General features: G+C 36.2%; 1 protein-coding gene across 2 annotated transcripts; it reads left to right on the plus strand.

Moving 5' to 3' along the window:
* Window positions 1-54,829: 54,829 nt before the first annotated feature.
* Window positions 54,830-121,252, plus strand: LOC150093800 (ATP synthase subunit C lysine N-methyltransferase-like). Of its 2 annotated transcripts, XM_090412586.1 has the most exons (5): window positions 54,830-55,081; window positions 78,348-78,599; window positions 90,744-90,881; window positions 112,675-112,725; window positions 121,010-121,252. In XM_090412586.1, the coding sequence occupies exons 1-5, from the start codon at window positions 55,067-55,069 to the stop codon at window positions 121,157-121,159; spliced, it is 606 nt and encodes a 201-aa protein (XP_090268712.1). In that variant the 5' UTR covers window positions 54,830-55,066; the 3' UTR covers window positions 121,160-121,252. The 2 variants fall into 2 exon arrangements, with proteins under 2 accessions (XP_090268712.1, XP_090268713.1); XM_090412587.1 differs by lacking the exon at window positions 112,675-112,725.
* Window positions 121,253-121,896: the final 644 nt, after the last annotated feature.

Raw genomic sequence — 121,896 nt, forward strand, 5'->3', positions numbered from 1 at the left:
AACAGCTTATTACTGTTAATGTCATTTCTTGTGAACTCAGTAAATCAGCGAAATGATTATTGGTGATATTACCGTATTATGAAAGTAAGATTACTAACACAACATTCTCCTCTCTCCTATTAATATTTCATACTGCTTTTGAAACATGGCTATAAAGATTCATATCTTGATTTGCCATACTTTACAATCCACTGAATACATAACAGTATTCAGTGGATTGTAATTTGCTATCCCCTTTCCCTGGCACTAACTTTGTGTAATGAGACTATCTTATTGTTATCGAATCGATGCTTCTTTGATCTTTGATACTTTACTAGTGTAAACCCTCACATAAAGTGTTATCAATCCACATGCTGCTTAATATTTTGCAGTTTTCTGGACTTCATTATCGAATTATCTACACAAATCCGCCTCCTTTCAGTTATTGAAATGATCAATTTAGCAATCAGGGAGAGAAAAATCTATTGGAGCTAAGTAAAAAAAAAAAAAAAAAAAAAAAAAAAAAAAAAAAAAAAAAAACGTAAGTAGGGTGGTTGAGCATTGTGACCTGCTTTTGAGCGACGAACATTTTTACATTGATCTGCTACATCCTAAAGCCTCTTTAAAACATTTAGACCATCGAAATATTTGTATTTCGTATAAGCATCCTCCTCATCGTAATATTTCGTGTGATTCAAGTTATGCATAAAACAAGTAAAAGTACACCCGAAACATTGATCCTCTTTAATTTCTGATAGCGACATCAGATATATGATACACAAACGGCGTTTAAGAAACATTACAAGAGCTGCGGAAATAGCGTTCTCATCCAGTGCCAGTTCGCTTAAAGAAAGATTGTTCTAATTTAGATTGTAGTCACAGAGTAGAGGATGTTATTCTAAGCGTTTCTTCGGTGGTTCCCAAGCTACTTGATTTCTGGAATAGGGAAGTTTTTTTTCTCTCTCCTGGAAATTCGAACGTTTATTCCAGTTACTAAAGAAAACTAGACTAATCAACTGGCACTATTTCAAATATGTTATGGTGTTAGAGCTACGGAAAATGAGAAGGCATCAGTTATCTGTCATACTCTCTTTCTGAGATGCCAGTTAAAATCTATGATAGCCTTGGTACCAGTTATCATAACTGGGGAGGGATGGGGCTTTGCTGTACTGGTTTCTGAAAGTTAGTGTTAAATGAGCTCATCAACTCCATTTGTGAAACAAAAGGCAGTGTATTTTTAGAAAAAATTCAATTCTAGTTGCCAAACCTCTTCTAAGCCTTTCTTTGGACGGTTCCCCACTTAGTCGATCTCAGACACGAGTAAACGTTTTTTTTTTTCCCTCACGAAATTTGGCGTTGTTTTTTTGCCCGGGAAACTCATGAGAATTGATCATTGAACCCACACTATTTCAGACGATAACATATCGTGTTAGGGACCACGCAATGGCGACACTTGTCAGTTATCTTCATCCAATGCCGCTTATAAATAGTGATAGTCTTGTGCCAGCTATTCTGAGTGGCTACTGTGTAGATTGAACTGCCCACACATCTCCAAAAAGTTAGGATTTAAATATTGAAAAAAAGGTCTTGAAGCAGTGAGTCACACGTGCAATTTTGAAATAGTTAAAAGGATTTTGAAAAACTTCAAGAGTTGGTGTTTTCATGAAAATACTGACATCCAAGTAAATCAGTAACAAAAAACTCGACACCATCTCTCATGAAGTGTTTTGTGCTACAACGAAGCTATCACTTGATGGCACTATTTGTTTCAGCACCTTGAACTACTAATTAGGGCAACGTCCGTTAAAAATTCAAACAACTAATATTCGTATGCTCTGAAGTAAAACTCAGAGGGAAAAAATTAGAGGGAAGGAGTACTAAGTACATAACAGTTGTACGAAGCAATTTCCAGAAAAACAGTTTCTATGAAGTACCTTATGAAGCTACTTGGAAATAGAGGCAAATGACTTCACATCAACTGCCTTAGTGTTTCATATTGCAAAGGACACATCCTCTTGAAGTTAAATAATGCTATGGAAAGGACCACCACCCAGATCAGTTTTGACCTTATCAGTGGGAGCCAGACCCAGAAGCATAGCCGTACACATCAGTTTGGTCGCGAAAAGTTTAAATTAATTTGTAACCAAGTGAAAAAAACTTTCTACAGTACATATACTAGTGGCTAACAGACTTTTTTTTTCATCGTTTCGTGCGAGTCCACGCGTCTTACTATGTGCAGTATTTACCCATGGAAGTGAGATGAGTGACAACAAAAGGCAGGAAGAGAGGTTGCATGTCGCCCAAAGAGAAGAATGATCCACGTAACAATAAATGATAGAATAAAGAACTTTTATTATTAAAAAATCAGAAGATAAATGATAAAATATACAAAGAGCCAACAAGTTTCACTAGCCACTGTCTAGCATTTTCAAGGCTGAACTGGTGTGAAAACAAATGCATTACGTTACATTTCAAACATACACTTTAATAACTGTTAGGCCGTTACATTTGATCATTCTGTTTGAAGGCGTGCATGTATTCGAAAGCTTCAGTCAGATTCCGGTACATGACCACATGTTGTGTAGTTTTTTGCATATTGTAATTCTGTCGAACTGAGAGAGATGAGATTTTTCCATGTCTTTAAGAATAATACCCTGATTTCTATTTAAATTATTGCCTGTGTGTAGTACCACAGCTGCTTCTTTTAAAGTTCTGTATCTGTAGTCACTCTCGCTGTAAGGCATAGAACTGTTTTTCCAATCTAACGTGATTTGATGTTGAGAAATGATGAGCTAAACCAGATGTGATGATTCTATTATGATTTACATCCCCACATGTTCCTTCTGTCTTATTTCAAAACTTCTAGAAGTCTGACCAATGTAAGAAAGGCCACACGTGCATGGAATTTCATATACTTTCATGAACTGGAATCTGACTGAAGCTTTCGAACACATGCACGCCTTCAAACAGAATGATTCAAATGTAACTTAATGCATTTGTTTTCACATCAGTTCAGCCTTGAAAATGCTAGACAGTAGCTAGTGAAACTTGTTGGCTCTTTGTATATTTTATCTTCTGGTCTTTTAATAATAAAAGTTCTTTATTTTAATACATCAGACAAAATATGCACAATTTAAGTTCACAAATGAAAAAAAAAGCCAAGTTACTAAACCACCTTACTTTTCTGAAGAGATGTAGAGATTTCGCTATCATCCAGAAGTTCTGAGTAGTAAAAGGGCATATCCAATCTACAACAGCAAAAAGAATATACCAAAGACTTCGTTAGCGCTATTAAGAGAAAAGATACAACATACCAGGTATGAGCTTAACATTATTGACGCGAAGTGTAGAGATCAATTTGATGACATATCGAACAGTTTGGACTACACGAGTTGGAATGATATAGACCAAGTATTACATCGTAGCTACGAAAAAACTTTCACGAGTAAAATTAGACAAATTAAAAAATTCGAATTTCTGTATAAGAAAAAATTACAGTCGCATCACAGTCTGCCTAACAACAAAGTGATTTTTAACTTTTCAGATTAAAAGCTTTCTAATCATGAATCAGAAATCCTAAAAAAGGGTTTTAATTTTGCCATCTCCCCTAATTTTATCCCTAAAATGGATTTCATATGTGGGAGAGAAAAGTCTTTTTCCTCTTCCAGAGGCTACAGCAAATGCTATCAGGTTCAAGAGTACGATTATTCTTGCGTCAGCAAAACCACCAATACCTAATATCACTCCTTATGATAAGAAAGCTCTCCGCAACTTACATAACAACAAAGACATTATAATAAAAGCCGTTAAAGGAAATTCAATGGTCATTCTAAACTCGAAAGATTACTTTGATAAGATTAACTTGTTACTAGCAGACATTTCCACTTACCAAGTCTTAGATAAAAATCCCATCATGAGTAATCATCTGGAGACTAACGCTCGTATCCGAAATATGACCGGTTGGTCGGATGAACTTAAAAAAAAACAACTTAAATCATTACATCCTATTATTCCACGCCTTTATGGGGCTCCCAAGATTCATAAAGAAAACGTACCTCTTCGTCCAATAGTTGATGGAAGATCCTCACCTACATACCTACTAGCAAAGCATCTGGCACAATTAATGAAAGGAACAATTAGACACACAGAGACCTACATTAAAAACTCAACAATTTGTAGAAAAAATCAAGAGTATTAAAATATCAGAAACGGACATTATGGCTAGTCTTGATGTAGTGTCCTTATTCACTAATGTACCGATCGTAGAGGTGGTTAACATTCTGAAAGATCTTTTCCCTCAAGACATCACACAGCTGTTTCATCATTGCCTGAAATCAAATTTAACAACACTGTATACAAACAATTAGGTCTAGCCATGGGTAGTCCTCTGTCACCATGTGCAGACCTTTTCATGGAAAAACTTGAAAAGGATATTCTTTCCACCATTGTACCAAACCGTCAATTTGGTGGAGATATATCGATGACGTGTTCATCTGGAAAGATACCATGGAAAACCGTGTTTCAGAATAAAATCAACTCACTACACAAATTCAAATAAGATCAAATTCACTATAGAACTAGAGAAAAACAAAGAACTTCCTTTTCTTGACATCCTAGTGAGGAGAGAAGATAACAATTTCCAACTGTCCATTTACAAGAAACCCACAGATACTGGTAGATATCTACATTATTCGTCCAACCATCATAGATCACAAAAACACAGCATCATTCACATGTTCTGTCATAGAACCTTAAGGTCTATTTCAAAAGAAATATATGTGCAGAGAGAACTGTCACTAATAGCTAACACTATCTCTTAATGGATACCCTTCTAACATTTTAAACAAATGGCTATTTAAAGACAACCACCACCAACGTGTTACGGTGCCCCACTATGTGTCCACAGCTGTCATTCCATATATTAATTCAGTTTCCACAAAATTGGCGAGAATGTTAAAAGCTCATAACATCAGAGTGGTTTTTAAATCAACTACCACGATCAGACAAGTCTTAAGATCACCTAAAGATGGGGTACCTTTCTTCAAATGTCCTGGAGTATATGAAATTCCATGCATGTGTGGCCTTTCTTATATTGGTCAGACTTCTAGAAGTTTTGAAATAAGACAGAAGGAACATATGGGGGATGTCAATCATAATAGAATCATCACATCTAGTTTAGCTCATCATTTCTCAACATCAAATCACGTTATAGATTGGAAAAACAGTTCTATGCCTTACATCGAGAATGACTACAGATACAGAACTTTAAAAGCAGCTGTGGTACTACGCACAGGCAATAATTTAAATAGAAATCAGGGTATTATTCTTAAAGACATATGGAAAAATCTCATCTCTCTCAGTTCGACAGAATTACAATATGCAAAAAACTACACAACATGTGGTCATGTACCGGAATCTGACTGAAGCTTTCGAACACATGCATGCCTTCAAACAGATGGATCAAATGTAACGGCCTAACAGTTACTAAAGTGTATGTTTGAAATGTAACTTAATGCATTTGTTTTCACACCAATTCAGCCTTGAAAATGCTAGACAGTGGCTAGTGAAACTTGTTGGCTCTTTGTATATTTTATCATTTATCTTCTGGTCTTTTAATAATAAAAGTTCTTTATTTTAATACATCAGACCAAATATGTACAATTCAAATAAATGATAGAATTAGATGACTAGAATTGAAGATAGTGTGAAGTGTTGTAAAGCATGTAAGTGAAGATGGGCTCCAAAGTGGTCGACTGCCAGACGAAAAGATGGGCACCAAGAGAAGTTAAGATCGTCAAAGAACAAGATGGATGGATGATTTACGAAGATCTGACATGAAACGAGGACATTTGCTAAAAACAGAAGTAGAAAATTATCTGCTGCCTATAGCCAGCAGTGGATGGAAAGAGGCTAAACAAATACATAAAAGACTGAAACTTTGAGGCATTTTTAAAATTCTAACTAAAAACCGAAATATTTTTATTTCATCAAGTCTTATGAATTAAAACTTCGGTTCTCTCTCCATATTTGTCTTGATATTATGTAAGATAGTATTTGTCCAATGAATCTAGTGCCAGGAAGAAGTGCATTGCTTCTTTTCCTTTCACCATATTTGTCAACTCTAAAAATAATCCTGGTTTGTTTTCTTAGATACACTTGCAAATCTGTCCATAATATGAAAATCCAAAGCACAGAAATCCTATATATTTCTGTAAAGGAAAATCTCCCCCTTTGGGGAAGACAGGAAACTAATTTGCAAACCTGAAGATAGGAAACATGTAAGATAAATATTTCCTAGACATTTATGTACTGTAAACTGGGAAATTTCTTTCCATTCTGTTCAGAAATTAACTTGTCTCTGCTCTCGAAAACAATATTTCAATGACGCAGCCTGCCATGGTACCATGCGAGACAAAATAAAAACTGCTGTGTGCATACTGAAATTTGAGGTCAAGAACATTTGTGGGTGAAATGCTGAGATGATTATCGATTTTCTATAAATCACGGGCTTTCCAATTTGGCCACCTGAGTGTAAGACATACACTCCAGTTCACATGGCCAAACAAGTCCCCCCCCTTTCCACATATGCTTAACCTAGCAAGTATACCCTTTATTTAAATTACAGTATTAAATTGAGAACAATGCTACAAAGTCTTTGAAGAGGAAATTTATTATGAAGTACAGACGTTATTTTTTATTTTTGGTTTCAACTTTACCAAGACCCTTCCACACAAAAACAACCTAAACCACCCAAGACGTATATATACCCTGGATGCGAAGTGCATATTAAAAAATTTTAATACCATTGATATTACATTGAAATATATGATGGATACGAAGTGTACAGGAGTGGTGTATTTTATCCATATTGACGGCGACGTGGTTAAGAAGATCCTTTAGTACACAGGAATTTGAAGAAAAACTTTAAAAAAAATCTTATTTCAAATACTTGTATAATTTATTTTCGCATTGTGAGGATGGAACAAGAAAACGTAAAAAAAAAAAAAGTGTTCTTGCATTATTTTACTTCGGTGAACTCTATACGATCTGAACATCAATTAAACAAGTATTATTTGCAGATGATCAGGTAATAATATCAGATAAGGAAGACAATTTACAAAGAGCAATATATAATTTAAACATTATATACCTAATATTTTACTACATGCGATATATAAAGATAATGAAACAAAAACAAATGAAAAGTTGTCTGAAAAACAATCTATAAACCAAGGGAGTAAGACAGAGATGCCCTGTCTTAAGAAAATATTAATACAGAACACCTTAAACAATCAAGGTATGGAAATTTCCCGGAATAACAAAATAAATACGCTATTATTTGCAGATGATCAAGTAATAATATCAGATAAGACAATTTACAAAGAGCAATAATAATTTAAACATTATAGTAGAAACAGTTTGGAATGAAAATTTCCATAGATATAGAACATAAAACAATGGCATTTTGTGGACAAACTACAGTTAGAAGCATAATAGTTAATAATAAAATAACAGAACAGATAAATACTTTCCATTATCTTGGATGTGAAATATCATATGAAGGAGAAAAAGACAAAATTAACAAAATTTTTACAGATTACAGGCCTGATCAATAGAACACTCAACCCAAATATATATATATATATATATATATATATATATATATACATATACATACACACACACATATAGTACAAAAAGAAACACGATTGAAAAATACAGGTAACCCCTCGTATAACTAGTTTTTATACAACCCGCTCTACAAATTGTAACCCTTGTTCAACGCGGTACTTATATACAACGCGGTTTTGAAAAACACAGTCTACAAATAGTAATCCTTTATCTTTTCATATTTTTCACAGCGCGACTTAAAAATCAAATTTTATCTTCGTTAAATTTGTGTCCGCCCGTATCGCGCAGTAGTTATAAGTAGCAAATTTATATTAGGGGAAATACCCTTTACCACGCATGTACGTCAATTGTATACCGTATGAAGTGTTTATTGTTGAAAATTGTCTTCGTTTTCTGCCAGGAAAGCGCATTGAAAATCATAAGCGTGTTATCTCAAGCTGAGCACTTTATTTTCTGGTGAGTTACATACATATGTAATGCTTTTTTATGTAAAAAAAATATTTTTATAATAATAGCCACAAATTGCATTGAAAGGGAAAAAATGAATATTGAAAAGAAAATTCGTCTCGAAGAAAAAAAAATTAAAATCATGGATCGGTTGAAAAATGGAGAAAAAACCGGTTGCTGTAAGAACCTTGAATTTAAATGAATCAACAATTCAAACAATCGAACGCAATGAACATAAAATCCGAGAAAGTGTTTATTGCTGGGTCAACGGTAAGTGCAAAGCTCGTTGCTCGTGTACGCAATTTTCTAAGAGAGAAATGAAATCTCCAATGATTTGGAAAGAAGATTCCTTTGAATGGAAATCTTATTAAACAAAAAACTCTCAAAGTTTATAAACATTTATAATGCAGACCAGGTGTTCAATACTGATGAATCTGGGTTATATCGGAAGAAAAAAAACCTATATTTCGAAAAATGAAAGATCAGCTCCTGGATTCAAAGTTTCCAAAGACAAAATTACTGTACTGTTTTGTAGTAATGCATCAGGTGATTACATGACAAAACTAATGTTTATTAACCGACCTCAAATCCTCGTGCTATGAAAGATTAAAATATGCACTTATTTTTTATTTTGCTTAAAACATTTATGCATTACGTGCAATGAAGCTTAATTACAAAACTTACCCGAATTAAATAAAAATATATTTTTGTTGGATATGTCATTGTTCATATAATTTTATTTTATTTTTTTTAAAACCGTTTTTTTTTTTTTAAAAAAAACCCTACTTTTTGTGTGTGATCTGAGTCTCGCATAACGCGATTTATATAACGCGGCATTTCTAAGGAACCTAACATCCGCGTTATACAAGGGTTACAATATGTAACCCTTGTATAACGCGGATGTTAGGTTCCTTGTATATAAATTGTATACAATACTTTAGCAGTGCCCACATTATATGGCAGTGAATTTGGGCAATAAACAAACAAGATACAGTAAACAAAGAATAAAAACAAGTGAAACGAGATTTATGAGAACTGCAAAATACACATTATTAGATCAAAAAAGGGACAAAGACATTTTAAAATAACTAAAAACAAAATGAATAGAAGAAAAACGAAACAATTATAAACAAATATGGATTGAACATGTAAACCGAATAGCCAGCACCCGATATCCTAAACAAATACTAAAATATAAGCCAATTGGAAAAAGACCTCAAAAAAGGATATTGGATGGATAATGAGACCGGAATAGACCAGTATGTTCTATACCCGTAATTAGCGTTATGATGATTATGAATATTTTGGATTTTATTCATAAGCGAATTCCCTTTCTTTCTACTCCTCCTTACACACATACCTCTGGCTCTGTAAATGGAATATTGATTTTTGCAAAAAATAGCATAGAGTGGTTAGGGAGTAGGGGCACTAAATTTAAGTATGTTTATTTTTTGTAACCTTTCACTATTTTACTGCGCACTTAAGACACACAACCAGATGCGATTTTTTTTTAATCAATTAATTCAGATTAGGTGCTTTCAATTATAGTTATACCTTTTTTGCAGAGACTCCCTTTTTAGATTTTAAAGACTATTATTGTTTTACAGTTCAAGACTATATGTTCACCTTTGGGTATTTATACTAAAGAAAATGACAGTAAAGAAAAGCAAAAAAGTAACAGTGGAATTGGATAAAGGAAATCCTTACTCAGTGATACTGCTGGACTTTGTAAAGGCATTTGACAGGATGAAGGAGTTGAGTCCAGGAGAAGGCAGGCAACTAGTGGTGTACCTCAGGCCTTGTTCCTCTATTATTTAATTTGCACATTAATGATACTGGAAATAATTTGAAAGGAAGTATTCACTTGTTTGCTGATGATGCAAAATTAGGAAGAGCGATAATCAATTCAGATGAATATAGATATCTTGCAGGATGACTTAAATAGACTGACGGTATGGGTTAAGTTAAATGGCTGTCAGTTTAACATAGCTAAGTGTAAGGTAATGCACTTCGGGAGGATGAGATCACATGCTGTTTACTATATAATAAGTTATTAATATTAATGGAACTGAACTGCAAGAAGTTGACGAGGGAAGGGACTTGGGAGTTATTGTGGACAGAAAACTGAAGTTTAGAGGGGCATATTGCAAGTTTGCCAACACATCAAATTACATGGTTGTTGAACACAGTGAAAGCAGAACGACTTAATAGCATTAATAAAATAAAATTTTATACTTAATAAAAAAAAAAACATTAATAAGACCACATTTGGACAGACTGATCACCTGGATTTCTTGGTGATAAAGAAATGGTGGAGAGGATTCAGAGGAGAGTTGCAGGTCTGTGGAATGTTTCCTAAAAGGATAGATTGAATGTCTGTGGGCTCCAAAAACTAGCTGATAGACATAGAAGATATGATAGAGGCATATAAATTATCAAAGGGTTTTTACAGGATTGATACTGATGACTTTCTTTTTTTTCAAGACCGGTGCAGGAAGGGAGAGAATGAGGGACCATCCCTGGAGATGTGTAAGAGTGTGGTTAACAAGGGTGTTAGGACTAGATTTTTTGCTTGAAGGGTTGTGAATGGGCAGAATGCATTGCCAGAGGTGGCAGTGAATGAATTTAAGTATGACAGATATTGTGTGAATAATGGTTAATGTATCGATGTAGGGTCTCCTGTGATGAGTCTTGACTGCATAGACACTGTTATAATAATACTAGTAATAAAATTCCCATCTGCAGCTGAAATACTGGTCTTCTATAAAATGAAATTTTGGAACGGATATTTGTCTTCCTGACAAACCTGTGTAGCCTCATGGAAATGCTGTTTGTATTCACAGCATATTAGCCTCTCGAAAAAAGACCATTCTAAGTTTAATTCTAGTCAATGAATAGCTTTTCTAAGCCTCTCTTTGACTGGTTCCCATGTCAGCCAATCTCTAGCTTCTAAGTTTAATTCTAGTCAATGAATAGAGCTTTTCTAAGCCTCTCTTTGACCTGGTTTCCATGTCAGCCGATCTATAGCACAGACAAGCTTGTTTTTTCTACTGGAAACTATGGTTTTTCAAGCCATTAACTTCAGAAAATAGACTGTAGAACCCCATACTATTTCAGACACTATATTGAGGCTTAAGTGCTGTGAAGAATTCATGCTGGAGGTTTAATGGAATATTATCGGCACTGAGAAAGGATTAAAACTAATTTTAATACAGGATGGCCATAAAATAACTTTCCATCTTTGGAACCATCTGTAGCTGAAACCAATAAACAAGAATCAGACCAAATTTTATATTGAGACTTTTGAAGGCATGGGGAGATGATTTCTACAAAAAAAAGATTTAGTATCAAAAGTTTCCGGTAAGGGAAATTTTGGCGCTTGCAGAGCCGAAAATTACATTTAAGGCAGATAAAATGGAATAACAATAATCGCAAATAGTAAAATTTGCATATCCTTTTTACCTGTTTATTGCAAATATTTGACTGCTTTCGGCTCCTCGGCGCCAAAATTTCCCCTATCGGCGACTTTTCGTACTAAATCTCTTTTTCGCAGAATTCATCTCCCCATGCCTTCGAAAACCTGAATATAAAATGTGTCTAATTCCATGTATGTTTTAGCTACAGATACTGCCAAAGCGAGAAAGTTAATTTATGGCCACCCCATACTTCCAATATTTTGTCTTCGTCACAGAGAATCTTCAGGGATTACAAAAAACTTTTTGTAACAACACATGCACAAAAATACAATAGTGAGTGAAACTAAAGTCCTAATGATATTTCTTTAAACCTCCAACATGAATTCTTCACAGCATTTAAGCCTCACACCCGGATTCTGATAATTCATGGTGAAGAAATAGCACACAAAACAATACGGTATTCAAAACTACGCTCAAGGCAATTAAATCAGCTGGGCTGTTTAAAAAGATGTCAGGACTCAAGAGTTATTTCTAACTGTGTTAGACTTAAAACTAAATTTAAATCAAATAAATCCCTCTAGATATACAAACGTGCTAGTTTGGCACTATTATGACAGCAGATTACCGCAACTCACGTCAGCCTCGCTACGACAAATGCAGGCATTGGCTCGTTACAATCAGAGCTCTGCTATACTCAATCCTGAACTTGGGTTCATTCTCTTTGGCATCTCAGAAAGAATTGCAGAAAATAAAAAATAAGCACATCAAAAAGTTTAATAACCTTTGTAAATCTAAACCGCTACCTCAAGTTCAACCGCTCCATACAGTAGTCAACCTATCGTCTAAAAGACTCAGCAAAGATGCCGTTAGTGCCTTAAGCATTGGACACAATTTTGAATTTGTGCCTAAAGTTCTGGTATTGGATATTATGTACATCGAAAGCAGAATCTGTCACTTAGCTCCTGAAACAGCCAATAACATCAGACTTGATGTAGCTAACATCCTCTCCCGGTTGTCACCTCCAAAAATTAATTTATCTTCCAGACAACTCTGCTCTCAGAAAATTGGGGAAAGAAAAAAATATTGTCATCACCAGAGCTGATAAGGGTAATGTCACAGTCATTCTTAACGCCTCAGAATATAATCGGAAAATGATATTATTCTCCATGATCGCACTACCAACATACCACTTGAACATGATCCCACAAAAACTCAAGTTAAGAAATTAAATGTGTCCTCCTGACATTACAAAAAAACTCAAACCATTAGGTTCTCGTTTCCGCCATATATACGGGGGGGGACAAGTCTAATTCTCCACTAAGACCTATAGTAGATGCCACAAATCGTCAAAGCAGCTAGCTAACTCTTTGACCCCGCCCCCCGGTCTTACCACATCTTATGTAAAAAACTCTACCCACTTTAAAACCTGAATTGAAAATCTTACTTTAAATATAACAGACATATTGGTCAGCTTTGACATCTCATTGTTCACCAATATTCCCCTGATACCTTAACACAGGGAGAAAACGTTTTTTCTTCTGATATCTCAGAGCTCTTTTCCATCAACTCTGGTTAATTTTCTTGGAAGAACAAAATATACAAACAGATAGAGGGAATTGCCATGGGTTCTCCCCCTTTCACCAATTTTTACATGGAAAATTTTGAAAAACGAGCCAGACTCTTCCCCTCTAAAATCTTCTAAGATATGTAGATGATGTATTCTCTATTTGGCTTCATGGCCCAGACGCATTAGATTCCTTCCTCAATCACCTCAATAGTCTACATTCAAAAATCCAGTTTACGATGGAAAAGGAAAATAACAATAGTTTACCCTTCCTAATGGTAACCTTTCTTGCTGTATATAGAAAACCTATTCATACAGGCAGACACATTCACAAACTCTCCCAACCACCACCACACCTCTCAGCAATATGGCATTATTAAAACTCTAACCAATAGAGCCCACAATCTTTGTTCCAGTGAAACTGCCCTTTCAACCGAACTCAAACACACCTTCCATTCTGTGGTATATCAGAAAAAAATAGCCAGATCATTAAAAAAAGTACAACCTCTATACAACTTTTAAACCTCATCGTAAACTTGCTAGCCTTATCCATTCCACTAAAGATCAGCTCCCTCTTCTGTGCCTGGAGTATATAGAGTACCTTGTGCCTATAAAATGGCTTACTTCAGACAGACAGGCAGATCAGCAACCATCCAGTTAGAGGAACTGCAATCACGATTATGGTCAATCTGGCCTTGCAGACCATGTTTGGATACAACCAGTGGCAGCCCGTGAAGTTTTAAGTGGGGGTGCTGCCTATACAAAATAATTTTTAAAAAATTATTTTTTTTCCTAATCAATAACCAATTTATTAATAAACAAACCTACAGATTTATTTATTAATAAATTGGTTACTAATTAGAAAAAAAGTGATTTTTTTAAAATTTTGTATAGGCAGCACCCCCACTTAAAACTTCATGGGCTGGCACAGGATACAACCGACAGGATCTCCTGGTAAAAAACCAGGATGCTCCACCATAGTAAATTCAAAAAAGAATTCTTTGAATCTGCATCTGCACTCAGAAATCAACCTAATTTAAACAAATACGGTTGCATTAAACTTCCCAAAATTTGGGAAATATTAATTATCAGAGATCTCTTTACATCCTAAGACACCTGCAAATGCCATAGAGGGTGCACCACCTAGATAGGACTTTAGTTTCACTCACTATTGTATTGTATGTGTGTGTTACAAAAACGTTTTTTGTAATCCAAGATGTCTCTGTGACAAAGATGAAATATTGAAGTATTAAAATTAGTTTTAATCCTTTCTCAGTGCTGATAATATTCCATTAAACCCCCAACATGAACTATTTCACACAATAGACTGAATTAGGGTAAGGGACCACAAGATGGAAGTACTTGTCTGCCTCTTTTCACCAGGTGCCATTTAAAATAAGTCCTGGGATAGCTCTCCCAAGATTGGCAAAGGTGAAAACTGACCAAGTCTCCAAAAGTTAAAGGGCTAAAAGGACCTTGCTTACTCTCCATGAAGAATAAGAGGCCTAAGATTTTATTTTGCCTTCTTTACTAAAACAAAAAACTTATTGGTGCATACTCTCAAAGTGAAATACTTGTGTAAATTAACAATGATTAGTATATTTTTGAACTGTTCACAAGGGAATTAACTTTCACTTTTTCAATTTTTTTTTCTTTTTATGTATAAACCAGAAGATTATTCATCTTCTGGTTTATCTCATCTTCTTAAGTATCATAAAATTTGAATAAAATTTTATGATACTTAAATTGTCCTGAAGTTCTTTTCATAATTTATAGGAACTACAATACTTTGTAATTTGGTGCTGGAAAGTGAAAAATTAAAATTGTGAAGTTGCAGAAAAACAAAATTTAACTTGCATATAATTTTTTGTCAAATTTGGTATTTATATTTATGATAAGCATTTTTATAAAAAATTTTTTTTGCACTTCAGCAAAAAGCCCTTTAAGGGCTTTTACCATATTTCATAAAGGATAAGCATACAGTCTTGCCATAAATACTATTACAACTTCTGCACACCCCACAGAATTCAATGAGTGTGGTTCCATTAGTGGCACTGTATGCAGTCAACATTCATGTGTTTATCAGTAGATGTCTAGATGTATGGGGTTAACATGCAGTGGGGAGATGAGAACTGTGTAGCTGTAATAGCATTCCACAAGGTTGGAATGTAGCCACATATTATTTTCGGATTACAGTGAAGATTACAGCATGCCTTAGCTGTAATCTGAAAATAATCCTGTGAAAACACAAAGTGATGTTGCAAGAAAGAGATGAATATTTCACAGAGAACAATGAAACCATGCAGGAACCTGTGGTATTTCTGCACACTATTTCATGATAGACAGTGGACCTTCCAACAGGACTCCCCTGTACACAAGTGAGGACCACACGACAGTGATTGATACTTGTGAAGTATCAACCACTGGTATCAAATACTAGGTAGCTCACACCACATATCACCATATGTTCTGCTCTGAATGTGTTGGACTTCAAATTATGGTCAGAGATTGAGAATAGCCTGCAAGAAAACCAGCCTGAAAGTGGATTTGGAGTGAGCAGTGGTAGTGTTTCCGTAGGACAAACATGTCATCAGCGATGTGTAGCCTCGCAAACTTCTGGTATGTGTGAAGGCAAAAGCAGGACATTTCAAACACTGAGTGCTGCTATATGCATATGTAGGTTTGTATATGCTGGAAGCTGCAAATGATTTACTGATAAATTAAAAGTTTATGCACTGTTCAAGTTGTAACAGTATTTATGGCTAGACTAGGTAGCTATTTGATACTAATAGGCAAATAATGTTGGAAATTATCACTAATTATTTTCTGAAATTTTAGTAGAAAAATTAATATTACAATAATTTCAGGGTAAGTTGATGGTTTGTGGAATAAAACAGACATCTGTAGCTAATAAAATTTATTTAGCTAATTAAATTTCTCCCTTGATCACCAAAGCAGAATATTGACTGTTTTATTTTAAGAGACCTAACTGGCTGGTTATTCAACATGAATAACCAGAATCCATTCCAGACATTTCAGGATAAGCATTTCATTATAATGCATGGTTCTGTTAAGAACAAATAATACAAACAGAAAAACAAAATGAAAAAAAGCTGGAAGCAACTTTTGTTTGGAATGCAAAATATTAGCTTTTTAATATTAATAATAGAAATCTTACAACATCCAATGGATAACAATCACATATACTACAGCAGAAACTTATTTCAGAAGACTTGAGGAATATTCTCACACCTATGATAACTCTCCTTAAACTCATTCATTGATGAAGTCCTCAACACTTCTGGCAACTCATTCCACCCATTCATCATCGCCTAAACAAGAATGTTGCCCCAACAATCTTGTTAACCACACTAATCCTATTTCCAGGGGCAATGCCTTATTCTTTCCCCCTCTTGAAATGTACCAAAAATAAAGTCAAGTGTCAATCATATAAAACAAATTTAATAACATGCTCTCCTATAATATATCACCTCTCTTATGCCTATCAAGCTAATGATTTTGCTTGATAGGCATTGATAGGTTCAGATTTTGCCTTATCGATGCCTTATAAAGGGGAACAATAACCTTCCTATTCCTATTAGTCTGTGTGCTCTTCAACAACCATGTAGTTTGATATAGTTAGTTGAAATAGTTAACCGTTTTGGCCACCTTTCAACATGCCCTCTATACTTCAACTCCATGTCAAAAATTGGTCCAAAGTCCCTGGCCTCATCAACTTCCAGCATTTTAGTTCTATCAATATAGTACACATGATCTTTTCCTCCCAAAGCGCATCATCTTACGCTTGGCCACATTAAACTGGGCAGCAATTTACATTTTCCAATATTATCTGTATATTTAATTCATCTACAAGCTCTCTACAGCATGACTATTGCTCTGTCAGTTTGCATCATCAGAAAAAGTGGATATTTGCCATCAAATCATTTCCTATATCATGTACAAAATAAACAACAGAAAATCAAGTACTGAGCCACATCACTAGTCACTTGCCTTCTCCTGTACTAAACACCTCCATAAACCATTCTTTGATGTTTGTCCATCAGCCACTCTAATCCAAATCAGCTTCACATCTATTCCCATTCATTCTAACTGCAGTTTCTTGCAGAATCCTGTCACATGCTTTTGTCCAGCAGTATTACTAAATAGGCATTTCCTTTATCAATTCCACTGTTATTTTATTATAAAAAGTAAATTACTAAAGGAAAGACCTATTTGTCACGAAACTATGTTGCCTCTTGTATCCTGTCCACCCAGTCCTGAATTCCATCTTTTACAAACTTTAATACCGTAACCATATATATACAATTAAGTTATTGAAGGAAACAGTTTGCATTATGAAATTGGAATTTAATTATTACTGGCCACCTTTGCCATATGCCTAAGTTGATTTTTGCAAACCGAATACAATTTAATTTGTGCAGTTGTGAAAAAAAAAAGTAATAAAGATGATAATCAACAAAAAAATTATCATTTATTTTTATTTTGGTCACTTCTTAAAAATTAAAACTTGAGCTTTTTCTTGGCTTTATTCGTTGACCAGATATTTGTAAATTATATACAAGAATTGTCTACAAGTTTCACCAGCTATTCTGTCTGGCTTCAGCACAAACGTGGTGTATCAATCATTGTTTATTGAGCACGTTATATATAGCTTTTACCAAAATGAAATTCTGGTAAAGTGAGTGAACTTATTAGGCTTTTCCAGATGTCTTTCAAAATCATTCCTTGATTTCTGATAAGATTTTCTCCGGAGTGGAGTACAACCGCGGCTTCTTTGAAGTTTCTACATCGAAAATCTTCTCAGATCTCCTACATGTGTTTTTTTCGAATTTCCAGGCTTCTTGATGTTTGCCCTATGTAATTTAATCCACAGGAACATGGGATGTTGTATACACCAGCGTATTTGAAGAAGGCATTAATGTTCTTTGGTGATCTTAAAATGTGGCATATTGTCTTGACAGGTTTGAGAGCAACCCTGACATTGAAAGACTTAAGAAGTTTGGCTATTTTTGTTGACACTGAGCCTGCATAAGGGATGACGATAGATGACATATATTGCGCAACAGAAGGTTGCTGCTGTGAAGGGCTTCCATGAAGAATCTTTTTGATTATATTTCTTGGGTAACAGTTGTTTACTAGGGTTTGAGATATGAGAGTGAGTTCATCAAGATCTTTTTCTTCTGAGATAATATTGGTTGCTCTATTTTTAAGCATATGTATTATGCTGAGTTTTTGTGCAATATGGTGAGAGGATTTAAAGTGCAGGTAACATCCAGTGTCTGTTGATTTTCAATAGATTGTGAGCTGGATTTGTCCATCCTCTTGTTTCTTGATTAGTGTATCTAGAAAAGGCAATTGGCTATTCTTTTCAAGCTCTAACATGAACTGTATTTTTTGTTGGAAGGAATTTATTTTTGTAAGGAAATCAAATAAGGTAGTTTCTGTGCCTCTCCAAATTATGAAAATATCATCTACGTATCTCCATCAAACCAATGGCTTTGGATTTAATTTGGAAAAGATGTCAGCTTCTAGTTTTTCCATGAACAGATCAGTGCAAGGAGGTGATAAGGGACTGCCCATGGCTAAGCCATCAAGTTGTTCATAAAATGTGTCATTCATTTTGAAATAATTCTATTTGAGGCAATGGAAAAAAAAGCTGAGCTGTGTCACATGGATAGAGATTGTCTAGGACCTTGATAACTTCAACAGGTACGTTGGTAAATAATAAAACCATGTCTAAGCTTGCAAGGATGTCTGTTTTTAAGATGGAGATGCCTTTTAATCAAATTCCTTCATAAAAAATTAAAAGGCAACTTAACAGAAAGATTTAACAGAATAGAAGTAAAGTACACAGGAAAGAGAATAAGATAAGAAAATTAAATCATAGAATATAACTAAAGGCACAGTTCGACATAATCTTAATTAATAACATCATAATTAATGCAAAAGGCGAAACAACCTAAGAAATAAATTTTCATCATAATTATCGACAAAAAAATATAAATAATCGAACATAATATAATAACATCAAAAATAAAAATATTACAATACTATACAAAAGTAAGACGAATCTAAATGTTTTGTTAGTTATTTACCCTAGCCTGACCTCTAGCTATGGTAAATGATTAATTTAAAAAAAAAAATAAATAAAATAAAAATATTACTAAATAAAATATATACAAAAGTAAAAATTAATTCACAAAATAAAACTTTTCATATCAGTATAATATACAGATGAAAAAAGAAGTTTTATAATGAACCACATTAAACAATTTCTAAAGTCCTCTCCAGTTTTCTTCTGTTTCTGGATGCTATATGGGTTGAAGATGGGTCCTCCAAATTCTTGGAATTAATTCATCATTCTCGTTTAGATATGGATAATGTTTTTTGTCTAAACAAGAATAATGAATAACAATTCCAAGAATTTAGAGGAAACATCTTCAACCCATATAGTATCCAGAACCCCAAACAGAAGAAAACCAGAATATGAGAGGATTTTAGAAATTGTTTAATGCAGTTCTGCTATAACTTTATTTTCTGAATTAATTTTTAATTTTGTATATATTTTATTTAGTAATATTTTTATTTATTTTTGACCAGAAGTCAGGCTAGGGTAAGTGATTAACCAAGCATTTAGAGTCATCTTACTTCTGTGCAGTGTCATGTAGCTTATGTCCTGTACCTATGTATATTCTCCTGATGATCTCAATACGTTGAATATGTCAAAACGTTGAATATTATTTTCTTAATTATAAGTAATTATTCTAACATGTTGTCTCCATAAATTCTTCACTATGAATGCTGACCACCGTGCAACCATAAAAGAAAGAATTCCTGGAACAGACAGGGATTTGAGCAATACTCTTATAATGGAAAGAGCTGGCCATTTTGACAGGTACAAATTTAAAATGATATAATGAGAAAGGATGTGAAATAGGAACTGGAAGAAGCAAAAGCAGTAAGGATTGTGACTGTCAGCAGAGTACGACAAGCATGATTTCATCTTTTTCGAACCATCTGGAGTTAGAGATGAAGCAACTAATGCAAAATATGTCTACTTAATGCATCTGTTCTTTATTTTGATTAGTGAATTTAGTACTGTGACAGTAAATTGGTGGCCAGAAGGAGTTTGAAAAAGTTTAGTGTTTGGTCTTTAAAGTAGGATTTCTGGATTATGTACAAATAATTACAAACAGAAAAATCCTTAGCTCACCCATGGAATTATAGATTTACCTTTTATTTACCTTAGGAGCCCCCCAAAAAAAATGATTGCAATCATTGTGATTTCATTCTGCAGTAATAAATAGTACATTTAATGAATGAAATGACTTGCACATACCTGATGACTTGAATACTTAATGGATTTGGAATTAGGTATCAAGAGAAAGTTGTTCAGAGTGGTGTGAGAGAGAGAGAATGAAAATGTGAATTATGGCTATCATGTAATACTGCAAATGATGTATGCTAATGTCACCAGGAATAAGAAAAGTTTTTGGCATAAGTTCAACCTGGGCAAAAATTACAGGTGGTAGTGAAACATGGTTGACATTAGAGGATGATTACAGGGATAAAACATAAGAGATATGGTATATTCACTAGATGGAACTAATCTCAGGTGGTATGGTCACTTAAAGAGAATGGATGAGGAAAGATTAGCAAAACAAGTGTTCTCTGCCAGGTTGGCAGGAAAAAGACCAAGATATAGGTGAATTGATACAGTAAAAAAGTGTGAAGACAGAAATATAAGATCTGATGACAATTGAGTCTTGACAGGTAACAGATTGATTTGGAGGAAAATTGTAGATGGTAAGTTAGTAATGACGTAAATTTTTCATGTAGTACTATCATATCCTGTACACTCCTTGAAGGTACATGTCAGTAATTTGATGATGACTAGATGAGGAGGGATAATTGTTAATGATAGCAGAATTGCAACCAACAAAAGAAGTTTAGCAGGGGAGGCAAGTACAGAGTCATATCACACAAGTGATTTAAGGCTCTATGCAGTGTGAGAGACCAACAATAAATATCTTACTGTTAGAGGTTACTGCTATAAAGGAAACAATGGTATGGAAGAGCAAATTGAGAAAGTGGCCTAGTATGCGAGATTCTTTTAAGGGATACAGTGGAACTATAATGTCTCCGTAGTGCCAAAAAATCTGATTTCCATCAAGGCATCTTTATATAGGAATCTTTAATAAATTTAGTTTAATCCTTCATCCAAGTATGAGCAAACAAAGTTTGCACCTGAAAATATCTTCAGGACTGGGGTAAGGTAGCACAACACCAGGCAACTCGTAGCAAAGGTGTACCAAGCTAACATCACTCCTATCTCAGTATCTCCCATAATGCAAAACACATCTCCTTGCAGATATGTATAATGTTATGAATTAAGGGAAGGGCAGGTCATCTTTACCTACAGGAGTTGCCAAAACAGTGTGCCACCTTTTTATTAAAAAAAAAAAAGGTTCTTCTGCCTGGTATCTCCACCTCTGGGCCTGGCTCCCATTGAAGAGACCTCAATAAAGGTCGAAACTAGAGTAGTGACCCTTCCCTTAATGCATAACATTATACATATCAGCAAGGAGATGTGTTTTGTATTATGGGAGATACTGAGATAGGCACGATGTTAGCTTGGTACACCTTTGCTATGAGTTGCCCAGTGCTGTACTACCTGAAGATATTTTCAGGCACAAACTTTGTTTGCTCACACTTGGAGCAAGGATTAAACTAAATTTATTATAGTCTAACCAAGTGAAAAATAAATTTTCAATAGGAATCTTTACAGGCTTTTTCAATTGAAAACAATTGTACAAGTTAGCCTGATCTCATACAGAAGGATTTCTCTTCTAGCAACTTGCATCCTCAAGAACAGGCAAACTAATCAGGGAGTAGAGTGGTGTCTGCCACATATCTTCATAAAGGTATCATGTAATAATAACTACATGAGTATGTGATTATATTAAACTTAAAAACATCTTGGAGGTCAAGGGATGTATGTCATACATGAAAAGGGTAGTCAATGGGTATTTGAGGGAAGCAGTATCAGACTATATATTCAGTCAAGAGAATAAAATCAGGTAAGCTAAATGGATAAGCTGCAACATCCAACTAGGGATTAAGATGGCAATTGAAGAGGAAATTTAAATTCAAACAACATATTGCAAAAGCTGACTAGAAAGCAGAGGATTATGTGGATGGTAAAAAGATTTTGAAAGTCACACACCAATATGTAAGATTAAAGAAGATTAAATATCAAATTCTTCAGAATGAAGTGGTGGAAAAGATTCTGGATGGATATTCAAGTCTGTATAATGCTCCCTATAATTCAAGTTTGATTTGTGGATAACAAAACTTGATAAGAACAAGCAATGATATATCATAGAAACATAAGTTACTAGAAGAGGAGGCGATACATAAGGGATATGAAAAAAATAATTTCAGTACATTACAAGATGGGAGAGCCAAAGGAATTATATCTACACTTCCAAAATAAAATAAAAAAATTAGAATAATCAAGAGAAAATGCGTTAAATGATTTGCAATTCTAATTTATTGCACAGAAAATAATTATCAAATATGAATTTTATCTTTTTAATCTACGTACTTTGTAGATTATATAGCAATGTAAACAAAATCATAAAAAACCTGTAATTTGAAAACATTCACAAAATCAGAACAAATTTTAATGTGGTTCAAAATATTAAAGATTCCAAATTTTTCCAATTGGTTTTGAGAAGAGCATAGAAATAGTATATATTTCAGTAGTTTTGGGACTGACTCGTGTGAGGAATCGTTTGTGCATGGATTTCAGTTAGTCATTTCCTAAATATGGGTCGAACAATATATCGGAAGTTAAGAATTTCATACAGTGCTTCTACACAAAGAAAGCCAATCTCAATAGTTTATAGCTAAGGAATCGAAATGTCCAAGCAAGTGGAGTATTGAGATAGTATGTAATAACTGGAGTTTGTAAATTAATCGCTGCAATAGGCTGAAAGGTAAAACTACATCAAGAGATGAGAAGAGATTGAAGAATATTGTGAAGAAAAACTGCTTCTGAAGTGCAAGGTATTTTCACATGAGATGGAAAGAACTAGGTGTGAATGTGTCTAAATATGCAACGATGAGACAGCTCCACAAATTGGGTTTTAAATCACGTGTCTAAGACAAAGCTGCTTATGACTTCCAAGCAAAAGGCGGCTAGAGTGTGATGGTGTAAGCAAATACTATTGTGGGATCAACTTTTTAGCGATGAAAGTATGTTTTGAGATTGTTCTCCAAAACTAATATCAAAATATGTGAACAGAATCCAAGTAGTAGAATGTACCTCATTCCCACTGTTCAGTGTTGATATCAACAGTGCCATAATTCTCATATGGTCTTAACCTTCTATTATTATTATCACATCTAGATCCTTCACTGCAACTTCACAAATGATGCTCATTAGTCAGCCCTAATCATGTTTTCATCAAACTGCATCATCGAACATTATACACATTCAGCATATAATTTCTCATAATAATAAGCCTGATAAAGGTATAAATCAGTCCAACCCCAACGTGTATTACTGAAATTTTAATTTGACAAATCAAATTTAGGTCTATGCTTGCACAGCCACATTATTATTATTACACGACACCTCATCAAGGGTGGACACTTTACAACTCTCCATCTGTTCCACTTAACCAACTACACAGAATGCCACTACCATTATCTACACACAATGCCATCTACTGTCCACGAACACTAGTATTTTTTTGTCTGTAAACTGCATGTTCTCATGCCAATTTGTCTGTATGCGAGATGAAAAACCTGAGTTTCCAGGAGAAAAAATCCTGCTGCCTCAATGAGATCGGCTATCTCACCTTCAATTAGAAAAAAAAAGATTCCTCTCATGATGAGAATCAAATTTAGGCCTTTTCCAATAAAAGGATTCAATGGACAATCGTTCTTCCAACTGCACAATGGAAGCATAACTTCCAGCAAAGAATGACTAAGAATATAAATCTGATCAGTAATCTTATTTTTTCCAACTTACAGCACAATTAGTTTAATTTATTTATTTAACTGAAAGACTGGTTATTAACATTGCAATTCAGCTACTTTAACAGTAAATACAGATAAGCATTCTAACCTGGTTTGTCGAGTGGCTAGCATCTTCTCTCTAGTCAACAGGCTGTGGATTTAAATCTCACTTTAAGCATGGATGTTTGTAAAAAGCCTGCTCTGGATAAATATGATAGCTCTGACAAAAAGGTAATCAACACTGGGTTTAATAGGTCATAAAAAGATATTTAATTAAACCAACCAGTCCATCTCTATGCTGTATCTGGTCACTTATTAAATATTAAACTGGAACTTTATATATTGGCTTTATTAGTTCACCAGATTATTTTGAAAAATATATACAATTGTCTCAAGTTTCACCAGCAGTTTTGCATGGCTTCTTTTTTTACTAGCAAATGTTGAGTTCCATGTACCATTACACATCCTGAAGAAGCCAGACAGAACCACTACATTTTTTTTTTTCGGTCTAAAAAAGATTATTATATTGTATGCCCTATATTATATTTTTTTTTATTATATTATTTTTGGAGTTCTTAAGGGTCAAAGCTGTATAACTGAGAGGAGACCTCCACATAGCCTTTAAAGGAATGCGGAGAACCAACCAGGGCTTCTGATCTAACGTCCAATCCTCACCTTCTCGTGATGCACCCTGTTGGGTATCTACTTGAATACTGAACGAACGAGGATGGGCTGGCAATTTGGGATTTAGCAGACCAAATTGTATTCTTATTGGTTAAACCAAAATAAAAAATGATGGTACAACATGACAAAATTTCATGCCGGCTGGGAAGTCGCCTGGTTAAACAAGACCCCCGTTGTTTTCGCCAGGGAAAACAGCGATAAGACAGCTACTGGAACATATCTGAAAACAAACCCCAACTCAACATCACCAGAGTTAAAGATCGGTACTATCAACGTAAAAAGCCTGAATGGCAAAGAAATGGAGCTAGCTGAGGAATTAGATAAGTACCAGATCGACATAATAGGGGTGACTGAAACAAAAAAGACCAAAACTGATGAGATCTTTCTGAGCAATAAATACAAAATGTTATATTCAGGCAATGACAATCAAGGAAAAGAAGGAGTAGCCATAGTATTCAACACAAAATACGAGGCTAATCTTCTTGAATGGCAGTCAGTCTCAAGTAGAGTAATGTGGGCAAATATGAGAATGGGGAACTGGACAATGAGACTTATTTGTGCCTATGGTCCCACAGAAGGTTCTACTAAGGTAGAAGTGGAGGAATTTTTTGAGGCTTTAGAAAAAGTAACTGACACAATGAAAAAGGAAAAGTTGGTCCTTGTTGGGGATCTAAATAGCAGAGTAGGAAATGATTGTGAGACGTACAAAAATATTTTGGGAAAATTTGGAGAAAAGAGCAAAGGTAATAATAATGGCAAATATCTGTTGGATTTCTGCTCAGGACATGGACTGGTTATTACTAACACCATGTTCCAAAATAAAAATGTGCACAAATTCACATGGAGAGAAGATGCTAGGAATAAGAAAAGTCTCATTGACTATGTTATTGTTGATAGTGATGTTTTCTCCCTGGTGCAGGACACCAGAGTGTATAGAGGATTTGAAATTGGAAGTGATCACTATTTAGTCTTGAGCAGGATAAAATTGAATTTCTTATTGAAAAGAATAACATGTAAGAAAGTTTTAAAGCAAATAAAAGTTGAGCAGCTCTCAGATGTGAACTGTAGACTAAAATACACAAAGATTACTGAAGGAAAAATGAAAGAGTTTGAGAACAGGAATCAAACCTTGGAGATTCAGTGGCAAACTCTGAAGAAAACATCGATTCTGCCAGAGAGGCATGTGGTGAGGTTGTCTTCAAGGATAAAAAAATCAGAACTCCCTGGTGGACACAAGAAGTTAAAGAGGCAGTGAAGGAAAAGAAGAAAGCATATCAAAAGTTCCTGTCAAATAAGTCAGCTTGTGCTCTTAGAGAATATAGAGACAAATGCAAGAATGCTAAACACTGTGCAAAACTAGGTAAACAAAAGTCATGGGAGGACTTTGGCAAGAACATAGAAAATAAATATCGAGAAGGTGGCAAAATATTCTGGAGGTTGTTGAAGAAGCTTAGGAATGGAGGAAAGAGTGCTGTAAAAGGAGTTAGAGATGATAAAGGCGACATGAAAACTGGAGAAAAAGATATCCTTGAAGTATGGAGTAATTACTTTGAAAAACTGCTAAATGAAACAAGCAGTGATGACAGCACAGTGATAAAAAACACTGACCAGGCATGCATTCAGGAATACATATCCATACTTGAAGTAGAAAAAAACCATCAAAGGCTTGAAATGTGGAAAGGCAGCGGGAGTAGATGATATTCGACCAGAAATGCTGAAGTATGGTGGTATAAGAGTCTTATAGTGGCTGCACTGCATAGTTCAGAAAGCCTGGACAGAGGGACAAATTCCCGATGATTGGAGTAGAGCTCTCATAGTACCCATATATAAAAAGGGAAATAAAACTGAATGTGAGAATTACAGAGGTATTTCCCTACTGAGTGTTCCTGGCAAGATCTATGCGAATATACTTGAGAAACAGTTGAGAAGAATTGTGGAAGAAATGCTTGGTGAAGAACAAGCTAGATTCAAATTCTCAAATAAAGACTAAGCAATACTTAGTCTTTGAGTTGTAAGTCAGCAGTTAGAATTGAAGGAAGTACAGGAAGATGGTTAATGTTAAATCTGGTGTGAGACAAGGATGTACATTATCCCTTCTGTTATTCATTATCTATATGGATCACATTATGAAGGAAAGTGGTATTAAACATGATATCAAAATTGGAGATGTTAATGTCAGCTCTTTGCTTTATGCAGACGATGTTATACTTCTAAATAAACCTGCTACAAGTCTGCAAAATTCTCTGACTAAATTGAATAGCTGTTGTAATAGATATGGTATGAAGGTCAGCAATAAAAAGACAAAGACAATGAAAATAGGCAGAATCATTGAAAATGTCAACTGTGTTGTGAATGGAGAACCTGTGGAACAAGTAAAATATTTCAGGTACTTAGGCACGATTTTTACCTAAGATGGTAAATTAAATATAGAAATAGACAACAGAATCAGCAAAGCTGGTATGGTGGGAAGTCAATTGAATAAATTCATATGGAATAAGAGAGAAATTAGTCAGAACACTAAATTAGTTGTATACAAGACAGTGTTCAAACCAGTTTTAACTTATGGATCTGAGAGCTGGGTCAGAAGTAAAACACTTGACCAAAGACTAGAGACCGCAGATATGCGAGTTCAGAGAAAGATTATAGATGTGAACAGATGGCATCAATGGCAATATCATATTAAAAACGAGGATATTAAGAAAGAACTTGATATTGTCAGCATCCAGGAATGCGTTAGCAGAGCTAATCTCAGGTGATATGGTCACCTAAACAGAATGGGCAAGGAAAGATTAGCAAAACAAATGTTCTCTGCCAGGTTGGCATCAAAACGACCCAGAGGAAGACCAAGATATAGGGTGGACTGATACGGTACAAAGTGCCTTAAACGATAGAAATATAAGATCTGATAATGTTGGAGTCTTGACAAATAACAGACTGATTTGGTGGAAAATTGTAGATAGGAAATTAGTAATGATATAATTTTTTCATGTAGTACTATCATATCCTGTACACCCATTGTAGTTACATGGCAGGAATATGATGATGATATATTATATTTTATGCCCTATAAACTGAAAGCTATCATGATAGCTTTGAGTTTATAGAGCATGTAATGATTGTTAAAAAAAAAAAAAAGTTATTAGGATCACTTGACTAGCAGGATGCAGAAAATCACAGCAATAATATTGAGCGGTGGAATTCAGCTGCCTATTGGTTTTCAAAATCTGTGCTGCCCTTGGGGCATCCACATTATACTTAACTTAGTGTGTATATATATATAAATAAAAGGTTAGGTGGTCCAAAAGCCAGGAAAAGCTGCTATATTACTTCAATTCAGCACCAAATTAAAAACTAACCGTAGTTCAAAGTTACGAATATTAGCAAATAAATTCATTCTTTATCAAGGATGGTTAAAATTAAACAATTCACAACATGCAATTCGATTTCAGATACTTAGGGCATGACTCTCTCTCTCTCTCTCTCTCTCTGTGTGTGTGTGTGAGAGAGAGAGAGAGAGAGAATATATTTGCACATAATATCGACATTGTCAAAATAAGTAACTTATGTTCAGAAAAAAAAAAAAAAAAAAAATCAAGCTACCCCGAGCAGAATATTCTCGACAGAGTTGATAGTTCTAATTTGGACAGAAATATTCGATGTCACTCTAGTATACTATACTATTTCCATCAATATTATTACTATTATTACGGGCAACTCCAGGGAGTCATGAGACTCATCGAGGGAGGCCCCAAATCATATTCATCACAACTATCTGACATTCATACAGTATCTATCATACCTCGCCTTAAACTCATTCACTGTCACAGCATCCACTACAGACTCAGGGAGCGCATTCCACTCATTCACTACTCTAAAAGTAAAGAACCCAGCTCTAACACCTTTACTAACCACACTCTTGCCCAGTTTCCATGGATGTCCCCTAGTCCTCCCACAACCAGCCCTGTTCTCAAAAATATCTTCTGAATTAATTTTATAGAAATTCTTCAGTAATTTGAATGTCTCAATCATATCTCCCCTCCTCCGCCTATCAACCAATTTTTGCAACCCACAAATCCTCAACCTGTTCTCATACGGTTCATTCCACAGACCTGCTATCATCTTGGTCACTCGCCTCTGGATCCTCTCCACATCCTCCCCATCAAGAAGAAACCTAGGTGACCAAATCTGAGCACAGTAGTCTAGATGGGGTCTTATCAAGGCTCGATAGAGAGGAACAATAACCTGCTTGTCTCTGCTTGTCAACGTATTCTTCAGCAACCAAGTGATTTGATGAGCTGTTTTGGTCACTTTTGCAATGTGTCCCCTAAATTTCAATTCCTTATCCACTAACACTCCTAAATCTCGTGCCTCATCAATTTCCTGGAGCAGGGTTCCACCAATGCAGTAAACTGCCGCCAATCTTTTCACCCCAAAATGCATAACCTTACATTTTGCCACATTAAACTGCCATCCATTCTCCTTAGCCCAGACCCAATCTATCCAAATCATCCTGCAAAATTTTGACGTCATCTGCATTCACTATTGCCCTACCCAACTTCGCATCATCCGCAAACAAATGAACTGTTCCTCTCAGATCGTTTCCTATATCATTTATGAACAAATTAAACAGCAGTGGTCCAAGAACAGATCCTTGTGGCACACCACTAGTCACAGGCCGTCTTGTGGACTCTACTCCCAAGTAAACCACTCTCTGATATCTCTCCGGCAACCACCCTCCTATCCATCTCACCAACCCTATGTCCATTCCCATATGCTGCAATTTACTGATTAGAATTCCATGTGGAATCCTGTCAAAGGCCTTGGCAAGGTGCAGTAGAATCACCGTAAACCCATTACCCTTATCCAGTTCAGCCGTCACTGTGTTATAATATGTGAGCAAGTTACTGAGGCATGACCTACCCTTCACAAAACCATGCTGTCCCCGATACAGTATCCCATTTTCTTCAATCCAATCTTGTATTTTCCTTTTGACTATTTTCTCTAAGACCTTGACAATGATTCCTGATATGCTAATCGGTCGGTAATTTACAACAGCAGTCTTGGAACCACCTTTATGCAGTGGAACTATTTTCCCCTCTTTCCACCCGCTCGGGACTAACCCAGACCCGAGACTCAAATTAAACAAAATGGTCAAGGGTACTGACAATTCTTTAGCTGCTTCTCGTACAACACGAGCTGGTATACCATCCAATCCAGTATTCAATCCAATACCATCCAATCCAGTATTCAATCCAATACCATCCAATACCATACCATCCAATATTGAACGTGCATACGTAAGTTGTGCTATGTAAACTTCAAATAGCGTCAACTTCTTGTAGGCATATACAGTATACTTCGTATATGAAAAGTACATTATAGTAATATCAATCATACCATCACGAATTCTCCTATTGAAGTTGGTGAAGGTTCTTTGTTAGAATCCCTCCACACGCCAACAAAAGCATAATCGCTGCGCGATTAAGTGGAGGGAAGGAAGGTATTCCAACAAAGCGATGGGGTGAAACGCAACAATATGTTTGTATGAGTTTTACACGGAATCTAAAGATTCCGTGTAAAACACGGTTACATTAAAAAAAAAAAAATCAGCTAACGCCTTTTTATTCCCGTATACACGGTTACATATTGTTATTTAATTTTTTAAAGTTACATATTGTCTGTATGAAACAATATGTAAAATAAAAATTAGAAAAAAAAATACATAAGAACAGTTTGTTTAGATTGTAAGCTTTGTACCACATCACAGACACAGTTATGACTATGACAAAACAGGTACTTCCGCTAACTTTGATATGAGACAGTAAAACATGCTGACCAATAAAATATTACCAGTATCACGATAATACGTATGCTCTGGGTCAAATCCAAAGCATCAGTTATATCGTGGCTCCTCCTTGCTAATATCTTGATCGGCATTCCCAGAGCCAGGAAATTTACTTTTCTCCATTTGGATCAGAGACATTTGCTAATTTCCTAACAGTTGGTTCTTTTTTCTTTACTACGTTTGCCTGCAGTCTGCTGAGAACCAACTGATAAAAAACAGCAGAATATTTACAAGGCACCAATAAAAGGTTAGGTTGATGTGCATTTACACAAACACACGAGGATATTAACAAAACTCTCTGACCAACAATCCACTGTTGTACTCGTTATTTAAAACCTCCTCTCGCGACATCTGTAGGCAAGATTATGTAATGATTTCTGCAATATAGGACACTCCCATAATGTAATCACAATAGTTGTTACCAGCAGGGGCGAATGCTGGTCTTGAAATTCACGCTTGCTCTTCTTATCATTCAGGGAGTGAGAGGTGTGATTGAAGTCTGATTAGCGGAATAATGAATTACTGACCATTTAAAACGATATATTTAGAAATTTATGTACATTTGATCATGCAACTACAACATTTATTTTACAAATGATATTCTATCTTTTTTTCAATTTAGCTGCTTGAATACAAATTCTACCCTACGGTTCTTCTTTATGAACTGGTCAATAACATCGTCATAAAGAGTTGGCTGCAACTTAATTTTCCCAAGCAACACGCACATTTATAACGGCTGGTTGAAGCTCACTGGCTAGAGCTACTTTGACTGCGTGTGGCCTGTACTAAACACAACATGAAGGGAGCGGAAATGGCTATGCGCACACATGAAATCACAGTGCTGCAGCGAGGACCTGGAAGCTAACACAGCAAGCCAAGGTAGCTTTGACTAAATGAGCAAGCATCGGCCTTTGATACACAATGCAAAGCTCAATTATTTCCGTGCAGGCTGAAGAAGTCTCCTGTCTACAAAAATAAAAGCCTAAATGGAATGCTTATAAATGCATGCATTTATCAACAAATGAATATTACTTCTTTCTCAAGTAATAAGCTTGCGCAACAAGCATAGCAAGCATGGAGAATTTGCCCCTGAACCTTACTAGTACTTACTGTATTGTCATTTAATGGAAACGAATTAACTAAACTACACATGCGAAAATGTCCACACACACACACACACACACACACACACACACACACACACACACACACACACACACACACACACACACACACACACACACACACACACACACACACACACACACACACACACACACACACACACACACACACACACACACACACACACACACACACACACACACACACACACACACACACACACACACACACACACACACACACGCACGCACGCACGCACGCACGCGCGCGCGCGCGCGCGCACGCACGCACACACGAACAGAATAGACTCGGACGTTGCCTGAAATCGCTCTTGCTTTTACCTCGATTTCGTGTAGTATCTAACAGAAAAAAATGGATGTATCTAGTATCGACTGATAGCTTGTACAGTGATCTATCTAACATTGAAAAATTTACTCTATAGTTTCATATTCCTAAGCGTGTATGAGTGAAATTTATTCTATCTTTATGGACTGAATACTTCTGGTCAGACTATCTATTGTTCAGCAACCTCAGAGACAATGTGCTGATCATAACATGATTAGCTGCTACAACAAGGGCTAACACTTTCCGCTCTCCCAACTACTACCACTGGGAGGTACAAAGGTCACAAGAAACAACCCTCTGAAGCCTAACTCAATCAAAGCGTCATTTCTATAAACAACCAGGAAAACTCTAAGTATATTATCTGAAACTTTATACTGTACCTTAGAAAACGTAGCAGTTTAATAGGAAAACTATAACACGACAACAACTTTAAGTAATTAAGATGGCGGCACTTGGCGAATTAGAGTTCGAAAAAGCCCTAGATTTGCTGCGTAACGTAGCCAAAGTAAGCGGTAATTTAAGGAACGATTTAAAAAGGACATACTAACTGCAGTGAGTGAACTAACGAAGGTTTTCAATAAAATGAAAAACAAATCTAAAGTATCAATAGATACTTCAGTTTTGTTTTTCGCCTGTAGTCTGTTCTTGGTTGCTACAAGCTACCAAGAACAGGCTAACTTAGGTCAGCTATACTCGCATATCATTAAAACAATGCTAAAAACAAAGCCGAATCTGATAACAACCCATGCTATAAACTAATAGTGAAATTGATAATTCAGTTAAACAGCGAGGAAATAAAAATATCGTCAAAGAAAAAATCGACCCAAGGAAAATCATAATCGGAATCCAAAAATGAAAAGTATTAATAACGGAGGAGTTTTAATTGAATCCAAAGAAAAGACCGACATAGATTTGCTACATAGATATCATGAAGGAATGCAAAGACACATTCGTAGCAAATTCCTGTAGGAAATATCTTCCAAGACTAATTATATATGACATTCCCAGTGAAATTGATACAAACAATACAATTGACTCATTCCGCATGCTGAATTAAGATCTATTCAGTAGCGATACAAAGCTGATGAAAAAATTCATCACAACAAATAAAAAATGAAGAAGAGAAACTTATTTGTTGAAGTCGATCCAACGGTGAGGACCAAATTGCTAAAAACTGAATGTTGTGGAGAATTTGCCATTGTGCAGACTATGAAGGCGTTTTGAGGTGCTTTAACTGCAATAAATTCGACCATCACATACGAGACTGCAGGTGGGGAAAACCACCTGTCCATTCTGCTCTAAAGAACATAAGTTCAGCCAGTGCCCACGAAATAAGTTAGAGATGAACTGCATAAACTGTCAAAATCACAACAGCATGCCAAAACCAAAAACGACTGCAAACACATGGCACTAAGCAAAGACTGCTCAACATACATCTACTATAGACAGCTCAAAATTCAAAACATGCGTTATAGAAAGAGATAATAGAGCTAGCAGAAACAGCACTATATCCCTGGTATGCCTTCAAATAAATCTCCAATGCTCCATAAATGCTGTAAATAACTTAATAGAACTCATAAATAGAAAAAATATGGGAGTAGTAAAAGAACCCTACAACACCAACAACAAAATATGCGGCTTTCCAAGTAATTATAAAATATTTTCCAACGGATCGGAAAGAAAGAGAGCTGCAATACTCGTGGTAAACCCTGAAGTCGAGGCAATATTAATAACTCAGCACAGCAACGAGGACTCGGTACTTATCGAAATTACGTAGAGAGTAATTAAAACTTTTTCTGGAGTATATATCTCGACTATCACACAGACTTAGAAATAAATGAGCAACATCGTGGATTTTACCACCAACCACGGCCTTATACTTAGAATATTAGGTCTAAGTATTATGCTGTGGCATTATGGTTTAAAGAAAACACAAACAGAGGTAAAAATGTGAAAGAGTTCATTGCATCAAATTCCCTACACATACTAAACGACGACTGTAACACTGCATCATTCGAAAATACCAGAGGACGCAGCTTCATCGATCTAATAATGGCAAACAACGCTAATTTATCCCGGGTTTCTGAAGGGGAATACGAAGAAGAGGAAAGCTGTTCTGACCATCGCATAATAAGTTTCATTATCATTAACAAAATTTAAACGGAATACACAACACAAGCCATCGCAATAACATCAAATACTTCACCAATAAAACCAACCTAGAAAAATATATAAAAGCATTAAAAAGAGAATTTTCACGGCTAATCTCAAAACATCACGCGAACAGCGAACAACAGCTCATCTTAGACAAAAACCTAGCCATCTAGGCATCAGCACAAACCGATATAGACTTCCTTGCTTCTGCACTTTCAACGGGTCTGATAAAATCCAACGACTAAAACACTCAGAATAACCAGGAAGTTAAACATCGATGGAAGAAAATCAATACCTTGGTGGAACGACGAACTAACAGTCCTAAGAAAACATGTGTCAAAACACTCAGACAACTGATACCAAAGAACGTACAATAATCAAGATTTAAGAGAGAACAGAAGACAAAACTACTATAAAGTCAAATACAGCTATCAGTCCAAAATTACAAACGCGAAAGCAGAATCATGGAAAACATTTTATACAGTTTAAACCATATCGAATCCTTGGAATTGCATATATAAATTAGCAGCAAGCAAAAATAAGACAACACTTATGCTATGCTATCGACTATCAAGCAAATTGACAGCAACTACGCTAAAACTTAGCAGAAACTGCAGCTATTATGATAGAGAAGTTTATTACCGATGAAGATGAATGAATAGATGAAGAAATCCACAAAACTTACAGAAAAGAATGGAAACAGATATAGACACTCCTGAAGACAACTTATTTGCAACTAATGAAATCGAGCCAGTATTAAGATCAATAGATCCAAGAAAATCTCCTGGAGAAGACGGAATAACCAGCGATATACACCTAACAGCTTTTTTTGAATTCCCCGATTTCATAAGAAGAGTTTACAACAAATGCCTAAAAAGAGGGCGATGTCCTTCAATATGGAAACGCTCAAAAATTATACCCATTATCAAACCAAGAAAAGAAACATCCCACGAAATTAACAAATACAGACCAATCAGTCTCATAAACGTTGCTGGTAAGGTACTAGAAAAACTTCTAATAAACCAAATAATGTACTATGTATACTCAAAAAACATAGTTGGCAGCAATTAATATGCATTCAGACCTCCGTCCAGCACAATAGATGCAATTATGGAGGTTATAGGGTTCGCAGAAGACAGTCTACGGCAAAAAAATGACCTGCTACTGATTTTACTCGATGCATAAGTAGCCTTCGATGCTGCGTGGTGGCCAGCAATAATCATTAAATTAATAGATTTAAAATGCCAAAAACTTACTGTACCTTACAAATTTTTTTTTCCAGACAGAAGAGCAACTATGACATTAAAAACCACAACTGTAACGAAAAAAGACAAACGAGGCTGTCCGCAAATTCCAGAAACCTGTTCCTGTGCGCCATGTTTCTGGAACATCCAGTACGACTCGCTATTAAGATTTCCTTTCTGCACTGAAACAAAAATCATAGCTTTCGTCGATGATGCGATGATAATGATTCGGGGACGCGATGGCTTACAGTTAGAAGTAACGGCCAAAGAAGAACTCTGTAAAATTGCAGAGTGGATACGCGAGAAGAAAGTTACCTTCAATAGCAACAAGTCTAAAGTGCTCCACATCTCACGCAAAAAATCAGAACAAACTCTAACAATCTTCCGAAACGGAGGTCTAGAGGTAACCAGTAAGATAAAATAACTAGGAGTGACAATAGAGGAAAAATTTACCTTCAATAAGCACATCGCATATGTTGCCGAAAAAAAGCTTACAAGTAGTAAACCTCCTAGCTAAGTTGGCAAGGATTAAGTGGGGATGAGGTCAACGAGTGCTGAAAACAATATATACCGAAGATGTACTACCACTGATATCTTATTATTATTATTATTTCTACAAATCAACCAACCTTTGTTTATGCTACACCTGCCTGGAAACATACATTATAATCAAAGAAAACTGACAACAAAACTAAACAGAGTTCAACACCTTATATCCAGACGTATAATTAAAGGAAAAGGACAATATCTTTTGAGGCAGCTTGCGATTGCAGCTCTAACGCCGATCTGCCTGAAAATACAAGAATTATCTATTATAAGACGTCGCTTCCGGAAGATATAATGAAAGTCACAACATCGATCCAAATTGCTACGAACGTCCGCTTCATTACAGTAGGTGGCCTCACTGCAGAGAGAACATATATTAAGGAGAAGTGGAGCTCTAAAAGCGACGATTTCCAAATATACACAGACGGAAGAAAACCGGAGGGAACGTCGGTTGTTCTTTCATTGCATACAACAGAGAGTCCATTTTACAAGAACCCTGCTCTAGACTGCATCCTCTCTGTTCCAACAACCAAGCAGAACAACTTGCTATAATTCAGTCACTTACATATCTCCGAGAATTAGAACTCAACACCTCTAATCAAAAGACTGCAACAATTTACAGTGATAGTAGAAGCACTATAGATGGCATAAAAAAATAAGAACTATTATACTGCATTAATAGAACAGACAAGAAATCTAGTTCGGAATCTCACTCTGGAGGGATAAGAAATCAAGTTCTGCTGGGTGAACGCGCATACTTGGGTAACAGGAAACGAGAGAGATCAGTTGGCTAAAGGAAAAGCTAGAAACGAACGGCTAGAAACAAATTACCAAAAGTACTCGAAATCTAGAAAAGTCTAGACATGTGGAAAGAAGAAAGAAAAACATCAACAAACTGATCAACAACAAAAGAATTCTTGCCAAGCATCAGAAGCAGACTCCTGCTGAAAAAACACACCATTTCTACAGGTTTAACCATTCTACTAATGGGGCATGGAAAACTAAGACACTACTCACACACATTCCATATCCTGGAATACAAATGCATGGCACCATCATGCATTTGTATTCCATACCTTCAACAGAACATATACTTAGTAACTTCCTAAAAAAAAGCAATAACTCCTTTCCATTGAAACTTAGATTGTACAAAGCTTATATAGAGACTCAGATTGTACGAAGCTTATATATAGTTCAAATTTACTCAATTTGAACCCATTGTCCGGATTCACTCCAAGAGTTCTTGTATCATCTAACCAACATCCTGGGATAAAATTCCCTTGCAGCTTTATTGGCCTCTTGTAGGAGTTCCCTCAGTTTTTGTTTAGGTTCTTGTCTCAATATTGGAAGCCTAACTCGTTCCTGGTTGCTGTTCATTTGCTCAATAATTTTTCTTGCGAGTTCTTGTTCCTTATCTGATAGCTTCCTTTCAACTATTTGTATATTTTCAAAATTTTCAGCATTCTGCACGTTGGAATCTGGTTCTGCTCCATTCATATTCTTGGTCACTTCAGATTCAGTACGGTCTCCTTTTACAGCTTGAGGTTTCAGTGCTTCCAGCTCAAGTTCACTAAATACCTTGCGTTTGATAATGAAGCTGCGTTGCTGCATCAGCCTTTCGGTGTTTTGAGTATGAGCCTGAAACAAAGCGCCAGAGTGATGAGTGAAGACCACCAGAAGAGGGACATCTGAAAAAAAAAAAAAAAAAGTCGCTTGGAGAAGTCAAAAGTAAAGACAATGCTGATTTGTTTCTACGATTCCAAGGGCATTTTATCCACAAAGAATTTTTCCGCCTGGCCAAACAGTCAATGGTGAATTTTGTCTCGAACTTTTGAAGCGATTGATACCGAAAATTCGTCGCGTACGTCATGAATATCGTGACGACCGACCGTTCGTCAAAACGCACACTGTCACACTTGGCAGTATAACTCGGCTTCTAATAAAACAAAGGTCATAAACAGGTGAAACAACACTAAGGAAGTTTACCGCTTTCGACAACAAAAATATACAACAAGTGGCGTCAATAGTTACTTCTATTTTCGAACAGATCGGTTTCTTTTTTGGACAGAGGCTGTAGAATGAATTCGTGTAGTAGCTGCTTTGTCGTTCTTGTGCACATGGTCTCGTTCCTGAGGCCACCATAGCTGAATGGCAGAGGAGCAACAATCAGAAAGGTTGTGACTGAGGTTGACATTAAGGTGATCAGGATTTAGTGCAATTTCCGTACACTCTAAGATTTTTCTTTCAAATAAATTATAACATTTATATATAATTTCGGATCTATCCCAGTTTATTGAGTGTACAGTGGACTGATGGTGATTAGGATCGCACGAATTAAGCTCAAGTCTGGATAAGGCTGTGGCCCTGGTTTTTACCATAGGTGATATCCCTCAGATATTCTTGGATGCGAAGCTGAGTTTATTTTCTCTGATTGTCCATAATATGGGGAACTTCTGCCACACTAAGATAGTATCTGGATACTTCTAATTGTTCAAATACTTAAAATAAATTTTACATTATTACTCTCTTCGGCTCGATGGGTAGAAAGATTAAACAAGAATTATAAATCGACTGTTTACGATAACCATTCTTCTGAAAAAATGATAAAAGCAGTTTAATTCTTTGGCAATCTCTTTTTCATTGCTGATGAGAGTGGATAAGGATGGGTTAGCGCGAAAATATCTGTTGGATGGAGATTTTTAGTTTTTCATATAAATGAGTAAGTTTTACTCCAAGAAAAGGAAGCGAACTCTTAACTTTCAGTTTGATGTATGATTCCTACTGGAACTATTGGGCAAACGAATCAACTTATGTACTCAATAGCCTGCGTCGTAACATCTGAATTAGGATATAAGATTAGTGAACCCAAAAGCAGTAAGGCTCAGGAACCAAAATGGAAGCACCGACTGGAGAACAGAATTCTTAAACTCAGAGCAGGCGTGAGAAATTTGAAAAATATTAAGGAAAAGAAGCTGAAAAACACAAAAATCAGAAATAACCTCATAAAGAGATATAATACTGGAACACGACCTATTGATGAAGTATTAGAGGAAGTGAAGCAAAAAATACTTGCAGTTGCAGCTAATATAAGAAGATACAGTGCACACATTGAACAGTACAAGCAAAATTCGACGTTTCGCGCAATTCAGCACCAGTTTTACAAGAAAATTGATTGCTGTAGGAATGATAACCTTAAAGAAAATGTAAATATAAATACCAAAGACAAAGAAAATACACTAAAGGTTTGGAAAAATCTATGGGACAACCCTAAGAGGCAAAATAACAAGACAAAATGGATTGAAGAAGTTATGAACGAATCTCAAGAACGAAAAATAGACCAACTGAAAATAACAACTGAAATGGTTCAAAAGCAAGCTAAAAAAATAAAAAATTGGTCAACACCCAGGAAGGATGAATTACATTGCTACTGGTTGAAATATCTAACAGGATTACATGAAAGACTTGCTAAACAATTTATGATGTTTTAGAAGGAAAAAGCAAAGAAGAGTGGCTCACAGCAGAGAAAACGTTATTGATCATAAAGGATAAAGAAAAAGGTCCAAACCCAGAAAACTTCCGACCAATAACCTGCCTGCAAACAACTTTTAAGCTACTCACAGGCATACTAGCTGATAAAATATACAGCTATCTTAAAGCCAATTCTCTTTTCCCAATTGAAAAAAAAAAGTGTAACAGCAAAAATTCAAGAGCCACAAAAGACCAATTGCTGATTGATAAAATGATTAAAAATTGCAAACGTAGAAAAATCAACCTTCATATGGCTTGGATAGATTATAAAAAAAGCGTTTGATTCGGTGCGTACCTCATAGTTGGATTTTAAAATGCACAGAACTATTCGGTATTAGCGAAAACGTGCAAAACGTTTTGCAATCCATCATGGAAAACTGGAAAACAACGTTGGTTATAAATAGAGAAGAAATTGGAGAGGTAAACATAAAAAGGGCATCCTTCAAGGAGACTCATTATCTCCTCTATTGTTTATATTGTCGTTGATCCCCGTAACTAGAATTTTAAATAAAACTGCTCATGGTTATCAAAATGCACAAAAGAGTGCAAAGATATCTCACCTTTTATATATGGACGACCTGAAGTTGTATGCAAAATCAGAGAATGAACTCAGATCCTTGCTAAACACTGTGCACATATTCAGTCAAGATATATCAATGGATTTTGGCTTAAACAAATGTGCAATTCCTGAAATAACAAGAGGAAAGTTTGAAGATATGAACGAAATCGAGCTGCTCAGTGGAGAAATAATCAAGGCAATAAAATTCGAAGACAGCTACAAATATTTGAGAATTTTAGAAGCATCACAAATTCTGCATAATAAGATCAAAGAAAGAACTAGAGTAGAATACATAAGACGATTAAGAAAACTCCTTATGTCAATGCTTAATGCTGGAAATTTGATAAAAGCAATTAATACCTGGGCCATACCTGTTCTGAGATATTCAGCAGGAATTGTTGAATGGGCCCAGCTAAAGATGGAAGATTTAGATCGAAAAACTCGAAAATTAATGACAATGCACCATGCCCACAATCCTCGCAGTGACAATAATAGGCTATATCTATGACGTAAAAAAGGAGGTAGAGGATTATTACAAGTGAAGCAAGTTATTGAAGAAGAAAAACGAAATTTAAATGATTATCTGCAGCAAACAACGGAAAAATGTCTAATTAAGGTAAGGAAAGAGGATTTATTTAAACCCATGGAGACAAAACTGGAATACAAAACCAACCAAGTAAAAGTGAGAACTGAAAGATGGAAAAATAAGGCATTGCATGGAAAATACCTTCACAGCATAGAGGACAGCGCTGACAGCAATTTGACTTGGAAATGGTTGAGAAATGGAGCACTAAAGAAAGAAACAGAATCGGTAATTTTTGTAGCCCAAGAACAGGCCATTAAAACCAACATTATGAAGGCAAAAATACAAAAAATTCAAGAAGACAGAAAATGTAGATTGTGCAAAGAAAAGGAAGAAACGGTAGACCACATTATAAGTGGGTGCAGCAAAATCGCACAAATTGAGTATCGTAAAAGGCATGATAACGTAGCTAAGATAATCCACTGTCATTTATGTAAAAAGTATGGGTTTGAAGTATCTGAAATCCAGACTGACAAAAGCTTGGAATGTAACACACCCGATATCACAGTGGTTGAAAAAAGTGAAAACAAGGGTGTTAAGTTTAACGAAATATCAGTACCAGGAGATAGTCGGATTGACAACAAAGAAAATAAAAAAATTACAAAATATCGCGATTTGCAAATCGAAATTGCACGAATCTGGCAAAAGAAAACGAAAGTTGTTCCATTAATAATAGGTGCTTTAGGCGCCATCCCTAATACATTGAAAAAACATCTAGAAGCACTCCAGTTAGATGGATTAAAAATTGGCAGATGGAAAAGGCTGCTTTGTTCGGCACAGCTTTCATTTTTAGAAAGTATTTCCACAACTCATACGCCCTTGGGTAGGGCTCGAATTAGTGGAATATAACCAGCCTTTTCTTAAGACTGAGGAAGCAAATCAAGTTTTGATGAATATTATATATATATATATATATATATATATATATATAATATTCGTCAAGCTGCTGATTATATATATATATATATATATATAATCAGCTGCTATTATATATATATATATATAGATATAGTTTTATGAAGAATTATTAGATAATTACTAGATAATGACTAGAACCGAGATTTAAGTAAAAAGGTTTTAATATAAATACACTACTAATGATGATAACCAAAGTCAAAACGTCTGCTGGGAAAAATCTACTAACATCTTCCGTTGCAGTGACGAAATAGAGAGAAAAATTGTGGAATCTAGAGAAATCATCTTCAATCCTGTTCATCTAAATAACAACTTAAGCTACAACCTCCCAGATAGTCATTCAGCTGTAATCATGTACTGGCGTTCACGTGATGCAGCAAACACGCACTCTCCTAACAATTCAACAAACGAAAGAACAGCTTCAAATACAACTACAACATTTTCATGCTAATTATGTATAAAGACTGTCTGTGTTGTTCATATATATATACATATATATATATATACATATATATATATATATATAAAGGTTTAATGACTATTACCGAGAGAAAAGATGACAAGATATATATAAAAAAGATACTACTAGTTTACTAGTTTCGTTACATGAACATCCTCAGGTATCACAATCAAAGAAGTATATAAAAAATTACAGAGACTTAAAATTGTACTAACAGAACAAGTATAAAAAACAGTAGAGTGTTTGAAAAAAATGCAAGTATGAGTTCCAAACAAACGAATACTACGCGCTATCGCGAGTGCGCCAGTACTGAACAGAAGCAACGTGTGCGTCAGAGAGATTGTAACTCAGGCTGTTGTTGATATGAGAGGAATCTAGAGAAATTTCCCTAGATTCAACAATCTTTCTTTCGAGTTCATCATAGCACAAATGGATGTTAGCAGTTTGAGTCCAGTTTACAATGTGCTGGCGGCCTTCGTCTGAGTTAGCTGAAAAGAGAACGTGGCTAGAGAGAGCGCTAGTTATAGTCCTGTTATAGGAGATATCTCTACGGTGTTCATCCAAACGTAGAAGGATGGATTTAGCAGTCTGTCCATAGTATGGCTTTCCGCAATCACACAAAATCTTGTACACTCCTGGAAACTGAGTAGGAAGATGTTTCTGTTTATGTTTGCTAAGTAATGAACGAAGTTTTATAATCTCTCCAAATTTCTAGCGAGTTTTCTAAGAAATTTTTCTGGAATTTCCTCTTCACATATTAAAAGCTCTGCAGATTTTGTTTCTAAAATCAAGGACATCAAACTAAAAAAAACAGATTTAATGGCCAGTTTTGATATTGTTTCTCTCTTTACAAATGTACCTGCTCAAGAAGTCCTCGATCTTCTCAAGAACAAATTATCAAAAAAACTCTTTGCTCTTCTCTCTCATTGCATAAAGTCAGGATACTTCAAATATGATAACAAGATCTACTTACAAAACTCAGGTCTGGCTATGGGCAGCCCACTCTCTCCGATTCTTGCGGATATATTTCTCAACGATTTTGAAGAAAAAGCTACTAACTGCTTTCACTTTAAACCAAAAGTCTGTTACCGCTATATTGATGATATTTTCCTCATCTGCGAAGACGGTGTCAATAACCTCTATTTATTTTTAGACCACCTAAACAAGTGCCATGAAAAAATCTCTTTCACCTTCGAACTGAAATCGGATGACTGCCTTCCCTTTTTAGACCTCAAACTTACCAGATGTGCTGAGAGCATTAAAATCTCAATATTTAGAAAGCCTACTCATACTGGCAGATACCTTCATGCTTCCTCCCATCACTATCCCCCACAAAAATGTGGTATTATTTCCACTTTAGCCCACCGAGCCAAATATTACTTACAGAAGAAACAGAAATTGAAAATGAACTCCGTTTTCTTAAAAAAACGTTTATTAACAATGGTTTCTCTCCAAAGAAAATTGACAAATTTCTTTCCTCCAGGCACTCAAGTACTTCTGAAGATCGCTCTTCCCCAAGAGCCTTCATCTCCTTGCCTTACGTCAGCTCTCTTTCACCAAAACTAGCCAAGATTCTCAAGAAATTCAACTTCAAAACGTGCTTCACTGCGCCTCCAAAACTTCGTTCATTACTTAGCAAACATAAACAGAAACATCTTCCTACTCAGTTTCCAGGAGTGTACAAGATTTTGTGTGATTGCGGAAAGCCATACTATGGACAGACTGCTAAATCCATCCTTCTACGTTTGGATGAACACCGTAGAGATATCTCCTATAACAGGACTATAACTAGCGCTCTCTCTAGCCACGTTCTCTTTTCAGCTAACTCAGACGAAGGCCGCCAGCACATTGTAAACTGGACTCAAACTGCTAACATCCATGTGTGCTACGATGAACTCGAAAGAAAGATTGTTGAATCTAGGGAAATTTCTCTAGATTCCTCTCATATCAACAACAGCCTGAGTTACAATCTCTCTGACGCACACGTTGCTTCTGTTCAGTACAGGCGCACTCGCGATAGCGCGTAGTATTCGTTTGTTTGGAACTCATACTTGCATTTTTTTCAAACACGCTACTGTTTTTTATACTTGTTCTGTTAGTACAATTTTAAGTCTCTGTAATTTTTTATATACTTCTTTGATTGTGATACCTGAGGATGTTCATGTAACGAAACTAGTAAACTAGTAGTATCTTTTTTAAATATATCTTGTCATCTTTTCTCTCGGTAATAGTCATTAAACCTTTTTTATAATATTACAACCGAGTAAAAACGAATTTTGAAAAAAAAAAAATCTCTCTATATATATATTGAAGAGATTTATGAGGAACATAATTACGTTAGCTATATATATATATATATATATATATATATATATATATAGCTAACGTATTTATGTTCCTCATAAATCTCGTCAAGGGATGAAAATTTACTGTTGAGCTGGACTAAAGAAGAAAAAAGAAACAGTTGCCAAACCAAGGAAAGCAGACTAGGCAGCAAAATTCACTGCTGGGACCACTTCTGTTTCATTTGTATACATAGATATAGGAAATATTCAGTTGTTTCCTGGTTATGCGAAAATAAGTAGAGTTAGGTTAATCAAGGCGATAGGGAGAGATTACAGACGATTTAAATAGGTTGTCAATATTGGCAAACGATAATGGATTTAAGTTTAACGTAGAGAAATGTAAATTTATGCAATTTGGGATAAATACATTACATGTCTCACTGATGGCACTCAACTTCAATATATAGATGAAGCTACAAATTTAGAAGTTATCTTAGATAGAGAGTTAAACTTTATAGGTAATATTACAAATGCTGTTATGGTAGTCCATAAGATAACTGGCTACTGAAGAACATATTAACAAGTAGAGATAAGGAAGTTTTTATTCCTGATTATAGGGCCTTGATATGTTCACAGCTGGATTACTGTGTTCAGGTCTGATCTCCTGCGTTTCTTGGGGATGAGGAAGCAGTGGAAATGATTCAAAGGCGAGTGATCAAGATGGTGAAGGGTCTGTGGAATGTTCCCTATGAGGATAGATTGAAGGTGTGTGGGCTGTAGAACTTCGTTCATAGGAGGAAATACAGGCGATATGAGAGAAACATTTAAGTTGTTTAAAAGGCTTTATAGGATAGATATAGGGGATTATGTTTCAGCACTTGGCTAGAGGGACCAGAACGAAACGACATTTCAGTGGGACCACAGGAAGTTGAATAAAGGTGTGGTTAGCAGTAGTGGAATGACTTGATTTTTTTTTTTTTTTGAAGAGTTGTGAATGAGTGAAATGGGTTACCAGAATCTGTGAGTGCTTTTGCTGTTAATGAGTTCAAGGAGAGATATGATAGATTGTTTGGATAGGTTGGGTCTCTCGCCATGAGTCTTCGGACTCCATGGAGGTGGCCGTACAGTAATAATAATAATAATAATTATTATTATTGTTATTTCAATTCATTAGACATACACTAAATACCAATCATTGTATGGACACCCCTGTCTTTGAAGTAATGGAACATTCTAGGTTAATAATAAAATAACTAATACCTGTGTAGCTCAGTGGAAGTGACGCTTGCGTCCTCTGCGCTTGGTCGCTCGAAGTTAGACTTAAGTTCAAGTCTAGTCGCCGACTGGAGGAACTTTTTCTAAGCCTTTCTTCGGCAGATTCCCGAGTTAGTCGATCTCTGGCACGGGTAAGCGGGTTTTTCCTCCCGGAAACTCGGGTTTTTCGTCCCGTAAACTCAAGAAAATCGACCGTAGTACCCACATTATTTCAGACAGTAACATATCTTGTTAGGGTTAGGTACAAAGAGATGGCAGCACTTGTCTGCCAGCCTCTTCATCGGTCGCTGCTGTAATTAGTGATAGAAATGGGCCAGCTATCTCTGATTGGCTACCGGTGGAGATTGAACTTCTCAGTCAGTCTCCAAAAGGTAGATAGGGTATAAAGGTCTCACCTACTCCCTATAAGGGAATAAAAGGCATTAGCTGATTTTTTTAACATAAAATCCTGTGTTCAGATGGTATTAAGCAGTATTTCATTGTAGCAGTTGAATATAGATGGTATGACAAAACAACGTGAATTCAGTGACTTCGAGAGAGTTTCATCATGGGCTCTTATGTTGGTGGCATGTCCATAGATGCTATTGCCGCTCAACTGGAGCATCCAAAATGAATACTTGGTGATGCGATCAACAAATTGAGACGTTCTGGCATCACTACTGCTGTAAAACACCAAGGGTGGCTGCCGAAAAATGTCTGACGGGGACAGAGGATATTAAAACAGGTGGCATGCAAAAACCGGCTACAATCTGCACAATCCATCCATGATGAGTTCCAGAGAATCAGTACCATCATGGTGAGCACTAATATTTTACGAAAATAACTCAATTTACTGGTTTACTATGGAACAGCTACACAGAAGCCGAATATCACACCCTCACCACAACGAACAAGGTGGCCTGTCTGTCATGGTGCAAAAAAAGGTGCGAACTGGACTATTGACCAGTGGAAATCGGTACTCTCGAGGGATGAATTAAGGTTCACCTGTTTGCAGTCTAATGGCAGAGTGTGGACATCATGCAAGCCTGGTGAACGCTTGTTACCACAGTGTGTTGTACTCACAGTAAAGTTTGGCGGTGGAGGAATAATGGTGTGGGATGAAGGCAGCTAAGTACCTTGATATTCTGCATAATCAAGTGCTACATACACTGTGGAGTTTTTATGGAACGGATCCGTTCCAAGACGAAAATGTCCCATGCCATTAACCTCCAGCTGTTATGGAATGGTATGAAGAGATAGGTGTTAAATGATTGCCCTGTCCTCCACAGAGTCCTGACTTCAACCCAATCGAATACCTGTGGGACGCATTGGAGCAGCGATTGTGGTCCAGAGCAGCACGTCCTGTATCTGTCGCTGAACGTAATGCTGCTTTCATGAACGAATGGAGAATTCCACCTGATGCCTGCAGTAAATTGGTGGAAAGCGTCCCTCAAACAGTGTAGGAGGTGATCAAAGCTAAAGGTGGATATAATCGATATTAACGTTCACCTGCTGGTATCAATTGTAAATTACCAAAGTGTCTGAACAATTATTGGTAGATAGTGCATTTGTGTGCTTGCATGCATCCAACCTTTTCCAATTGGACAACAGCAAATTGGACACCAAAACGATCCAAACTGTTGGTTGTTTACTTTGTCACAGTGGATGGCTGTTTCTTTAGAATTGTACTACGAATGCTTGAATTCAACGACTCCTTACCACGCTTTTTTATTCTTTCTCATAATAATAAATGACCTCTTTTCAGTAAATTTAAATCCCTCTCTTGTTTTGCTGAAGAGTTCACTTTATTCTTCTTTATTATTATCTTTATCTTCGATCTACTTTGTTTTATGAGACTGAATTTTCCCTGATCAGAATAACAACTGCAAATTTGGTGTTATGAAAATACAGTCAAGTGTCTTATTGCACCAGATAAAGATCATGTCTCAGAGTTAATAATAATGTACATCTTCACGGAAGATCAGATCTGTTTACTTGATCTGATATAATCATAATATTATAGGCCTGTCCAGCTCAGTGCAACTGGCGTTCGCATCGTATTGGGCCAGCTATCTCTGGTTACCGGTAGAGATTGAACTGTTCACTCAGTCTCCAAAAGCTACATGAAGTTATAAGGCGATGCTTACTCCCTATAAGGCATAAAAGGAGTTAGCGCATTTTTTTTTATTATAATCAACTAAGGTGATGTTTGGCTTATTATGTTCCAGAAGTTTATCTGTCTAAATTTTAATGTTCGATAATATCTTTGCAAGAGGAATTTTTTCTAGGATCACTGGCGCGGGCAAGTGGGTTTTTTTCTCCCTGAAACTCAGGGTTTTCTTCCTGTAAAACTCTAAAAAATCGACTGTAGAACCAACACTATTTCAGACATTAAAAATTAGGGACTACGAGATGTGGCACTTGTTGATCCGTCTCCTTACTGTGGGCTGCTTAAATGATTATCCTTGGGAAAGCTATCTCTCATTGGCTGTCAGTGGAGATTGAACTATGCACTCAGTCTCCAAAAGTTAGACAGAGCTGAAACGACCTCGCCTACTCCCTATATGAGAATAAAAGGGGTTTAAATGATTTTTTTTAAAAAAATATCTTTGCATTTTCACTTTGAATAACTTATTTTGTACTATTTGTTTTCAAGGGGTTTTGCCAATTTGGGAACCATATTTCCTACACGCTCTCCAGTGCTAAGTTTTTAGTCTGCGATCCTGCCTCTGGTTGTAGTTTATGTTGGCAAACTTGCTGCAAGAACTAATTAAATTGTCGACTGTCTCTTCTTTATCCATATACAGGCAGCATTTGTTATCGTAACGGATGTTTTGAATATTTCGCTTTATTGTATTCTTTAATGGAGTTTGTTCGTGAGCATCCAGTAAATCTCTTTCTCGATATTTCCCTGCTGAAGTCGTTGCAAGTTAAGCAACTCTCAAATTATTCCTTTAAAATCCTTAAAATATTGGCTCCAGAGTGCTTTATTTTTCCATCTTACTAAAATTTTCCCATATATTCATGTACCAGTTTTCTTTAATCTACTGCATTCATTACTCTTTCTTTGTAAGCTTCAATTGACATCTTTTCTAGGCTTTTATTAATAATCATACAACGCACTTTAGTTATGAGATCGTTTTCCATCAGATTGTTGTGTTTCATCATCTTTTATCCAATTAACGTGCATCCAGTAACAGACGTTTACGTTGTTCTTTGGATTATCCCAGAGCTGCTTCCAGACTTTCAGAGTGTTACTTCTGCATTTAGGCCTTCCACATTGTTTGGGGATTTAGAATCAATATTTTGATAAAACTGACGTTTTATCAAAATGAATGTTTTGATAAAACATTCATTTTGATAAAACAAGGAATAACAAAATGAATGTTATTCCTTGTTACCTTTAACTCATTCTGCTTTCATAGCAAATGATATTTTTTTGCCGTGGCCACAATTCTTTGTTTTAATCAAAAGACTCGGAGATGGTTTTTTTAAAGGTTGTATCACTTTACAAGACTACTGTTGTTCTTTTCGGTTTAAGTTTTCCTTTTTTTAAATTCATTCACTTGCTAAAAGCTGCTAGAAGTTTGATTATTTTTTATTCTAAACGTAATTTTTATTTCGGAGAACCATTTTCTGTTTCTTTGTTCCGTCTTTTTTTTTATTGCGCAGCTAAGTTCCTTTGTAACTTCAACTGCAGCAGTGTACAGTAGCTGATATTTTTTCCAGATGTTACTGTAGGAATTATTTGAAAATGACGAAATTATCAGTATTGCAGTTAAAGCAGTATTGAGCAACAATATTGATAGAACAAGTGAACTGCATTTGTTTTACAATCATACTTCTCAGTTTTTTTTGCATCATTTAAGTGATCCTTTTGGTTAACATTTGGATTATCTGTATTCATAGGCTGACCATATTTCCTTGAGATTAAAACGATATTGGGATGGCAAAAACGGGACAGCGGTTAAGTAATATTCTGTATTCATGAAAAAGTAAGGCGATAAAAAAATTTTACTTTGCTCAATATGTATGGCGATAAAATGTCTTTTTTGTTTGATGCATCTAAACTGACTGTAAGACTTTTTGTTTTATTCAAATCCTCTGTTACTTTGCCCAATATGTATGGTGAGAAAACGTTGTAATTATTGCTTCTGATTTGATACGTGCTGAAAAAAATTTTGTTTCCTAAATTTCATTTATCAATGTCGACAAGCAGTTATTTGGGCGAAGACTTTGGTCGTGACGCATTGTATGATAAGTAACAAGAGCTTCACTTGCGGCAATTTTATCGTTTCCACTATCTCACTCCATAAATGAGCGAATGTTTTTAAATTAAAGCCAGAGTCTTTTCAGCCTCCTTATGTTTCTGACTATACAGATGTTGGTTGTTGTCCTTTCTACCTACATGAGCAAAGGAAAAATGGACATTACAATGTTGGCATACCACTTTTGTTCCATCACTCCACAACTTGTCCAGTGTAATAAATTTGAATTCTTTCTGGAGATTGTCATTAAAACTGATTTCGCTTGTTTGGTATTGCATGAATAGACTTAAAGTTTTAAAACAAAAACTTAAAACTTAAAAAAATATAAAATTTAAACCACCCGTATTGAATAACAAAGCCACCGGTTAGCATACAGGCAAAACAAAAACTCATGCTGCAGCAGAACAGACGCCACGTCTAAGACGCGCAAGTGTTGCCAAGATGTATTTTTTATTTTGTCTGAATAAATCACTGCATATTTAGTATCGAACATTGCGATTCCATGGTTCTACAAATTCATGGTATCCATAATATTGATATAGATTATAGGTTATGAATAGTAATTTATGATTGGCCAATATTAAAGTATATTTATATTTATAGGTTATATTAAAAACGGGAGAGAGCCTGTGTAGCTCAGCGACTGTGGCGCTTGCACCCCATGGCTCTTGCCGGTACGAAGGACCTCTTGGTTTCGAATCTAGTCGGCGACTAGAAAAAGTTTTTCTAAGCCTTTATTTCGACCGGTTCCCGAGTTACTCGATCTCTGGCAAGAACAAGCGGGTTTTTTCTCCCGGAAACTCGGGCTTTTTGTCCCGTAAACTGAAGAATATCGACCGTAGAACCCACATTATTTCAGACATTAAATACGAGTGTACCAGTGGAGATTGAACTGCCCACTCACTCTCCAAAAGTTAGATAGGGCTAAACGGCCTCGCCTACTCCCTGTATACGGGAATAAAAAGGCATTAGCTGATTTTTTTAAATGACATTTTTATTAAAATGATTGGAATTAAAACTAGTGGCTCCACTGATAACTTGTTTGTAAACGACATATCATGTGGACTGACCTGGGATCTGGAGTTATTTGTTGATGATGCAAAGATGGGAAGAATTATATATAGCATTGCTAAGGTTAATTCCCTTCAGGAAAATTTGAATAGACTTTTTACTTGGACAAAGGAGTGGGGGTTAAAGTTTTAATATCAATAAGTGAAAGTACAGTCTTGCTCCTTTGTCTTACCTGGAATCTATCAAATTCTCTGCTTCTCTAGCTATGCAAATATTAAAGCAGTAACTTCACTAGGATGATATGCTCTTGCAAAGTGGTCACTCAGTAACTCAACTTTTATATGCTTCTGTCACAGCGTGATCATCATCACTTTATAAGGCTAATCTTCCGTAATCATTCTTTTTCTTACTTGTCACGTAACGAAAAACTCTTTGGGATTTCCGTTGGTCTGCTCGGCTAGCTTCGTCTTGTAATTTGAGTTTGCATTCCTTGCTATGCCAATTCTGTATACCTGCGATTTTGGTCAAGGTGTTGGAGAGACTGGTAAGGAATAGAATACAGAATTGGGTTGATGGACATAGCATTCCTTATGATGGTCAGCATGGATTTTTAAAGGGTAGGTCCTGTTTTAGCAATACTTGCATTTTATGATAAGTCAAAAAAGAATATCACTGTATATGATTCACTCTTGTGTTAAGAATCATATACAATAATATTCTTGGACTTGAAAATGCGTTTGATAGATTACCACATGATAAGTTGGTGTACAAGCTGCAGAGGATGGGAATGGATAGTATATTAGATCAATCGAACAGAGATTGACTCTCTCTGAACGATACCAGCAAGTTGTATATGATGGAGCAGTGTCTCAAAAAAAAAAGGGTAACTGGTGGCTCCATTGATAACTCGTTTGTAAACAACATATCATGTGGACTGACCTGGGATCTGCCGTTGTTTGCTGATGATGCAAAGTTGGGAAGAATTATAAATAGCACCGCTGAGGTTAATTCCCTTCAGGAAGATTTGAATAGACTTTTTACTTGGAGAAAGGAGCGGGGTGGTAGTTTTAATATCAATAAGTGAAAGGTGTTGTATTTTAGACTGCAGAAATATAAGGCTGTATACTACATCGATAGTGTCGCAATGCAGGAAATGAATGATCTTAGAGATTTGGGAGTGATGATAATTGACAGTAGACTGAAGTTTAGAGGGCATACTCCCAGTGTTGCAAAGGCTGCACATCGTTGTGCTGCTATGATAAGAAGTACTCTAACATGTAGGGACATGGAAGTGGTTATGCCACTGCATAAAGCACTTGCTTTATGCAGTGGCATAACCACTTCCATGTCCCTACATGTTAGAGACCACAGACCACACTTGGACTATTGTGCTAAAATCTGGTCACCTGGTTTTCAAAGTGATGTGGAGACATTGGAAAGGGTTCAGAGGCAAGTGACTAAGACAATGTCAGGACTTTAGAATGCTGGCTGTGCAGAGAGGTTGAAGACATGTGGATTACAGAGTTTGGTGGATTTAAATAGGTGATATGATAGAGACATTTAAGTTAGTGAGAGGATTTTATCAGATTAATCCAGAGGTGACTATAAAAAGAGTAGAAGGTGAGAGGGAAGAACCAGAGGTTATCCCTGGAAATTATGTAAAACTGTGGTGAAGTGGAGTGTGTGGAGTAGATTTAATACATGGAGAATTGTCAGTGAATGAAACGTATCACCAGAATGCGTTGTTAATGCAAGGAGTTTTAAGGATTTTAAGATTGTATATGATAAATATGCTGTCAGTGGAATGAACCTCCCACGATGAGTCTGCCGACTCCATGGAAGTTGTAATAATAATAATAATAATATTAATAATAACTTAGAAGAAAGCGTAAGATACAATGCGTACGCCAGAATGGCAAGCTGTATTTCTTTTTTCTTTTCTTTTTTTTTGGGGGGGGGGAGTGGGTAAAGTTGCGGTAATGGTAAGCACATCGTTGGATTAAAATATTATGTTAATATTGTTGAACGAAAACGAACAGAATAAGAATTGCTATTACCCCGTTGCTTAAACTGAGCGACGATAGATTCACCACGATGAGGTCTTGTTCTAATTGCGGTCGTTGTCTGGTGTTCCGTTTATGGAGATTTTCAAACTTATTTTGGTGCCGGTTTTTGACTCTGTCGAATTCTTTTTTAGCCGTTACGTCGGTGATGTTATCTAGGATCTCCCAAAGTTTCGTATTTAGAATATTATAAAGTGATTCACGTAGCGTGTTGATTGAATTTGATTTTGCTAGTTCCAGACGAGTGGCGTTCTGTTCTCGTAATAGCGCTACACTCGCTCGTTTATAGATACGTTGGGCTTTGGCCGAGTGGAACTTGTTTTTGATTTTAAAACAGTTCGGTATTAAATTGGTGTCTCGGCACCTCTTTAAGAAGGCTAACCTGTTCAGTTGCCGCGAAAATTTTAACTTCCACTTACCATATTGTCGTGTCTTACGTACGATATCATCTCCGTGAAGAATCCTTAAACATGTGGACAGAGTTTATGAGACTAGCCACTCTCATAAACAATTCTCCCTCCTTTGTCAAAAATTCGGCCCACCTAAAAAGCATCTTACAACACCTGGCCCTGAAAAGCTCAGACTTAATAGTAAGCTTTGATATCACCTCACTATACAGAAATGTACCACTTACAGAAACCCTCAATCTATTGAAGTCCCACTTCCCCCTGATATATTTGAACTATTCAAATTCACAATACATGCAGGATATTTCACATGGAAAGGGAAAATATACAAACAAATAGATGGGACAGCCATGGGCTCCCCGCCTATATATATATATATATACACGATGTACTGGCTATTTGGCCACATGGTCCAGAGACATTGGAAACATTTTTAGCGCATTTAAATAGCCAACATCCAAAAATCCACTTTGCTATGGAACTGGAGGCAAATAACTGTCTGCCCTTCCTGGATACACTTATCACACGTCTTCCAGATGGTTCCTTATCATTTTCAGTTTTTAGAAAACCCACATATACAGGGAGATACTTATACAAACAATCACACCATCATCCTTCTCAACAATATGGCATTTTAAAAACACTCACCCATAGAGCGAGAGCAATCTGTTCCAATGACAATACTCTTGCTGCTGAACTGGCTCACTTACGCCACACCTTCTTGGCCAATGGCTATAATCAACACAAGATAAACAAAATACTAAACGCTCCTAAGAAACTCCTCCCACCATCCACCACAGAGAACTACAACAAACCAATCACCATCCCATGCATCAAAGGCACATCCGAAAAGATTTCAAGAATTCTCAATAAACATAAACTACGCACTACATTCAGACCATGTAGCAAATTAGCTACCCTTATCCGCTCACCCAAGGACAGCATTCCCCCTTTATCACATCCAGGAGTCTACCAAGTACCCTGCTCATGTAATCAAGCCTACTAGGGTCAAACAGGAAGAACTGTGAACATCCGCATCAACGAACACAAAAGATACGTCCGGAATTATCATTATGGCAAGTCGGGCCTAGCAGACCATGCTCTGGATACCCCTGCACACAGGATCAACTGGAAAAACACAAAAGTACTACACAGAAACTCTTATAAGTCGGAGAGATTATTCTTAGAGGCGACAGAAGCCCTGAAACACACTCCAAATCTCAACAAATATGGCTGTATTAACTTGCCTAAGATCTGGGAGACAGTCATCCTAAGAAAAAAACTAGTATGCATTTTTTTTTTTTTTTTTTTTGTAGGACTCTAGACTTATGTGATAGTTTTTTTTTTTTTTTTTTGTAGGACTCTAGACTTATGTGATAGTTTTTTTTTTCCAGATAGAGGGCGCCAAAAATCAAGCCTCTAGTCTTTGTGTTGCTGCTACAATTTTGTTTAACCAGTCTGCTGATTACATTATATTGTCATAGTTAAACTGTGTTTTGTGACAGAATTTTGTGCTCTGAAGATGCTGGTTATTACACCAGCGAAATATCAGCAATAAGTTAATAAATTAATTATTTACTTAGTTTCTGTGTTCTAATATATACCGTAAAAAAAAAAAATAAAAAATAAACAAGGTGTATATTTGTATTATAATGGATTCACATATAGTATTGAAAAGTGAATGATTTTGCTCTATTATCAGTATGTCAGAATTTGAGGTATGTGTTATTACTTTTATTTTGTTTATTTATCTTATTTAATTCATTACAAGAGCGCTGTTTCAATTATATAATATTATAATTCAGTCAACTATAATTGAAGCTGCACTTTAAGGAATTGCAAAGAATTGTGCAATTCTGGAGTCAAAGACTCATGGGAGATTATGATTACAATACTAATTATTACAGCACACCTCAGTAGAATTCAGACTTATCGTGGAAAGTATCTTCTGTCTGCAATATATCTGTCATGATGAATCTTAAATTCATTCACACTGTTAGCACAACACATTCCACCAATGAATTCTGTATTCCTGCCATATTCAATGTATATATAAAAAAAATAAAACAAAATAAATAGGTTTCTTCCCCTAGTTGTACCATTTGAAACCTCTCTTCTATATCTATCTGCTAAACACCTTTTAACGGTTAAAATGTCTCAATATATCAACCTACATCCACATATCTCTGTGGTCTGTCTATCAGAGTTTGCTACTTGCTGCAGTCTATTCTACAGACTGCATTTTAAGGCCTCTATGGCACAATCAACGAGTATGTTTGACTTAATTGAAAGGTTGGTGATTCAAGCCCACCCTGGTGTGGTTTTGATGTTTATTTTTTTGAGGTATGCGATGGAATGTATTAGGAGTTGCTACATCTAGTAATTGCATCAGAGAATTTGTCTGTAACTAATAAGACCACATTGCCTCCAGTTGGTGAGAGTGGTCATATGTTCTTTACCTGGGAAGTGGCTAAATGTGTGGAATTTTCAGTTAAGGGATGGAGAATATATGTAGAATTACAAGGCAGGTAAGTATGATAAGCTTAGGAGATTGCTTATATCAGTACCATGACATGTGAAACTGCAAGGGCTAGATGCTGATGGTGCATGGGAAGTAACAGAATGCATACATAGTCAGGAGCATAAATCAAGTGGGAGTTAAATGGATGAATACCACCATTAAGCTGGTGCTTAAACAAACAAAAAAAAAATGTGGAGAGAATTCAAGGAGAAAGGTGACCAGCAGACCCATGAGCAGTACAAAGCACAGGCTAGAAAGGTAACCAGCATGATAAGAAAGCAAAATATAAAAGGAAATTAGCAGTGCAGGCCAAAGATGAATCCAAAGAGTTTTTTTCAGTCTGTTGCAAGTAAAAGGAAGAATATTCATGGTAGAAAGATTTTAATGAATGCTGATGGTAGGGTCAGGCAAAATAACAGAATTATTAAGTGACTCTTTGCAAGAGTATATTATCCAGGTGGAGATTTGCAGTAACAAGATAGGAAGGCTTATATAAAAACTGAGGTAAATCGGCTGGAGGTCCATAGCAAATATATTACAGAATCTTGATGTGAATACAGCTATGGGATTAGAAGATATACTAGCTCAAGTTTTACATGAATTGACAGTACTTTTAATCACATTATTTGAAGTCTTGGCACTGGTTTAATCCCAAGGGCATGGAATTGATTAAAAGAGGCTACAAGACATGCAGCAAATTACTGACCAATCAGCAGTCATAGTCAAGGTAGTGGAGAAGTTGGTCAAGAGCAAAGTACAGAAGTGGATAGACAGAAATGGGATACTGTATGGGGAACAACATAGTTTTATGAGGGGTAGGATGTACCTCAGTAACTTGCTCACGTTTTATAATACAGTGGCAACAGAGTGGGATAAAGGTAATGGGTATACAGTGATATTGCTAGGCTTGTCAAAAGCTTTTGACAGGACAGCATGGAATTTTAATCAGTAAATTGTAGCATGTGGAGATGGATATAAAGTTGAAGTGGATAAGAGGGTGACTGATGGAGAGATATCAGAGTAGTTTATTCAGGAGTAAAGTCCAGTAGAAGGCCTGTGACTAGTAGTGCACTGCAGGGCTCTGTTCTTGGGTCACTACTATTTAATTTATTTATTAACAATATAGGAAAGGATCTGAGAGGAACTATTCAGTTGTTTGGTAATGATGCAAAATTGGGTAGAGCAATAGTTAATACACATGTTAAAATTTTGCTGGATGATTTGGATACAAAGGCAGTCTGGGCAGAGGAGAATGGATGTCAGTTTAATGTGGCCAAGTGTAAGGTTATGCATTTTGGGGTGAAAAGATTACCAGCTCTGTACCACATTGATCGTACTGTATTCCAGGAAATTGATGAAGCCAGGAATTTTGGGGTGTTAGTAGTTACGGAATTAAACTTTACAGGATATATTGCAAAAGTGGCCAAAGCAGCTAATCTGATTACATGGTTACTGAAGAATACTTTGATGAGCAGAGACAAGCAAGTTATTATACATCTTTATAGGGCCTTGATAAGACCATCTTGACTACTGCATGAAGATCTGGTCACCAGGGGTTTCTTGGCAATGAGGAAAAGGTGGAGAGGATTCAGAGGTGAGTGACCAAATAGTATTATCAGCAGGTCTCTCTCTCTATGGAATAAATCTTATGAGGACAGGTTAAAACTTTGTGAAATTTTTTACAGAAATTGGTGGAAAAGGGGTGATATGAACAAGACATGCAAATTACTGAAAGGTTTTTACAAAATTAATATAGACAAAATTTTTCAGAACAGTACTGGTGGTGGTAGAAGTAGGAGCCATCCTTGGTAACTCAGCAGAGGTGTCACACTAGATTTTTTGCTTGGAGAATAGTGAAAGAGTGGAATAGGTTTCCAGAGTCTGTTTAGTCTGTTTATCCATAACTGTGAATGAGTTCAAAGCAAAGTATGATAGATACTGTGCAAATGTTGGATAGTGTTGAATAGGCCTTAGGGCCTATTCAACTAAATCTCATATACTAAATCTCATGCCAAGCTGGCATGAGGTTTAGGACCTATGTCGATGAGTAAGGATTCCATGGAGTAGTCCGTAATAATAATCTCACATTTCTGCACTCGTACTCTTTCCAACATTTCTTCATATTCTTGAAATTCTGTTGATGATATCTGAGCACAGTGTAATCAAGTCTCTTAACTATAATTTACAACATATGCTCTTGTGAAGCACTTCTCCAAAAGGAAATTGTACATATTAAGCAAACAGTGCAAAATTTCTTCAAAAAAATTAATCGTGTGTGTGAAAGGTACTTTTGAATGTATTGTGAGGGTTCTCATGAATTTCAACTCATCAGCCTCATGCCTATCAGTTAACTCTTTTGTTGTGGGATAGGATTGTTTCTCTCTCTCTCTCTCTCTCTCTCTCTCTCTCTCTCTTAAAGACAAGTTTGTTTGTTATTGTTTATCCAGTGCTATCAGGTGTTTATTAGTTTCTCTTCTCTTGTTGCTTCAAACATCTGGATCACATTTTATGGAGTTAATACTAGTTAAGAGTTTCTTTGGAATCATACCAAATTGCTAATTGAAGCATCTTTAAATATATACATTTGTTCAAAGAAAGCTCTGAAGCCTTATTTACACTGTCTAAATTTTAATCCAAAAGTTAATAATAATAATTATCAATGGACTTTCTCCTCCCAAAACTTGAGAAATGCTAATTTCCAATTGTGTAAAATAACACCCCTGCCCCGTAAAGTTTCTATTAGTGTTGTAGTTTGAACCCCAAATGCATATATACTTGCACTTAAAAAGATAACCATTGATGATATTTGGATTTCCCATTCTCTTAGTGCATAAAATTGCCAGGGTTTGGCAATATTCCAAACAAATAGCTTAAGTAGTTTAGTTAGTGAAATATTCTAACCTTTCACTGTGGTATATGTTCTTTCTTCACTTATAAAGAATAATGCTGATGATTCTGAATAATTTGAATAGACTACCTACCTGAGCAGAAGAGTGGTGGAGATATCAGTTCATTATCAGTGTGTATATTGTTACATTTACATATATGTATATATTATTACGTAACTCCTCTAAGCCACAGCCAAGAGGCCGTGGGTTCGAATCCTGCCATGGATGTTTGTGATTGTCCTACAAACATTTTGTGGAAAGGGAATCTGCGATCCTACCACTTCTTCTAGCAGAAGACATCATTGCCAAAACCATGTGAGGTACGGCAGTGACCATACGGCGTCTACGGACATCAAATGTGAAAAAAAAAAAACGACTCCTCTAAGGAGTCCAAGGACACATCGGGAGACCTACTCTATAGCTCTCAGCTCTTTGTGACTGTGTGAAAATACTAGTGGTAGTGGGTGGTAGATGCCGTTGGTGTAGATGATAATGGTAGCTGTGGTTCATTGTAGTTGGTAGATTGAGTGGTGGAGGCAGAGCTGTAGAGTAGGTGCCCTTCCATGATGAGTCCGTGGACTCCTTGATGTCACAATAATAATAATAATCATATGATGGTACAATGGCCATGAGTCCCCTTTACGGGAAGGTACGACACCATCTCATTCCCCCAAATTTTATCTGGGCTCCGGAATCGGCATAGCTGATGAATCAGGCCTATGGCTGGGTCAGTATTCCTGACTATAATCTGTGTGTGTTCATGAGGCCGGTTTGCCTGCTTGTGGGATGAAAAACACCAGATAAACTGGTGGAAAAAACCCTGCTGTCCACGCCCAAGACCGGCTAATTTGACTATGGCTGAGGGAGATCCTTAAGCTCCTTAAGACTGCGCTTGAAGTCCGTTTATCTACTTCTCTACACTCTTCATCATGGAACAATTTAAAAGATATTAGTGCTCTAAAAGCTTCTAATATCCAGAATACTGATAAAATTAATCTCATCAGAAAATTTAATTCTCTAAAATGTATGTAGGATCGTCGCACTTCCAATCTTAACTCTGCCTATTTAAAAAAAGTTGTAATAAATAATTCTTCTCATCCACTTTCAACAGCAGAAGAGAGTGTACTTGCTAAAGGTCTCAATTTTGTTATAGCTCCTACTTCAATACCTAAAGAACTATTCCTAACGAAGATAGAAAAAGCAGCATCCTTATTACCAATCCAAGAGGCAAACCTTCTTCGTATGGAAGCTATTTTCACCATAAATCATGCAAGACCGCCTTCTGATAACATTTCTCATTCTGAGAAATCAGCTATTAAAAGTTTGAGATACAATAATGACATCATTATTCTCCTTGCAGACAAAGGGAATGTTACTGTCATCTTAAATAGATCGGATTATCATAACAAAATTTTGGAACTACTTAACACTGGCACTTACTCTGAACTAAATAGTGATCCTACAAAAGAACTACACAATAGGACCAACAATTTACTGAAAACCACCTCAGAGTTACCAAGAAACATCCGTCTTTCCCTTAGGTTGATTCACCCTCTAATCCCTAGGTTATATGGACTCCGTAAGATCCATAAATTAAACTCTCCAATAAGACCTATCATTGAGGGCATAAACTCCCCTACTTACAACCTTTCAAAATACCTCACATCCTTTTTAAAAAACCTTTGTGGTACTTCCTTTTCTCATGTAAAAAATTCAGCTGATTTTGTCTCCAAAATAAAAGACATCAAACTCAGCACATCAGATTTAATGGCAAGTTTTGATATTGTTTCCCTCTTCACAAATGTATCTACTCAAGAAGTTCTGAACCTTCTCCAGAAAAAACTATCCAAGAAATTTTTCTCCTTACTTTCTCACTGTGTGAACTCAGGATACTTCAAATTCGATAACAAGATTTATAAACAAAACTTGGGTTTAGCTATGGGCAGTCTGCTCTCTCTCTGATTCTTGCTGACATATTTCTTAAGGATTTTGAAGAAAAAGCAATTAATTCCTCGACTCTTAAACCTAAAGTATGGTTATTATTACTACGGGCAACTCCAAGGAGTCGACAGACTCATCGAGGGAGGCCCTAACATCATCTCAAGAACAACTATTTGTCTTTCACACAGTATCTATAATACTTCGCCTTAAACTCATTCACAGTCATAACACCCAAACAGACTCTGGCAGCTTATTCCACTCATTTACCACTCTCCAAGTAAAGAACCTAGCTCTAACAACCCTGTTAACCACATTTTTGCCCATCTTCCATGTATGGCTCCTAGTCTTCCCACCACCAGCCCTATTCTCAAAAATATCTTCTGGATTAATCTTATAGAAACCCTTCAGTAATTTGAATGTCTCAATCATATCATCCCTTTTCCACCTATCAACCAATTTTTGCAACTCACAAATCTTTAATCTGTTCTCATAAGGTTCATTCCACAGACCTGCCACCATCTTGGTCACTCATCTCTGGATCCTCTCCACCTCCTCCCCATCATTTACCCCAGTCCTGAAGATACTTTCAGGTGCAAACTTTGTTTGCTCACACTTGGATAAAGGATTAAACTAAATTTATTATACTCTAACCAAGTGAAAAATAAACTTTCAAGAAGAAACCCTGGTGCCCATATCTGGGCACAGTAGTCCAGATGGGGTCTTATCAGGGCTCAATATAGAGGAACAATAACTTGTTTGTCTCTGCTCGTTAAAGTACTTTTCAGTAACCAAGTGATTTGATGAGCTGTTTTAGCCACTTTTGCAATGTGTCCCCTAAACTTCAACTCCCTATCCACCAAAACTTCCCAAATCCCTGGCCTCATCAATCTCCTGGAGTATGGTTCCACCAATGTGATATGCTGCTGCTGCTAATCTTTTCACTCCAAAATGCATAACCTTACACTTTGCCACATTAAATTGACATCCGTTTTCCTTAGCCCAGTCCTCCAAACTATCTCAATCATCCTGCAAAATTTTGACATCCTGTGCACTCATAATTGCTCTAACCAACTTTGCATCATCAGCAAACAAGTGAACACTTCCTCTCAAATCCTTTCCTATATCGTTAATGAACAAATTGAAAAGTAGTGGTCCAAGAACAGAACCCTGCGGCACACCATTAATCACAAGCCGTTTTTTGGACTCCACTCCTGATTAAACCACTCTCTGGTATCTCTGCATCAGCCACTCTCCTGTCCATCTCACCAATCCTATATCCATCCCTATCTGCTCCAGTTTACTGATTAGAGTTCCATGTGGTATCCTATCAAAAGCCTTAAGTCCAGTAGAATTACTGAAAACCCATTACCCTTATCCAGTTCAGTCGTTACTGTGTTATAAAATGTGAGCAAATTACTGAGGCATGATCTACCCTTCACAAAACCATGTTGTCCCCCATACAGTATCCCATTTTCATCTATTCAATCCTGTATTCTTCTCTTGACTAGTTTCTCCAAGACCTTGACAACGATTCCTGATAAGCTAATCGGTCGGTAATTTACAACAGCAGTCTTGGAACCTCCTTTATGCAGTGGAACAATTTTCCCCTCTTTCCACCCCCTCAGGACTAACCCAGACCTGAGACTCAGATTAAACAGTATGGCACGAGCTGGTATATCATCCATTCTCACAGATGTATTGACATTGAGGTTTTGTAATAGACTACTCACCTCCACCTCATTCACCACAATTCCTATATAAACTTTTGGTTCATTCATTTCTGCAATGTCACCATCTGGATGATATACTCTTGCAAAGTGCTCGCTCAGTAATTCAACTATATCAACTGATTCAGTTACCTCCCTACCATCGGCATTCTTTAAAATCATTCTGCCATATAAATTTTTTCTTCTACTTGCAACATATTGAAAAAACTGTTTAGGATTGTCTTTAGCCTGCATGGCCAATGTTCTTTCGTAATCCTTTTTGCTTTTCTTACCACACTTGTTACCCTTCTGTCCTGGGCTTTATACTGTTCATGTGTCTGCTGGTCACCTTTCTCCTTAAATTCCCTCCATAGTTGTTTCTTTTTTTGCAGCTCAAGCTTAATGGTGTTATTCATCCATTTAACTCTTACTTGATTTTTTATTTGGACTCTAGGTATACAGTCAGCCATTGCTTCATGCAAACACTCCTTAACCGCCTCCCATGTACTGTCAACTTCTAGCCCTTGCAGTTTTACATGCCATGGCACTGTGCCAGTCAATCTCCTAAGCTTGTCATACTTACCAGCCCAATAGTTCCACATGTACCCTGTTTTAATTGTAAATTTCACACCTTTAGCTACCTCCCAAGTCAAGACCCTATGATCGCTCTCACCAATTGGTGGCAAATAGCCTCAAATGTGCTCTTATCTCTATCCTGTGGTTCCACTTCTATTCTCCTTGGCTGTAGCTGATCCACTATCATCAATAACACGCCTCCCCCCCATTTTATTCTCCCTGTCTCTGCTTAACACACCATACCTCTTGCATTCAATCCCACTAGCTGTGTCACTAATGCCAATAACCTGTTGTCTGGAAGTGCCAACCAAGGCCAAAAATTCTTCCTTCTTGTTCCTAATACTTCTGGCATTTGTATACATGAACTGAAGAAGCCGATTTGTCCCTTCCCTATTTTGATGCCTTATACTAACTATCCCATTCTGATTTGTGGTCTTTCCTACTCGGCTATCGTTATATTGACGATGTATTTCTCATCTGGGAACACGATGTCAACAACCTCAACTTTTTTCTGGACCACCTCAGCGAGTTTCATCAGAAAATCAGTTTCACCTGTTAACTGGAATCCAACGACTGTCTTCCCTTTCTGGACTTAAAACTTACGAGATGCGCTGAAAATATCAATCTCCATTTTTAGAAAACCCACTCACACAGACAGATACCTTCATGCTTCTTCCCATCACTTCTCTCCAAAAAAGTTCGGTATTATTTCAACCCTGGCACATTGAGCCAGATCTTTATTAACAGATGAAACAGAAATTGAATATGAACTCAATTTTCTTAAAAAGTCTTTTGTTAACAATGGATTCTCTCTTAAAAAGATTAATAAATTTCTCCCTGTCCACCGCTCAACTGCTTTTGAAGATTCTTCTCCACCAAGAGCTTTTATTTCTTTACCATACATCAGTTCTCTCTCCCCAAAACTAGCCAAAATGCTTGAAATTCAACATTAGAACTTGCTTCACTTCGTTTCCTAAACTTCGCTCTATACTAAGTAGACCTAAAATGAAACATCTTCCTACTCAGTATCCAGGAGTCTACAAGATTTTGTGTGATTGTGCCAAACCATTCTACGGCCAGACAGCTAAATCCATCCTTTTACGCATGGAAGAACACCAAAGAGACATTCCTACAACAGAACCAGGGCCAGCATTCTCTTCAGCTACGTTCTCTTCTCTATCAACTTGGATGAAGGCCGCCAACACCTCGTAGACTGGCCACAAACTTCTAATATCCATGTGTGCTATGATGAACTTGAAAGAAGAATAATTGAATCTAGAGAAATATCGCTTGATTCATCTCATTAATTACAGCCTTAGCTACAATATTTCTGATGCACACATTGCCACTGTCTAATACTGCCGAACTCAAGCCAACTCACGCACGTAGTCAACTTCATTTGGAACTCAAGCACGCATTCCTGTTTTTAAATGTACTTGTGTGTTTTATACTAGATCTGTTAATTTTTATTCAATTCTTTGCCTGTGATACCTGAAGAAGTTGAATTTCAACGAAACTAGTCGTATCTTAACATTAAACTTTTCTTTCTCGGTATAGAGTCATTTAAATTCTTTTATATATATATATATATATATATATATAAATGTATGAAAACAGCACAAAGATCTTTTAGTAAAGTAAGAAGAATATTGACAGCTAAACAAAAAGTAACAATCAAGCCTTGAGTAGATCACAATTCGACTGTGCATAGGTTTGCTTGCCTAGATTTCCCAGAGATGGGGAAGTCTTGGGAAAGGTTCTGTGAAATGTTGGCTGTGATGATAGGTTGGTATAGCCTCTGTATTAACTTTTAAGTGCTGAGAGATGAACTCATTCTGAAGGCTTAATGGGGTGAAACAGTACTGAGAAAGGATTAAAAATGCCATTATATTAAAAATGTGCATGCGCGCAACGCACACACACACACACTTTCCTCCACATGTTTAACTTCATTTTGTGTTACCTTTTGTGTGTTACATGTTTCACTCCATTAAGCTTCTAACATGAGTTTGGGATAATTAGGTAAATGGGAAGGGAGAGTGGGGTTGATATAATTGAGATCTTAAGTGTAGGAATGAGTACTCTCAAAGGAATCAAGGGTGATAAAGGTGACATGAAAACAGAAGATAAGGTATCTTACATGTCTGGAGTAATTACTTTGAAAGACTATTAAACGAAAGAAGCAGGGACAGAACAGTAGTATAAAATTTTAAAGAGGAACGAAACAGCAGTACATATCAATAATTGATGTAGAAAAACTACCACAAGCCTGAAATGTTGTAAGGCAGCTGGAGTAGATGATATCCAACCAGAAATGCTCAAATATGTTGGTATAAAGTTTTGTACTGGCTGTACTGTATAATTCAGAGGGCTTGGTCAGAGGTCATATTCCAGATGATTCAAGTATTCCCATAAAAAAAGGGAATAAAGCTGAATGTGGGAATTAGAGGAATTTCTTTATTAAGTGTTCCAAGTAACATTTATTAAGCATACTTCAAAATAGGTTGAGAAAAATTGCAGAGGAAAAAGTTGGAGAAGCTGGGATTTTGGCCAAATAGAGGTCATCAAGATCAGATTTTCACTTTATGACAAATAGTTGAGAAATCATGGGAATATGACAAAGATCTGGAAAATGCATATGACATGGTGCTCAGATTTTTCAAAACACTAAAATTATATGGAGTAAATGGAACATCAATGCAGAGAAAATACATTGTCTATATTTAAATCATTTTTAAGTCAGCAGTTAGAATTGAAGGAAATACAGGAAGATGGTTTGATGTAAAATCAGGTGTAAGACAAGAAAGCACATTATTACCACTCTTATTCATCATTTATATGAATTATTATAAAAGAAGGTGGTATTAAACCAGATATTAGAATTAGAGATATCAAACTTAATTCTTTACTTCATGCAGATGATTATATACTCCTAAACACATTCAGTAAAATCTTCAGGATTCTCTAGCTAGATTGAATAATAGTTGTAAGAAATTTGGCATGCAAATCAGTCATAAAAAGACCAAAAGTATTAAAATAGGCAAGAATACAGAAAATTTCAGCTGCATTCTGAATAGAGAGCCTTCTTCTTCTTTTCAGCCATTTTCTATCCACTGCCGGACGAAGGCCTCCTCCAGTTCTTTCCACCTTTCTCTCTTCTTGGCAATGGTTGACCAACTTTCCCCAATACACTCTGACAGTTCATCACTCCACCTTCTTTTAGGACGTCCTCGGCTTCGTTTCCCTTCTTTAGGAATCCATTTTGTAAGTATGGTGGTCCATCGCTCATCTTCTCTTCTGGATAAATGTCCGGCCTATTTCCATTTTAGTCGCTTGTGGTGAAGAATGATGACAGTGATGCAAGTCTGGCTTCTTATCCAGGTGTTTCGCTTCCTATCTTTTAATGTGATGCCTAGCATCAACCTCTCCATTTTTCTTTGAGTTTTTGTTAATTTATTTGCCAGTGCTCTTGTTCGCAACCAAGTTTCACAACCATATGAGATGACTGGAAGTATACACTGGTTAAGTGTCTTCCTTTTTAAACAGAGTGGGACATCATTGTTTTGAAAAATGTTTTTCAATTTTCTGAATGCACTCCAGGCAAGTTGAACTCTCCTATTTATTTCCTTTTGGAGTCCACAGTTTAGGTCTATGAGATGACCTAAGTATGTATATGAGGAGACTCTTTCCAAAAAATTGTTTTCTATTATTATGTTTTTTGGTGTTACTAAACGATTAAACATGATTTTAGTTTCTTCTCTGTTTATCTTTAGACCGACTTTTCTGCTTTCATGATATTGGTCTTCTATCATTATATTAAGGTCTTCTGGAGCGTTTGCAAAAATTATGATATCATCTGCATATCTTAGATGTGTTAAGTTTCTGTTATTAATTTTTATACCAAGGTTTGTCCAGTTTATATTATTAAATATTTCTTGAAGGACTGCTGTAAAGATTTTGGGTGATAGAGAGTCTCCTTGTCGGACACCTTTTTCAATTGATATTTTATTGCTACTCGTGTGAAGTTGGATTATTGCTGTTGCAGTGAGGTATATTGCCTGGAGGAGGTTCATATATTCTCCAGGAACTCCCTGATTCTGGAGTGCATTGATTATTTCGTTTAGTTTTGATGGAATCAAATGCTTTTTCTTAATCAATGAAGGCTAAATAGAGAAGCAATTGGTTTTCTTCTGCTTTTTCTATTATTTGTTTTACTGCATGAATATGATCAGCTGTGTTGAAGCCTTTACGGAATCCTGCTTGTTCTACTGGTTGATTTCAGTCTAGAAGAGGTGTTAACCTGTTTGTTATTACTTTTGTGAGAATTTTATACAGATTAGAGAGAATACTAATTGGTCTATATTCTTTACTTCTTCTTTGTCCCCTTTTTTAAATAACAGTATCAGAGTAGCATTTCTCTAATTTTCCGGTATCTTCCCCTCTTCTAGGCATCAATTTAGTAAGTTTGTGACATGGTGAATTATATTGTTTCCTTCCCATGTAATTAATTCTGTGTGAATTAGGTCTTCACCAGGACGTTTTCCATTTTTTATTTGTTTTAATGCTTGTTTTATTTCATCTGAAGTGAATGGGGGGGGATGAATTCGATTTGCGATGGAGAGGAGTTAGAATAGAGAGCCTATAGAACAAAAAATATTTCAGCTGTTTAGACACACTTTTTAGTGAGGATGTCAAATTAAATTTGGAAATAAACAACAAGAATAGTTAATTAAATTTATGTGGAATAAGAGAGAGATTAGCAAAAACACTAAACTAACAGTATACAAGATGGTGTTCAAACCAATTTTAAGTTATGGATCTGAGAGCTGGGTTAGAAATAAAGCACTTGATCATAAATTAGAGACTACAGATATGAATGTTATGAGAAAGATTTAGGGGAGTGAACAGATGGCTTAAAGGGCAGAATCGTTAAAAATAAAGACATTAGGATGGAAGGAACTTGACATTGCTTGCATTCAAGAATGTGTGTGACCATATCACCTGCTCACACACATTCTTGAATGCATTAGAGAGAATACTTATAAATAGAATGGAACAGCAAAACAGGTGTTTGATGGCAGGAAAAAGACCCAGAGAAGACCAAAGTATAGGTGGATTGATTGTCAAAAGTGCCTTAGAAGAATGAAATGTTAGATATGATTAATATTAGAGTTCTGACAAGTAATAGACTAATTTGGAGAAAATTGTTGATAGGAGATTATTAATAATGTAAATTTATTCATGTAGTGCAATCATAATAGCCTGAACACTCCTTGAGGATACATATTAAGAAATTGATAAATTTTGAGTGGAGCTTACCAGGTCTCAATAGGCCAGTCCATCCTGAAAATTATATAAAATTGTTGTGTGCCACGAGTAAGGCACACAACAATAAATAAATATTTTTGTTTTGGCAGTATACAATGCATTACATGTGGAGGAGACAGATGTAGAATCCCTGGAAGCTGTAGGGTGTGAGCAGGGGAGTGAAGAGTAGGATTCTTGCATGGAGAGATAGATGACCAGAATGTATATTGAGTGCAGAGACAGTGAATTCATTTAAGATATGGTATGATGAGGTGTGTGTGTGTGTGTGTGAGAGAGAGAGAGAGAGAGAGAGAGTGGGACATCTGCAATGAGTTTTTTTTACTTCGTGGAGGTGTGATGATGATGCACTAATCATAGATATTGTGCTTAGCTTCCTTCAGTGAGCCTCTGATGCTCTGTATAGCTAATTAATGTAGTACTGTACTACAACAGATGCGAGACCTCATGACTCTTCTGCGCATGACAGAAGGTAAATCCATTCTGATAAGTGTTTATTATTATGTCAGAAAAGTAGCTTTTCTTTTATGGAAATTCTAGTTTTTAAAGTGGTAACTATTTTGCTTGTACAACAGTTGGAAAATTTTATGTATAAAGTACATGATTTTGCATGTTGGTGACAAATTCATACATTGCCTTATTCCATTCTCCCCTTCAGCATGAATTGACTCTTCTTGGCATATTGCCAGTCAAGATTCTTGCATCTGCGGTTGGACAGTACATGTAATATAACTAGTATTGCTTCAAGAATGAGTGACTATATGGCATCTGATGATGTATGGACAGCATGAATGTTTCATTGATTTCCTTCTTGCATTAAGGCATAAATAAGAAAGAAACCATTTAATATTATTTCCCACATGAACCATAACTAATTAAAAATGTGTATTCAGCCAGTTGCCTATGCTTTGTGGCATACATTATCAGAAATAAAATGTAATTTGAAAAAATTAACAGAATGATTCCTGAAACTGCTACATATAGGACCGTCATTATCCTGATGGTAAACATTTTAAGATATTAAGATATCTTAAAATATCTTTTAAGATATTTTAAGATATCTTAAAATATATGCTAAGATATTAAACACATGGTCCATTTTTGAGTTGCATTATGTGTATCATAACCTAGTTTCCAGGGTTTTAAGTCTTTAATGTATGATGACCAAAGTTAGTTTAAAAAATTAGACCTTGGTTTTTGTTTGCACTGTTTTGGACAGTATCATTTTAATAGTAGCTTTGAATTTGCAAACGTAACATGTTAAATTCAACATGTGGATTCTTGTGAGTTACCAAAGTACCTAATGTTTTTTTGTTAGTAGTATGATAAGCTAGGTTAGATTTCTGTGTCTGCTGTTTCTCTATCTTTTTTTTTTTTAATGTTCTTTCATGTGAATTTCAAGAGAAATTCACATGAGCATCCCATCTTGTCAATATAACAGATACTGCATGCACAGAAAATTTTATATACACCTAGTCTCTTTAAGTGGTGAATGATGCTGCTTTGGTAATCTCAGAATCATAAAGACTTTTTGTTTGGTGTGAAGGCAACTTTTAAGTTGTACTGCTTTAGCACAACAGTCTTATTGACAGTGTGCACAACAGTCTTATTGACAGTGTGCACAACAGTCTTATTGACAGTGACTCGTAGCTTGAAATCATGGGGGTGCTGCAACTTTCAAAATATACATACACACTGTAAGTACAGTGTATATGTGTTTGGATAAAATATCAAAATGATGGTAAAAATTTAAAAAAAAATTAAACATGAAAAAATATTGTTTATTATTGATAAAATTATGCAGTTTGCTATAATTCAAAATTACTTAAAAATAAAATCCATTATCATAACCCCAATAATGTTCTAAAATAAAAACTATAACAAATGTTATGTCTTTGCAACTGGTGCAAACTGCATATAAACAACAATGGAACTGTGCAACAGACAATGCCACATTATGCTAATGGCTCGCATCTCACTATGACACTGTGGTAAACACAGTGCTGCTAGCGTCCTGTGCCCTCCTAAGTACTGCAAGATGGATTTTTATTATTTTTTATACAAAATAACAGAATTGTATAGGATTGTTGATGATAAAATTAAATATTACAAGCAACTATAAATAAATTAATAAATATATTTATATATCGAGAAAAATTGGGGGTGCTGCAGTTCTGCATTGCCTATGCATGAGCCGTCCCTGCTTATCAGTAAAGAAACTACACCTTTTTAGTCCATATATTGGTGTTGAAAAGCTAAGGATGAACTACATTTTTACCTATATATGACAAAATTTTCTAGACTACAGCAAGATGTGGACAAAAATTTATTGCCATCATGTTAATAAATTATATTACACAAAAAATGTATTGTAATTTAATTTGTATGAAATTTATAATATATTTTTGGCAAAAGTTACAAATTTCTCAAGGATATAGTTAAGGAATTAATGTACAGTGCTTGCAGAAAACTATGCAGAGAGACATTTCAGTATGGAATATGTCCATGCCGAACTATGATTCAGAGATATCCTCACAATGTCATAACATGCTTAGCACCAAGTAATTCAGGAGTTCTTGAGGCAAACTGGCCTACTCCTCCTTAAAAAAAAGCAAGGATAAGCAGCAATGCATCTCCCTATTGCATCGCATTCTATGAGGTTTCGATCTGGGGAGCGTACTGGCCACTCGATTCGATTAATATCCTCGGTCTCTAGAATATCTCCACTGCTTGTATATGATGTTGTGTGGCATTGTCATTCATACAAATGAATTCTTTGCCTACAGCACCACGGAACAATCAAATAATGAAGAACTTTGTTGTTGATATTGGTCAACAGTCATAGTCCCTTTTTCTAGCACTTGTAGCTCGGTGTGTCCTTTAAATATACTGCTGCAATATGCAATAAATACACCATACTAAATATACCATTCCTTTGATATTCATACATTTATAGGTTACTGTTATTCATAAGAAACAATAAATATGCAAATATCAAACGAGATGTTTTCTTTAGTAGACACAAGTCAAATCAAATAAATCAAATGCTCTAAATCAAATAAAGAAGCAATACTCAAACATTGTATTTATTTAGTACCAAAAATAATCAGCACACTACCTTTTTATCAATAGGAAGTGAAACCAATCCAAACAAATACAAAACTGTGATGAAAGAATATTTATTTTTCTGCAGAAATGAGGAAACTTGTTTTTTTCCTGCATTTAGCATGTTACTCTTCTCCCCCCCCCTATGTTTACTAGTTGACTGAGTGATTAGCATATCCGCTCTCCAGCCAAAAGACTGCAGGTTTGAACCCTGCAGTGGGCATGGATGTTTATGATTTTCTGTGAAAATACTAGTGTTTGAGAGTTGTGGAGTAGGTGACCTCCCTCAATGAGTCTTTGGACTCCTTGGAGGTGTTAGTTATGTAATAATAACAATATATGGTTCATAACTCATGAAAGAGCTAAAAATAGAGTTTATAATTTTCAGGGTCTGTATTTCATTATAGCAAAAATAAATTAATTAATTAAAGAGAATAAAAATATTAATAAATAAAAAGTTTTTAAGTGTTTAAACCCCTTCATGACTTATGGGCCACCCAGTACATATACTGGGTGCGTATACCACCCAGTACATATATCATGCAAAGCAAAACAATACGATAAGTCTAAACTACGCTTATCGATGCTATTAAATTGGCTGGCCTTTTTAAAAAGATGTCAGAACTCAAGAGTTATTCCTAACTATGTTAGGCTTAAAACCAAATTTAAATCTAATAAAGCCCTCCGGATATACAACGTGCTAGTCAGGCACTATTACGAGAGCAGATTACTGAAACTCGTGCCAGCCTCGCTACGACAAACTCCACCATTGGCTCGTTACAGACAGAGCTCTCTGCTATACTCAGTCCTGAACTTTAGTCTATTCTCCTTAGCATCTCAGAAGCTTCCTTTCAAAAAGAATTCCAGAAAATAAAAAATAAGCACATCAAAAAAGTTCAATAATCTTTGCAAATCTAAACCGCTACCTGAAGTTCAACCGCTCCATACAGTAGTCAAACTATCTTCTAAAAGACAGCGAAGATGCCGTTAGTGTCCTAAGCCTCGGACACAATTTTGCTGTTGCACCTATTGAAGTTCCGGTATTAGTTATTATGTACAACATTGAACACGGAATCTGTCACTTAGCTCCAGAAACAGTCAATAACATCAGACTTGACGTGGCTAACATTCTCTCCTGTTCTTCACCTTCTAAAGTTAATTTATCTTCCAGTCAACTCTCTGTCCTCAAAAAATTATGGAAAGAAAAAAGTGTTGTCATCACCAGAACTGATAAGGGTAATGCCACTGTTGTTCTCAACTCCTCAGAATATAATCGGAAAATGGATATTATTCTCCATGATCGCACTACCTACATACCACTGGAACACAATCCCATAAAAACTCAAGTTAAAAAATTAAAAAACCTACTTAAAAAAGTTTCTTCCTGGCCTCCTGACATTACAAGAAAACTCAAACCATTCTGTCCCCCCCGTATATACGGTTTACTCAAAATCCACAAATCTAATTCTTCCCTAAGACCTATAGTAGATGCCACCAATGCACCTTGCTACAAATTATCAAAGCAGCTAGCTAACTCTTTGACCCCCCCCCCCTCACTGGTCTTATCTCATCTTATGTAAAAAAACTCCACCCATCCATTTTAAAAACTTAATTGAAAATCTTACTTTAAATAATACAGATATATTGGTCAGCTTTCACATCATCTCTTTGTTTGCAATTATTCCCCTAATTGACACCTTAACACTTTTAGTTTTTCCTTCTGATATCTTAGAGCTCTTTTCCTTTGCCATCAACTCTGGTTATTTCTCTAATAAAGCCCTCCGGATATACAACGTGCTAGTCTGGCACTATTACGAGAGCAGATTACTGAAATCTACAAACAGATAGAGGGAACTGCCATGGGTTCCTCCCTCTCACCCCCTCTTGCCAATTATTACATGGAAAATTTTGAAAAACGAGCCATTGACTCTTCCTCTCTAAAACCTTCTATCTGGCTAAGATATGTAGATAATGTGTTCTCATTTGGCCTCATGGTCCAGACACATTAGATTTCTTCCTCAGTCACCTCAATAGTCTACATTCAAGAATCCAGTTTACGATGGAAAAGGAAAATAACAATAGTTTACCCTTCCTAGATACATTAGTAACATGCCTTCCTAATGGTAACCTTTCTTTCTCTGTATATAGAAAACCTACTCATACATGCAGATACATTCAAAAACTCTCCCACCACCATCCCTCCCAGCAATATGGCATCATCAAAACTCTCACCAATAGGGCTGACAATCTTTGTTCCAGTAAAACTGCCCTTTCAACTGAACTCAAACACATACACAAAACCTTCCTTTCCAATGGCTATAATGACTACAGAATTAAAAAAATAATCAAGTCCTTCTCCATTCCCTGACCATCTCTTCAGAAGGACTTCAGAAATGCCATCATCATTCCTTACATCCGTGGTACTTCAGAAAATATAGCCACATCATTAAAAAAGTACAAGCTCCATACAGGTTTTAAGCCCTACCGTAAACTTGCTACCCTTATCCGCTCCACTAAAGACCAACTCCCTCCTCTTTCAGTGCCTGGTGTATATAGAGTACCTTGTTCCTGTAAACTTGCCTACTTCGGACAAACAGGCAGGTCAGCATCCATCCGGTTAGAAGAACACAGTTCTTACATCTGCAAACACGATTATGGTCAATCTGGCCTTGCTGACCATGTTTTGGATACATCTCACAGGATCTCCTGAAAAAAAACTACCATATCAGAACAATGAAGTTGAAAGAAATATCGAAATATCCTAGTTTGTTTAGGTTATGAATGAAGAAGTAAGTGGTATGAGTATAGAAAATGTGAGAATGGGTGTGCAAGAGAAACAGGAAAACGAGGAGGCTCAGGGTGGACAGGATTACACAGCATGAGAAAGGTAGATGCTCCGAGAGGAGGTGAGAGCATGTGTAGGAAGGAATGGGATGATCTGGGATCAAGAGGAAACAGTTAAAAATTGAAAGGGGTTTTAAAATGAATAAGCAGAAAGGGAAATGGCCTCAGTCGGGCATTGAGAGATCACATTGAGTGGGTTTTATCAGTGGAACTATCTGTGGATCCAGAAATGAGCTGTTGTGTTTGTATACAAATGCTAGAAGTATAAGAAACAAGACAGATGAAATGGTTGCATTAATTGCGTCTGTTCACCCAAAGATTGTCGAAATAAGTGAGACACGACATCCTGACAGGAATAGAGATGGAAGGGTATGATGTGTTTCGTGAGGATAGAAAGGGTAAAAAGGGAGGGGGAGTGCTATTGATGATAGAGAAAGAGTTATGTCCATACAAAGTAGAGATGCAAGAGGGAAATAGTGCCAGTGGTTTTCAGGCAATATGGTGTGAGATAGAGGTGAATAGAATCAAATACTTGGTTGGATGTGGTTATAGAACAGGAAATGTGGGTGTGTTGATAATGAAATGTATAATCAAATTAGCCAAGCAAATAAGAAAAGGGTGATCATATGGGCGATTTTAATTATGGCAATATAGACTGGAATGATGAGATAGCAACTGGAAGTAAAGAAAATGAGTTTCTTGAGTTTTTTAAGGGATAACTACCTCAGACAGTATGTAACAGAGGGCACACGAGGATTGAGGGTCTTGGATTTGGTCATCTCATCAGAGGATGTAATTATAAATGAGGTGTCAAATCATCCACCAATTGGTGAGAGTGACCATGAGGTGATTACTTGGGTAGTTGCCAGAAGTGTGAGGACCTCTGTGAGAAAAGGGTATATGTGGAACTACAAGAGGGATGATTATGAAGAGCTCAGGAGACAGCTTGTGGATGTAACATGGAATGAGGAGTTAGCTGGAAAAGAGATCAATGCAGCTTGGGGGATTTTCAAAAACTATCTAGTAGATGCAATGTCTAAATATATTCCAAGGGTGAGAAGGATAAATAAGATAGATGTGAAATGGATGAATAAAGAGATTAAGCATGTGATACAGAGAAAAAGGGCATTGTGGAGGCAGCATAAGAGAAGTGGAAATAACCAATTTCATGAGGTCTACAAAGACCAGGCAAGGAGGGTAACTTGGTTGGTGAGTAGCTAAAGAGAGGTATGAACAGCAGTTAGCTAATGAAGCCAAAAAGAATCCTAGGGAGTTCTTTCGATATACAGCCAGCAAAAGAATGATTATGGAAGGATGACATTGATTGGAGAAAATGGCATAAAGACAGTTGTTGCAGAATGTGTGGTGGAGATACTTAATGAGCAGTTCATACAGGTCTTTCAATCTTGTGAATGATACTTCATGGAGAGATTGAGAGCAGTAGATGATGGGGAGGAGAGACTGACTGTAAGTGAGCAAGAGGTGTATGGGGAGTTGAGTAAACTAGATGTTAATAAAGCTGTGGGACTTGATAATATATTGCCACGTATTCTGAAGGAATGTGCCAGGGAGTTGACACCTGTCTTGACATATTTTTTTAATACAAGTCTTGCACTCGGTCAAGTCACTAAGGAGGGCAAGCTTGTGCCACTTCATAAAGGAGGTGATCGAACTCGAGCATTAAACTATAGGCCTGTCTGTGTGTCAGGTGTTGTGGTTAACTTGTTGGAGAAGCTTGTGAGAACTAGGATCTAGAGTTGGGTTGACAACAATGGTATCATCTTTGATGGACAGCATGGATTTGTTAAAGGGAGGTCATGTTTTAGTAATCTACTTGCTTATTACAATAAAGTGACTGCTTCCATGGACAGAGGAGAAGGATACACAGTGATATACTTGGATTTCGCAAAGGTTTTGATAAAGTACCGCATGATAAATTGATAATCAAACTGGAGCAGATGGGGTTTAGATATTAGATTGGTACATTGGATTGGAGATTGGCTGTCTGATAGGTATCAACAAGTTGTGTATGGGGGAGCGATGTCGAGGAAAAGGAAAGTCACTAATGGAGTGCCTCAGGGATCTGTTTTAGGGCCATTACTGTTTAACTTGTATGTTAATGATATAGGTGAAGATTTGGATGGAGATATTCAGTTGTTTGCAGATGATGTAAAGTTGGGACGAACCATGAAGTTCGTCCCAACTTTACATAGTGAGGATGTTGTGACCTTGCAGGAAGACTTGAATAAATTGAGTGATTGGACACGGAAATGGGGATGTGAGTTCAATGTTGCAAAATGTAAGGTTTTAAAATTGGGAAAACAAAGATGGGATGCAGAATTTATGCTTGGTGAAGATATATTGTTGGAGGTGGAAGAAATAAGAGATCTGGGGGTGATAGTGGATAAGGATCTGATATTTGAGGGACACATTGCCAAAATTGTGAAGACAACACAAAGGCTTCTGGGAATGATGCAGAGGAGTGTAGAAGTAGGGAGATTCTTGTTCCGTTGTATAAGGCTTTGATTAGGCCACACATGGACTATTATGCCCAGATTTGGTCACCTGGTTTTCAGAAAGATGAAGAGATGTTGGAAAGGGTCCAAAAGTGACTGACTAAGGTAGTTTCTGACCTCTGAAATGTTGAGTATGAGGAAAGATTGAGGAGATGCAATTTGCAGAGTCTGGTGGACAGGAGGAAAAAGGGAGATATGATAAAGATCTACATGTTGGTAAGGGGTTATTATAGGATCAGTGCTGAAGTTCTACAGAAAATAGTGGGAGATCAGGGGAGAGAGCCAGAGGTCATCCCTGGAAACTGTATAAAGAAGGTGTGCGTAGGGGAGTGAGAGGCAGGTGTTTTTCGTGCATGGTTGTAAATGATTGGAATGCCTTGTCTGAGAGTGTATTGTCTGCGGAGAGTTTGAATGTGTTCAAAGTGTGGTATGGTGAGCTGTGTGTGTGATAAAAGGACCTCCCAGATGAGTCTTTGACTCCATGAGGTCTTGGATAATAATAATAATAAAACTTGTTTTCCTGACTACTTTATCATAATTTATGCCATTTAGTTTCTTTGAGACCAGTGTGAGAATGAGTTAGTATGATGCAGTATTAGAAAGAATGCAGACACTGAACAAATTTAGGGGATATTTAATATGGATTTCCTGTGATGTCTTGACTCTGCAGAAGTTTAGTGATACAGTAAAACTTCGATGTAACGGACTAATTCGGGCAAGGGGGGTGTCCGTTAAATCCAAAAGTTCGTTATATAATAAAGTAGATTTTCCGAATGCATATGTTAAAAAATTGACAAATTAGCTAATTTACATGTTTTTACTTATGTAGAAACTTTTATGTAATTAAAATTCAGTACTCAATCTATGAGAAGTTTAATTTCACAGAAAAGTTTTCTATATGTACAGTATTATTGCTTATAATCTCATCATGGTTTTGAGACTCTAAAAAACAAGTCTGCGACATATATTGAATAGGTCTATAAAATGTGTACATACATAAACCATTCACTGCGAGTAAACAAATGCACGCTACTGGGCATGGCTTAGCGCATGTCAGAACATTGGCCGGCACATGTTAAAACTGCTGCAGAAAGTCGCATCATGCAGCAATTGCAGCGTGATTGGTGTGATTATGTGTTAATCATTTGCTGAACATGTTTTATGAACAGTGACTCATTTATTTCGGCTAAATTACTACAGTGTTTTTCCAACATATGATGGCTTATTTGCCAAAATTTCTTAAAAATAACAGGAAATTAATAACAAAAAATAACCTGTTAATTTAATTATAAGCAAATTTTGGTTAAAAGCATTTTAAAATTAACAGGGTGTTCATTTTCACATGTGACATTCGGACGAAATTTTGTCCTTTAAATCGAGGGTTTACTGTATAATAATAAATTAGTAATAAGTACTTGAATCTTTTATTAAGTTAACATATTAATAAAAAGAATAATCTAATTTCAATCTGCACATTATAAAAATTAACATTTGCATCACTTTTGTAAGTATTAATTCATTTTTTTTTTCTTTTCTTTATTTCTTTTATTATTATTTTATAGTTATTCCAAAGAAATCACAATAATAATGCTGATAAAAAGGAAACAAAACAGTTGGGTTTAATAGTTACTGGAATTACTACTTCAGTAGCCATTGGTTTGCTAACAGTATGCATACCCTTTCTTTTACCTGCATTGCGAAGATTCTGCCTCCCGTATGTTCCTGCAACAGATACACAGGTTAATAATATTTTTAAGATGCTTCAAAGTAGGAAGGGAAATGTTCTTGACTTGGGAAGTGGTGATGGTAGAATTGTAAGTTATTTTTAAGTTAATAAAGAAAATATTATTATGTTAATTATATTTGTGTTTCTTTCATTTTCTTGCTTATCTACTGCCAGTTCACAATTGTACTTTAGACACTGTATTATTTACTATCCAATAAAATATTTTATAATTTGTTAGTTTTGTGAATTATAATTATTCATCATCATTTCTCCCTTCTCTCATATGTTAAAGGTGCTAATTATTATTCCAAAGTGACTTGGTATTGGAATCTTGACATGAGATTGGAGGAAAATTGTTGATAGGAGGTTAGTAATGATGTAACCTTTTTTTATTATTATTGTACTATCACTCTATCCAGTACTCTTCCCCCCCCCCCCCAATCTAATCCTCAAGCAAAAAAAATGTTTCTCTAGTATTTAATATTCCTGCTGTTTTTAAATGGTTTCGCTTGGCAATGAAGACATCTTTCACACAGCCACTTGTGTGGAGAGTAGTCCTTAGTTCAAATCTTATCATAATTGGAAGAACTTTATTATCCCTTTTTTTTTTTTTTTAGACCAAGTTATCAGTTAATATTTAGGATTTAAAAATATAGTTCCTTCCTTCTTCAAATATTGTATATCTGTTGAGATGATAGAATATTGACTTGCATCATTGTGTGAGGTATCCACTTTATATGGTTGATTCTTGTCGTGACAAGAGGAATCCCTATATGGGATTTTTCAACTAAAGGTGACTTAGCTGACCTCATATGGAGGTAGCAGGGTTTTCTCCTCCTGGAAACTCAGGTTTTTCATTCCACACACAGACAAATTGGCCTTCAGAACATACACAATTTACAGACAAAAAATAATGTTGTTGATGATGATGATAGGCAGTTGATGGTGTTGATGGTAGTAGTCTCGTAGGAGAATTAAGTAGTAGTGGAAACAGTGAAATGTATGTAGCGAAGTAGATTGCCCTCCCATAACGAGTCCTTGGACTCCTGGAGGTGTCACATAATAATTATAATAATAATAAAGAATAGCAATATTAATATATTATCATTATTATTATTACCACTGACCTCTAGAAAGTAAGAGACTCATCAATTGAGACTGCTTATCACTCACACGAGCTGTCACATCTTTTCTTGAATTCCTTAAAAAAAGCCATTTCCCATCACTAGCCGTTCCAATCATGCAGCGCTTTAGAACAGAAAAATCTAGCACTCACACTTTTCTTGATTGCGTTAAATCTCAACTTCCATGGATGCCCTTTTATCCTCTCCCACTCTCCATAAAATGAAAAATTCCATCTTTTAGTATCCTGTATGACCAATTCAAAAGTTTGTCTCTGTCATATCATCCTGCTTTCTCCTGTTTTCTGGTATTTGCAGCCCATAATTCTCTGTTCTTGTAATCTGCATTCCACAGTCTTGATATCTCTAAAACTTTACCTTTGCCTTCCTCTCCAGCGTATATGCATCTCTTCAGAGACCAGATCTGGACACAAATAGTTCAGATGATGAGGTTATATCAAAATTTTCTAAAGAGGAATTCATAGTTAGGTTTAATGAAGTGAATATAGCACACATCAATAACTAAACACAAGTTTAATAGTTCCAATGTTCTGTCCCTGTCACTGATACATTTTGAGGAATACAATATTAAACTTGTAATAACATACACAGAAACACACACACAGCAAAGGTGGAAGAAGTTAGACTAGAAGCCTAAAGTCTTGTTGTAAGGAGTGTCCCCCTATGGGTACGTACTGTGGGCTAGCCTTAGCTGTTAGGTAGGAGTTTTAGAACCATTTAGCTGATTTTCAAAAAAAAAAAAAAAAAAAAAGTCAAGATTTTTGTTTAAGTGAAGCATAGTATTTCCCCCCCCCCCCATTTGATTCTGTGAAAATTATCCAAGTCATGATCAGCTAGACCAGATTGACCATAGTTGTGAGTTTGGCAGCAGATGTATTCCTTGAGTTCTCCAAGGCAGATATCCTAGTGTGGCCATAATATGATAAGTTGCAAGAACCTTGTAAAAAAACTGGAACATAGATTGGGTGGGGTGGGGGAGAGTGGATACTTAGGACAATGATAATGGGAGCTAGCTTCAGATGAAGTTTGAAACAGTATAGAGATTATCTTTTTTTCTTTAGAGATCTAGCTTTTTTTTATGAGGTGCCCTGGATATAAAGAATAATAATAGCATTACTATAATCTGTATGTTGAGAGGGATCTGAGGAAAAACTGCTTTGTTGATCTGTTTGGCATTGTAGCCATTGGATAGGAAGGACTGGTGAATAATCAAGAGTTCAGCTGTAAAGGAAAGCTAGTTGGAACAGAGATTGGAGACGCTTTTGACAAGGATTTTAATCACACCATATTGTTGAGAATGGGTGGGATAATGGGAAGATTTGTTTGTGTTTCCTACTGTGTGGATTTTCTGTAAACTGAAAAAGAAAGGGTGCCATTAGGAAGATGTGATTAGATCTAGAAAAGGCAGGTTATTATTCTTTTCTTTTTTCTATAGTAAACTGGATTTTGGAGTGCTGGCTATTGAGGTGGAGGAGCAAAGAGTTTAACATGTCTCTGAACCATGTGGCCAAATAGAGAACACATCAAGCATGTTTTCAGAATGTTCCATATAGAAATTGGCTAGAAGGAGCCAGTGGCTGGGTCCTCTGTCTGTAGAAGGTGTCTCTTACTTCACTTGGAAGGACACCTTCCAAGTAAAGTAACCAGTATAAATGATAAACGGTATACCCAACACCATGAGGAAAAAATACATTTATTAAAGTCACTAATATTTTACTGTTTTTTTTACCAAGCATCGCTAGAGCACAATGATAACTGTTCTCTGGTGTAATTATAGAAACAATTATAGAAGTAATTATAGAAATAATTCAAATTATAACTGACACCTAATGTCCTCACATGGCACCTGCTATGAGTTGGATAATTACCAAGTTAATTTAGAGAAGTCTGTCTATTAGGTCTTAATGATAGTCTTCCAGATTTTTGGTAATTTAATGCAACCATACTTGTTGAGGTTGGGAGAGTTCCTCATAGCTGATGCTGTTTCTAAGAGCCTCTCAGACCTGTAACTACTTCTATGTAATATAGATATTTTTCTCCATCTGATTCTATGTGGAGGAATATCCAGAGCATGGTCTGCCAATCCCGACTTACTCTCAGATGTAATTTTTGTGTTCTTCAAGGATGTTAACTGATCTACCAGTCTGTCCAAAGTAGGCTAACCTGGAGGCACAAGGAACTTTATGCATTGTGTTCAAGAGGATGTAGTTGATCTTTAGTAGAATGTATGAAAGTAGCTAGCTGAATGAAAGGTTTGAAAGTGGTATAGAGATCATATTTGCAAAGAACTTCGACTATTTTTTCTGATGTACCCTTAACATATGGGATGAGAATAGTTTTCTGTGATCCTGTGTGCGTGGTGTAGAAGAAGGGATGGAGGGGGGGGTGCATGTAATATTCCCTGGCCTATAACAACATCCAATTAAATATCTTTTCCATGTCAATCTCCACCTCACCTCACACTTTCTCAAAACGATTGCCACTATTTCCCTCTTTCATGTCTACCTCATGTAGACATAATTCCCTTGCTATCATCAGCAGCACTACCCCCCCCCCCTTCTTGTCCTTTCTTTCCTTGCAAAAAACACTGTATTTTACAATTTCTATTCTCTTTTGGATATCATATTCATTCGACCATATTTTGCTTATTCCAATGATTTTGGGGTGAATACTGATTATATGCCTAAGTGAGCTGCATTTGTAAATAAACACAGCAGTTCACTTAGGTCTATAACCAGTCCTACCCAAGCCACTCGATGGTTGCGATTTTTTCACCATGCCTGCTTTTGCTTAATCACTTTTATTACCGTTTACCACACGTATATCTGCCTAGACTCGGCTACCCCATTTGCATCCTGATCTATTCCATTTCTATGCTGATCATCCTCATACATACATTCACTACTACTCCGAACATCCATTCTCCCTATACCATATCTCTCTGTCCACATGGGCTCCCCCGTTTGCTCGTTCCTGTTACATTCCCATTCTCTCCATTTTTCACAATACTACTGTTTCCATTGCCAAGCACTTCAGTCTCTTCCATACTACTCACCTGATCTTTTACTTCACCTTTTACTTCTGATTTCTTGTTTACATTACACACATTGTGCTTCCATCTAGCAACAGTTTCTCCAGTTCACTCACTCCAAAGCCATTCATATGCAATCTGTTACGTCCACAAGCTGCATTCCCTTCTCTTCACAAAGCTCTACCAGCATGCTATCATCATTGTCATACCTCAGCAACACATTGATAACCTTTTTCCACTGGACTGTTATCCTTCATTCTCTTCAGTAATCTCCTGATATCTGATCACACCGAAGTGTATAACTTTACATTTATTAACAGTGAACTGATAGCCATTTTCCATAATCCAGCTAAGTGAAATCATTCTGCAAGTACTGCTGACAAGTCTTATACCTCATGATTAGCCTGACTATCTTGCATCATCAGCAAATAGTTGTGTCTCCTATCAAATACATTAATTCAATCTTCAGATTGACTTAATCACTTTAAATCTTTCATACACCACTTTTTTTTTTGATATGTCATTCAGGAATTGTCTTATCCAAGTTAATTGTTTATAATCCAATCCCTCCCACATCCTCAAACTTATGTAATAACCTTCCATGATGTATCCTAATATACATGAACCTTAATATTAATATACAATGTCAGTTACTCAAACATGACCTTCCTTTAGTAAAACCATGCTGTTCATTACAAAGTGTAGATTCTTTTCTCATTCATTTCTGTATGAGAGAGCTTACCAACTTCACCAAAATCTTTACCACCAGTCCAGAGATACAGATAGGTCGATAGTTAGACGCATCAGTTTTTGCACCAGTCCTGTGCAGTGGGATTATCATACATTCTTTTTATTGCTGTGGAATTTTCCTTGTGCTGAGACTCAAATTATATAGCCAGATCAAAGGCATTGCCAGATTTGCTGAAAATTATTTTAGCATTCATGCTGATATCCTTCAGTCCCTCTTAATGAATTCATATTCAATTTGTGTAACAGCTCTAGTACCTCCTCCTTATCCATCTCAATTTCCTCATCCAGTTTAAAAGTAGCATTGAGTTCTGTGTTGCATACAGCAGCTTCATCATCATCATTCATTAGTTGAACAATGTCTTCTGCATCACTCTATAGTTAGACCATCACTCTATATATAGACCATCCTATAGTTATTTTTTCACATTCATTCTTTCTTTTAATTGCAACACAATGTTAAGATTCTTTTAGGTTGTCTTTAGCTAGTTTATTCTCATTTTCAGACTTAGCTATCTTAAAATACTTAAAACTCTTCTGGCCTGATCTTATAAGTTTCATAACTGATGTTATCCTTATGTGCATTATATTCCTTTTTTTCTTAAGTCTCTTGCTTAATAAGATTGCACATTCATTTCACTCCTAACCTATTTATTCTTCAAACTCTAAGGACACATTTTGATATTGCCTCTTGATGGATTTTTTTAATGTTTCTTATCCACTGCCAATATTCTTCCTTCAGTAATTGATACCATGGAATCTAACTTTGTATTCTCCTGAGTTGTTCATAATTTCCTGCTTTGTAATTCAGCATGTAACCTTTTCTGAATGAAACATCCATATACTTGGCCACTTCTCATGATTACTGTAACCAGCAGAAAGAAGAGAAAAAAAAAAACCTATTATTTTATTTTAAACCTATTTTAAAAAACCTATTACTGTGGTTTTACATGTGTTTATTTAGTCATGAATTCTCCACAGGTTTCTTTATATAATCAAATATAATTACTGTATTTATTCGAATATAACTCGCCCTCGTGTATATCTTGCACCCTTGATTTTACTTTATGAAAAAATAAATTAAAGTTTCGCATATACCTTGCACACAAAAAATTTTGAAACTTAAAGAAATAGACAGTGAATGGTATGGCAGTTTCAGATATTTTGAAATTTGGTTTAAGAGAATTGGCATTTCAACTCAACAGTCGTCAGTTTGCCTTTGCCATTGAGTCGCATGATCTTTTGTTAATACTGCACCATTCATATGCGAGACTGGAAGTAGCAATAGCAAATAGTAGATTCTTGACAAGTCATACCCATTTTCAGTTTTTTTAAATCATGGCGATCTTATGATTCTAAAATGATAAAAGGACAAACAGTAATGAAACTGTTTGTTTTAATTTAATTACAGAAGCAAGGAGATGTGCTTTGCATTATGGGAGATGCTGAGACAAGGAGTGATGAGAGCTTGGTCCACCTTTGCTGCGAGTTGCCTCAGTCCTGAACTACTTCAGATGCAAACTGTTTGCCTACACTTGGGTAAAGGATTAAACTAAATTTATTAACATAAATAATGTTGATAATTAATATTTAAATGCATTCATTTTATAAATAATGGGAGCAATTATAATGAATATTTAATTGAGGATTTAATTATAAACATCAATTTAGTTTTTTTTTCTGAAAAAATAGTTTCCAAAAATTCCCAGCATATAACTTTAATTTTGGGGGAAAAAAGTGCAAGTTATATTTGAGTAAATATGGTAGGTCAAACATTCTTTGGTCTAGGGTTCTTTCTATTTAAGGATATTGTCTCACAACAGCTCAGTTAATTCAGCTTCATTCTTCTGATGAGACTTTGCTGAAACCCAGTCAGCAGTTGGATAATTCTAATCACCCATGATGATTACTTATTTAGCACCCATCAGGTTGATTTGATGATGTACCAGAAACTAGTCTACTTGTCTGTAACAACATCCTACCATGTATTTGATTCTGTTAGTCTCCACCTCAGATATCTTTGAATGCACCGCTACATGGAAAATTGTAACTAATATTGCAATCATAGCTTTCTACAATAATTGGACTCAAATTATCTGATATCATTAGCATAACTCCTCCTCCCTTTCCTCTCTTAACCTGTCTGTCCTTTCAAAAATTATTGTACTGTTACACTCGATACCAGTTAATATATCTACCTCTGAGTGCCAGATCTCTCTGATGCCAACATTCTCATAGCACAAGGTATTCAGTCAACAGTCTCAACCCCTTTGTTCCTGATATCCCTGACATTTGTGTACAGATATAATGGTTACCTCCATACTTTTTTTTTTGTGTATGCTTGCTTCTGTAGCCTGCATGACCCAGTCAGACAACCTTCATGTCATGTCAACCATCATCTTGCACAGATGAACCAGATACACACAATTATCCTTTTATCATAATCACTTAGTCACTCATGTGGATTTCTCACCATTCCTTCCATCATGATCTAAGTTCCCTGTCTCTCCATATTCAGAAAAATTTCTCTAGACTCCTGATACCAAATGCATTCAATTGCAGGCCATCCTTCAATAAACACTTGCTCTACACATCTAAAAGCTCCGAACTATTCCATCTACACAGCCTGTGCATCAGATTATTTACCATCGTAGCCCTTCTTTTTAATTCGGTACTGTCATATCTTAGTTGATTTTCAATTTTCAATGATTTTCACTTTCTTACTCTACCAACAGTTCTTTCATATCATTCTCATACTGTATTTATTGCTAGTTATATCATTTGTACCTATGAGAACTACCATCTCTTTTACCTTCTTTTCTGTTTTTCAATTGCATTCATTAAATTTTTGATTTTAGCACCTGAAAAACTTGAAGTAGTACATGGTCATCAGTGGAATGTTTTATAATCACTGCACCATATACTATCCTTCTTTGTATTTTTACCTGATTATTGTTACACAGTACCTTTTATTAGCTTTAGTGCTTTGTTTGTTTCTCCTTTCATTGCTTAACTTATCCTTCCTGTAACTCTATTTTTTCTAATTCCTGCATCATCTGTCAATTTGTTTTAGCCTTGCAGTTTTAAAAATTTATTTATTTTCAATATCCTCATCGGTTTTAGTACCAGCATGTTTCTGTTCATTGTGGGGGGGAAAACCACTTTATTCTGAATTTTGCTATTCAGACTAGCATTCCTCTTTTTTTGCTGTTCTGCATTTTCGATATGATGTTTTAGTTCTACTTTAATATTGCCATTTCAACAAAATATCAGAAAATATACCCAAAACCATAAAAATATGAAAATCATCAGTAATTTACAATAAAAACTGATTATTCTAAGAAAAACACACACTAAAATATAAAAATTACCTATTTCAAAATTTGTTCAACAGTTAGTTAATATGGAATAGGAATAATAGTGTTTTGTTCTTGTTTGGGGAGGAGGAAGTAAATTATAATAATTCAGAAATGTAAAGCAAACTGTTCAGCAGCAGTTTGTTCAATTAACTATGTGACTTTCCCATCCTACCTTGCATTTATAAAAAAAAATCTGTCCATTTCAAATTACTAGTAAAAAAAAAAAAAATCGCATCCTAAAAATTTCAGACAACAGTTACTTTTGATGCCATTACCTCATTTATTGATGTATCACTAACAGACACTCTGGATTTAATAAAATCTAACTTATCTGCTGGTATCTTTTGAATTATTCAAATTTACTATATATGCAGGATACTTTATTTGTCAAGAAAAAATCTACAAACAGATTAACGGTACTGCAGTGGAACATTCTGAGAACAAAGTACTTACCACAACTACTTTAAAATGCTTAGTGTGGTTATTACTCTTCATATTTTTCATTTGACCCTAAGGGCATGTAAAATTTAGTTTAGGAAATCTTGCACGTTCTTAAATCTTACACAGAGCTAGGGCTATTTGTTCTAACAATGCAATCTTTCCACAGACTCAGTTATCTTTGCCATTCTTTCTTCACCAATGGTTACAGCTTCCACAAAATAGATAAAAATACTACATGCCCCCCCCCCCAACTTCCCCCTCCTCCAAACATAAGAATAAAATGCCAATATTCCTATTCCATATACATCTGAAAAGATTGCTAAAGCACTAATAAAATATAACCTTCACACCACATTCAAATGACATGGCAAATTAACAATCTTGATCCACTCTCTCTTAAGGATAAACTACATCCTCTAGCACAGGGTTTCTCAAACTGTGTTCCATGGAAGATGAATAGGTGTTCCCTGAGAAGTTCTGGAATTTGTCATTTTAGTTTTCTAAGCATTTTTCATGAATAAATATTTTATAGTAGAAATATTCTGAGGAGAATAATATTCATGAATACGTCAAAGCTCAGATCCAGAACGCCTAATAACATCTGTGTATCGTTAATTTTCACACATCGAAACCTTTCAACATTTGGGAAAGGGAATACCGCTGTTTATGACGGGTCATAAAAATTACCTGCAAGCGGATTATAACAATGGTTGGCATATCTTCTGTTCTCAAAACTGAAGGAAATGACATCTGTGTAGCAAATGTCAGTGACCAAGCAACACATTTTTAAACATGGAAATATTCATGAATTATCGTTAATTTTCATGCAGCGAAAGAATACCGTCGTTTATGACCGATCATAAAAATTGCCTGCAAGCCGATTACAACAATTGGTGGCGGTGTTCTCAAAACTGAACGAAATAACATCTTTGTTGCAAATGTCAGTGACCAATCAGCAAGGAAGTATAAAGAAAATTTTCTCACTGAAATTGAAGATCAAGGTGGTCTATATCTGATTCTAAGATATAGTAATACTGAATACTTTTTTTGGAAGTTCGTATTACAGTGTGTAAGTGCTTGTTCTGAAACCGGAGAGCTGTGATTTTTTTAAAAGTAATAGGAATACATATTTAAAACCGCGCGGTTAGCCTAGTGGCTTTGCACTTCGCAACCATATGCCTGGGGAAGGAGTGTCCCAGGTTCGATTCCCGTTGTAGACGTGAGGAATTTGAGGATCTTCCTCAGGTATAGCCAAGTTAGCCGGTCTTGGGCGCGGTCAGTAGGGTTTTTCCGCCAGTTTGCCTGGCGTTTTTCATCCCGCAAACAGGCAAACCGGCCCCCATGAACATACGCCTCTACAGTCAAAAATATATCCCCCCCAGCGGCAGACCAGGCGACGGGTCGGTTGGGAGTAGTACTAACAAGAAGTCGCATCTAAAGTAACACACGGACCCTGCATGGGAAGCGGGAATAACGCGTAGTAGAAGAAGAAGAAGAAGAATAGGAATACATATTTAAATTCTAATAAGAATAAGAGACAAGGCACTTTGTTTATTTTTGGTATTAAGAAATCTCTTATTGAAGGTGTTTGTGATGGAACAGATAGTGAGTCATCCACCTGAAGCCTACAAAGATCTCCAGGATGTACAAAAGGAGGGAAAACTACCAGCACTCAGGAGAAAAAGTCTGCATTCACTCGTAAGTACTTATAATAATAATATAAATATATTTGGTGATCAGAATAGGATATGTCAATGAAAATCAGCACAGATTAATTTAATGATGGTTTATTGATGCTTTAATTAAACCAATTAACTTAATTAAAACATCGATTAAACCAAACTTGAATTGATGTTTAATTAATTATTAATTAATAATAAAAATCAACTAAATTAGCAATTAATTATTAATTAATTAATTACAAAATAACCAAGGTGCTCCATGAAAATTTCAGGATTTGTGAAGTGTTCCATCGTAGAAAAAATTTGAGAAACCCTGCTCTAACACATCCTGGTGTATATGAAGTTCCATGTGAATGTGATTTAGCCTACAGACAGGAATATCCATAAACTTTGAAATCCATCTGCCTTTAAAATATAAGAAATACATTTGCTACCATTGTATTGGCAAATCAACTGGCAGACCATGCTTTGGACACCTCTTCATGCAGGATTAGATGGAAGAAAACCATTGTGCTACATTCTTTTAACCTTAAAACGTATGGCTGCATTAATCTGCCAAAAGTGTGGAAGACAGTCATCTTAAGATCAACACCTGTACAATTGTAATACTTCTTTTATACAATATTAGAGGATGTCAAATTGGGACACATTATCACAACTTAATTTGAATGTTTCACTTATTGATCACTGCATGTAATCTGTAACACGTTGTCTGAGAATGCTGGTTTGAAACCCAGTTAATAAACATCCTTTTATAATTTAGTTTTGTTTGATGTTAATACCATTGTTTTGTTTTATATTTTGGTCTGATTATACTAAAATTATTAAGGATCTTAAGTAATATGAAGAACAACCAAATTTGTTTGAAAATGGTTGAATGCTATGACCTCTAAAGGTGTCTGTGGAAGAAATGACCTATCCCTGCAAACTCTCTCTTCATTTTACCTCTGTTAGGCTGAATTTTTTACATCACCTTAAGTAACATCAGAAATAACTACATTCCAGATTTGAACAAAAACATTTGAATGATGCAACATGTAGAGGTGTCTGTGAAGGAAAACTTGTAAACTACCCCTTCCCCAATCCTTATTTTTTGTCTGATTAGATTGACAGCTGTATTTCAAACGACTTAGATAAAACCTTAGATAAAATCCAATCAAATAACTGTTTGCTTTTTCTTGACACATTTTTCACAAATGTGTCAAGAATTGGAATTTATCAGTGATCCTTAGGTGTCACAAGAACAAACACCATTATAGCAAACTTGCTCACCATAATAAACTATTGAATAGTTCCAACCAAAGCCCATAGGTACAGTGCCATGCTAAAAGAAATTCTATAATAAACTGTCCACTATATCAAACAATTCCTGTGGTGCCTAAGAGTTTGCAGTACTGAGATCTTGTGTGTTATCTTCTTTTTCTTTTGCTGCAGATCTTTCAAAAAAAGAAGAGAACCTCAAAGCTATGTAGTGCATGGAAAAATGCAAGTTAGGCAAGCCATATGCTTGTCACTCTTCATATGGTGAGATGGGAAAATACTACCATTTTGAAGAGAAGTCATTGCAAAAGTGAATGACTATTTTGTAAATCAGTATATGCTTTATAAAACACTCTTGTTTGAACAAACTTTGCTTCAAGAGACTGCTAGATACCCAGAAAACTATTATCCGTCTGATTGCTATATCTGGCCTGTGAGTTATAGGTAGGGATTCCCTATTCTAGCTTTTTTTTTCCCTCCTTAATGAAATGTTCATTTGTTAAATGTAGTCGAATTTTAATTAGTGGTAATAAAAATGGAAAAGTTTGAAATAGATTTTATTTTATATAGGTTATTGAAGCTGCAAAACATGGTTTTTATTCAGAGGGTGTTGAACTGAATCCATGGTTGGTTTTATATTCCAAAGTGAAGGCTTCTATGATGGGTGTTCGAAAAAGTACGAATTTCAAGTGCCAGGACTTATGGAATGTAATGTATTTTTAATGATTGAAAAGAAATTCCAAATTACAAGTTTTATTTGCATGCAAATATTTTCTTATATTCCAAACTTTCTTCAGAACTCTCCTTAGATAAGTTGAATTAACCATTCAACTTACCTAGGGAGAGGGGGGGGGGATTATCATGCTGCATTATAATTTCTGACAGATGAAATAGAATTGGCAGTTACTTTTTCCTCTCCCTATATTTTTTTTTTTTTAAAAACTTGTTTGAATATTTAATCCCTTAACAAAATCTACTATAGTTAGTTATTAACTACTTACATGAACATGGAAGGTCTCTTGTCCTCTCATTCTCCACACATGTTTTACTTGATTATGAACAGGTGCCTAGCTAGCCAGGGAGGACTAATTAAGCTTTTTAACAAAATAAAATTAAGTACCATAATTTTTTTCCCTCCCACACAGTTTTTTCTCTCTCTCTCTCTCTCTCTCTCTCTCTCTCTCTCTCTTGGAGCCACCGATTGTGGTTCAGTGTTAAATTTCCTAGGTTTTGAGCATCCTTGATCTGATGCAGCACACTCGGAAACCTTGTAGTACTCAAATGATTAATGATTATTGTTATCTGATTATGCCAGTTAGAAAACCAGTGCAATATTAGTGAGTTTAATATTATTTATTTTATTTTATTTATTTACTCTCTTGGTGTTGTTTATGCTGTAAAACATTATTATGAATCATCAATGACACTCAAGCCTTTCCATATGTAATAATTATTCTCATTATTCTTGTAGTACTCAAATGATTATTTAGATATGCCATTCAGTGACTTAAAAAAGAAGTCATTGAAGGTTGTATTCATGAGAAATATTATTGGGAAGTCTGTTCCAGAGAACAAAGGTAGACTAAATGAAAGAAGAGGATGATCATGTATTGCAATAAGTTTTGAGCTGAAGTTTGTATTGATATTGCAGTTGCTCATGTTCTTACATGATTAAAGTGAAGGAATGGTTGGTGGCCAGTTCACTGGAGCACTGCTTATTAAAATACCTATAGAAAGATATATTGGAAACAGGAAAGAATTTGTGAATGAAGAGTTATATATTAAACATTCTGAGCATTCTTAAGGAGGGGTTTTTTGATGTATGAAGTGTGAGACTAGTACTCCAAGGTCAGACAGACTTTGAATTTATAAAGTGTTAGGTCATGCAGGTAAGAAGTAGTGTTTGAATGAAAGAGGACACTATATTTTTTTGGAGGCTTCAGAAAGTTTTGATATATTTGTGCCAGGATAAGCTAGATATGAAAGTCAACCAAAGAACAGAAAACTGATTTTAACTGGAAATCAGAACGTTATCAAAAGTAACAGGGAGTGAAATTAAGGTCGTTCTAAAATAAAACAAGACTTTGTTTTGACACCACTGAAATTCATGAGATTATCTTTACCCTACTTGAGAATAGTGAGGATAAGAGTGTTTATGACATTATTTTTGGAATATCTTGCAGCTCAGAATCATTTCAGTACTACAAGGTTTCTAAAATGAAGAAGAGGAATGGAAGTACTGTTGTCACATATGTCAACTATGGATGGGATTTGAAGTTAAAGAGAGAGAGAGATGGGAGTCATCGACGTATAGAAAGAAGAAGAGTATGAGCTAGAATGTAGCATCCTAAGGTACTCCAGCATTGATGGAAAAATCTGATGAGAGGAAGCCGAACACACAATAAGTGATCAGAGAAAAAAAGCTGGTGATCCATTCCTAAATGACTGGAGGTAGACCATGACACACAGTGAATAAATGACCAGAGAAGAAACTTGCAGTTCAGTCATAATAAATTACTCATAAATGAGTAAGAAATACTCTGTTTAACACAATCAGATGCCTTGAGAATATTGAGAGATATCATATTAGTTTTTCAAAACTTCTCCATAGCCAGTTTCCAAAGGTGGGTAAAGTTAGCAAGGAAATGTGCCACCAATCAAGAGTGGCATCTGTTTTGGTCTTCACTAATTAATCGATGGATCTCCTGGCTGTTAATAACCTTTTCCATTATTTTCAATAATGTTATTGAAGTGAGAGCAAGGGCAGTAGTTTGTTGGTTGACTTATCTCCCTTTTTTAGGGACATTTTTTAAAGCATAGAAGTGTGGTTCTATACTATTGGGTAGATAGATTCCACAAGTACAACAGCTTGTATAGCATAATCTGTCACCACAAGCAATCATCTGTTCACCACTAGTAAAGAAGCATAAATCATCTTCCACAAATAAACCACACATATACCATCGTAATGTATGTGTAGTTTCATTCAAATATAATTTGGTCCACTCATTCATTCAGCATCTAAATGTATACCTAGTAATATTAGCACCATGAAAAGGTGTGGATTGATTCCTCCCCCCTCCCCAAAGCTCTAGTTAATTCTTAACATTTCTTACTGGATCTTATGAAGGTCTCTTAGTTACGTAGTTTCAGCCTTTCAGAAGCTCAATTTCTAAAGCTTACAAAAAATTTACACAGTTGACTCACTATAGTAAACATCCACTCATAGCAGACTTGCTCACTGTGATAAAGTACAGTAATCTACTGTTTATATGATCTTCTAAACAGCAACTCTTCAAAGTTTTGACCTGTAATTCAATTGATCCCTTAAATTAAACTTTATTGCAATACATGAGTGTTCCTTTGCAGTTCACACTATTTAATTACCTTTTTCATTCCTCTTAACACTGACTATCATTTTTTATATGTATGTAGAAGTATCTGAACAAATCTGAAAACACACCCCAACTCAACATCACCAGAGTTAAAGATCGGTACTATCAACTTAAGAAGCCTGAATGGCAAAGAAATGGAGCTAGCTGAGGAATTAGATAAGTACCAGATCGACAAAATAGGGGTGACTGAAACAAAAAAGACCAAAACTGGTGAGATCTTTCTGAGCAATAAATACAAAATGTTATATTCAGGCATTGACAATCAAGGAAAAGAAGGAGTGGCCATAGTATTCAACACTAAATACGAGGCTAATTTTCTTGAATGGCAGGCAGTCTCAAGTAGAGTGATGTGGGCAAATATGAGAATGGGGAACTGGACAATGAGACTTATTTGTGCCTATGTCCCAAAGGTTCTACTGAGGTAGAAGTGGAGGAATTTTTTTAGGCTTTAGAAAAAGTATCTGACACAATGAAAAAGGAAAAGTTGGTTCTTGTTGGGGATCTAAATAGCAGAGTAGGAAATGATTGTCAGATATACAAAAATGTTTTGGGAAAATTTGGAGAAAACAGCGATGCAAATAATAATGGCAAATACCTGTTGGATTTCTGCTCAGGACATGGACTGGTTATTACTAACACCATGTTCCAACATAAAAATGTGGACAAATTCACATGGAGAGAAGAGCTAGGAATAAGAAAAATCTCATTGACTATGTTATTGTCGATAGTGATGTTTTCTCTCAGGTGCAGGACACCAAAGTGTACAGAGGATTTGAAATTGGAAGTGATCACTATTTAGTTTTGAGCAGGATAAAATTGAATTTCATATTGAAAAGAATAACATGTAAGAAAGTTTTGAAGCTAATAAAAGTTGAGCAGCTCTCATATGTGAACTGTAGACTAAAATACACAAAGATTATTGAACATAAAATGAAATAGTTTGAGAACAGCAACCAAACCTTGGAGATTCAGTGGCAAGCCTTGAAGAAAGCACTGATTGACTCAGCCAGAGAGGCATGTGGTGAGGTTGTCTGCAAGGATAGAAAAATCAGAACTCCATGGTGGACACAGGAAATTAAAATGGCAGTGAAGGAAAAGAAGAAAGCATATCAAAAGTTCCTGGCAAATAAGTCAGCTTGTGCTCTGAGAGAATACAGAGACAAATGTAAGAAAGCTAAACAGTGTGTAAAACGAGCTAAACAACAGTCATGGGAGGAATTTGACAAGAACATAGAAAATAAATATCAAGAAGGTGGTAAGATATTCTGGAGGTTGTTGAAGAAGCTTAGGAATCGAAGAAAGAGTGCTGTAAAAGGAGTTAGAGATGATAAAGGTGACATGAAAACAGGAGAAAAAGATATCCTTGAAGTATGGAATTACTTTGAAAAATTGCTAAATGAAACAAGCAGTGATAACACAGTGGTAAAAAACAATCAACAGGCATACAGTCAGGAATACATATCCATACTTGAAGTAGAAAAAGCCATCAAAGGCTTGAAATGTGGAAAGGCAGCAGGAGTAGATGATATTCGACCAGAAATGTTGAAGTATGGTGGTATAAAAGTCGTACAGTGGCTGCACTGCATAGTTCAGAAGGCCTGGACAGAGGGACGAATTACCGATGATTTGAGTAGAGCTCTCATGGTAAGCTAAATATATGTTATATTTATCTTACCATGCTCCTGGTAAGATAGATATATGTAAGTATACTTGAGAAACGCTTGAGAAGGATTGTAGAAGAAAAGCTTGGTGAAGAACAAGCTGGATTCAGACCAAATAGAGGCTGTCAGAATCAGATCTTCATTTTACGACAAATAGTTGAGAAAGCATGGGAATATAACAAAGATTTATATTTAAGCTTTGTTTTGGAAAAGGCATATGACAAGGTGCCAAGAGAGAAGCTATTCAATACGCTGCAGTTATATGGTGTCAATGGGGCATTATATCAAGCAATACTTAGTCTGTATTTGAGTTGTAAGTCAGCCGTTAGAATTGAAGGAAGTACAGGAAGATGATTTAATGTTAAATCTGGTGCGAGACAAGGATGTACATTATCCCCTCTGTTATTCATTATCTATATGGATCACATTATGAAGGAAAGTTATATTAAACATGATATCAAAATTGGAGATGTTAATGTCAGCTCTTTGCTTTATGTGGACGATGTTACACTTCTAAATAAATCCGCTACAAGTCTGCAAGATTCCTTGACTAAATTCATATCATATCTATTATAACAGTTATAATACTGTTGTAATAAATATGATATGAAGTCAGCAATAAAAAGACAAAAACAATGAAAATAGGCAGAATCATTGAAAATGTCAACTGCATTGTGAACGGAGAACCTGTGGAACAAGTAAAACATTTCAGCTACTTGGCACGATTTTTACTGAAGATGGTATATTAAATATGGACATAGACAATAGAATCAATAAAGCTGGTATAGTAGGAAGTCATTTGAATAAATTCATATGGAATAAGAGGGAAATTAGTCGGAACACTAAATTAGCTGTATGCAAGACAGTGTTCAAACCAATTTTAACTTATGGATCTCTGAGCTGGATCAGAAGTAAAACACTAGACCAAAGACTAGAGATCGCAGATATGAGAGTCCTGAGAAAGATTAGATGCATGAACAGATGACATCAATGGCAATATCATACTAAAAATGAGGATATTAGGAAAGAACTTGACATTGTCAGCATCCAGGAGTGCGTTAACAGAGCTAATCTAAGGTGGTATGGTCACTTAAACACAGTGGGCGAGGAAAGATTAACATAACAAACGTTTTCTGCCACGTTGGCAGGAAAATGACCCAGAGGAAGACCAAGATATAGGTGGATTGATACTGTACAAAGGTCCTTAGATGATAGAAATATAAGATCTGATAATGTTGGGGTCTTGACAAGTAACAGACTAATATGGAGGAAAATTGTAGATAGGAAGTTAGTAATGATGTAAATTTTTCATGTAGTACTATCATATCCTGTACATCGCTTGAGAGTACATTGCAAGAATTTGATGATGATGATGTAGAAGTATCCTGAAACACATCCCAACTCAATGTCAACAGAGTTCAAGATTGATAGTATCAACATAGAAGCCTGAATGGCAAAGAAATGGAGCCAGCCTAGGAATTGGATAAGTACCAGATTGACATAATAGGGGTGACCGAAACAAAAGACAAAAACTGGTTAGACATTTCTGGGCAACAAATACAAAATGTTATGTTCAGGCAATGACAATAGAGGAAAAGGTGTAGCTATAGTATTCAACACTAAATATGAGGCTAATCTCCTTGAATGGCAGACGATATCAAATATCAAGTAGAGTGATATGTGCAAATATCAGATTGGGGAACTGGAAAATGAAACTTATTTGTGTTGTCTGTGGGACCATAGGTAGAAGTGGAGGAATTTTTTGAGATTTTAGAGAAACAACTAACACTGTGAAAAAGGAAAAGTTGGTCCTTGTTGGGGATCTAAATAGCAGAGTAGGGAATGATTTTCAGACATACAAAAATATTTTGGGATAATTTGCAGAAAACAGCAAAGCTAATAATAATGACAAACACCGTTGGATTTCTACTCAGGACATGGACTGGCTATTACTAACACTATGTTCCAATATAAAAATGTGCTCAAATTCACATGGAGAGAAGAGGCAAGGAATAGGAAAAGTCTCATTGACTATGTTATTGATAGTGATGTTTTATCCCTGGTGTAGAACACCAGAGTGTACAGCGGATTTGAAATTGGGAGTGATCACCATTTAGTCTTGAGCAGGATAAAATTGAATTTTATATTGAAAAGAGGAACATTTAAGAAAGTTTTAAAGAGAATTAAAGTTGAGCAGCTTTCAGATGTGAACTGTAGACTAAAATTCACAAACATTATTGAATAAAAAATGAAACAGTTTGATAATAGGAACCAAACCGTGAAGAAAACATTGATTGATTCAGCCAGAGTAGCATGTGGTGGGGTTGTCTGGAAGGTTAGAAAAGTTAGAACTCAATGGTGGACAAAAAGAGGCAGTGAAAGGAAAAAAGAAGAAGAATACATATTGAAAGTTCCTGGGAAATAAGTCAGCTTGTGCTCTTAGGGAATACAGAGACAAATGTAAGAAAGCTAAACAAAAGTAATGGGAAGACTTTGGTAAGAACATAGAAAATAAATATCAAGATATTCTGGAGGTTGTTAAAAAAAATCTCAGAAATGGAAGAAAGAATGCTGTAAAAGGAATTAGAGATGATAAAGGTGTCATTAAAACTGGAGAAAAGGATATTCTTGATGTATGGAGTAGTTACTTTGAAAATTGCTAAACGAAACAATCAGTGACAGCACAGTGGTAAAAAAACACTCAAAAGCATGCAAACAAGAATACATATCCATACTTGAAGTAGAAAAAGCCATCAAAAGTCTTTAATGTGGAAAGGCAGCTGGAGGTAGATGATATTGTTGTTATTATTATTACCCCAAGACCTCATGGAGTTAAAGACTCATCTGGGAGGTCCTTTTATCACACACACACATCTCATCATACTGTGTCTTAAACACATTCAAACTCCTTGCAGACACCACACTCTCAGGCAAGGCATTCCAATCATTCACAGCTGCACGAAAAAAAACCTGCCTCTCACTCCTCTGCTCACACCCTCTTTATACAGTTTGCAGGGATGACCTCTGGTTCTCCCCTGATCTCCCACTATTCTTCTCCACCATTGATCCTATAACAACCCCTTACCAACTTGTAGGTCTCTAATCATATCTCCCCTCTTCCTCCTGTCCACCAGACTCTGCAAATTACATCTTCTCAATCTTTCCCCATACTCAACATTCCAGAGGTCAGAAACTACCTTAGTCAGTCGCCTTTGGACCCTTTCCAACATCTCTTCATTCTTCTGAAAACTCGGTGACCAAATCTGGGCACAATAGTCCATGTGTGGCCTAATCAAAGCCTTATATAACGGAACAAGAATCTCCCTACTTCTACACGTCAGTGTCCTCCACATCATTTCCAGAAGCCTTTGTGTTGTCTTCACAATTTTGGCAATGTGTCCCCTAAATTTTAGATCCTTATCCACTATCACCCCCAGATCTCTTATTTCCTCTACCTCCAACAATATATTCTCACCAAGCATAAATTCTGCATCCCATCTTTGTTTTCCAAATTTTAAAACCTTGCATTTTGCAACATTGAACTCACATCCCCATTTCCGTGCCCAATCACTCAATTTATTCAAGCGTCTTGCAAGGCCACAACATCTTCACTACTCTTTATGGTTCGTCCCAACTTTGCATCATCTACAAACAACTGAATATCTCCATCCAAATCTTCACCAATATCATTACTATACAAGTTAATATATTTATATATTAACTTGTATATTAATTAATATAATAGTAATGTCCCTAAAACAGACCCCTGAGGCACTCCACTAGTGACTTTCTTTTTCCTGGATATCGCACCCTCATACACAACTTGTTGATACCTATCAGATAGCCAGTCTCCAATCTAATGCACTAATCCAATATCCAACCCCATCTGCTGTAGTTTGACTGTCAACTTATCATGAGGTACTCTATCAACAGCCTTTGCAAAATCCAAGTATATTACTGTGTATCCTTCTCCTCTGTCTGAGGAAGCAGTCACTTTATTGTACTACGTTAGTAGATTACTAAAACATGACCTCCCTTTAGCAAATCCATGCTGTCCATCAAAGATAATACCATTGTTGTCAACCCAACTCTGGATCCTACTTCTCACAAGCTTCTCCAACAAGTTAACCACAACACCTGACATGCAGATAGGCCTATAGTTTGTTGCTTGAGTTCAATCACCTCCTTTATGAAGTGGCACAATCTTGCCCTCCTTCCACTCCTTAGGAACTTGACCAAGTGCAAGACTCGTATTAAAGAAACATGTCAAGGCTGGTGTCAACTCCCCGGCACATTCCTTCAGAATATGCGGTGATATATTATCAAGTCCCACAGCCTTATTTACATCTAGTTTACTCAACTCCCCAAACACCTCTTGCTCACTTACAGTCAGTCTCTCCTTCCTGTCATCAACTGCTCTCAATCTCTCCATGAAGTCACATTCACAAGATTGAAAGATCTTTATGAACTGCTCGTTAAGTATCTCCACCACACATTCTGCAACAGCTGTCTTTATGCCATTTTCTCCAATCAATGTCATCCTTCCATAATCATTCTTTTGCTGGCTGTATATCGAAAGAACTCCCTAGGATTCTTTTTGGCTTCATTAGCTAACTGCTGTTCATACCTCTCTTTAGCTACTCACCAACCAAGTTACCTTCCTTGCCTGGTCTTTGTAGACCTCATGAAATTGGTTATTTCCACTTCTCTTATGCTGCCTCCACAATGCCCTTTTTCTCTGTATCACATGCTTAATCTCTTTATTCATCCATTTCACATCTATCTTATTTAACCTTCTCACCCTTGGAATACATTTAGACATTGCTTCTACTAGATAGTTTTTGAAAATCCCCCAAACTGCATTGATCCCTTTTCCAGCTAACTCCTCATTCCACGCTACACCTGCAAGCTGTCTCCTGAGCTCTTCATAATCACCCCCCCCCCCCTCGTAGTTCCACATATATCCTTTTCTCACAGGGATTCTCGCACTGCTGGCAATATTCAGCCAGAAATGCTCAAGTATGGAGGTATAAAAGTTTTACAGTGACTGCACTGCATTGTTCAGAATGCCCGGACAGAGGGACGAATTCCAGATGATTGGATTAAAGCTCTCAATAGTACCCATATATAAAAAGGGAAATAAAACAGTGTGAGAATTACAGAGGTATTTCCCTCCTGAGTATTCCTGAAACAGTGAGAAATAGTTGAGAAGGATGGTAGAAAGGAAGCTTTGTGATGAACAAGCTCGATTCAGTCCAAATAGAGACTGTCTGGATCAGATTTTCACTTTAAGACAAATAGTTCAGAAATCATGGGAATATAACAAAGATCTGTATTTAAGTTTTGTAGATCTGGAAAAGACATATGACAAGGTGCCAAGAGAAAGCTATTCAAAATGCTACAGTTGTATGGTATCAGTGGAGCATTATATCAAACAATACTTAATTTATTTGAGTTGTAAGTCAGCAATTAGAATTCTAGTAGCAAGGCTTGTACGTTGGTCAAACATAACTGGTAATTAGCTTATGGAATTAACAACGCATATAAAGGATATTAATTAAAGGCAACTTTAATGAATAACTTCAATATTTCGGCAACGTCGCGTTGCCATCTTCAGGAAAACATAAAAATATGGTATGTACACGCAGACTCTAACAAAAGCAAATGAGGAAGAAGGCAAGAAACTAATATTGTTTCTAAAGTCCTAATGGTGCCCTTTGGCGGGCTAATTTGGTTATCTTGGCCGTTGGGCTGAAGTTCTCATAATGTAAGTCTCCCAAATTTGGGGTAGTTTCATGCACCCAAATTTGTTGAGGTTTGGAACGTTTTTTAGAGCTGCTGATGATTCCTTGAATAATCTTTCATACTTAAACTTTCATACTTATCTAAGGCATGGTCTGCCAGCCCAGAGTGGCTGTACTGGTGAAACCGGAAACTGGGCTGGTAGGCCATGCCTTAGATACCCACCATAGAATTTGTTGGAAGAAAACTAAAATAATACACCGCAGCAAGTTTAAGTATGAAAGATTATTCAAGGAATCACCAGCAGCTCTAAAAAACGTTCCAAACCTCAACAAATTTGGGTGCATGAAATTACCCCAAATTTGGGAGACTTACATTATGAGAGAGAACTTCAGCCCATCAGCCAAGACAACCAAATTAACCCGCCAGAGGGCACATTAGGACTTTAGGAACAATATTAGTTTCTTGCCTTCTTCCTCATTTGCTATTGTTAGTGCCTACGTGCACATACCATATTTTTATGTTCCTGAAGATGGCAACGTGACGTTGCCAAAATATTGAAGTTATTCATTAAAGATGCCTTTAATTAATATATTTCAGCAATTAGAATTGAAAGAAGTACAGGAAGATGGTTTAATGTTAAATCTGGTGTCAGACAAGGATGTACATTATCCCTTCTGTTATTCATTATGAAGGAAAGTGGTATTAAACCTGTTATCAAAATTGGAGATGTTAATCTCATCTCTCTACTTTATGCAGTGATTTTATATTTCTAAGTAAATCTAGTACAAGTCTGCAAGATTTGCTGACTAAGTTGAATAACTGTTGTAATAGATATGGTATGAAAGTCAGCAATAACAAGACAATGAAAATTGGCAGAAGCATTGAAAATATCAACTGCATTGTGAATGGAGTACCTGTAAAACAAGTAAAACATTTCAGCTGCTTTGGCACGATTTTTAGTGAAGATGATGAATTGAATAATTAATACAAAACAGTATCAACAAAGCTCGTCATGTTGGAGGCTTAATGGATTTTTTACAACACTCAAAAAGAATTAAAATAGAATTTAATACTTCCTATATTTCGTCCTAGTCACTAGGACATCTACGGGGATTACAAAAACAATTAATGTAACATATACACAAATAACAAACAATACTAAGCAAAACCACGTGGGTGACACTAAAGTCCTATCTAGGTAGAGCGCCCTCTAAGGGCAGTAGTAGGTGGCCTGGAATGTAAGGTGGGAACTCTGGTGATGAGTGTTTTCCAAATCTTCGGAAGCTTAATGCAACCATATTTATTGAGATTTGGTTGGTTTTTGAGAGCTGCTGCTGCTTCTAAGAAAAGTCTCTCTTTCTTGAATTTGCTGTGGTGGAGCATGGTGGTTTTCTTCCATGATACCTTATGGGTGGTGCCCAAAACATGGTCAGCCAAGCCTGAATGGCCATAGTTGTGTTGAAGATGTAAGACTTGTGTTCCTCTAGACGGATGGATGCTGATCTGCCTGTCTGTCCAAAGTACGCCAGCTTACAGGAACAGGGTACTTTGTAAACTCCAGGCAGAGAGGAGGGAGCTGATCTTTCGTAGAACGGATAAGGGTAGCAAGTTTGCGGTGGAGCTTATATGCTGTGTGAGGTTGTACTGTTTTAGTATCTTGGCTATTTTTTCGGATGTGCCTCGGATGTAGGGTATGGTGATGGCATTTTTAAAGTCTTGTTGCCGAGAAGGACGGGGAATGGGGGAGGAGTTGATTATTTTTTTGATACTGTGATCGCTGTAGCCATTGGAGAGAAAAGCTGTGTATGTGGTTAAGCTCAGTAGTGAGGGCGGTTTCACTGGAACAAAGATTGTGGGCTCTCTTGGTAAGAGTTTTAATAATGCCATATTGTTGAGAGGGGTGGTGGTGGGAGAGTTTGTGAATGTATCTGCCTGTGTGTGTGGGTTTTCTGTATACGGTGAAGGTAAGTGTATCATTAGGCAGGCGTGTGACTAAGGTGTCTAGGAAGGGTAAACAATTGTTCTTTTCCTTTTCCATAGTGAACTGGATTCTTGGATGTAGACTATTGAGATGACTGAGGAAGGAGTCTAACGTGTCTGGGCCATGAGGCCAAATAGTTTTGGACACCACCCACAAGGTATCATGGAAGAAAACCACCATGCTCCACCACAGCAAATTCAAGAAAGAGAGACTTTTCTTAGAAGCGGCAGCAGCTCTCAAAAACCAACCAAATCTCAATAAATACGGTTGCATTAAGCTTCCGAAGATTTGGGAAACACTCATCACCAGAGTTCCCACCTTACATTCCAGGCCACCTACTACTGCCCTTAGAGGGCGCTCTACCTAGATAGGACTTTAGTGTCACCCACGTGGTTTTGCTTAGTATTGTTTGTTATTTGTGTATATGTTACATTAATTGTTTTTGTAATCCCCGTAGATGTCCTAGTGACTAGGACGAAATATAGGAAGTATTAAATTCTATTTTAATTCTTTTTGAGTGTCGTAAAAAATCCATTAAGCCTCCAACATGATGTCCTCACAGCACTTAAGCCTCTACACACGTATCAACAAAGCTGGTAGTATGGTAGGAAGTCAACTGAATAAATTTACAGCAATCCCTCGATCAGTGCATCTAATGCGTTCTTTAAAACAGGCGCATTAATCAAAAATGCACTAATCGAATATAATAACCTATGGGCAAATGTATAATTCGTTCCTCATATTTCTTTTTTGACCCTTAATTTTTTTTATAAAAGAATTAGGGCATGTCTCAGGGTCTAGTTAAAGGAAAACAATGAAGCTGAAGACAATAAAAAATATTCAGAATATAAATTTATTATTCTACTTCTTAACAAAGAATTGAGCTAACGTAGTTTGGCGGGCATTTTGTTTCTGTTTCTTGCATACGCTGACGGTATGGCTCTATTGCCTTTTCTACTCTTCTGCAAATTTTACTGCTTCTCTTTTCATTAGGGTCAGCCTCTAAACATTGCTGCTTAAAAACTTCGATTGTACGAAAAATATTTTCAAATTGTTTCTGTGAAATCTCTTTTGGCTGACTATCAGTGATTAAATTTTCTTCATATTCTTCGGCATCTTCCTGCTGTGCATCTAAATTTAGCAGGTCGGAATCACTCAATTCTTCAGAATGAGATTTAATTAACTTTGACGTTATCATTGAAGGGGAGAAAGAAATGAAGGATGTATGAATTGGTTGCCAACACGCGAAATCACGTGGTTTATAGATAAAATTTCCCGACTGTTATACAAGCAAAATAGTTACCACTTTGAAAACTACAATGATCATAAAAGAGAAGTTAATTTTCTGAAGTGTAATAATAAACAACTCATCCCAGAAGACTGATTGATTACCCTATTATCGGAATGGATTTTCCTTTTTGTGACATGTGTCGAAGGGTCTCAAATCTGTGGGCATACTATAACAGACTACATAAAATTTGGATGAAACATTTTCATCCAAAATCAATCAACATTTTGGATGAAAATTGTAGAAAGGAAGCTAGTGATGATGTAAGTTTTTCATGTAGTATCATATCCTGTACACCCCTTGAAGGTACAAGTCAGGAATTTGATGATGATTTAGAAGTATGCTGAACTGCAAAATGAAATGGGTAATATAACAGAAAAACTTATAGAAATTGTTGAAAAAAACAATCTTAAAAAGATTACCACTTTATCTTCGGAATGACATCCTAATTAATCTAATTCCAAGGAAAAGTGATTTTTATATGGCAGTCAATAATAAAATAAAATTTTATCCATTAAATTTTGTACAATTGACATATATGTAATTAGAAGAAACACACGTATAAACCACAGTGAAAATTATTTAATTGTAAATATTTCATCCTAAGTATCTTAGGACATCATCAGTACAGTATTTAAACAAAAATTAGGAATAACATACAGTTAGGGCGCATGATTACAATAGAATCTCATGAAAACGTGCTAAAGTAGTACAAAAAAAAAAAAAAACATTAATTATTTAACACAGTTTTGTATGATAATTTCCCATACTTTAGGAATAGTAAGAACGTCATTGCGGTTTAGGTTTGATCTGTGTAGTAGGGCTTCAGAACTTTCTTTGTATAAACGTTCATGCTTAAATAAAGATCTATGTAAAAGTTTAGCCTTTTCCCAATGGATCCTATGGTTTGGATTTTCAATTCCGTGTTGAGAGAGGCCAGATTTCTGCGGTTTAAGAAGACGAATGTGGTCTTGATGTTCCGAGATGCGTTTCTGAACAGACCTACCTGTCTGTTCAAAGTAAGATAATTTGCATGAGCATGGAATCTCATAAACACCAGGTAACATCAAGGGTGAGAATTTGTCCTTAGGAGAAGGTAATAAGTGTGCTTCTTCTAATTATGAACGCACCACAGGTTTCGTTATTTAAAAAAAAATGACATATATGTGGCATTCATATGCTACTGCTATGTAGCAGTAACTCTAGCTGTAGTACACAGTGATTTTAGCTATGCAATATTAATTATTCATGTCAGTTTCTGGAACAGAAACACTGGAATGCAAATAAATAATTTACTAGTTAAAATTAATTATTTGCAAGCTACCATTTGTAAATAATTAAGCATTGTCAGAGGCAAATTAACACTTAGTGAAGACACAAACCAAATTAACCTGGATAACAAGGACATTTTTGCATGGAGAGCAAATCGACACGAACAGTGGCACCGTTTGTGGTGATTCCTATTAATGCTGATGGGCAGCTTACCCAAAATCTATGAAAAATCACACCGTCGGTTCTGTAGAATTTATGCCACTTCCAGGAATAGTCTCTTCAGTTTAAGTGGTATTTGCGAAGTAGCCTGATTTTCTTCCATTTTATGAAGTGGTCTCTTTAAGACAAGCTGAGATAGTCTGCTTTTTTGGTTACCCATTCCAGATGTAATTTTATGTTCTTTTTCCCTGACCAAAGTAGTTCATCCTATCTGAAATACTGAGTGCTACACTGGAAGGGAATGCTATAGATATCTGGGAGGAGGGAAAATGGTCCAATTTATCCTTGATTTGTCTTAGGAATAGATACTTTGTTTAGAGGTTTATATGCTGTTCTGATTCTGTGTCATTTCAGGAGGAAGCCAGTTTATCTGTTGTAACTTTGTGTAGGGTAAGGATATAGTGTATATATACTATTGTAGCATTATGAAGGTTAGAGGTTTGTTGTTCATTTTAAGGAGTTTGGCAAAAGTTTTTTTTTATGTTGTATCCATTTTGTTGGAATGATGTGAGAGAGCCTGTTTTAGGTACAGTGCTGTATCTGAGGATGAAGTTTGCTCTGCCCTGGTGGCTAAAGTTTTGAAAATTTCAAGATTCTGGGAAGGTTGGTGGTGGTGTGATGTAGATATATGCCTGTGTGTTGGTTTTGGTAAACTGAACATATTAGGGGATCTATTTACTTGCCTTTCAACTAAAGCATCCAGACTAGCGCCCCTTCTTTTTCTTCTTCCACAGTGAAATTAACTTGAAGATGAATATTATTGAGAAAATCTAAAAATTTAGAGAGAGAGAGAGAGAGCCTATGGGCCACAACCAAATGGTAAAAACATAGTCTATATAACTCAACCATATTCTGGGCTTGGGTGGTGGTGGTGGGGTGGGGGGACAAAATTAAGTACCCACTATTTAAATGATTCCATGTATAAGTTAGCAGTCTGGTGACAGTGGGAGCCCATTGCTTCACATTCAATTTGTTTAAAGAGTTCATTGTTCCACTAAATTACCTGATTTAAGACAGTACTTAGAGTTTTTCTTTTTCTGACATCTTCTGAACAGCATTTCTTCACATTAATAATGGATCCCAGGTATTCAAACTTGCTGACTTCCTCATTTCTTTCTTCATTAAGGTACACTTGTTTCTCAAGAGCTTCAATGTTTGAATTTCCTTTTGAGAACAATGATCTTTGTCTTGCTAGGATTGAGTTGAAGTTCTGTTATTACTAATCTTGATAACTTTATCAAGAATTTGTCCTAGTTCTTTCTTGTCATTACAGAGGAGTACGGTTACATCAACATACCTCAGATTACTGATCAATCTACCACCTATCCTAATTCCTGTATTGAGCTCATCCAATGCTTCACGCATGATGTCCTTAGCATATGCACTAAACATCCTTGACTTACTCCCTTTCCAATGGGAAGCCAATCAGTTAAGCCAACACCTCTTCTTACTGGCTTCTTGTTCCCTGTACAAGTTGGCTATCAACCTGATAGCATGCATGTTGAGGAAAAACCCATTCTTTTCATTACTTCCCACAGTTTCACATGCTGAACACAATCAAAAACTTTAGAGTAGTCTAAGAAACATTACTAGAGGGAGTCTAAATTCTTTATATTTTTCTATGATCTGTCTAAGGCAAAGGATCTGATCTCTGATGCCCTTACATTTCCTAAAACCTGCTTGTTCCTCGGACATCTCTGCCTCAACTTTGGCCTCAATCCTAATTAGCGTGATCTTCAATAAAATTTTGCTTGCATGAGATATTAAACTAATAGTTCTATAGTTCTTGCAAGCCTTCCTATCTTCGTTCTTTATGGGTGGTATGAAAACTGACTTCTTCCAGTCCCCTAGGCCATGATCCTGTCTCCCATATCCTTGTAATCAATCTATGAAACTCTTATTCCCCCATCCCCTGTGGCCTTAACTCTACTGGGATTCCATCTGCGCCTGGGGCCTTATTGCTTAACTGTTCTTTCAACTTCATGCCTAAGTGGAGATTCCAAATTGGAATTTTCCTGGTGAGAGGGCTCCTCCAAATTTTCTTTATACACTCTATTGTACAGTTCCTCATAGTATTCTTTCCATATGTTTTTGATTTCCATTTCTTCTGTTAGTAATTATTATTATTATTATTATTATTATTTCGGGCAACTCCAAGGATTCGACAGACTCATCGAGGGAGGCCCTAACATCATGTCAAGAACAACTATTCGACATTCACACAGTATCTATCATACCTCGCCTTGAACTTTGCGGTCATGGCACCCACAACAGACTCTGGCAGCTTATTCCACTCATTCACCACTCTCCAAGCAAAAAAAACCTAGCTCTAACACCTCTGCCAACCACATTCTTGCCCAGCTTCATGTATGGCCCCTAGTCCTCCCACCAGTCCTATTCTCAAAAATATCTTCTGCATTAATCCTATAGAAAATCTTCAGTAATATGAATGTCTAAATCATATCATTCCTTTTCTGCCTATCAACCAAGTTTTGCAATCCACAAATCTTCAACCTGTTCTCATAAGGTTCATTCCACAAACCTGCCACCATCTTGGTCTCTCGTCTTTGGATCATCTCCACCTCATCAAGAAGAAACTCTGGCACCCATATCTGGGCACAGTAGTCTAGATGGGGTCTTATCAAGGCTCTATATAGTGGAACAATAACTTGTTTGTCTCTGCTTGTTAAAGTATTTTTCAGCAACCAAGTGATTTGATGAGCTGATTTAGCCACTTTTGCAATGTGCCCCCTAAACTTCAACTCCCTATCCACCAACACTCCCAAATCCCTGGCCTCATATTGTTCAACATGGTTCACAAAAGCATGTTGTCCCCCATACAGTATCCCATTTTCATCTATCCAATCCTGTATTCTCCTCTTAACCAATTTCTCCAAGACCTTGACAACAATTCCTGATATGCTAATCGGTTGGTAATTTACAACAGCAGTCTTGGAACCTCCTTTATGCAGTGGAACTATTTTCCCCTCTTTCCACCCCCTCAGGACTAACCCAGACCCGAGACTCAAATTAAACAAAATGGTCAAGGGTACTGACAATTCTTTAGCTGCTTTACGTACGACATGAGCTGGTATACCATCCAATCCCACAGATGTATTGACATTGAGGTTTTGCAATAGACTACCCACCTCCACTTCATTCAAAACAATTCCCGTATAATCTATTGGCGCATTCATTTCTGCAATGTCACCACCTGGAAGATATATTCTTGCAAAGTGCTCGCGCAGTAATTCAACTATGTCAACTGATTCGGTTACCTCCCTACCATTAGCATTCTTTAAAATCATTCTGCCATATATATTTTTTCTTTTACTTGCAACATATCGAAAAAACTGTTTAGGATTCTCTTTAGCCTGCATGGCCAATGTTCTTTCGTAATCCTTTTTTGCTTTTCTTACCACACTTGTTACCCTTCTGGCCTGCGCTTTATACCGTTCATGTGCCTGTCGGTCACCTTTCTCCTTAAATTCCCTCCATAGTTGTTTCTTTTTTTGCAGCTCAAGCTTAATGGTGTTATTCATTCATTTAACTCTTACTTGATTTATTATTTGGACTCTAGGTATACAGTCAGCCATTGCTTCATGCAAACACTCCTTAACCGCCTCCCATGTACTGTCAACTTCTAGCCCTTGCAGTTTTACATGCCATGGCACTGTGCCAATCAATCTCTTAAGCTTGTCATACTTACCAGCCCAATAATTCCACATGTACCCTGTCTTAATTGTAAATTCCACACCTTTAGCCAAGTCAAGCCCCTATGATCACTCTCACCAATTGCTGGCAACGTGGTCATATTCGTTAAAGCCAAATTCTCAGATGCAATTACCAAGTCAAGCACTCTCTGACCCCTAGTATTTTCCATTACATGCTGTCGCAGATAGTTATCCCTTAATAACCGCATAAAATCCAATTCCTTCCTCCCATGTGTCCTCTCCTCCTTCCAATCAATGTTACCATAGTTGAAATCTATCATAATAATTACCCTCCTTGCACTCATTTCTTCTATTTGCTTACGCATACTATCCCCACCATCTATTCCATCACCTGGTCTATAGCATCACCTAACTGTATATTTTGTTCTGCCAGTTTCAATCGCACACCAAATAGCCTCAAATGTGCTCTTATCTCTATCTTGCGGTTCCACTTCTATTCTCCTTGGCTGTAGCTCATCAGCTATCATCAATAACACTCCTCCTCCCATTTTATTCTCCCTGTCACTCCTGAACACACCATACCCCTCACATTCAATCCCACTAGCTGTGTCATATTCTGTCAGCCATGTTTCACTAATGCCAATAACCTGTGGTCTGGAAGTGCCAACCAAGACCAAAAATTCTTCCTTCTTGTTCCTAATACTTCTGGCATTTGTATACATGAATTGTAGAAGCCGATTTGTCCCATCCCTATTTTGATGCCTTATACTAACTATCCCATTCTGATTCGTGGTCTTTCCTACTCGCTTAGGCATATTACACACATTCACATACTCAACTGTCTCCCTAAAATCTGCATATCTACTCTCCCCCCTTAATAACTCTAGTTTCCCTGATTCTTCACATTCACTTCCACTGCATTCGACAATACCTTTTCAAGTCTCTGAACACCAAATCCATTCAAATGTAAACCATCCATTTTATATAAATCCTTTCACCCATCAAACTCATTCCACACCACTCATCAAACATAATTCATGCATAAAGGCATTAGCAATTATGGCCTTCCTTCTATACTCTTCACTGTCATACTGTGGCAACAGACTCACCAACCTAACTCTCTCACTCTTCTCTTTTGCTACCTCAAGCAATTCCTTTACATCCTCATTCATAGCCTTTTTGTTTCCTTTCAAATCATTTGTACCTGCCACCACTCTCAATTCTTTCACCCTCTGCTTTTGCATTCTAATTGACTCGCTTACATTCTTAACGTTCACCCCGGGTTGGTACGATTTTGTTAAACTCTCAACTGACACACCTCTTACTAAGGAATCTCCATAGAACACATGCTCTTTCATTTTGTTTACACTCACTATGATGCCCTTATTTTTTCTATCATACTTTTGCCGATTATTAGTCTGTACACTTGGTAAAAATTTTTGCCAACACTCCAGCTGCCAATTTGCCTTATGTATCGCTCCGCGTAATAAAGCAATCTCATCCATTGGGCCAGTATCATCATTTTTATTCACCGATGATTCATTCACTCATTCTGTATGTTTACCTTCATTCTCACTTTCAACGCCACTCTCACAGCTTTCAGGTACTACCTCGCAAATATCACCATTCATACCTCGAATATCGCTGTTATCTAGATTCTCACTTTCATCAACGATATCGCTCACACGACCTGAAGCACTCTTTAAATCCTCACATTCATTACACTTTTTGTACACATTCACTCCACTATCGTTGTTTAACCAGAGTCCAACCACTCTCCTCAGTGCATACATTTCGCAAACGGTACACTTAATCAAATCCTTTAAGTTAAGATTTTTAGACAAATATGGCGACCTGGACGCCATCTTTGTATTCCTCTTTATGGGAGCCATGTGCACAGATAATCGTATCTATCAATTTACTATTAAAATACTCGATAATCACCCAGACTCGCTAAAATACTAAAAGTGAACAATATTATGTAAATACTATGCAAATTCATCAATTTTTACTCAAAATATCACTTATCTGTTCAGGAGCTATCCACAAACACAACATACCATATAGCCCTCTAGTGGCTATGAGTGGTAATGCTCCATTCACCTGATAAACACCTAAAACAAAAATAATATTAAAGCAACTGATATAACCCCAGAACAAACATATCTTAAAACCTTTTTACTCCCATGTTTCATCAAATTGCAATAATTTGTAATTTTTCTTTTTGGACATATAAGAAAACATGTCAGAGGTTTGAAGAAATTTGAAGTCACAGAGGTGCAGGTCGTCATCAAGTTTTTCGTGCTGCAAGAAAAGTCCACAACTGACATTTGCCAATCTTTGTGTGTGACTTTAGGGAGACTGTGCTCTGACATATCTAACAGTTGCTAGATGGGTGGCCAAGTTTAAAACTATGCATCTTGAGACAACAGACTTCCCAGGTCATGAAGACCTTCCACAGCGATCACACTTGAAAACATTGATGCATTGCATGTCACGATCCTTGATGATAAATGAATGCCAGGCAGAAACATTGCGAAGACTCTGGGGATATCCATGGAATGAGTTAACTTACAAGTATTTGTCAAAACTATCTATTGCCATTGTTTTTTCAAAGCAAGCCAAATAAAGAATCAAGAAAATATCTGAAAATGGATTTTGTAATTATGAAAGGTAAGTATTTTTTGCAATTTGGTCTTTATTTTTAAATTTTCTGCATTGCGTCTCAAATTAATATCCAGTTGGAAACTGCAATTTTGAGTTAGAGGCTCTTTTGCTTAACAGACTTATTGTAGTGAGTGAGGTCACTGTAATGGTTTCCACTCTAGTGAAGGCTGACTTAATAAGAATGATTATATGAGTAACAAATATATCACGATAATATAAAACTAAAAAAATGACAAATTAAATCTTAGTTACTTTATATTCTGACAGGTTAATGCAGGTGACTTTCACTAAAGCATATTTGTCAGCAATAAAGGAATGGTTTAAATTCTAGGTTTAGTATAGTAACTTTTCTTTAAAATTGCATTTTTGCTATAGGTGCTTCAACTGAGACTCTTGTAGTGAGCGAGTTCACTGTAATGGTTTCCATTCTAGTCAGAGTTGACTGTGTTTTGTTTAGCTGAACACTTATAATTAGTGTGCTGAATTTTTTTCAAATGTATTTATTGAAGTTTCATGTTGCAGAAAGAGTATTTGAATTTATGGCATGACACTATTACGAGTGCAGTTTTATAACTTACTGTGTATTTATTATTTTACAGGTAAATTTAGTAAAGTATGACAACATTATTATATTTGGAGTTGAAGAAATGGTAATTTTTTTCTTAATAAGGACAATACATATATTAGATGGATTTATTTTTAGTTGGTTTTTGTGACTTACATATTCTTACCATTGCAGAAACATTTTCTTAATTCTTTGTCATTTATTTCTGGGCTTTCCATTGTTAATACTATAGCTTGAACATTGAAAATTAATAATGTTCATATTAATATTAAAATAAATAAATTGTTCATGTCTTTTTTGTTCCTCAAAGGGAATTGGTGAGGCCATTTAACCCTAACCAACTTTTGGAAATTGGAGACAGTCAATCTCCACCCTAGGCTAGTCTTAGATTGCTGGCCAAAGACTATCAGTAATTTTAATTGACATGGTACATAACTACCATCTTGTGGTCCTAACCCTGACACTATATATGACTGTCTGAAATAGTCTGAGATCTACTGTTGATTTTCTCGAACTGTGAGATGAATGGCTCAAGAAAAAATCCTGTTTGCCATGGCAGAGGTTGACTAACTCAGGACCCAATCAAAGAAAGGCTTAGAAAAAAGTTCCACTAGTCTGTGACTAGAATAAATACTTAGAATGTTACTTTCTTCAGGCCTAGCACTAGGGCTGCACAAGCCTGTAACCACCAATCCATCACCATCCCTTATATTCATGGCATATCAGAAAAGGTGGTCAAAATCTTAAAAAAGCACAATCATTTGTCTCCCTTATAAGCTGTACAGAACCCTGGCAACCCTTATCCACTCTCACAAAGACCAGCTACAACCTCCGGAGTGTATCGGATATCGTGCGGCTGCAATCGTTATCAGAAAAGGTGGCCAAGATCTTAAAAGAGCACAATCTTGTGACCACTTATAAACTGCACAGAAACCTAGCAACCCTTATCTACTCCCACAAAGACCAGCTACAACCTCTGGATTTTCCTGGAGTGTACCAGATATTCTGCAGCCACAACCATTTGTACTATGACCAGACTTGTACGACAGCCAAAGTCTGTATATCAGTGCACCTGGGTTAGATCCATTTCCACCACTACTTCTTCTCAGACCATGCTGGATACTAGGCACAGGATCTGTTGGGGAAAAAGCCACCTTACTCCACTGAAGCAAATTTAAATTTGAGAGGCTTTTCCTTGAATCTGCTGCATCTCTCTTACCAACTATCCCAACCTAAACAAATATGGTTGTATCAAATTGCCTCTCATATGAGAAACCCTCTTTGGCAGACAGTCAACCCAACAGCCAAGAACACCCAAACCAAAGCCAATAGCCATAATTATAGGACTTCAGGTTATCCTGAATCTCTCCTTTTCCATCTTTGTTACTGAAGTGTACCTGCATGCACATGATTAATACCAGTGTATTAATCTTTGAAGATGCCGATTTAACTTTGGCAAAATACATCATCATATTCCTCCCATGTACCCTGAAGGGGTGTACAGGATATGATAGTACTACATGAAAAATTTACATCATTACTAACTTCCTATCTACAATTTTCCTCCAGTTCAGTCTGTTACTTGTCAAGACTCCAACATTATCAGATCTTATATTTCTATCATCTAAGGCACTTTGTACCGTATCAATCCACCTATATCTTGGTCTTCCTCTGGGTCGTTTTCCTGCCAACCTGGCAGAGAACACTTTTACTAATCTTTCCTCGCCCATTCTGTTTAAGTGACCATACCACCTGAGATTAGCTCTGCTAACGCATTCCTGGATGCTGACAATGTCAAGTTTTTTCCTAATATCCTCGTTTTTAATATGATATTGCCATTGATGCCATCTGTTCACGCCTATAATCTTTCTCAGGACTCTCATATCTGCAGTCTTTGGTCAAGTGTTTTACTTCTGATCCAGCTCAGAGATCCATGAGTTAAAATTGGTTTGAGCACTGTCTTGTATACAGCTAATTTAGTGTTCCGACTAATTTCTCTCTTATTCCATATGAATTTATTCATTTGACTTCCTACCATACCAGCTTTGTTGATTTTATTGTCTATTTCCATATTTAATTTACCATCTTTACTAAAAATCGTGTCTAAGTAGCTGAAATGTTTTACTGGTTCCACAGGTTCTCCATTCACAATGTAGTTGACATTTTCATTGACTCTGCCTAGTTTCATTGTCTTTGTCTTTTTATTGCTGACCTTTATACCATACAACATATCTTTAAATTAAATAACTATTACAACAGTTATTTAATTTAAAGATACCAAGCTATTTTAAGTTATTTAATTTAGTCAGGGAATCTTGCAGACTTGTAGTGGATTTATTTAGAAGTATAATATCGTCCGCATAAAACAAAGAGCTGACATTAACATCTCCAATTTTGTTATGTTTAATGCCACTTTCCTTCATAATGTGATCCATATAGATAATGAATAACAGAGGGGATAATGTACATCCTTTTCTCACACCAGATTTAACATTAAACCATCTTCCTGTATATCCTTCAAATCTAACTGCTGATTTACAGCTCAAATAAAGACTATTGCTTGATATAATGCCCCATTGACACCATATAATTGTAGCGTATTGAATAGCATCTCTTTTGGCACCTTGTCATATGCCTTTTCCAGATCGACAAAACTTAAATATAGATCTTTGTTATATTCCCATGCTTTCTCAACTATTTGTTGTAAAGTGAAGATCTGATACTGACAGCCTCTATTTGGCCTGAATCCAGCTTGTTCTTCACCAAGCTTTTCTTCCACAATTCTTCTCAACCGTTTCTCAAGTATACTTGCATAAATCTTGCCAGGAACACTCAGTAAGGAAATACCTCTGTAATTCTCACATTCAGTTTTATTTCCATTTTTATATATGGGTACTATGAGAGCTTTACTACAATCATCGGGAATTCATCCCTCTGTCTAGGCCTTCTGAACTATGCAGTGCAGCTACTGTAAGACTTTTATACCACCATACTTCAGCATTTCTGGTCGAATATCATCTAATCCTGCTGCTTTTTCCACATTTCAAGCCTTTAATGGCTTTTTCTACTTCAAGTATGGATATGTATTCCTGACTGTATGCCTGTAGTGTTTTTTACCGCTGTGTTATCACTGCTTGTTTCATTTAACAATTTTTCAAAGTAATTCCATACTTCAAGGATATCTTTTTCTCCCATTTTCATGTCACCTTTATCATCTCTAACTCCTTTTACAGCACTCTTTCCTCCATTCCTAAGCTTCTTCAACAACCTCCAGAATATCTTACCACCTTCTTGATATTTATTTTCTATGTTCTTGCCGAAGTCCTTCCATGATTTTTGTTTAGCTAGTTTTACACAGTGTTTAGCTTTCTTACATTTGTCTCTGTATTCTCTCAGAGCACAAGCTGACTTATTTGCCAGGAACTTTTGATATGCTTTCTTCTTTTCCTTCACTGCCTCTTTAATTTCCTGTGTCCACCATGGAGTTCTGATTTTTCTATCCTTGCAGACAACCTCACCACATGCCTCTCTGGCTGAGTCAATCAGTGTTTTCTTCAAGGCTTCCCACTGAATCTCCAAGGTTTGGTTGCTGTTCTCAAACTCTTGCATTTTTTTTTCAATAATCTTTCTATATTTTAGTCTATAGTTCACATCTGAGAACTGCTCAACTTTTATTCGCTTAAAAACTTTCTTACGTTATTCTTTTCAATATGAAATTCAATTTTATCTTGCTCAAGACTAAATAGTGATCACTTCCAATTTCAAATTCTCTGTACACTCTGGTGTTCTACACCAGGGAGAAAACATCACTATCAATAACATAGTCAATGAGACGTTTCCTATTCCTTGCCTCTTCTCTCCATGTGCACATTTTTATATTGGAACATGGTGTTAGTAATAACCAGTCCATGAGCAAAAATCCAACAGGTATTTGCCATTATTATATGCTTTGCTCTTTTCTCCAAATTTTCCCAAAATATTTTTGTATGTTTGACAATCATTTCCTACTCTGCTATTTAGATCCCCAACAAGGACCAACTTTTCCTTTTTTATTGTGTCAATTGCTTTTTCTAAAGGATCAAAAAATTCCTCCACTTATACTTTAACCTTCTGTGGGACCATAGGCACAAATAAGTCTCATTGTCCATTACTCCATTCTTATATTTGCCCACATCACTCTACTTGTCGCTGCTTGCCATTCAAGAAGATTTATATTGAGCCTTGTATTTAGTGTTTATATTTATATTAAGCCTTGTATTTAGTGTTGAATACTATGGCTACTCCTTCTTTTCCTTGATTGTCATTGCTTGAATATATCATTTTATATTTATTTTTAGAAAGATTTGACCAGTTTTGGTCTTTTTTGTTTCAGTCACCCCTATTATGTCAATCTGGTACTTATCTAATTCCTCAGCTAATTCCATTTCTTTCTCATTCAGGCTTCTTATGTTGATAGTACCAATCTTTAATTCTGGTGATGTTGAGTTGGGGGTGCATTTTCAGATTTGTTCCAGTAACTGACTTTTCGCTGTTCGCCCTGGTTCCCTGGCAAAAACAATGGGGGCCTCGTTTACCAGGCAACGCCCCACCCGTCATGAAATTTTGTCATGTTGTACCATCATTTTGTATTTTGGTTTAAGCCAATAAGAATACAATTTGGTCAGCTAAATCCCAAATTGCCAACCCTTCCTCATTCGTTCAGTATCCTAGTAGATACCCAATAGGGTGCACCACCTGAAGGTGAGGATTGGACATTAGGTCAGCAGCCCTGGTCGGTTCTCCGCATTCCTTTAAAGGATATGTGGAAGTCTCCTCTCAGTTATATAGCTTTGACCCTTAAGCACACCAAATACAGCAAATAATAATTAAATATTTCTAGTTATTATCTGGTCTACATTATCAATTTCTTTAAACATTCTGGAGAATCAACATATTAGCCTAAGCAGTAATGATTATTGAAAGGATTAACCCTGTTATTTGGCACTAAATATGCAGATTAACTCTCTTGAATGGAAGAGTTTTAAGATGAGTGGTTTCAAAAAAAAAAAAAAAAAAAAAAAATTAGACGGTGATCATTTGTCTTGTTGTCCAGTCATTGGAACTTTATCCTTGGGATGGGTACGACTTAGAAGGGCGTAAGATAACTCTGTAACAGGCCAGTAGGCCTAACATGTAGAAGAAAGAAGATATTTACAAGTTAGATGTTTGTTTTAACATTGCTGTTATCCTATGAGTTATATTTGCACTATTTTGCTATTATTATTATTATAATATGGTACCTCCACAGAGTTCAGTGGCTCATCATGGGAGGCCCAAACTAAATATTGTTTGTACAAAACTTTTCATACCTCTTCCACTCATTCATTGTCTAGGAACTCACAACTAATTCTAGCAATTCATTCTGTTCATTCACTACTCTCCATTTTTTTTTTTTTTTTTTTTAACATGTTCGCTGCCAACTACGAGTATACTCGTAGTTGGTATATGAGCATCACAAGCCAACTATGAATATACTCATATGATTCTTACTGCCGGCAACGAGATTACCCATACTGACCTTGAAGAAATGAAAATGCTTGGCGGGCAAAGCTAGCAGCGAAAGTGTGTATATTCATAGATGGTATATGGGCTTCACAAGCCAACTACGAATATACTCGTACTGACCTTGAAGAAGTGAAAATGCTTGGCGTATGGTAACAAACTATGCCCAAGTAGCATGGCAGCGAAAATGTTAAAAAAAGTGGTCTGCACCCATACTAGCATACGCTAACACAACTTCCACTGATGCGGCCCCTAGTTCTCTATTTGTCATATATTGAAAATTTTCCTTTGCATCAATTTTATAAATCCCCTTTAATATCTTAAAAGTTTCTATCATGTCCCCTCTTTATCACCTATCAACTAAATTTTGTAAACCCACAAACCTTTAGCCTAGAGAAAGATGTTGAAAGTTTATTTTTCACTTGGTTAGAGTATAATAAATTTAGTTTAATCCTTTATCCAAGTGTGAGCAAACAAAGTTTGCACCTGAAAGTATCTTCAGGACTGGGGTGAGGTGGTACAACACCAGGGAAACTCATTGCAAAGGTGGAGCAAGATACCAACACTCCTGTCTTAGTATCTCCTATAATGCAAAACACATCTCCTTGCGGATATGTCTAATGTTATGCATTAAGGGAAAGGCCACTACCCAGACTAGTTTCGACCTTTATTGAGGTCTCTTCAGTGGGAGCCAGGCCCAAGTTGAGATACCAGGCAGAAGCTTTAGCAGGTCATCTCTACCTATAGGAGTTCATCAGTGAAAGTGAAAAATAAACTTTCAACATCTTTCTCTAAATCCAGAGCAATTTAATAAAAAAGGGTGGCACACCATTTGGCAACTCCTATAGGTAGAGATGACCTGCTAAACTTCTGCCTTGTATCTCAACTTGGGCCTGGCTCCCACTGAAGAGACCTCAATAAAGGTCGAAACTAGTCTGGGTAGTGGCCCTTCCCTTAATGCATAACATTAGACATATCCGCAAGGAGATGTGTTTTGCATTATAGGAGATACCGAGACAGGAGTGTTGGTAGCTTGCTCCACCTTTGCAACGAGTTTACTGGTGTTGTACCACCTTACCCCAGTCCTGAAGATACTTTCAGGTGCAAACTTTGTTTGCTCACACTTGGATAAAGGATTAAACTAAATTTATTATACTCTAACCAAGTGAAAAATAAACTTTCAGCATCTTTCTCTAAATCCAGAGTAATTTATTAAAAAAGGATGGCACACCATTTGGCAACTCCTATAGGTAGAGATGACCTGCTAAAGCTTCTGCCTGGTATCTCAACTTGGGCCTGGCTCCCACTGAAGAGACTTCAATAAAGGTCAAAACTAGTCTGGGTAGTGGTCCTTCCCTTAATGCATAACATTAGACATATCTGCAAGGAGATGTGTTTTGTATTATAGGAGATACCGAGACAGGAGTGTTGGTAGCTTGCTCCACCTTTGCAACGAGTTGCCCTGGTGTTGTACCACCTTACCCTAGTCCTGAAGATACTTTCAGGTGCAAACTTTGTTTGCTCACACTTGGATAAAATTAAACTAAATTTATTATACTCTAACCAAGTGAAAAATAAACTTTCAATATCCTCATAAGGAGCATTCCACAGACCTGTCATCAGCTTAGTCACTTATCTCTCAATCTTCTCTATCACCTCCTGGTCCTCACAAAATCCAGGTGACCAAATCTGTGCATAGTAGTCAAGTGTGGCTGAATCATAGCCTTATAACGAGGGATAATAACTTCCCTGTTTTTACTTGTTTGCATGCTTTTTCAACATCCATGTAATCCTTTGAGCCATTTTTACCAACTTTTGCGATATACTCTTCCTGGCTATACTTACATTTTTCCCTGAGGAAGGCAGGACTCGAGGCACTAGTGTGCTCTGGAGTCCTTGTAGCTCTAATTTTTTGGGGGCCTCCAGCTAGAGCCTCGTGTGCCTGTGCATAATTACAGCCCTGATGCTGTCTGAACTTCAACTCTCTGTCCATCATTATTCCTAAGTCCCTAGCCTCATCAGTTTCCCGCAGTCCAGTACTATCAATATGATACACCATTTGCTACCTTTTAAACCTGAAGTGCATAACCTTGCATTTTGCAACATTAAATTAACAATCATTATCCTTTGCCCACAATGCCAATTTATTTAAATCATCTTGCAGGACTACATCACCTTTACCCAGTTTTGCATCATCATCAGCAAACAACTGAATATCCCCTCTTAAATCTTTCCAGCTTTATGGGGTGTCCACATTTTCAGCTATTAGTATACATATTATCACCCTTGGTTATAATTATCTTGAACATTTTGTATTTCTTAAACATGTTTATTTATTAATGGATTTCAGTATGGATTAACTGCTGTATAATTTATCATAAATGAGTAACTTTTCTTCATAGAAATCTGTTTAATATCACGATATAGCAGTTAATTCTAATTTGCAGTCTCCTTTGTTTGGTATGTGTAGCATGTGCTTTTTTGTTTGTCTTACGGAACGGAAAACTTTGCCAACTTTGTATGAAACTAGCTAATTCACCATCATTTGAAAATACCTTTTCTATCCTGTCTGCATTCAGATACTGGTCTTTCCAACTAGAGGAGCATTGTCATTACTGACTGAGCCGCAGAGGCTATTCCAGGATGAAATTCTTTAGAAAATGATTTAAATGTTTATGCAATGTCACATACTTGCTTTATAGGTGTTTACATTTTTAGGTATTAATGTATATCAGTTTACTAATTTATGCAGTTTCTAAATTAAAGGCTTGTTTTCTGACTTGTTTTCTCCAGTCTACTTTCTAAAATGATTTCTGATTGTTTTTTAGATGACTGAACTGGAAAAGAAGTTAATGAAAGAACTGCAAATTGGAAGCTGGGTGATAGCTTGTAGGTTTCCCTTGCCCACCTGGAAACCTGTTTCCTTTATTAATGCAGGGATTGATTCTGTGTGGAAATATGAAAAAGTCATGTCATGATATTTAAAAATATGCTCTTATATATAAAATGCTACTTATATCATTATATATTGTATAGTTAGTTACACATTAATAAAAAATCATTTGTTATGACTTATTTCTATGTAATACACAAAGAATTCCTGTTTCATACTTCATTTATTCATTTATGAAACAGAAGAAATATAGCTCATCATTTTCTGGTGTATACTTTAAAGAACTTTATCAAATAATATTCTTATCTAGCACAGTATTATTCATGATTTTCCAAATACATGTATAGATATATAAAATGGCATCACTGGATTCCATTATATACAGCCTAAATCTTTAATTTTCATCAGAACTCTATCATCCGTATTCACACTCACCTATTTCAAACTTCAGTTTCAGTAACGCTAGTTATATTGAGTTATAATAACATTATTTCTGTAATTACCCTATTATTTTCACCTCTTTATTATTGATGCTTTTTATACTGATAGTACCTCTCTTCAGTTCTGTTTGAAAATGTTTCAATAGCTAACTTTCATTGTTCATCCTAATTCACTAGCAGAAATAATGGGACTAGACATAAGTATACAATGCCCTAACCTGCATCATGATTTTTATTTAGTTTTAGCCAATATACAATACAGTTTTTTCAGATTACTCCATATATCCTTGTGTGTGTGTTTGGCATCCAGGTGGATACCTAGTAACAGTAGTGAGATTGAATATTTCTGTTGACAGTAAGGAAAAGTTCCATAACTTCAGTA

This window comes from Typopeltis vanoorti, chromosome 23 (genome assembly GCF_054136105.1).
Source record: "Typopeltis vanoorti isolate ZY-2024b chromosome 23, IOZ_Tvanoo_1.0, whole genome shotgun sequence".
NCBI classification, from domain to species: Eukaryota; Metazoa; Arthropoda; class Arachnida; order Uropygi; family Thelyphonidae; genus Typopeltis; species Typopeltis vanoorti.

Coding starts and splice junctions, on each gene's coding strand:
- LOC150093800 (XM_090412586.1), top strand. Junction 90,882..112,674: donor AGTGCCAGGACTTATGGAAT/GTAATGTATTTT, acceptor ATTATTTTACAG/GTAAATTTAGTAAAGTATGA. Junction 112,726..121,009: donor TATTTGGAGTTGAAGAAATG/GTAATTTTTTTC, acceptor ATTGTTTTTTAG/ATGACTGAACTGGAAAAGAA.